The following is a 143,401-nucleotide window of genomic DNA, read 5'->3' as shown; positions in this document are numbered from 1 at the left end:
GTTTTCTAGGCTTTCTGTGGTAAATGTTAGATTACTTTCTTTCCCCTGTAATGGAAAAATTTTTCTCCTGAGAATGTAATGGTGCCTGGAAATAACAATAAGGAGGGGGAGGAGGAGAAAAGAGAGAGGAAGAGAGGGAGGAGGGGAGATGGGAGGAGGAAGAGGAAGATGGGGGAAGGAGGTGGACAAAGAGGGCTTTGCGTGAATTTTTAAAAACTTTTTGTTGTGAGGTAATTATGAATAAACAAGCAATAATGCAGAGACCCCTTACCCCTTTTACCCAGCGAATAGTGACGCCTTACAAAACTATGGTGCAATATCACAACCAGGAAATGACAGTGATAGTAATACAATCCGTAAACTGTATTCAAAATTTCACCAGTTTTGCATGCACAGGGGTGTGTGTGTGTGTGTGTGTGGAGTTCGCTGCAGTTTGATCACATGTGTAATTCATGTGACCTTCACTACTGCCAAGGTGCAGAACAGTTTCCTTTGATGCCTTTTTATAACCACCTCAACCCCACCCTCCACCTCTGACAACCACTGGTCTGTTCTCTATCTCTATAAATTTGTCAGCCCTCAAAAGTAGCATAAGCATAATCATTTGAGCTTGGCTTGTTTCCACTCAACAGCATTTTCTGGAGATTCTTCACATTTTTAATGTGAATCTCTAGTTCCTTCCTTTTTCTCTTTTTTTGTTGTTGCTGAGTCAGTGTTTCACAGAATCCATATACCAGTTTATTTAACATTCACCTGTTGGAGGACATCCGGACTGTTTCCAGATTTTGGCTGCTACGAATAAAGTTGCTGTGAATATTAAGGTAAAGGGTTTTGTGTGAATATATGTGTTAATTTCTTTGGAACAGATGCCCAATATGGTTTTGCCAAGTTGTATAGTCATTGTATGCTTAATTTTATAAGAAACTTCTAGAATGGCTGTACCATTTTCCATTCCCACCAGCAACATATCAGTGACCTTCATTTGCATTTGGTGATGTCATTATGTTTTTTAAAACTTTAGACAATCTCATAGGTGTGTAGTGATATCTCATTGTGGTTTCAATTTGTATTTCCTTAATGACTGGTGCTAACATCTTTTCATGCCCTTATTGTCATCTGTATATCCTCTTCATTGAAATGTCTCAGTTCAGTTCAGTCGCTCAGTCATGTCCGACTCTCTGTGACCCCATGAATCGCAGCACGCCAGGCCTCCCTGTCCATCACCAACTCCCGGAGTTCACCCAGACTCACATCCATCGAGTCAGTGATGCCATCCAGCCATCTCATCCTCTGTCATCCCCCTCTCCTCCTGCCCCCAATCCCTCCCAGCATCAGAGTCTTTTCCAATGAGTCAACTCTTCACATGAGGTGGCCAAAGTACTGGAGTTTCAGCTTTAGCATCATTCCTTCCAAAGAAATCCCAGGGCTGATCTCCTTCAGAATGGACTGGTTGGATCTCCTTGCAGTCCAAGGGACTCAAGAGTCTTCAACACCACAGTTCAAAAGCATCAATTCTCCAATGCTCAGCCTTCTTCACAGTCCAACTCTCACATCCATATATGACCACAGGAAAAACCATAGCCTTAACTAGACGAACCTTTGTTGGCAAAGTAATGTCTCTGCTTTTGAATATGCTATCTAGGTTGGTCATAACTTTCCTTCCAAGGAGTAAGCATCTTTTAATTTCATGGCTGCAGTCACCATCTGCAGTGATTTTGGAGCCCAAAAACATAAAGTCTGACACTGTTTCCACTGTTTCCCCATCTATTTCCCTTGAAGTGATGGGACCAGATGCCATGATCTTCATTTTCTGAATGTTGGGCTTTAAGCCAACTTTTTCACTCTCCACTTTCACTTTCATTAAGAGGCTTTTTAATTCCTCTTCACTTTCTGCCATAAGGGTGGTGTCATCTGCATATCTGAGGTTATTGATATTTCTCCTGGCAATCTTGATCCCAGCTTGTGCTTCTTCCAGCCCAGCATTTCTCATGATGTACTCTGCATAGAAGTTAAATAAGCAGGGTGACAATATACAGCCTTGACATACTCCTTTTCCTATTTGGAACAAGTCTGTTGTTCCATGTCCAGTTCTAACTGTTGCTTCCTGACCTGCATACAGATTTCTCAAGAGGCAGGTCAGGTGGTCTGGTATTCCCATCTCTTTCAGAATTTTCCACAGTTTATTGTGATCTACACAGTCAAAGGCTTTGGCATAGTCAATAAAGCAGAAATAGATGTTTTTCTGGAACTCTCTTGCTTTTTCCATGATCCAACAGATGTTGGCAATTTGATCTCTGGTTCCTCTGCCTTTTCTAAAACCAGCTTGAACATCAGGAAGTTCGCGGTTCACATATTGCTGAAGCCTGGCTTGGAGAATTTTGAGCATTACTTTACTAGCGTGTGAGATGAGTGCAATTGTGCGGTAGTTTGAGCATTCTTTGGCATTGCCTTTCTTTGGGATTGGAATGAAAACTGACCTTTTCCAGTCCTGTGGCCACTGCTGAGTTTTCCAAATTTGCTGGCATATTGAGTGCAGCACTTTCACAGCATCATCTTTCAGGATTTAAAATAGCTCAACTGGAATTCCATCACCTCCACCAGCTTTGTTCATAGTGATGCTTTCTAAGGCCCCCCTTAACTTCACATTCCAGGATGTCTGGCTCTAGGTCAGTGATCACACCATCATGATTATCTAGGTCGTGAAAATCTTTTTTGTACAGTTCTTCTGTGTATTCTTGCCATCTCTTCTTAATATCTTCTGCTTCTGTTAGGTCCATACCATTTCTGTCCTTTATCGAGCCCATCTTTACATGAAATGTTCCCTTGGTATCTCTGATTTTCTTGACGAGATCTCTAGTCTTTCCCATTCTGTTGTTTTCCTCTATTTCTTTGCATTGATCTCTGAAGAAGGCTTTCTTATCTCTTCTTGCTATTCTTTGGAATTCTGCATTCAGATGCTTATATCTTTCCTTTGCTCCTTTGCTTTTCACTTCTCTTCTTTTCACAGCTATTTGTAAGGCCTCCCCAGACAGCCATTTTGCTTTTTTGCATTTCTTTTCCATGGGGATGATCTTGATCCCTGTCTCCTGTACAATGTCACAAACCTCTGTTCATGTCTTATTTCCATTTTCTAATTGGATAGCTTTTTTTTTTTACTGTTGAGTTTGGAAAATTCTGTATATATTCTAAAAAGCTAGCACTTTGTAAAATATATGGTTTGCAAGTATTTTATCTTCATCTGCATCTTGACTTGTCATCCTCACCACAGAATCTTTCACACAGGGAAAGCATTTAATTTTGAATAAGTTCAATTTCTCCATTTTTCCTTTTGTGGATTCTGCTTTTGCTGTTTAGTCTAAGAACTTTTTGCCTAACCCTAGGTTCAGAAGATTTTCATCTATTTTCTTTCTTTTACTAAAAGTTTCATAGTTTTACATTTTATAGTTAAGTCAATGTGTTACTCACCTGGGTTCTTCAACACTTTAATCAAATGAAATTGACGAGGCCAGGTGAGGAATTCAGGCAAGGCTTTATTGAGACTCTTCCTAGAGCACCAAGGAATGAAAACAAGTACCAGTTTCCCTTGCTTGCTCTCCAGGGTAGGGGTGAATCCATGGGTTGGGCCAGAAGGTGGCTCAGGTGGTCTGCCCACCCCCTTGGTGGTGCCCTGTGTGGGGATCCCGCATAGTACCCTGCTTTTGCTCTCCACACCTTAGAAGGGGGTATTTGGGCTTTTGGTCTTTTTTTAATCTCTTCATAATTTGCACCAACTACAAGATGTTTGCACTTATTTTAAGTCCCTTTCTTTGTATTTTGTTGCTTTAGGAGACATTTCTCCAAGTGTAAACACTGCAGCAAGGAGTGCCAGGTGCCTGCCTATCTCCAATGATCCATTTTGAGTTAACTTTTGGATAATGTGAGATTTAGGTTAGTTCATTTTTTGCCTATGGGTGTTCATTTAGGTGTATATTTAAAGCTTAATCCTTATAGCAACCTTCTGAAATGAGTATTATATTGAGTATAATATAATAATATAAATATATATGCTGCTGCTAAGTCGCTTCAGTCGTGTCTGACTCTGTGTGACCCCATAGACGGCAGCCCACCAGGCTCCTCTGTCCATGGGATTCTCCAGGCAAGAACACTGGAGTGGGTTGCCATTTCCTCCTCCAATGCATGAAAGTGAAAAGTCAAAGTGAAATCGCTCAGTCATGTCCGACTCTGTGCGACCCCATGGACTGCAGCCTACCAGGCTCCTCTGTCCATGGGATTTTCCAGGCAAGAGTACTGGAGTGGGGTGCCAGTGCCTTCTCCATAAATATATATAACTGCATATAAATATAAAATATAAAATGAGTATATATTGTCATCCCATTTCACAGATGGAGGAACCTAGAGAGATTTAGTAATGTGACCAGGACCCAACTGCTGATAGGTGGGAGGAAAAATTTATGGTTTGAATGCAGGTCTTCCTGACTCATGGGCTTCCCAGGTGGCGCTAGTGGTAAAGAACCACCTGCAGGAGACATAGGAGAGGAGGGTTCCAACTCTGTGTTGGGAAGATCCCCTAGAGGAGAGCATGACAACCCACTCCAGTATTCTTTCCTGGAGGATCCCATGGACCAAGCCTAGAGGGCTACAGTCCATAAGGTCACAGAGAGTTGGACACGACCGATGCGACATAGATGCCCACACGCTTCGTGATTCATGTGCTCTTACATTTAAGCCCTGTTGCCACTGCCTCATTCCACCCCTTCTCTCTGGGAGAATCTTTTTCCTGAGCAGACATCCCAGTTTCCTGAACACATTCCTTCATCTTGACCAACCCTGCCCTCACCTCAGGTCACGGGCTACCAGAGGTTGGAGCCTGCCTGAACCGGTCCAGGTGTCCTGTGACACGTTGCAGGGCGCAGAATGCGGACCGACTGGGGAACTTCCCTGCATGCGAAGAGCTTGTCACTCCAGTCTGGAGAAAGGCTCACATCGGATTTCAGCATCTTCCAGAGTATTGCAGAACTGCACCTCCAGCTCACTTCACTTATCTGGGGATGGTAGCCCCCCACTCCCCTAGAAGAATCACACACACACACACATTAAATGTTGACTCATTTAATAATTCTGAGTCCAGAAAAATTTTCATCCCTGATCTTCTAAAATAAAATATACTGAGAGAGTCAATAAGAAGAACTGAGAGCATCTTGGAGCACAATGCCTATGGTTAGAACATACTTCTTGCTCTTTCTGGTGGGATGGACCATGGTCAGACTATTCTACCTAGTTCATTTCCATTCATCACACCCATTTCCTTTCATGGGTCGAGGGCAGTGAAGGTGGAGCTTTCCTCTCCAGCTCTCTGCTCTCTACCCACTGGTTGTGAACCTCCCAGGCAGGCAGGACCTCGGAGCTTCTGCATTCAGACCGCTGGGGAAAAAATCAGCAATCTCTAAATTGACTTTGGGTTTTCCCAAATCTCGAAGCATCAGCCCACCTATTAATGACAGATCCAGGAACTCTGTGCCACTGTGACTTTGCATTCAAGAAGGACCCCTCCCCTTACTTCTCTCAGAGTTTTTCCAAAGACTACTAGGCTTTTGTCCTCACTCACTTTACAGAGGTAAAGGAAGCCCCACTGGAAGAACATATCTATTTTGTGAAAAGTGAAAGTGTTAGTCACGTCCTATTCTTTACAACCCCATGGACTGTAGCCCGCCAGGCTTCTCTGTCCATGGTATTCTCCAGGCAAGAATAATGGAGTGGGTTGCCATTCCCTTCTCTAGGGAAGGCAGGGATCAAACCAGGGATGCCCAACCCAGGGATCAAACCTGCATCTGCAATATTGAGGGCAGATTCTCTACCACTGAACCCCCAGGGATGAGGTACATGTGCATATCTATTTTGCCAGGCTCTTCAGAAGCAGAGGTGCCTGATCCCTCAGCTTGGCTGTTTCAACAGATAGGTCAACACCTCCTGGGTCCTTCCTATCCTTCTACCCACCCTGTAAAGAACAGGAGATGAGTTTAATTCAGGACCCTGGCAGTCTGCCTTGAGCCCTGGGTGTCTTCTCCCACAGGGACGATGCTCAAGCATTCCTATGATTCCCGTCCCTGCAGAGGGCCAGTGGCAGCTTCTGGTTTCTTGCTCTCCCTGGAGAGCCACTTCAAGTATAACTGATCCTTTACTGATCAGTTAAGGAGAACTACCTTAACTGATTCAGGCCATTCGACCCTGGAATGTCATCCAATGGCCCAGACAGATCATGTTGAAGGTCAGAGAGTCATCCTTCCTTAGGTCCAGTGGGCTACTTTCTCAACCTCCATGCTCACTCACCCAGCAGAAGGTGAGAAGCATCTCCTTGGTCTCCTGATCTTCTGATAGTAATGTCCTCTGTCATCTTCGGGCTTTCCTGGGGAGGGTCTGAGATTTGTTAGGAGCAGGCACGGCTGCTCCAGGGACAGTAAGTTCCATCGGACTGTCTCACTCCTGCCAAAGCAAGCCAGGGCCTCCCTCTGACATTGTAATTAGGGTGCATCTCCTGTTCTAGAAGCAGTTTCCATCACTTCCACCCTCTTCCAGACAGCATGACACCCATTGCCCCTTTTCTGCCATATCCTTTAAAGGCTCCGTTATGCCCAGCCCTTTCCACAGGGACCAAACAGACCCGGGACTGAATCTCAGCTCCCACTTACTAGCTATGTGGCCATTCACTATTTACTGTCTTTAAGCTTAGTCTTCTTATCCCTCACAAATATGGAGATATTAAACCTCATAATGTTGTTGTGGATTTAAACAAGATCATATCTATAAAGTATGCACAGTAGATAAAAGAGCTACTGATCCTGGGACAAAGTTAAGGCTCAACAGTGGCACGATCTCCAGGCCAACCTTCAGTTCTCCACTCTGCTCACCAGAATTCACCCTGGGTGGGACGGGCAGGTCAATTGTTATGGGAAGAGCAAGTGTCCCAGCTCCAGCCTGGGGTTCCTACTCACCTATCACGCCCATGCTGTTCCCCAGGAGTCTGGAAGGAGTCAAGGATGGACTCAAAGGCAAGCGTGTCCTCCTGTGGTAGGTGGGCTCCTCAAACTTGAGGATGTTCACTCTGGGAGGTTCCCTGTGGACTCTGGCTCACCTGCCCGGTTGCAGGTGAGAAGTGACCTACCCTGCACTGCCCTGCGACAGTTCCTTTAGCACCACCTGCCCTGGAATGGCCCTGGGAGAGCCACCTGTTTAAGCACTTATAATTTTCCCTGCTCTCGGGGTCTCGCAGGTGAGAGGGCAAGCCCATGGACCGAAGACCTAGAGGCACCCCCCACCCCTACTCCAGACTCAGCACCAGGTATCCTCTATCCTCACTTTATCCCCAGAGGGACCAAGGGACCTCCCACGGTGGATGCAGGGAAGGAGGAAGGAAGTAGGGAATTAGGAGAAAGGAAGGGGAGTCCACCCAGATGTGCTTCCCTGGGCCAACCCCTGGCCCTGCCCTTGGCTAACTCCCCGCAGGATGGCTTCCCCTCCCCCCCAGCAGCCACGTTGGCCTCTGCAGGTGCATTTTCTCCCCTTCCTGCCCCAAGTCTCCGCACTGAGCCTTGGCCTGGTTCCTCCACTGCCCCACACTGCTCTGCGGTCCTCAGCTCCTAGGTTGCCCCTCCTCCCAGCAGACGGGGACCCCAGTATGCTCCACATGCTCCCTGAGCCTTACCTCTGACCCCCACCCCCACCCCAGCAACAAGCCACCCCCAGAACTGGACCAAAGAATTCACCTCCCCGGGTGATCAACCCCAGCCCCGGTGCTCATCCTTCTGAGGCTGGGGCCAAAAGTCATGCCAGGAAGGGGAGCTCCCTTCGACAGAGCTCCAGTCCCTCACCCCAAGGGTCCTGACCCCATTGGGTGACCTTTTGCATGCAGAGACTGACTAACAAAAAGTCAACCATAACAAAGGGAGCACTAAGTCAGTCAGGCCAACAGATTCAGACCAGAAAATCTCCATTACAACTTTTTTACTCCGTATTTGTTATGAAGGGGTGGGTTCCAGGTCCCCACACTCTACAATGGAGACCCCCAGCACAGCCCTGAACTTTTTATAAACCCTCGGGACATACCGAGCGTCTGCCTGCAATGCGGGAGACCCAGGTTCGATCCCTGGGTTGGGAAGATCCCCTGAAGAAGGAAATGGCAACCCACTCCAGTACTCTTGCCTGGAAAATCCCATGGAAGGAGGAGCCTCATAGGCTACAGTCCACGGAGTCGCAAAGAGTCGGACATGGCTAAACGACTTCACTTTCTTTCAGGACATATATGAGTTGCATAAATGAATGAATCAACTTTCGCACAGAGTTAGGTCTACATCAAAGAGGACCGAATGGTCCAGTCCAGACTCCGCTTCCAACTTCAGGATGCCTTCCTCTTGCAGCCCCTGCCCAGACTCGAGCTGGGGGAGGGGAAAAAAAAACACCACAGGCTGAGACTGAGGACGTGTTTGAGGGCGGGATGCCGGGGCGGGGCAGGGCCTCTCAGGGTGCTGCGCGGGGAGGGTGCTGCGCGGGGAGGGTGCTGCGCGGGGAGGGTGCTGCGCGGGGAGGGTGCTGCGCGGGGAGGGTGCTGCGCGGGGAGGGTGCTGCGCGGGGAGGGTGCTGCGCGAGGAGGGAGCCCCCTTCCTTGACTGGGCTGCCATCGCTGCCGGGGCCTCAGGGCTCGGATGGGTTTCCTCCGCCTTCACAGGGCAGGGCCGGTGTCTCCTCACTCCAGAGCGGGAAGGAGGGAGGGCCGCCGCCTGCCCAGCGCCCCCCGCTCAGGGACCCGCGGCGCAGGGAGCAGCCCGGCGCGGAGCGCGCGGGGCGCCAAGAGCCCGGGCCGCGCCGACGCCGTGGCCGCGCGCGGGGAGCGGCGGCCGGGCGACCTCCCCGCCTTCACCCGCGACGACTTCGAGGCCGACCGGCGCCGAGGGGCGAGTGGCGGCTTCGCAGGCTGTCCCAGGCTCCGCAGCAGCGCCGGCGGACCGAGTGCGCCGTGGAGAGCTCCCCGGCCTCCCGCTCGAGGCCCCCAGGCCCCCGCCTGCCTGCCCGCCCCACCCCGCTCCTTTCGCCGAGCTTTCAGTTCCTTTAGGGGAGGGGAAACTGAGGCCCGGGGAGCGAGGACCAGGCAGCCGGTCTGAGACTGAGCATGGTCCTTTCCGCCTCTGGAAACTCTGTCCAGTGGCCTGACCTCCCCCAGGCACAGCCTGCCTCTTTCCATCGTCTCTGAAATACGCTCGGCTCTGTCTGTGGACCCAGACCTGTTTGTTGAAATCCACGGAGGTCAAAAGTGAGCAGGAACTACCGGCAAGATGCCTTTGTTCAATCCGACCTCCCGGTCGGGTCTGGCCTCCTGTTTTCCAGCCTCACCTTCCTTCGGGGTGTCGGCTCTGGCCCTCTGCCGCCCTCCTACCCACCCCTGAACCCACAGGGCAGGCAGGCAGGGCTGGGTTTGCTGAAGAGCTGTGGCACTTGGCTCAGTGATGCTCTGTGACCTGGGGGGAAGTGCCTTATCCCCTCTGCCAGTGCAGGCTGGAAGGGGCTTGGAAGGTGGAGGCTGCCAGCCTACTGGCCTGAGAACCTGCCCAGCCCACTCATCTACCAGCTGTCACGCTGGCACTGCCAGTTGCCCAAGCCTGACATGCTACAGTCTCTGTCGTTTTTCTCTCTGGCTCCTCCCAAGTCCCATGATACACGCTGTGGCCTCTCCCTGGAGGCCTCCTTTTCCCTGGTGCTACCTCTCCCGCAATGCTTCCACCCATCTCTGCCTTCCCACTGAGATGCAGCTCCAGCCCCATTCCTACCAAACTGGCCAGTACTTGGCTGTGCACTGGCCCCTAGTGCAGCCGTGGAGGAGACACTTTGGGATGCGAAGTCTGAGATGATCACCATATCCTCCTCCCAAGGCTCCTGGGATACAACTGGAGGTCCTTGGGGATGTGGGGGACAGTGTGGCATCTTTTCTGGACATTCTCTATGGTCACTACACAAGCTCCCAAGACACAGCCTCCCATCCCACACAGCCAAGTTCCTTTCTAGTTCCCAGACCCCTTCCTGCTTAACGAATAAGGGCAAAGTGAGACAGTCCCAGAGTCACCGATCTGACTCCCTCAACATCCTGGCTTGGGAGTAGAGTCAGATTATTCTAGAATCTGTCCAGATCATTTACAACCTTTGAAGCAAAGAGCAAGAGGAAACAGATGGCATTGATAAGACTACTCAGGAGACATTGACAGTAACCCCCATCTCAAGTCCCTTCCCAATCCCAAAGGACTAAGAGATTTATTTACAGTAATTAGCACCTGCCGACTGTGGAGTGCTCTCCTAGGAGTTTTATGAGTATGACTTCACTGGATCCTCCTTCCATCTTTTCATTCATTTGTCCTCTTGATGAATGTTTATTGCTCACCTATTATGTGGCAGGTGCTGTGCTGGACTCTAAGATATAATGAATATAATGATGAATGCAACACATATGCTTCCATGGTGACTCAGTGGTAAAGAATCCACCTGCCAAAGCAGGAGCTGCAGGAGACCTACATGAAAATCTAACAATGCTTATAATTCTGTTTTTGCTTATACATTTGTTATAACGCTTATAACAAATGGATAAGCAGAATGTCACAGGAACACTTCTGCTCGTTGCATGGGTCGATATCCTAGGGTTTGTACCCAGATACCTTTAAAAAACAAACTACCAAAGCCATTTGAGCAGTCCAGCTTATACTGAACTCACGAAAAATTAAAGAAGGGTAGGGTTTTCTTGCTGAAGGAGGGCATGGCAACCTACTCCAGTATTTTTGCCTGGAGAATCCCATGGACAGAGGAGCCTGGTGGGCTACAGTCTATGGGGTCACAAAGAGTCAGACACAACTGAGCGACTAAACACACACCACACAAACAGTTGATTAACAGTGTTGTGTTAGTTTCATGTGTGTGGCAAAGTGATTCACTTATACACGTGCATATATCTTTTCTTTCTCAAATTCTTTCTCCATTTAGATTATTGCAGATATGAATATTGAGCAGAGTTCCCTGAGCTATACCACAGGTCTTCCTTGGTTATCTTTTTTTCTTCTTTTTTAAGATTTTTTTGGATGTGGACCATTTAAAAAATCTTTATAGAATTTGTTACAATATTGCCTCTGTTTTATGTTTGGGTATTTTGGTTATCTATTTTAAATGTGTGTGCGTTGTGTGTGCTAAGTCACTTCAGTCATGTCTGACTCTATGCGACCTTATGGACCGTAGCCCGCAGGCTCCTCTGCCCATGCAAGATTCTCCAGGCAAGAATACTGGTGTGAGTAGCCATGTACTCCTCCAAGGGGATCTTCCTGACCCAGGGATCAAACCTTCATCTTTTAGGTCTCCTGTATTGGCAGGGGGATTCTTAATCACTATCTACACCTGGGAAGCCCACTATTTTAAATGTAGTAGTGTGTATATGTGGAGAAGGCAATGGCACCCCACTCCAGTACTCTTGCCTGGAAAATCCCATGGACGGAGGAGCCTGGTAGGCTGCAGTCCATGGGGTCGAGAAGAGTCAGACATGACTGAGCGACTTCACTTTCACTTTTCACTTTCATGCATTGGAGAAGGAAATGGCAACCCACTCCTGTGTTCTTGCCTGGAGAATCCCAGGGTCGGGGAACCTGGTGGGCTGCCGTCTATGGGGTCACACAGAGTTGGACACTACTGAAGTGACTTAGCAGCAGCAGTGTGTATATGGGGCTTCCCAGGTGGCACTAGTGGTAAAGAACTTACCTGCCAATGCAGGAGATGTAAGAGACACAGGTTTGGTCCTTGGGTCGAGAAGATCCCCTGGAGGAGGGCACAGCAACCCTTTCCAGTATTCTTGCCTGGAGAATCCCATGGGCAGAGGAGCCTGGCGGGTTACAGTCCATGGGATCCCAAAGAGTTGGATATGAATGAAGCAAATTTAGCATGCAAACATGCACTGTGTATATGTCAATCCTAAACTCCCAGTTAATTCCTTCCCCCTTACCCCAGATTCTTGCTGTATTTTGAAGGTAGCACTGATGGGATCTGCCAAGGAGCAGCTTGTGGGAAGGAGAGGAAGAGAGGAGTCCAGGATAATCAAGATCTTTGAAGACTAGAGGGATGGAGCCCATTCACTGAGATGGAGAAGGCTGAGCAGGGAGTGGGTTTGAAGAGAGAATCGGGGGTTCAGTTTTAGACACTTTAAGTGTGAATACCCAGCTGGAGATGCTGAGGTTGGCTGGAGACACTGGAACTGGGTCTAGTTAGTGATCAAGTAACAGAACAGGAACCTGCAAAGGAGGGACCAATCCCGCGCCAAGAACAAAAAGTTGCCTGTAGGCTATAGTAATAACTGATCAGTGAGATATTAGGACCGGAAACCAGATGGAAGGGTGGGGAAGGGGAGGAAAAGAGAGACACTAGGTGTCGCAAACACTTTCAAGCAGTCTAGGTGTCAAGGGGAGTTGTGCCTGTCCCTGTTGTTCCCATTTTACAGTTAACAGACTGAAACCCAGAGTTCGCTTGTTCGAGGTCATACAGAGATGAAATTGGGATTGGAAAGCAAGGCAATGCAGCCCCAGATCCCGTGTTTTTTCCACCTCGTGATGGATGTCTTCTCAATTCTTACGATCTCAAAAGGACAAGAGGAGACAGATTAAAAAAAAAAAAAAAACATTACAGAGGTTGGGGGAGCGGCAGGGAGCTCTCTTGAATAGTAGAGAAGACAAGAAGGCCTAAACCTGGACCAGCCAACCTGTCCAGTTGTGGGGGGTTGGGGGGAGCAGGTGCCTTTTCCCGGAGGTGAGGCAACACTGGCTGGCTTCCCAGGGAGGCCCTATGAATACATTTCCAGCAACCTTTGACTGCAATCCCAGCGCAGCTTTTCAAATACTTTGCTTTTTTTAAAAACATGTCATTTCTCCTTAATCTTCATCCCCACCATCCCCAAACAATCTATAACAATTTGCATATTTTCTGTTCTGAGTTCATGGACAGTGAAAAGAGCGAAAAGTTTTGCAAATGCTTATTCTGTAAGGCTTTCCCTTCAGTCCTGACTTCAATTCAGCAAAGATGCCTTGTGCTATGCGTGGCCATGTGCTGTGACGAGTACAAAGATGAATAATTATAGTTCATCTCCAAAATGGAATCCCATACAGCCATTACAGAGCTCGCTTCGGGAGAATAGTGATTCAGAACATGCTCATGCTACCCTGACAGGGAAAAGCAGGTCAAAAACAGCCCACACTATGTGATGGCAAGGGAGAGTGGAGGAGGAAAGAGGGACAGGGAGGGAGAAGAGAAGAAAGGCTCCTTGCAATGTATTGTAAAAGAATATAGTAAATTATTAACAGAGGCCGACTCTAGAAGGTTGGGTTACTGATGATTTAATTGGTGGGGGGAGGGGGCCATGCCATGTGGCTTGTGGGATCTTAGTTCCCCAGTCAGGGATTGAACCTAGGTCCCACAGTGAATGCGCTGAGTGCTAACCATGGGACCACCAGGGAATTCCCTAATTTTCTTTTCTAGTCCCATGATATTCTACAAGGTATGTGTGTATGCATACATATACATATATATATATATTACTTTCATAATAAAAAAGGCAATAAATGATATTCATCCATATTTTTATTGAAGTATGGTTAATTTACAATGTCATGTTAATTTCTGCTATACAGCAAAGTGACTCAGTTACATATATATATATATATATATACACACACACACGCTTTTTCTAAATATTCTTTTCCATTATGGTTTATCATAGGATATTGAATATAGTTGTCTGTGCTATAGTAGGACCTTATCGTCTATCGTTTCTATATATAAAAGCTTACATCTGCTAACCCAGCCTTCTACTCCATCCCTCTACGAACCCTCTTCCCCTTGGAAACCACTGGTCTGTTCTCCATGTCCATGATTCTGTTTCTGTTTCATAGATAAGTTCATTTTCATCATATTTTAGGTTCCACATATAAGTGATATCATATGCATTTGTCTTTCTCTTTCTGACTTCGGTCAGTATGATAATCTCTAGCTGCATCCATGTTGCTGCAAATGGCATTCTCTCATGTTTACGGCTGAGTAGTATCCCACTGTATATAGGTGCCACATCTTCTTTATCCACTCATCTGTTGATGGCTGTTTATGTTCTTTCCGTATCTTGCCTATTGTGGATAGTGCTGATATGAACATAGGGGTGCATGTATCTGAGTTATAGTTTTGTCTGAATATATGCCCAGGAGTGGGATTGCCGGATTGTTTGGTAGTTTTTAGCTTTTTGAGGAACCTCCATACTGCTTTCCACAGTGGCTGCACCAACTTACATTCCCACCAACAGTACAGGAGGGTTCTCTTTTTTCCACATCCTCTCCAGCATTTGCTATTTGTACACATTTTTAATGATGGTCGTTCTGATTGGTGTGAGCTGGTACCTCGATAAATATTTTAAAACAGAAGCAGGAGGCATGTTTGGTCCTCCATGGGCTTGTGGTCTCCTGTGGGAGATAGACATATATAGGTAGCCAGAATAAACAGCAGGCTTTTTGTGGCTGCTTCTGTGGAATGGGCTGACTTCTAAATTGACAGCCTCCTTCGCTTCCTGTTTTGTTGCTGGACCCTATCTCTCTGTCCTCCTCCACCACCTCGCAGGCTCCCAAGGGGGTCTCTGCGTCTGTGCAGCCTGGCCTCAAGCCTAGTTTGTGTGTCCTAGTTCCTCTTGTAATTAAAGGTCACCAGCTTCCATATTTCGCTACCCTTTCTCCATAGCTCTGATGTGAACTGCCTCATTGAAGAAGCAGCCAAAATGGAGAAGATCAAGTTTCAGCACGTCGTGTCCATCTGTGGGGTTTGCAGGCAGCCCCTGGGTGTTGTGATGGAGTTCATGGCCAACGACTCCCTGGAGAAGATGCTTCCCACTCACAGCCTCGGCTGGCAGCTCAAGGTCCACACCATCCGTGAGACCAGCCTGGCCGTGAACTTCCTCCGCAGCATTAAGCCACCACTGCTCCATCTGGACCTCAAGCCAGGCAACATCCTCCTGGACAGCTGCTTGCATATCAAGGGGAGGACCCCATCTGTCCCCTGTCACTCCAGAGTCTTCTCCACGTAAGCTGGATTATCTACTGCCTGGTTGGCCTGTCAAAGTGTTCTAAGCAGCTCCCTTCATGGACAAATACTAAAGGCAGGGATCACACCTAAAACAGATGGATGCATAGTGAAATTTGGTGCATGAAACTGCATATCAGGATGCCTGCAATAACCCTCTTTGGACCTCATTCTTCCATTTCTAATGCGGACAGAATCATCTCTATCCCATTCTTTGATTCAAGTAAGGATGTGTGTAAGTGAGATGTTTTTAAGAAGGATCATGATGACCTTTTTTTTTTTTTTTTTTCCAGTTCCTAAGACATGTTACACTTTCATTTCTGCCTTGGAAATTTGCACATTCTGTTTCCACCGTCAAGAACAGTGTTTCCCCAGTCCCTCCTTGTCTAGCAAAGGCCTACTCATCTTTCAGCTCTCAGCTTAAATAACACCTCCTCAGGGAAGTTTTCCTTGATCCACTCCCACATGCCTCTGTTATACAGCCTCACTGTATCTGTCTCTTCACATTGCTAACCCCAATTGTAAGTATATAGTCATTTATAGTAACTCTACTCCCTATTTGAATAATCACTTAGGAGAGTAATGGGTGTGGGGGGTTCATCTTTCATAGAAGAAATGGGTTTCTCTGGCTGCACTGTGTCTTCACTGTGGTTTGTGGGCTCTTTGTTGTGGCCCGTGGGGGCTTTCTTTAGTTTTGGGATGCGGGCTTCTAGTCGCAGACCACTAGAGCACACAGGCTCAGCAGCTGCAGCTCGTGGGCTTAGATTCCCCACAGCATGTGGGATCTTGGTTCCCCAACCAGAGATTAAGTTCATGTCCCCTGCATTGGAAGGTGGATTCTCAACCACCGGACCACCAGGGAAGTCCCGGTTTCATCTTTCTTATCTGCTGCCTGATTCTCAATACCCAGCCTAGTTGGAATTCAGTGAATTGGCAATTGGTATATGAATGAATCGATGGATGGAAGCAGAGTGTGGGATAAATATACATGGTGTCAGTGCTTCAGGGCCCGTGGAAGTGGGATGAACAGAAGCTCACCAAAGGCAGCAACTTTATCCCCGGGTCCTTTGGGTAATGGCCACACCTACCAAGTACTTACTGTGCACCAGGCACTGTTCTAAGTGCTTTTTGTATGTTTCCTCATTCAATGCTCATAACAGCACTATGAGTTAAGTTCTGACATTATTCCCATTTTATAGATGAGGAAATGAAGGCTCTGAGAAGGTAGCTTGTCCGAGGTCATCCTGTAGTCCATGGTAGCTATGGGAGAGAGACTGTGCTCTCAGTGGCTACACAACACTGGAAATGAGGAAGGCAGGAGGGATGAGGAACTCAGGCAGCTTTCTGGAGGCAAAACTGTATTGCCCTCCCATCCCCACCCTGGGCTTCCTTCCAGGTTTCAGACTTTGGCCTGTCCAAGAGGATGGAACAGTCGACCCAGATGCAGTCCATCAAGAGGTCAGCTCTGCAGGGCACCCTCAGCTACACCCTCCCGCCCCCCACCAAGATGTTCCTGGAGAGTAACAAGGGCCCAGGGCCCAAATACGACGTGTACAGGTGGGCTGGAGGCGGGGCTCCAAGCCACATACCCAGCAAGCAGCTTGTTGTCACCACGATGCCTGGACCCCAAGGTGCAGAGGGCAGGACAGGGGTGATGTCTGGCCCCGCCCTGCCCGCGTGGGAGGAGGAGGGGTGCAGCAGGACTCCGGCCAGAGAGGCTTTGCCTGGGATTTTGTGCTCCATGGGGCCCCTCTGGCTGGTTAGCTGAGGAAGTCACTCAGGGCGCACTTGCCCTGCCTGCAGCTTTGGGATCATGATCTGGGAGATGCTCACTCAGAAGAAGCCGTATCCAGATAGCAGGTAGCAGTGACGCCGTCAGATGGGGACCTGGAAGGGACTGTGAGAGGCTGGGGGTTGGAGGGGGCGGGGCAGGTGCAGGTTTACGTTGGGGACTTCACCCTCCTACCTTCCTCCCCCTGTTTCTAGGGCTCACACGTCGGTGGAAGAAAGGGCAAACTTCAGCCCAGACCATGTTTTCTGCCTCTGATTCCTTTGCTTCAAAATATTCTTTCCTGTCTCTCCCACCCCGAGCCCTGCCATGGTGTCAGGTAAACAGACTGTCAGGGAACTTGGATAATCCAGCAAAGTTCAAAATCAAAGCCTGTAACTAGGCCTGCCAGTCAGTCCGGCTGCCTTTGGACAGCAAAGGCCCACAGTGAGGGGCCACGGCCAGTCCTGGCCTGGGAGGATCTGGAGCTGGTCCAGAGACCCAGCTGCTCAAATCTAAGCCTCAAGTCAGCCTGAAATCTAGGCATTAACTCACTGTGCATTTATGGAGCCCCTGCTGTGTGCATGGGCAGAGCCCCGACCTCCCGCTCAGCCCCTCTGCCCCTCCTCGCCCACACAGTCTGGGCCTCCTCTCACAGGCTTCAACATCATGACCATCATCATCCAAGTGGCCACAGGCAGGCGGCCCTCCCTGCAGCCTGTCTCAGATGAGTGGTCGGCTGAGTCCCAGCAGATGGTGGACCTGATGAGGCGCTGCTGGGACCAGGAGCCCAAGAAGAAGCCTGCTTTCCAGGTTCTCACCACAGTGACCTAGATGAGGATGGGAGAGCTGGGGTGCCCATGGGCCAGAAGAGATGACCGAAGCCCCAGGCCACTCCCAAGACTTGCAGGGAGAGCCCTGCATGGCACTAGGGCAGAGTCTGCGCCATAGTATGGTGGGAGGTGGGGGGATGGCAGAGGGCCCAGGGGCAGCTGAGGACTGTGGTCTGGTCTCTTTGGCTTAATGTGTACCCTGTGGGAGGTAAATTAGAAAACCCTCATTGCCAGAAGCTAACTGGGCCTGGCTCTGCTGCTTCTGAGTCTCCAGTTGGCCTGGGTCCTCTCAGGCTGCAGTGTCCTCATTTGTAAAATGTTCCCAGACCATAAGCTCACAGGCATGGATGGATGTTGCAATCATCCACTCCTCTAGAGGTGATGTAAATGCACACTTGTGTGTAAGTGTGAGCATCTTAGAGATTATCTAGTCTTGCCCTTGTGTTTTATGGAAAAGGTCTACCCTCAAAGGGCTTCCTAGGTGGCATTAGTGGTAAAGAATTTGCCTGCCAGTGCAGGAGACATATGAGACATCGGTTCGATCCCTGGGCCAGGAAGATCTCCTGGAGGAGGACATGGCAACCCATTCCAATATTCTTGCCTGGAGAATTCCGTGGACAGAGGAGCCTGGTGGGCTACAGTCCATAGAGTCTCAAAGAGTCAGACATGACTAAAGCAAAGCTCGGGCATGCGTGTGCACACACACACACACACACACACACACACTCCTCCAAGGCAGGGTCCCAGCTTGCCTGCTTCCTGATGCTCAAGTGTGGGTGCCCCTAAGCCCGGGGCTGGGTTTTGGAAGGAGGTACAGGGGACATGGTAGAGGGAAAAATATTTAAAATGGGGAAGAACTTCAGGCCAACCTGTGGCTTCTTTTGCTGTGTCTTTGTTTCTTGGGGACTTCCCTGTAGCTCAGATAGTAAACAATCTGCCTGCAACGCAGAAGACCCGGGTTCAATCCCTGGGTTGGGAAGATCCTCTAAAGAAGGAAATGGCAACCCACTCCAGTATTCTTGCCTGGAGAATCCCATGGACAGAGGAGCCTGGCGGGCTACAGTCCATGGGGTTGCAAAGAGTCGGACACTACTGTTTCTTGGAGCTGACATCATTGCAGAGACAGACATGCTGCTTTCGCTGCTCCAGAGTCCGGTGGCCCACCGTGAGAGCGAGGCCTTGGCCGGGAAAGCGTCCTGCGCAGCGGGCTGGCCCTGGGGAGGTGCGGATGTGCCCGGGCGGGGCTTCGTCTCTGGCGGGCACTGAGGATGCACGCATGTGTGTGTGCCCCACGAGGCCACCTGGCTGAGGGGCAGATGGGGACCAGACTCAGCGCATGCTCTGCTGGCCAAGCCTCACAGTCACTCAGGGATACCTTTTCCTAATTTGCTCGAGGGTGCGCTGAGGGCTGGTGGTGGCCGCGGCTCAGAACCCCTGAGAAGGACATGCCCTCCCTGACGCATGTGGGGTTAAACAGGGCCCGTCCTGCAGAGGGTGCCTGCGGCTCTCCCCCGTTTTCCTGCCCTGCCCATCAGCATCATCCCTGATCCGTTGTCCTTACCCTCCTCACCTGGGAACCAGCCGTGAGCTAATGCAGGGCTTTGGGTTGAAACCACAGGGCCACCACCCTGCCTTCCCTGTGGCCCAGGGGGCAGCCAAGGCCCTGGGCCACTCTTTCTTGGGCAGGGCGTCCCCAGCTCAGGGTCTTCCCCTAGACACAGCTGGTGGTGGGCATGAGAGAGGAGGGGTCTCCTGGCGCAAGGTGGGAGGAGAATCCTCAGAGGTGAAGGGAGGAGGCGAGGCCGACATGGACCAGAACCGCCCAGCTCTCATCTGATCTGCCCCCTGTCTTCCGGTTCCCCAGGTCAGTGAGGAGATCTGCCAGGAGCTAACAGGCTCTTGAGAATCCCTTGGACTGCAAGGAGATCCAACCAGTCCATCCTAAAGGAGATCAGTCCTGAGTGTTCATTGGAAGGACTGATGCTGAAGCTGAAGATCCAATACTTTGGCCACCTGATGCAAAGAGCTGACTCATTTGAAAAGACCCTGATGCTGGGAAAGATTGAGGGCAGGAGGAGAAGGGGACGACAGAGGACAAGATGGTTGGATGGCATCACCGGCTCAACGGACATGGGTTTGGGTAAACTCAGGGAGTTGGTGATGGACAGGGAGGCCTGGCATGCTGCAATTCATGGGGTTTCAAAGAGTCGAACACGACTGAGCAACTGAACTGAACAGACAGCGGTGAGTCCAGGCAGGTCTCAGCTGGAACCCCAGAACACACAGCGGAGGAGAAAGGGGACTCAAACCATATCCTCTGCCATCCTCCCTGGCCTACCCTCCTCCCCAGGCCTGGAGTCTGTGTTCCCTCTCTGGGCACCCGGCCCTGAGATCCAGAAATGCCCGTGCCCCTGGGGGGCCTGGCTCTGCTTCCCCTTCAGCACTGTGTTCTTTTGAGGCTGGACTCCTCCCTCCCTGGCCCGGGAAAGGGGAACATCAGTTTTCAATCCTGGTGGCATAATGGAATTTCTTGAGGGAATGAAAGAGTACCCGATGCCTGAGCCACCCTAGAATAATTGACTCAGAATCTCTTGTGGTTTGGTTTGAGCAGTGATTTTCATTTGTTTGTGGGGTTTTTTTTGTTTTTTTTTGTGGAAATTGTTGCTTTTAATTCTAATACACCACTGGGTAAAGCAGGAAGAAATGGGTCCCTGAGCGCCTCGGGAGGAGTTCGTATCATGGAGCGCCACCACAAATTTATCTTCAGTTTGCATTTATTTACTTTGTGCCAGGCATGTCTCCAGAAGTTCGTACCTACAGGATTTGTCTTCATGATGATAGCACGAGGTGGGCATTGTTTGTGTCCTCCTTCGGGATCAGGACCCCTAGGCTCAAAGAGGCAGAGAGCACGTGGTGCTAAGGGGTGGAGTCAGGGTTTGCTTCCGGACTGACCTCTTTCTGCCTCATCCTTACAGGAAGAACTGCCAGACTCAGCTGCTGTCTAGGGCTGTGGAGCCTGAGTAGAGATCCGGGATCTAGGGAAAGGACCCGCACTCACGCCATCCAGGAAACTCTGTTCCTGGATGATACTTCCAGGAGATAGGGGGATGGCTGAGATGACCCCTGGACAAAGTCAGAGGTCCTTTTCTCAATCTCGTCTTCCTCCCAGCAGACTCGGGAGACTATTTGAAGCGGGTCCTGCGTCTCTCAGACAGTGAGAGCCTGGTCCCTAGCGATGAGCAGGTGTGCAGCTATGAGAACAAGGTCACCCCTCCACTTCCTGGTGGCCCGGGGCTACCTGGAGGGGGTGAGGGTGCTGCTGGCCCACGAGGTCCACGTGGACTGCCAGACAGCCTGCGGCTACCCGCCCCTCCTTATCGCTGCCCAGGACCAGCAGGCCTCTGTGCCCTGCTCCTGGAGCTTGGCACTGACGCCAACCTGGTGGATGAGGATGGCTGAGCCCCCTTGGGCTTTTCAGCCCAGAATGGAGACTACCACTCCACCCATCTGCTCCTGGACCAGGGGGTCCGCGTGATGCCCAGGAGCACGAGGGGTGGACCCCACTCCACCTGGCTGCACAGATCAACCCTGAGAATGTGGCCCGGCTTCTGGTCTCCCATCAAGCTGACCCCAACCTGCGAGAGGCTGAGGGCAAGACCCCTCTCCACGTGGCCACCTACTTTGGCCATGTCAGCCTGGTCAAGCTGCCGACAGCCCAGGGGGCAGAGTTGGATGCTTGGCAGAGAAACCTGAGGAGGCCACTGCACCTGGCAGTGGAGAGAGGCAAAGTGAGGGCCACCCAACATCTGTTAAAAAGTGGGGCAGCCCCTGATGCCCTCGACCAGAGTGGCTACAGCCCACTGTCCACTGTGCCTGCCAGGGGCAAGTACGTTATCTGCAAGATGCTGCTCAGGTATGGGGCCAGCCTGCAGCTGCTGACCCAGCAGGGTTGGACACCCCTGCATCTAGCAGCCTACAAGGGCCACCTGGAGATCATCCACCTGCTGGCTGAGAGCCAGGCAGATGTGGGGGTTCCTGGAGGCACAAACTGGACCCCCCTGCACCTGGCTGCCTGCCACAAGACGGAGGTGGTGGTGTCCACCCTGCTGAAATGTGGGGCTGACCCCAGTGCCGCTGAGCAGTCAGGCTGGACACCCCTTCACCTGGCGGTCCAGAGGGGGTCCTTCCTAAGTGTCATCCACCTCCTGGAGCACCGTGTGGACGTGCATGCCTGCAATAAGGTGGGCTGGACCCCTGCCCGCCTGGCCGCCCTGAAGGGAAACATGGCCATCCTCAAAGTGCTGGTCAAGGCTGGTGCCCAGCTGGACATCCAGGACGGGGTCAGCTGCACACCCTTGCAGCTGGCCCTCCAGAGCCAGAAGCAGGATATCGTCGCCCTCCCAGAGGGCAGGGAGCCCTCACTGGCCATTCTGGGCAGAGCTGAGCCAGGAGCCCAGATGGAAGTTTAGACCACGTGGGGTCTCCTTTCCTGTAAGGAGTAGAGGCTACTGGAAGTGAACCTGGGCTTCTGGCAGGGCCCCTTCCCTGTGCTTGCCACCTGCCCCTCTGATCTTAAGAGGAGACAGGAACCTGGTCCCCTGGGTGGTGGAGGGGCAGGGAGATGTAAACTGAGATTGTAGCTGCGGAAGGGGCCCCTGACTGGAGACCTCCTTTCAGCCCTTCCTCCATGTGTATCTCGAGCAGACTCAGCCTGCTCCTCACTGCACCCAGACTCAAGCCCCCACAGTGAGTTCCCTCTATTCCCAGATTCCTTCCACCTTTAATCACTTGCCCCCGAACTCGCAGGAGCCCTTGCGCTCCCTCCCAGCTCATGTCTGTGTGACTGGGGCAGGATCAGGAGAGACAGACGCATGTGTTTGTGGAAGGGCAGACGCTAAAAGTTCAGAGGAAATGTCCACTTCCGGTTGAGAGCCCTAGCCAGCCCCCTGTTGCTGCACTGACCACCTCCCTGGCGGCCCTGGTCCCAGCGCCCAGGTCTGCTGTACAGTCTCTTGTGGTGGACGGGAGCTTCTCATGCATGATCTCACGTGGGACGTTGGTCCCTGTCCCCCCAGCCTCGCCCTCACTCTGTCCAGTTAAATGACCAAGTTTCAAATCTGACTTCAATAAAGCTCTGTTTCTGAGTAACTCCCAAGAGGTGGACTGAGCTATGGGGCCAGGTTGATATGGGGGCCAGTAGTGTTAGTACAGGGTGTGTGTGTGTGTGTGTGTGCACATGTGTGGTGAGTGTATGATGTATATGTGTGAGTTCCCACCAGGGAGGAGGCAGAGCGCAGGTGCTGGGAGGTGGAGGGGTGGTGATGTCACCTGGGGGCGGGGGTGGTGATGTCACCTGGGGGGTGGGGTGGTGATGTCACCTGGAGGGCGGGGTGCAGTTCTCTGGGCTCAGTGTGGAGTTCGCTGGGTAGGGACTTCCTCCTGGGAAGTGGCTCAAGGAGCTCTGTCCTGCCCTGTCAGCTGCCTGGCCTGGTCTGCTGGTTGGAGCAGGGCTGGGACTGCTCACACTAGCCTTGTGTGACCCAGCCTAGGCTCGCAGCCAGTGGCTTCTGTTTCCTCTCTGGCTCTGTTAGGGCTGGCCCACTGTTGGGAGGGGGTGGGGCAGGACTGTGGGTGGGGGTAGGGGTGCCCTAGGGGTCCTATCCAGCTCCTTTCTCCCTCTTCATGATGCTGGAGCAGCCCCTCCAACTCAAGGAGTCTTAGTCATTCAGTTGTGTCTGGCTCTTTGAGACCCCATGGACTGTAGCCCCCCAGGCTCCTCCATCCATGGGATTTTTCCAGGCAAGAATACTGGAGCGAGTTGCCATTTCCTTCTCCGGGGGATCTTCCTGACCCAAGGATGGAACCCAGGGCTCCTGCATTGCAGGCAGGCTCTTTACTGTCTGAGCTATCGGGGAAGCCCCCCTCCAACTCAAGGATGTTTGCAATTGTCAGAGAAGAGAACATCTTCCACCCCAAATGAAACGGGAGGGGACAGCGCCGGGCACAACATTTAAAAGAATGACATAACCTGAGGACACGCCATTGACATTGAAACCAAATGGGTCCAAGATGGCAGAAGAGCCAACTTCCACTAGACCTTGAGGCTCAATATAGGCTTACGGTAACACATCAGCAAGCTAAGTGACATACCCACCTGACATACCCTGACGTTCTGAGGCCAACCATCAAAGAGCAGGTGGTGGCCCAATTCCTGGAAATCACTCCCCCCAACTCCTTCCCAAAATAGTTGGAATACTCCTCCTACTCATTAGCCTATGAAATTACCCAGCCCTAAAACTAACCATCGGAGAAGGCAGTGGCACCCCACTCCAGTACTCTTGCTTGGAAAATCCCATGGATAGAGGAGCCTGGTAGGCTGCAGTCCAGGGGGTCGCTAAGAGTCGGACATGACTGAGCGACTTCGCTTTCACTTTTCACTTTAATGCATTGCAGAAGGAAATGGCAACCCACTCCACTATTCTTGCCTGGAGAATCCCAGGGACGGGGGAGCCTGTTGGGCTGCCGTCTATGGGGTCGCACAGAGTTGGACACGACTGAAGCGACTTAGCAGCAGCAGCAGCAAAACTAACCATGCCATACTTTGAGGCTGCTTTCACCTTCAGAGATGAGCCACATTCTGTCTGTGGAGTGTAAGTGGGCCTGGTTGGTTGAAGTCCCAATCTGAGTTACGTGGTTTCACAACCCCTAATGAGCTACAACCCCAGGCCTGCCTTTGAGTGTCCCCCTCGTGGGCTGCTGCATGCCAAGTACAGGAGTCCTTTCTAGCAATGCTGGCAGCAACATGTCTCCTATGCTGTGGTCTCTGGATCATGGTACCAACCTCACGGGCCCTGGACACTTCACCCCACACAGACCACAGTCTACCGCAGAGAGCCCTGGGAGCTGCTTTGAAAGGGGTTGTGCCCTGGAACACAGGTTATAAATCAAGCCTGCATATTAGGACCTCCTGGGTGAGGTGTGCAGGGTGAGGAGGAATGTAAGAGTTTTTTAAAAACCTGAGCAGTTAAACCAGAACTGACCCCACCCTAAACCAGTTAAACCTAATCTAAACCAGGGTGGTGGTGGTTTAGTTGCTAAGTCATGTCAATTATTGGGATCCCATGGACTGTAGGCTGCCAGGGCTACCTCTGTCTATGGGATTCTCCAGGTAAGAATACTGGAGTGGGCTGCCATTTCATTCTCAACGAAGATCTTCCCCACTCAGGAATCGAACCCGGGTGCTGCATTGCAGGCAGATTCTTTACTGACTGAGCTATGCCCTTGAAAGTGAAGTGAAAGTGAAGTCGCTTGGTCATGTCCAACTCTTTTGAGACCCCATAGACTGTAGCCTATCAGGCTCCTCCGCCCATGGGATTTTCCAGGCAAGCGTGCTGGAGTGGATTGCCATTTCCTTCTCCAGGGGATCTTCCCGACCCAGGAATCAAACCTGGGTCTCCCGCATTGCGGGCAGACGCTTTACCGTCTGAGCCACCAGGGAAGCCCGAGCTATGCCCTTCAGTTCAGTTCAGTCGCTCAGTCGTGTCCGACTCTTTGCGACCCCACGAATCGCAGCACGCCAGGCCTCCCTGTCCATTACCAACTCCCGGAGTTCACTCAGACTCACGTCCATCGCGTCAGTGATGCCATCCAGCCATCTCATCCTCTGTCATCCCCTTCTCCTGCCCCCAGTCCCTCCCAGCATCAGATCCTGGTATTAGCTGGAGAACAGCCAAGGCTGAGGATAACCGCCAGGGGGCGTCCTGTGGTTTTTCTCTCTGTGTCCTTAGCATCACCGTGAGGACCATCACTGGCCAGCAGCCCAGGATAGTGGTCTTTTCCTCTCCTGGTTGGAAAAGTGGGGACCCTGGGGACGAGGACAGGGCTGCACTCAGTGGACTCTTCCATCCGCCTGCTCCCTGCTGGCTGCCTGCCCCATCCTCCTTGGGCAAAACTTGTAGTTCCAAATGCCCCTGGGAATTGTGTCTCTTCTAGAACATGCTGGAGCAAGAAGAGGGAAAGAGGGGACATGACGCTATTTGTTTCTCCTCACACCCTGAGGTCTGAGTTTAGCTCCATGCCTAGAATTCTGCACGAGCCAGAGAAGGGGTGTGGGGGCTTCATGTTCAAAGCCAAGTGAGCTCAGATCAATAGTCAGGAGAGAACCATGGAAGGGCAGTAGTGTCTGTCTTATCCTATTGGGAAGAGTCTGAGGGGAGACTTTGAAGAACCAAGTTAGAAAAAGTAAATGACACGATACTGGATGCTTGGGGCTAGTGCATTGGGATGACCCAGAGGGATGGTATGGGGAGGGAGGAGGGAGGAGGGTTCAGGATGGGGAACACATGTATATCTGTGGCGGATTCATTTTGATATTTGGCAAAACTAATACAATTATGTAAAGTTTAAAAATAAAATAAAATTAAAAAAAGAAAAAAGAAAAGAAAAAAGCAAATGATTTTTTTTTGTTTGTTTGTTTTTGCACCTATTGTTCCATAAATGGTGAGGATCCCACAGAGATGCAAACAGGACTATCCCTAGGATTCACTTCAGCTCTGATGATCCCAGGGTCTAAACGGTGATTCCCCAGACCCTTGCTTTCTCTACTCTAATGGAGTTCGCAGTGTCAGGCCAACTCTAGCCAACACAGCCTTCTCATTGCTTACTAGCACCTTCTTCTCCCTTCCCAAGCCATCCCAAGCCAGACAGACACAGAGCCTACAGATACACACAGCTTCTACCCTGAGTGCCATTTCAGCACAGCTGCCTCTAGAGGTTTCCTAAGGATATTTAGAATTGGATTTTACTAAGGCCCTTGACATTCCCAAGGAGAGGATCTCAGTTGAATTTCAAACCTGTTTAGGGGAGACTGGGGAGGAGGAGGATAGGAACCTTTGATTTCCTACCGAACATTTCCACGCGGGGTCCTACAGACCCTTAAACTCAGTGCCCCCAACGGAACCCCCACAAGCCCTGCTCCTTGCCCTTGTCCCTCACCTAGTTCTCATTCAGTCACCGAGTCGTGTCTGACTCTTTGCGACCCGTGGACTGCAGCACGCCAGGCTTCCCCACCCTTCACTATCTCCCAAAGTTTGCTCAAACTCATGTCCATTAGATGGATGTGCCATTGAGTCATTTAGTTGTGGGGACCCCAGCCTCCAATCTAGGAGTCTTTCTAGACCAGCACTGTCCAACAGAACTTTCCAGGAGAACGGAAATAATCCGTGTCTGCCACTAACTCCACGTGCTGCTGAGCACTTGAAATGTGGCTGATGCAACTGAGGGATCTGATTTTTAATTTCGATCTGTTAAATTTGAGCAGCCACGGGTGGCTTGTGCACAGACAGGGGGGTCTACCTTCCTCTCCCTCTCCCCTCGCCCCCCACCATCCAATCAGTTACTAAGCTCACCAGGAAGGGCTTTCCGGGAGCTGGGATGTTGGAGGACGACAAGGACATAGTAGACAAGGGGCAAGGTCTGGACTAGCTGGAAGGGGTGGGGACCCCAGAGGCTGGGGAATGTGAAAGAGCAACGGACCTGTTTGTGGGTGTGGACAGCCCAGCGGAAGAGCAGAGGGTGGGCGAGAGGGTGGGCACTTCACCGGGAGACCTTGACACCCTTTGTAGGAGAGGAAAGGGGTGATGGAGAAGGGAGTACTCCTGTGAGGGGCCCTGGAGTCTGGCAGAGCTGTGGTGTATTCTCTCTCTTTTTTTTTTTTTTGAATATTTATTTGACTGCACTGGATCTTAGTTGCAGCATGTGGGATCTAGTTCCCTGACCAGGGATTGAATCCGGGCCCTCTGCATTAGGAGCACAGAGTCTTAGCCACTGGACCACCAGGGGAGTCCCTGGGGTGGATTCTTTACCTAGACTCTGAGCGCCGCGTCCCTCTTTGTAACACGTGTTGTTGAGGGGATGAATTGAGATGATGTGCATCACCAGTCTGTACAGGGACTCCCTTCACTTTCTTTTCCTCCATCATTCTGGTCCCACCTTTTTCTCATCATCATTTTGTTCACTTACTCACTACCCTCTGTCTAGACAAGCCTCAACACCACTGCTTAAGCCAATACATCCCACCCACCAAGGAGAGCCCTGGGAGATGAAAAGTGAAAGTCACTCAGTTGTGTCCGACTCTTTGCGACCCCACGGACTATACAGTCTGTGGAATTCTGCAGGCCAGAATACGGGAGTGGGTAGCCTTTCCCTTCTCCAGGGGATCTTCCCAACCCAGTGATCGAACCCAGGTCTCCCACACTGCAGGCGGATTCTTTACCAGCTGAGCCACCAGGGAAGCCCAAGAATACTGGAGTGGGTGGCCTATCCCTGGTCCAGGGAGTCTTCCCGACTCAGGAATCGAAACAGGGTCTCCTGCATTGCAGGCGGATTCTTTACCAACTGAGCTATCAGGGAAGCCCCGCCCCAGGAGATGGCACTACCTGTCTAGCTGTCCCAGAGATGCTGATGGTTTGTTCTGCCTGGGAGGCCTCCTGTGCTGGGAAGAGTGGTCCCTCAGGGGGCTTCTCCTGGTTGTGGGGCTAGGAGCCCAGAAGGAGCAGAGGGGTTGGCAAGCTGTATTAACGGGAGTTAAAGGCAGGGAGGAAGTCCAGACGGACTGTGGGAACCAGTCCCCAGGAGCGGCACCTGGGTAACCTCACACCGCAGTCACGGGGGTTCCCCCAGCGACCAACGGAAAAAGCCGGGGGCTGAAAAGACACCCTAGAAGTATCAAGGACATGAGGGGCCTGGGAGACTGTGCCAGCAAAGCCAACCGGGGAGGGTGGAGCCCCATGAAAGAATGATGGGCTGGACGGAGGACAGGGCTGGTCTCCAGCCTGTGGTGGGGAGTGGAGGCGGGCGGTACAGCCAGTGGGCAGAGCACCAGAGGGGCCTCGGGGCTCCCCGAGCACAGGAACAGCAGCTCTGGTCCTCTGTTCAAGACCATTCACCACCTTCCCGCCCCCACGAGCACCCATAGAACACAACTCCAGCGGGGGCCCCAGGACCCCCAGGCCCGTGTGCCTCCGGCGCTCCAGCTGGTCCTGCCACTGTGCTCACAAGCACAGGCCCACTCCACACCCCTTCCCTTCATGGTCCCAGGCCCTTCTCCTCCCAGTGTGGGTCAGAGGGCTACTGATCATCTTTCAAGACCCAACTCACCTGTCCCTGCCCTCGAAGACTTCTCCGATTGCCTGGCTGGAGACAGTCACTCTGTCCCAATGCTCCCTACAGCGAGGTTCCTGCCTGGGTGTGAGCCCATCACTGCATCTGCTTATTTCCACATTCTATTAATACCTGGTCCTTCCTCCACATTCCATCCATGCCTGCTGGATCAGATACAGGCAGCAGGATTGTTACTGTAACTTAAGGGATGGCGGTAGCTGCCAGGCAGGGCTGAGGTAGGAAGGGAAGCTCGGGGAGGGGGTGCAGGGAGCTGGGTAGTGGAAAGACCATGGGCTTTGAAGCTGGGCCATCCACTACTGTATGATTTTGTGTGTGTGTTAGTCACTCAGTTGTACCTGACTCTTTGCGACCCTATGGACTGTAGCCCGCCAGGCTCCTCTGTCCATGGGATTTCCCAGGCAAGAATACTACAGTGGGTTGCCATGCCCTCCTCCAGGGGATCACACCAACCTGTGCCCTTAGGCTGCTGAAACTTTCTTAGACTTGGCTGCATCATCTAACAGCTTATCTGCTGCTTATCTAACTGGCTTGTGATAATAATCAGATGCCCTGTGGTCAAAGGGCAGATCTGTTAGTAAGCACTCAACAGATTATTTTCTTGCAGTTTCTCCCGAGTTTCTGCAGAGTCAGAGGAATTTTTCTTTTGGAAGAGGTCACCAACAACCCAGTCTTTTGTCAAGGATATTCTTGGAAGGAGCTGACTATTTTTCTTTGCCAGTCCATCCAGAGGAGGAAAGGGTGGCTCTCCTTTAGTACCTTGGGGTGGGCTGTGACCTTGAGACCTCTTGCAACACACCTAAAGTAGTGTCAGGCCAGCTGGAGGGCAGGGCAAGCCCCATCAGTGGGTCGTGCCCCTTGACACACATCTGCGAGGCCCCAGGAGACGTACAAGGGCTTCCATTTCAGCAGAGTAAGGCGGCCATGCCTGCATCTACCAGGAGAGGGAGGGGTCCAGGGCTGATGTTCCAGTGTGCAGAGGCACAGCGTGAGGGCTCAACCTGCTCCGAGGATGAAGAGAGAACCGCAGAGGGTGTGGGATGGGGTGGGGGAAGCGATTTGGACATGAGGCTGAGAATGGCCTGGGCAGGGGTGTCCCTGCTGTGGGCTTTTTGGCTCTGTAACCCAGAGCAGCACCTGCTGTGGGAAGAACTAGACCACAAAACTTGTCTCCTCCAGGCAATTTCCTTTCTCTCTTGCCCACGCCATCCTTTCTGCGTCCTGGACGCAGCTCGGAGCCTGACCTCCACAGACTACACTCATGGGGCCAATAGGACAGTGTTTGCAGTTGAACCTGGTCAGGAAAGCCCTACGAAAGAAGCCCCCTGCCTCTCCCATGTCCCAGGTGGTACCACCTCCCTCCCCGCAGCTCCCGCCTTCCTCCTCAGCACCTGACTCCCAGCTTCTGACACTGAGGATCCGGGGGGTTGGAGGGTGTGGGGGGCTGCCTTCCTCTCTCCAGCCTCACACACACATCTCCAGACAGAGCCCGGGTGAAGATGGCAGAAAGCACAATCGAGTGTGGTGGGCACACAGCATTTTCTGTGGACTCAGAGCTGCATGGCTCCAACCACGTAAAAGTCCTTTCCAAACGCCCTGCAGGCCAGGGGCTGTGCCCTGCAGCGCTCACCCTGCTTTGTTTGCCAAGGAGCCGAGCTGAGATGGGAGAGGGAGTGGGAAGCTGATCCTACCAAGTGCCCCTTCTCCCCGCCCCCCAGAGATCCATTAAGCCAGCGTGGTCTCCCTCTACAAAGAGGGTCGTCTACTCTCCCTGTCAGCTTCCTACTTCCCTTGATCCCCCCAGAACCGGAGGCAGGGAGGGATGCCTGGTTGGCCAGAGGGGACCTTCAGTCACGTGGATGCCCAGACTCCTGCCTACTGCTACTGAAAACCCACTAAAACCCGCTCCTCCTAACCTGCACGCCCACCCCCAGCACATACTCATGTGGTCCAGCTGCCCAAATGGTCATTGTTCTATTCACAGTCACCCTACGGGCCACATCCTAAAAATCTGGTCCCAAATGGTTTTCTTTCTCTCTCTCCTGTTTAAAAAAATTTTTTTCCTGACTACAGTGCCCTCTCCTAACTTCACTCAGGGCTGGTCAGGGAGGGGGCTGGATGAATACCATCAGATGCATATTTGAAAGGCCTGGGCTCAAAAGCCAGCCTTGACACCCAACAACCACCCTCCCTACTTAAAAGGTCTCTCCTCTGTAATGGGGGGTCATATGGGCTGACCACCGGGGGTCACGAGGAGGACAGGATGGCATGGGAGGCAGAGGTGTCTGCTAACGCCACAGACACAGCCTGGGTCCTGGGCCCAGGAGGGCAGAGAGGCAGGGGGGCACAGGCTGGGCCACACCTCCCAGGATAGGGGTGATGTGGGAAGGCAACCCAGGTAGGTGGGCACCCTGGCAAGACCCCCAAGGCATGCCAGTCCTCAAAGCCCCTGGGTGCAGGCAGCTGACTGCCTGTTCTGAGCCTACCCGGAGCAGAACGTGCAGTCGCTTCCAGGGGCATCCACCCCACCATCGAGCAAGTCCTCTGCTATCAGACTTCCTGCCCTCCCCAGGTCCCCACCTATTTGCTCCCGGGTCAAGCCACGCTGGGGCTGCCTCCTAAGGCACCCTCATCATCTAGGTAAAGAGCGCCACGGGGCTGGGCATCGCGTGCCCGTGACAATGGTCGCCACACCCAGCCAGGACTCTGCCCAGAGCTTTCACCACTGTCGTGTGAGTATTGGGCTAACGCCTGATGTCCACTGGATTGTGAACTCCAGAAAAGCAGGGATGGTAACCCCCTTCTTCACTGCTCATTCCTAGCGCTTCGCTTGGGGTCTGGAGTACCATAAACAGTTGCTCAGTGAATATTCACCCAGTAAGACCATGCTGGGTGGATGGATGGATGAATGGATGCAGTTTATCCTGCACTACTGCCTTCTCAATTCCTGGGACATCTCCTGAGCCTGCGGCCACCTGGAACCTCTCCAGAGCCCAGCAGGGGATGAATAAGGGACTGAAGCTTTGGAGACTTGCAGCCACAAGCAGACATCTGAGAGGATGGCTGCACGGTGCCCCACCGTGCCCAACCAGGAAGGCTCCTCCCTTAAGTGGTGCTTCCTGGCTGCATGCTGGCGGAGGGCGCCTGGGGTGCAGACTCCGTGTTCCGTAAAGGCAGATCAATGATCCTTTGATTAAAAGGCATTCTACAGACAAAGACGGGCATGGAGGCAGAAGCACAGGAGAATGGCCAGGAAAGAGAAAATCAGAGGGCTGCTATGCCCAGCCTGGGGCTCCCTTCTGCCCTCACTGATCGGGGCAAACGTGGGCTGTCGGGCCCTCTGGGGAGACAGCCAGAGCCTGGGCCACCCCCTTCCACCTTGGTGTTCCTGGGTCCCCTGTCATCCCTTTGCCCCCGAAGCACTGAGGTGGGGAGGAGGTGGAGCCCAGCCCTCCCCCTGCCCACTCCAGCTGTCAATCTGCTGTCTGGCACAAAGAGGCGAAGCTTCGTGACAGCTGTGGGCAGCTTTCCCTGCCCCGCCTCCCACCCCTGCCTGCCCTCTTCCCCTCTTCTCCTGTCAGTGCTCTTCCCAACCTGCTCTCGGGCTACCTTCCCTCCCTTCCTCTTTCCTCCCTCCCTCCCTCCTCTCTCTTCCTCTCTTTCTCTCTCCATCCTTTTGTCGTCTCTTCCACCCTGTGTGACCCCCTAAGATTTCTAATGCTAACAGGAGTCTTTAAGCTCCCGTTCCAGGTCAAGATCATTTATAGACTGTGTGTGCATATGTCTGCATGTGTGTGTGTGCTTGCACGTGCCCTCGTGCATGTGCCTGGACTCCGGGCTGCGTAACAGAGCTGAGAGGTCCCTGGGGGTGCTAGCCTCCTTGGGAGCCTAAAGCCTTTCCCAAGAGGGGGTAGCTGGGTTATCAAGCTGAGCTAGCCCCTCCCCTGAGCTAGACTCGGAGCCTGCTCTGGCTTGTGTTCTGGGGACAGGAGCCTCTCCCAGGGCTTAGCACTATGTACAGGTTCAGGGAGAAGATCGAAGTCCATAATTAAGTGTTCAGGGCAAGTCAAGTGCTCCAAACTTTTGGTGCTAAAAATATTGTATTTAGCATGCAAATTACGCCCTGACAGCTCCCAGGAGCCTGAGCCCGTGGGAGCCAGCACCCTGTTTGTTACCACCGCTGTTATTCTCAAGGTGGTAAGAATATTCCTCCTTCACCGGCTTGATTTTATATTTCATTTTTAAAACAGCCAAACTTCTGTTGTTGTGTCAGTGCCGAGTCGTGGCCCCAGAAGGCTCGGAGCTGTGACTGGTCTGGAGGCCAGGAGGCAGGAGGACACAAGGCCATGTCGCGCAGTAAGTGGGTCCTGATACCAGACAGGGCAAGGGGTGGACACGGACCCGGGCAGGGCTGCACCTTGAAGGCCAGTTTCCAGAAGCCTCGTCCGCCCTGGTGGGTGAGCCAGGCTGAAGCCTGGGCCTGCAGAGGTGCTCGGACCTGGAGAGAGGAGGCCAAGGGCAGGGGGCAGCCTGGCTTGCCCTGTGGCTCTGGTGATTAGGGAGCCCTGGGGACGCCACATGATTCCCACTGGAAATGTTCTGCCTGCCATCCTGGCCAACAGCTGAAGCTCAGGGCCACCCCACAGCAGCACTGAGCGCTCAGATCCACTGGGGAGGAGGGGCCGGGATGAGTAGGACACACACAGGCACATGCCTCTTCTGGTCCTCCCGGCACAGCCCCTGTGCTCCTCCCCCCTCCCCACCAGCACCCAGTCCTGTCCCTCTGACGGTGTCAGGGCCCCCCCTCCCTGGGGTCTCTCCATCTCACAGCCCCGCACACACAGAGCCCTGGCCACACCTGATGAGGAGGACGGAGGGGACATTGCACCCCTCGCCCGAGGGAGCCTCGAGGGGACTCTTGTCAAAGTTTTATTAGTGTGGAGCATGTGTAGTGATGTTACAGAGTGTGGGGCCTGAGGAGAGGCTTCCCCTCTCCCCTCAGCAGCTGCTCAGCCGTGGGCTCCTCTAAGGCAGAGGCAACAGAGAAAGGGGACAGGACTGCGAAAAGGCGAGAGGAAGAGAAAAGGACAGTGGTTTGCGGCAGAGGGTGGCAGGCCCCCTGCCAAGGACCCCAGACACCTCCAACCCCGGCCCCAGACATGTGACGAGCCCACCTTCTCTGCCAGAGCCCCCACTAGCCCAGCATTTGCTAAGAAAAGGGCTGTACCCATGTCCGTCAGCAAAGTGGGCTTGGGATGGGGGAGTCCTGTCCACACAGGACCCCCACCTCCACCCCTGCCCCAGGTCCTTGGAGACCCAGGATCCTCCATCTCAGGGGCATGGAAACCTCCTGGTGAGCGGGTGGATCAGGACCACTGCTGTGGATAACTGAGCAGCTCCTGCCAGGCCAGGTGGGAGAAGGGGTGAGGAGTTTGGGCTTCTGCTTCTCTGGGGTCCATCCAGACCTGGGGTGTACGCGGGTCTCCCAGGCTTGACACTGCCTGGGGTCGTGGCCAGAGCTCTGGCTTCTCAGGTGTGGGCCCTGGGTGGCTGTGACTGTCCACTCCTCCCCACCACCAGCTCCGGCATGGCCTGTGAAAACCAGGCCTCCGAGCCTCGATACTGGCCCCGCAGCCGCAGAGCCCCAAAGCCCCAGAGAAAGGTCGGAGAAGGCAGCTGCGTCTTTGGTGCCAAAGAGAGAGGGTCTGGGAGTGGGCGGGGGCCCCCTTGAGCTGCCCCTGAGCCCGGGGGTCCGCCCGTGGCGCCTCGCTCTCCAGCGCTGCCCCCCGCTGCTCCAAGGTGCGCGGATGGTGCGGGGCAGGAGCCAAGCTAACACTGCAGGGCCCGCGGGCGAGGACATGGCCCAGGCTGCCCTGCGCCCCCCTTGCCCGCGGCTCCCGGGGCCCCAGGCGGGGCCGCGGGGCAGGGAAGGGGAGAGGCGGGCTGCTGTGCAGGTAGGCAGCAGGGTCAGCAGTGTAGGATCTTCAGGAAGGCCTTGCGGAACTCGATGTTGAAGGTGGTGTAGATGATGGGGTTCACGGCGCTGTTGACGTAGCCCAGCCACGTGAAGGCGCTGTACAGCACGGGCGGGATGTTGCAGTCACAGTGTATGTTCAGGATGTGGGTGATGAAGAAGGGCAGCCAGCAGATGATGAACACGCCTGCGGGAGAGGGCGCCGGTCAGGGGGCCGGCGCGGGGGCGGGAAGGGCGGGGCCCCAGGGCGCACGGGGTGGGGAGGGGCAGGGGGACTGGACCCGGATCACTTGCTGCAGCCCCGCCCAGGCACCAGTGCGCTCGCCCAAAAGCCTTGTCTCGTTCACCCTCATTTATCTCGGTCGAGGGGACGGTTAAGGGGGAGGTTGGGGGGGGTGTTGAGGGGGGTTCCTCACTGCCCCTTTAATTGTTCACAGCGTTAGTTCCACTGGGTCTTGGTTGAGGCAAGTAAACTTCCTGATTCCTCAACAATAGCAGCATTAACAACAGTGCAGGGTACTGACTTGAAGTTGTAAAATGCTTTCACCACCGTGCATCACTTGATGACCACAACAACCCTGAGAGGTAGTCTACTCTGCTGACAAGGAGACTGAGAGAAGTGACTTGCTCAGGGTCACTAGGTTCTCAGAGCCACCATGGTACACTGGTCAAGTTCAGATTCTAGAATCAGCACGTGTTTGCATGTGTGCTAAGTTGCTTCACTGGTGTCCCGACTCTGCAACCCTGTGGACTGTAGCCCTCCAGGCTCTTCTGTCCATGGGATTCTCCAGGCAAGAATGCTGCCTGAGTTTAAATCACGCATCCTCTCTGATCAAGTGACAGAAGCTCTCTGAACCTCAATTTCCCCATCTTTAAAATGAGCATAATTATAGCATCTACCTAGTCAGGTATGTCATTGGGTTTGACCTGTGCCTGAAAAGTGCCAGTCCTGTGACCTACCAGCCCTGGTTAGGGAGCAATGGCAGGACTACATTGCTGGGTCCGTCGCCCAGCCGGGGTTGGGCTGGGCCGGGGTGTGGCCAGGGGCCAGGGCCGACTCACCGAGAACAATGGCGAGCATCTGGGTGGCCTTCTTCTCCTTCTGCTGGGAGAGCTTCCTGCGGCTCATGGTCTTGAGAGAGGTCCGGGTTTTGCCATTGGGCATGGACTGGATCTCAAAGATCTTGGCAATCTTGGGGTGGTCTTTGGCATGCCCGTTCTTCTCTGGCTTTGCGGGGCTGTCGGGTGTGCTATGCAGGCCGTGGTGGGATGGGTCGGGGAGGGTCAGCTGGTGGTGGCTGGGGGGCATGGGGCTGTATCGGGTCCTCTCAGGCGGGCTGGTGCTGGAGAGCATCTCCATCTCTAGCTCCTGGGCTCGGCGGGCGGCCTCCTGCACAGAGGCAGAGAGCACTGGGTGGAGCCAGGCAAGCTCTCAGCCCTCGGCCACCCAGCCTCGCCTGGCCTCCCTGGCCTCACCTGGCCTCACCCAGGCTCCCTTATCTCCTCTGGAGACCCCTGCAAGCATCCCAGGGTCCCTCTGCCAGAGAGGCAAGGGGGATGGTCACTGGGAGGCAAGGGCTGTGTGGGTACAGGACCCAGGGCCCACGGCAGCCTCCGCCTGCCGGGTCACCCCCAGCCCCTTCCTGGAGCAATCCTCAAGCAGCCTCAGTGATCTCACCACCACTCTGTGGGGGCTTCATACCCAGGCACTTCTCTTCCAGGAGCTGAGCAACACTTGCTGAGTGCCAAGCTGAGTGCCAGGAGCCAAGCTGGATGCTGAGAGTAAGTTAGTGATTGACATTTAGTGCCTGCCTCTCCAGGAGCTCATGTTCTAACCACAGAGAGGGCACCCTGTTCTTCTTGCCCCGGCTGACCTGAGGCACTTGCACCAGCACTCACAGGTGAGCTCCACTTCTGCTAGACTGCTGGAGGTGCCGAAGGGCGAACCCCCCATCCCCACATCTTCCCTGCTGGGCTGATCTGGAGGGCCCTGACCTCAGGTCTTCACGGCTCCCCAGGTCCTTCCCCATGCCCCCTTATTCCAGGCTTTGGGGTCTCAGTCTGAGCTTCTGAAATGCAGCCTCACTGTGCCCTGATCCTTGCCCTCAAGTGGTTCCGTGGAGTCCTGCCTTTGCTGGTGAACGTCAACTGCTCAGATGACAAGTGGGGGCCCTGCTTGCTGAAGACACCTGACCTGGACTCAGTGTACAGTTCTCCGTGTGTTCCCTGGCCCCCATCCTCTGCTCATGCTGGGGGAAGGGACATCTGCTGCTTGGACCCCGGTGCTACTATCCCTGGGCAAAGCCTGGGATCTGCTGGGATTGTGGGTTTCTGGGCTCTAATTACAGGCTGCACTGCACTGTGAGCCCTGAGTGCTCTGCTCTCTCCCTCCTGCCACAAGCTCCCAGCTTCCAGCCCCCAAACCTGCCTGTCTGTCAGGCGGTATGTGCAAATAAAAAGAACATGGGCATGGGTTTCAGAGAGTCACTTAGGTCTGGGCTCAGCTATTCATTCTCTCGCTAACTGTTTAGCCTTGGGTGAGTTACCTAACCTCTCTGAGCCTCTGTTTCCTCTTCTGTAAAATGAAGATCCATAAAATCAATAAGACTTACCTCTCAGGGTCGCTGTGAGGATTTGATGAGAAAATAGAAAGATGGTAGATGTTCTATTAATGGTCATAGCCATTAATATTATTGTTATATGGCTAAGTGCTTTCTCCCATCCACCTCCTTACACTAAGGGTAATTCTTTGTGCCCTGAAGAATTAATTGAGCTGTCCTGCTCCACGCCTACTTATGAGTGTGTGTGGTGAGCTTGGCCTCAGCTGAGGCAAAGTGGGGGTCCTGGGAGGGGCTCATCCCTCGGACCAGTTGGTGAGGTCTCGGCGGATCGTTTCCCTGGAGGTAGACAGGCAGGGCTCTGGGTCCCTGACCTGAACACTTACCACTCTCCGCCTGTTCACTGGGAAACTCCCATTAGACTTCATGATAACGGTGCAGAGTTTCATGTCCTCGGGGTGAGTACAGTTGCCCTGTGGAGTGAGCCAGCACATGGGTCATGATGGGGAGGGGGGTGGGGACAGAAACCCAATGCAGGGTAGTCAGGCTGGGCACGGGAGCTCAGAGAAAGGCAGAGATTAGGAGGGTGGGGCCTGAGCAGGCAACTGAGGCAAGGTTGAAGGTCGGTACTGTGACATGATGAGGTGGGCAGGAGGAGGGACAACAGGACTCTGACTTCTAAGTGGCACCTGCTAAGGATCTGGCACCCTATCGGGCATGCCCAGTCCCTCTCACGCTGAATCCTCAAGACCACCCTGTGAGATCAGTGTTCTTATTCACGCTTAACAGATGAGAAGACAGAGGCTCAGAGAGGTTAAGCAACTTGCCCAAGGACACTCAGCAAAAAAGCAGCAGTGCCAGGATTTGAACATGATGTGTCTAAGCCCCAAGCTCTTATTCCTTCTGTGCCCACATACCATCTTCCTCTGGAAGGGTTGAGTGGGGATGGAGGGGAGGAAGAAGTCACAAGATACAAGGATGGAAATGCAAAGGGGGCAAAGGAGGGAAGCAGGTGAGAGCAGGTGAGCAGAAGGAGAATTGAGCAGAAGAGGACAGAGCACAGAAAAGAAAGAAGATGGGATGAAGGTGTCAGAGGGACGGAAAGGGAGATGGAAGGCTAGAGTGAGGGAAGGAAGAGGAAGGAAAGCAAAAGAGAGGAGCAAGCCGGGTGCAAGAACTGCTGCGCTCAGACAAAGGTTTCCTCCCAGGTGGTCTCCACCCCCTCCCCACCTACCCATCCTGGAGACTCAAGTTGCCCACTAAGGTCCCAGCTCTGAAATCTGCCCTCCTCCTGGCTCCTTCAGCCTGGACCCCAGCCCGCCCCGCCCCCCGGGTCACGGTGAGGCAGAGACATTGGGGGAGGGGGGGTCTCGGGACCTTGAGCGGGGCCTTCAGGTTGGCCCGGAAAGCCCGGCTGCTGCGCTTGGTGTTGACGCGCTTGCGCCGCCTGCGGAGGACGATGTAGATCTTGATGTAGACCAGCAGGGTGACGATGAAGGGCACGTAGAAGGAGACGATGGAGGAGTAGACCACGAAGGCGGGGTTGGCGATGATGCACTCGTTCTGGTCTGGGGAGGGAAGAAGGAAAGCCCTGGGGGTGGGCGCGTCAGCGAGGCCCCCCCACCTGGGGCCACAGTGTCTGCCTGCCACCAAGGAGCAATGTTTACAGAGAGTACGGCTCGATGCCTAAGGTGGCCTGGAAGCCTTAGATGTAAACACGCAAATCAGAGTATTAAAAACAACCATGAACAAAAAGCTGCTTCCAAGTGTTTCCATTAATAACCCCTCGTTGCTTCGTCATTGGTTTTGTCATCCATGAGCCCACAAGTGGAGCCACGTTTTTTTTGGAAAAAATAATGGGAGAAAACAATTTTTAAAAAGTAGCTTATTATTTTAGCTTTTCCTGTGTGTTGTGGGGGGAGATCTGACACCTTTTAATTTTAGGAACAAGACCACTTGGTCCTCTTTGCTGAACTCAACCTGTGTTCCACTGGCTTTCCACGTTCCCTGTCAGATCTAGCAGATGACTGTGCTGTCTCCCAGGGCCTTTCCAGATTAATTCAACCATGTATAGCCCCATTCCTGCTTCTTGAAATTCCCATGACTCTTAGATTTTTAACCACATGCTTTTGAGTCTTCCTGTGTCCTGTCCAGTAATGGTCTCCAAAGGCACGCTGGCATTATGTGCAAGGCATTATGTGAGGCATTATGAGCCCCCAGAGGCTCCCACATGGCGGCTGTGCCTTCTCTGAGATGCTCCTGACTGCCTCACACAGGACCCGGTCACGATGGGCTAGCCTCTTATTTTTTTCTACCTTTTCTGCTCCAGGTGGCTCAGGCCTGGCCTGAGTTTGGCCAGTCCTTGGGGCTGAAGCTTCATTATCAGGGGTGATGGAGGCCCAGCAGCCTCCCACCCTGGGTGCACACACACAGACAGGCACAGACATGCAGTCTGCCAGGCTGTCTGGTTGGCTCCAATTTAATAAAGTTGAAAATCACCAGGCATCCTCCTGAAACATTATCCCCATTCCTCACCCAACACCATTGTGCTCCAAGCCATTTTTCCTCTCTGACCTTACCAGGAACAATCCAGGAGACCGGAATCACCCTGACCCAGGAGACTCAGCCTGGCTTCAGTCTAAGGTGGTGAACAGGCTCTTGGTGGGCCACCACCCATGTCCACGCCAGGGTTCAGCTCCCTCAGGGGCCAGCTGAGCCCCAGGAGGACAGAGGCAGGACTCACCTGTGTTGTTGAGTCCGAAGAGCATCGGGCAGGAGATGGTGAAGGACAGGACCCAGACGATGGCGATCATGACCGTGACCCGGCGCTTGGAGCTGTAACGTGTGTTGTAGAGCATGGGCATGGCCACGGCTGTGTACCTGCAAGGGCGCGGGGGTGGCCCCTGAGTCTGGGGCGCAGGCCCAGGGACTCCTCACTCCACAGAGACACCCCACTTTGGGATGATGGAAAATTGGTCCCCCTCCTGTTTACCCTAAATCAACCCTTTCCTGTCCCGTACTTAGCAAGGAAGTTGGTGACGCTCATCAAGTGCTTACTGACTGACAGGCTACCATTCAATCCTAGGCTGTGTCTGCCACTCCAATCTCCCTGCTTGGATTTTAGGTTGCGTGAGGGGCCATGGCCTGGGTCTTTGCATCTTTGAAACTGGACCTGCTGCACCTGTGCTGGGCCCAGGGAGGGTAGACGTGTTTATTGATGGATTGCTACCTGGGACCCATAAAGCAAGGATTAGGTCTCATTCAGCAGAAAAGAATAACAACGGTAATTGCTTATGATGCCACACACGGTTCTGCTCAGCACGTCTCAGACATCAGCTCCATTCATCTTCCAAGAATTCTGTTAAGGGCAGAGAGCCAGGGCTTCTGGAAGCCCATATGACTTGTGTGTGCAATTTAGTAAAAGGCTCCAAATGTGGAACTTAGCAAAGTGAGCTGAGCCTGAGTCCCCCTTGGCAAGGTGCCCTATACGGGACAGAAAACACTCAACTGACAGTAGAGTCACACATGGGCAGGTGTCATCATCTTGGTTTCTAGACAATGAAACTCGGGTTCTAAGAACATCCACAATCTGCCCAAGGTCATGTAAGTAAGAAGAGATAGGGTTGTCATGTCAAGCGCGTTCTCTTCTATGCTGATCTCTGTCCAGGGGTGCTTGGTCGCATTATTGTCCACAGACACCTCCCTTTATGGGGTCTGTCCTCTCCCAGCCAGACACATATGCACACACACATGCATACAAACACGTGGACTCAGGCACACAGCCAGCCACACAGCATCATGGATAGAGCCTGACCCTGCAGGAGAGGCAGGGCAGCCCACAAGGTGGATGGTCTGGGTCGCCTCTCCCGCCCTGGCTGGGCTCACCTGTCGATGCTGATGGCACACAGGTTCAGGATGCTGGCTGTGCACATCATGACATCCAGGGTGACAAAGATGTCACAGTGAATCCTGCTGAATTTCCACTCGCCCACCACCTGGAGACAAAGTAACATAATGGGTGGACAGCCCAGGATACTGGCCCATGCACCAGAGTTCGGTCTCCTGGGGTGATGGGCTCAGCTGCGGTCTGATGGGTCTCAGTGATGGGTCTCCAGCCTGGGGAGAAAAGGGGCAGCCATGGGAGTTGTGCTCGTGGGTCAGTGAGGTCCTTGCCCGGCTCACCTCTCCTCCTAGACACGTAAGGCCACTCACTCTGTGCAAGACGTTTGGGAGAAGAAAGATGATGAAATTGTACAAGTGCTTCAGCTTTGAACCTTCATCTGTAAAACCTTTGTGTGAATACCTTACGACTCTCATGTTACCAATAGGGAAACTGCCCCAGAAAAGGGTGGGGACTCGCCCGAGGCTTTTCAGCTCAGTTTCTGGACTCGCCCTGGCCCAGGTATCTTGGGGTGGCGGACTGGGCTGCTCCTTCAGTGCCCAGCATGGGGTATGACACAGAGCTGGGACTCAGTAAGTGTCTGTGAAGAGCAATGGTGATTATGAAACAGTGAAGACATTTCTACTCCTTGCTGCACTTGGAGAATGAAAGAGGGGGAAGCTTTAGGAAGAACAGAATGGGCTGGAGATGTGTAATAAATCATCCCTGGTTCAGTGCAGAACCATGAGTCCAGCTTATGACACAAGCATTTCATACCCTTCTTTCCCCTGACACACACACGCATACCCCACATGCACACCCCCACCCCACAACTCCCCTTTACACATACAGACACACACACTCACTTAGCAGGCTACCCTGGCAGCTGTGGAAGCTTGGAGCAGCCCCATCCCTGGGGACAAGAGTCAAGACAGGGAGATAAAACTTGGGTCACTACCTATTGGAGAAAGAGGAGCAGGAAAGCCCATCCTGGTGATGGGAGCAGAGCAGTAGCCACTCTGTGCGGCACAGCAGGGCTAGTTACAAAGCTCCTTCTCAGTGCTGCCCTCTTAGCTGCTCACAGGCATAAAGCCAATTGCTGGCATAAGGACAGTGATGGGCAGTGCACGGAGGAAACTGTAGCTTTTCCTGGAAGACAGGAAGCTTCTTGTGTGGCACTGCCATCTCTGGGGCTCACGTAGGGCAAGGGTATCTAAGCGCTGGCCAGGCATCCATGCGGCCAGGGTAGGGGGCGTGGGATAGGAGGGGCTTCCCTGGCATCAACAGAGTCTACCTTTAAGGCACCCCTGGGAGAGTCCCAGGCACACCTGGCTCTGTGCCCCACCTTGACATCCTCCTAGGGTAGGACCAGTATTTCCAAGCTGCTCTCACCCACCTGGCAACCTAGGTCTGAGATATCAGGGTCGTCTCCTCCATCCTCCTCGCTTCCTTCCCTCTTCCCTGCCTTCCTTACTTCTAATAGACACACACTGAGCATCTTATTATGTGTCCAGCTCTGTCCTAGGCTCTGGGGCACAGCGGTGAACAATCCTGACAAAGTCTTTAGGGAGCTCTCAACCCCTGTCCCTAAAGGGTTTCCCGGAGCACAGAAGAAGTGGGAGGGGGGCTTCCTGCAAGGTCCCAGGAACAGCTGCTCTAGAACGCAGGTTGGGGCTTCTGAATCAAAGGCTCAAGAAAGTGTGTCAGTAGCCACTGTTTATAGAACATCTGCCACGAGCACTTTACCTCATTTATTGTAACTTAAAGCTCATGGAGTTGGACATGACTGAGCAACTGAACTGAACTGAACTGAAAGCTCATACAAGAGGGTGCTGCTTACGCCCACTCCTGGATGAGGGGTGAAGCTCTGGAGTACACCCAGATCATGTGCAGCAAGGCTGGGATTTGAAGCGAGTTTTGGGGGCAGCACATCCTATGCTCTCTCCCGAGCTGCCTTGGAAGGGACCATCTAGTTTGTCAGAAGAGGAGACAATTACGTAAAAAGTCCTTAGATAAACAGGGCTTTCCAGGTGGCGTCAGTGGTAAAATATCTGCCTACCAATGCAGGAGAGGCAAGAGACATGGGTTTGATTCCTGGAGCAGGAAGATCCCCTGGAGGAGGAAATGGCAACCCACTGCTATAGTATTCTTGCCTGGAAAATTCCATGGATAGAGGAGCTTAGTGGGCTACAGTCCGTGTGGTCACAGAGTCAGACACGGCTGACTAAGCACAAGCACTAGATAAGCATAAAGTGGGAAAGCAGCGATTATAACTGCTAGCCCCACTCCAGGGCTGTTTCCTCGGAACCTTTGACAACGTTCATCAACATCCTTGCTTACATGAGGCTGGGATCTGCAGAACGGGCTTTGTCATCTCCATCAGACTCCACTGTAATGGCCCTGCCAGGGCCTCAGACCCCAGCCCCAAGGATGCTCGTGGCTGTTGACTAAGTCAGTGACTGTGATCTGAGTCTGTTACATCTGCGCTTCTGGAAAATGCACCCAGCAAACCCTCCCTTCAAAGGACTGTGAGGCCAAAACAGCACGGGCTGGCAACTGGCTCTCTTCTCTCAGCTTCTCCAGATGCAAGGTGGTAGGGTCAAGACCGGAACTGGGTCCTCTCACCCCAAAACCAGCGTGCTTTCCTTATTCTGAGCAGAATAAAGGATGCACACCCAGTCCCACCTAGCCGGGTGCCGGCTGATGTTATCAGAGGATTTAACATCCGTGGAAATGGAACCGGATGGAAAATTCTGGACAACCAGGGCATCTCCTGGAGAGAACACAGTATAGGCTGAGAGGATGCTTTAACAGGATATTGGCATAGGGTGAGACTCCACACTCTCTAGGGACAATAAGTAGCTGAGATGATGTCATGCAAGCAAGGCCCACTGTCCAGCTCTTGTTTTGATGGAAGAGTTTGAGCACTGCTGTCCGAACTACCACTCTCCTCTCTCCCCTGAAAGACTGAACTTCACCTTTAAAATAATGTGAACAGATAATGTTTAAAATATCCGTGTGAAGGACTTAAAGATTCCTAGGTGCCCTAACACACACGTTGGGTCCTGCCTTAGAGGGTCTAGGTAGGGGTGGTGGGTCTGAAAGCCCCAGAACCCACACCCAGAGCCCTGGGTAGAGCATGCCGTCCTCTGGAAGAGGGCGTCTCTTTGCCTGGATACGGGGAGGGTCCTTCAGTGTGTATGGAGGGGGTAACGATCTACTGTCACCTTCGTCTTCATCACCGTTGCATGGCTACTCTCACACGCTGCTTACTATGTGCCTGCTGCCATTCTAACCACTCTTCATATATTAACCCACGTGATTCTCAAACAACGCTTACGACGTAAGTTCTGTGATGATCTCCATTCTGTAGATGAGAAGACCAAGCACAGAGAAGTTGCTTGCTTGGCCAGACACCCATCATTTTTTTTTCCTACTTGTCTGTGGCCTGGGAACCCACTTTACAAGGGAGCAGGAGGGGAATAGCCCCAAGAAACAGAAAGGCGTTCCGGAGGGGGAGGCCCTCAGAAAGGACGTGGGCCCAACCAAGGCTCGGGGTCCCCGTGAACGTGCCATCATGGAGGAACCGGATGTCTGGCCCCTGATACCTGTGTGTTTTTAGCTTGTGTTGTTTCTATTGTTTGTTTCTTGCTGGTTCTCTCTTAACATTCCGGTCACTTTGAAAGCTACAACCTGTCTGGGTCATGCCAGAGGAAACCAGGGGAGTGCTGGCCCAGAGCTCCCTGTGGTTGTGACAACAGGAGGCCCTGGGTACATGGAGACAGAGGGACCAAGCTCCCCTCCCTGCCTCTGCTTCTTCTCCTGATGTCTCCTCTGCTCAACCTCAACCAACAACAGTTTCTTGTTTTCTTTGCAAGGTGGAAGCCTTTCCTCCCAGGCAGGGGCTTGCCTCTATAGCACAGGTAATTTCCCCTCGCATCCAGGGCAGGAAGGTCACAACACAGAGATCTTAGTGACCTTGGTGTCTGAATACATGCCCAGTTTCCCATGTAGCCAGACAGCACCCCAGAACCCTGAGAAGAGAAAAGGGCACCCAGCCTGTGCCCACTCCAGGCCCCTAGTCCCCCCTTCATCTACCTGTCACCTCTAGAGTGTGTCCTCCTGGAGGCGGGGCCCCACTTTGGGAATCCCAGAGGTTTCTCCCTTTGCTGCATGATCTGGATACAGACAGGCAACTTCTCACAGCTTCTGTTTCCCCTTCCTTAAAGTGTGAAGAATGGTATCAACTCAGGAGCAGCAGGAGTATTTGCTAAGAGTGGGTCTGTAAAGAGCCTGGTAGTTCCTGGCCCACAGTGGGGGCTTCAGGCTGGGTGGGCTCTGTCCCCAGCCTAGCAGTGGGTCACTGCGTGGTCCTTCCTGAAGAAAGGAGCTGGAGTGCAGTTGACAGACACCTCAACCTCGAGGTCCCGGACACACGGTGGGGTGGGGAGGCAGAGAGGAGAGTGTGGAGCCGCAGCCCCCGTTCTGAAGTTGGGGAGAGGGGTGAAGACGTCAGGCCTGGGAGCACAAGCCTCTGCCGTCCTCAGGGATCCTCGTCAATGACTCCCATCCTCCACGTGACCTAATGAACCAACTCTGGGGCCCCGGCTCCAGTCACCGTGTGAGGCTGGAGAAGTCACCTAACTTCTCTGACCATCCAGCTCACCATCTAGAAGATGCCGTGAGGACTCAGTGGGAAGATGCTTCAAAGATGCTTCTTTGAAAGACTAACACAAGGCCTGACACTTAGCATATGCATGCTTCGGTTATGTCCAACTCTGTGCAACCCCATGGACCGCAGCCCGCCAGGCTCCTCTGTGCATGGGATTCTCCAGGCAAGAATACAGGAGTGGGGTGCCATTTCCTTCTCCAGGGGATCTTCCCGACCCAAGGATCGAACCCGCATCACTTACATCTTCTGCACTGGCAGGCAGGTTGTTTACCCTTAGCCCCACCTGGGAAGCCCCTGGCATTTACTTAGTAAGCACCTTATAACCTGTAGTCAGGGCTGTTAAGGAGACAATCCACCCATTTTTGTGAGACTGAGCCCAGAGTGGAGAGAGGGCCTTCCTGAGAAGCCACACTCTTGAGGGGTACCAGCGAGGAGCCTGGACTCCTCACCGGATGGGAACCAGTGAGGAGCGTCTCCAGGGGAGGTGCCAGAGCACTGCGGGGGCCCAGACCTACCTCCAGGTAGACCACCCAGGGCATGACCAGCGTGGCCACCAGGAGGTCAGCCACAGCGAGGCTGACGATCAGGTAGTTGGTGGTGGTCTGCAGCGCCTTCTCGCGGGACACAGCCATGCACACCAGCACGTTGCCAAAGACGATGACGAAGATGAGCAGGGTGAGCAGCATGGCATAGTAGTTGTAGGGGGGCCTGTCAGCCTTCCCTTCGGACCCATTGAAGGGCCGGCTCCAGTTCCGGCTCTCTGGATCATCATCATACCAGGACAGGTTCAGCGGATCCATGGGGGCAGCGGGGCCACTGGGTGGCCAGGCTCTGGCCAGGAGAAACGGACACAGGGAGTGAGCAGGAGGACCTCCCAAAGCATGCTGTTACCCATGGGAGGCTCGGGGCTAACGCCCACCACTGGAGGTTACAAGAGAATTCTCCAGCCTCAGGATTTTAAGTTTGCATCCCAAAATTTTCTTGAAATATTGCAGCCTACTGCCACTCTTCTGCTAGCAGGTTCTTGCTGATGGTAAAACAAATGAGAAAGTACCATTTTTCAAAGTATAATAAAATCAATGAGCTTGAAAAGAGCTGATCATTTATTCACCCACTTATTCAACAAACAATTAAGCACATCCCATGCCCCACACAAATCCGCGAGGAGATATGCATTCATTCCCTCTTGATTCTGTAATTGCTTATTGAACATTGTTCTGTATAATGCCAGAAACAGGCAGGAAAAAAATATACAAGGAACAATAGCCAATTAACCAAGCAATTAAATGTCTGAGTGGTAGGCGTTAGGAAATGGAATGAGGAGAGAGACACAACCTAGTTTAGGGATTCAAAGGCTTTCCTGAGGAAGTGATGTTCAACAAACACCTGCAGGGTGTCGCCAGGTAAACAGTTGGGAACCAGGGGAAGGGTCCAGACATAGGAAGCAGGTAAGCAAATGATGGAGCTGGAGAGTGGGTGCCATGTGAGAGGGATAGCAGGGGATCCGGGGCAGCTGGAGCGCAGAGTTTAGAGTGAGTTGAACTGGAGGCCGCAATGGGCTTGATCCTAGAAGGTTTTATAAATCACTCCAGGAGTTTAGACTTGACCTCAAGGGCAGCAGGAGCCACATGATGAGATTTGCCTTTCAGAGAGAAGAGGCTGACTGCCGTGCAGAGAATAGAAGGGTGCTGTTAAGTGGAGAGGCAGGTCACCAGCTGGGAGGCTGCAGGGACTCCAGGAAGAGCTTATGAGTGCCTTTGTGCACTGAGAGCCCTGAGAAATGGGCATCTCATCTCAGAGGGAAAAGACTTCCTGAGGGAGGCGTCATTGGAGATGAAGTAGACACAGGAGTGAGCCAGGCAACTGAGTCCAGGGGCTATGTCCCAGCCAGAGGGAACACAATGTGGTCCCAAATAGCAATCAATTCTGCTTGGCTAAAACTGTAAAGCATGATGGAGAAGCTGGGGAAAATTAAACCAGAGGGCTCTTCATGGGGCAGAATGTGTCTTATAAGCTTGGAGTCCCTGAAAGTCCAGGTACAGAGGAATGACTCCATTGGATTTGTTTTTAGGAAAAGTTGCTGACTGTGCAGTCAGCAGGGATATTAGCAGGAAGTGAGGTTGTGACTGTAATTCAGATAAGAGATGGTGGTCCTCTGAATGATGGTGTGGGGATGAACATGGAGCGACATGTTCAGAGTCAGTAGCTAACCTGTCGATTTCATAGAATTTGATCACTGGATAGATGTGGGGTGGGAGTGGGAGTAGGCAAGTCGGGAAAGAAGGAGACGAGGATAACTTCAGATTTCTGTATTGGGCTCTGAGCGGCTTGGAGATGCTCCTTCCTGAAAAAAGAAAGCGGAGGGGCTCAGAGGCAGCAGGCATGGATGAGCTTGACAGCCTGTGTTTTGGTTGTGATTGAAACATAATGCACACATAATACAGTTGGCTCTCCTGCTAACAAAAGTGTTCCTATTTCACACAATGGAACTAAATGAACAGTACTTCAAGGCATTCCATACAGAGCTCCACAACTTCTGGGTGTTTTGCTACCCGAACGGGTTTGAAATCCAGCAGTTTATTCCAATAGGTCTGAACATGGTACTATATCCAAATCAGGGAGGAGGGCACACCAGCCTCGACGGGTCAGAGGGGCGCCCTGGAGAAGAGTCTGCCCAGCTTCACCTCGCTAACACATCTGCTCTGCCAGCTCTCAGCAGAGTGTAGATGATGTCCAACCCAGCACCACCACTCTGGAGCCTCTTAGGGGAAAGCAAAATGCCTAATTCCATGAGGAGTGACATGGAATGCCAAGGGAGCGAAGCACTGTGCCATGTGGAGGCTGCCCTCTGCAAAGCCCACTGGCTCCTCTTCCCATTTGGAGGCCACAGCAGGAGACCTGCATGTCTGTATTGATCAGGCAGCAGGGGCTGCTCCCGCTGTTCATTTACTCCATCAGCATCTATCGAGCTTGCTGGGCAGAAAGCACTGTGCCGAGCACTGTCAGGGGCCTGAGAAATCAGAGACACACTCCCTTCCCCCACGATCCTGACTGCGCCTCTGCCCTGCTCCCACCTCTTTGGTTCCTTCCTCTGTAGAGCCAGCAGCATCTGCTGGGGACTCTCAGCCCCCTGTCCCTCCCATCCCACCCATTCTCCATGCCCAACCAGACTTTCATTTCTGCAGCACGATTCTGACCCTACATATGATGACAGCTTCATCTGCCGGCAAAGGATGTGATCGTTTGCCAAGTTTTTTTCTTTTTTAGATATATTATCTCATTTACCCTCAAAATAACCTCTAAGGCTTGTAGTTCTCATCCTCACTCTACGAATCAGAAAAGTACCTGGAAAACTTCTTTCCCTTGCCCCTACTGGCTAGTCCTACATGTCTTTCAAAGCAAGCCCCTCCCAGAATCCTCCTGTCCTGGAATCTGTTCCAAGTTCTCCTGGTTGGACCATCTCCCTCCTTCCTGGGGGCTCCCAAGGCATTGCCTCATGGTTCTGTTCTGGAACATTCTCCATTCATGTGTCTATTTGGTTCATTTGTGTGTGTGTGTAAGCATCTCCAGGGTTACACCATATCTTGCTCATGCCTCATCTTATTCGTGGGATAAACAAAAAGCATACTATCTTGCTTTTCCCTTCTGACTCTTAATGATATGATTGGCAGACAGTAAGTATTTAACAGATGTTTCAGAACTGAATCAAAGGGTGAGTCCAACTGGGCAGAAAATCCCTCCACACTTGAAATGTAACCCATCAGATCAACAAGTGACAAAGGGGAGATGCAACCCAAGAATATCATGGGTGTTACACGCTGGTCTCCAGAAGGCAGACAGAGGAGGAGGGCAACATGCAGATCTATTGGGGATACAGTGATGCTCAGGCCCCAGGGAGCATGTGTGCGTGGGCACAGCTGGAGTGTTCACAGAAGGCTTCCTGGAGAGGGGAGAACTTCAACTGAGACGTACATTATGGGTGCAATTTTGATGGCAAATGTGAGTATTGATGGGTGAGATGGGGGGCAGGGGTGGTGGCTGGGGGTAACACTTACTCCCCTTTGGTGCTGGTTACTCCACAGAGTAAGTCTTGCCAAAGGCTGGAAAGGCCTCATGCATTTAATTTTCAAATTGAACATTTATTCTTAATTGTTCTTGTAGCTTTCTGCTGATACAAATGTAACATAATTACATTGTAGAAAAAAATGGGAAAGTATGGAACATGCCTAATTACCTGTAGACCCTGCTAACCAGTGCTCAGAGTGAGCTCCAGCTTCTTCTGTGTCCTCAGCAACCTTCCTAATCGGGGCGGGGCTGACATCTCTTAACCATAGGGGCTGCCCGGCTGGCTCTCAGACTGATCTGGGATCTGGACATCAGCAAATCCACCCCCACAGGTGGGGTTTATTGGCAGAGAGACACTGCTATAACATAGGAGCTGGAGACCAGAACACCTGGGTTAAATACCAACTGTAGCTCTCCTAACTCAAGCATCTTAGCCATATTTTTTGGCTTTCCTAAGCCTCAGTTTTCCCATCTGCAAAATAGGGACAGCAGTTTTTGTTGTGAGGATTGAGTAAGGTGATGCATATGTGGCCAGCACAGGTAAACCCTCATGGAAAAATCAAACCTTTGAGAAAACAAACCAAGCAAAATAATCCAAAGAAACAAGCAATCAGACAACAAGTCTAAGACCCCCAAGAGATGAAGTGACAGGTGCTGTCCAAATGCAGCCCATCAAGGTCAGAGGACCTGCTGGGCTCCTCCTGTGACACCTGGCCGCTCATCCTTGGAAAGTGGGCACTAGACGAGGAGAAAATTCTGAGATGCAGCAGTTGAGCCCTTGGGAAGGAGTGAAGGAAAGAAAAGGTAAAGTGTATTCCCAGACTGTGGTTGCCGGATAAATCTGAAAGACCCTTGGGATGGGGTAGCAGCTGGCTTGAAAGGACCAGCTCTCCCAGGCCACTTGCTCCTCACTGGAGACTGCCGTATTTCCTAGGTTTCAAGACAGAATTAAAAGTAAAGTGCACCGTTGTCTTATGTTCCACTCGGAAAGAAAAAATGCCATCAAACTCCAATACAGCTTTTAGATGGCATTGATTGTAAAAGGCATTATGACTTCAGAGACTTTAAAATGTCGGAGAGGATCCGCATCTTAGAATGCATAAAACAGTGACCTGCAGGCATTTCTCTGCTGGCATTTTCTCAGGAGGAATTTTCTAAGAAAACCTGCTGGTCCCCAGGCTCCCCCTGCTCCAGCTCCAGCCCCAGCCCTTCCTCTTTTCCTTCTGCCCAGGGCTTCCAGGGGCATCCGTCAGAAGATAGAACAAAGGAGAAGCCAGGCTGTGGTCTTTCTCACTCCAGAGGCACCCCTCCAATTCCTGCCCCTGCCCTGCCCCTCAAACTTCATCTGTGTCAGAGCCTGTGCCTGTTGGGGGAGAGGAGAGCTCTAGGTAAGTCTGGTCTGGCCCTGGGTCTGGAGAAGCCAGGTGAGACCAGCCAGGTGAGATCAGGGGTTCCTATAGGTGGGAAATACCACACAAAGCTGGCTCCCTGGATATGCCAGGATGGTCCACATTTCTTGCTCTTTTTTAAAAAAGAGTTAGGCTTTTTGTATAACCCAAGGAGAATTGTTTTTACAGTTAAAAGACCTCAGATAAGTAAGATCTCAAATTATTGAAAAAAAAATTTTTTTTTGTTAGAACAAGCATGTTGATTTGGGATTATGAGAATATGATCAACTTGCTCACCAGCCTCCACATGCCACCTCCATCTTCCTCCCAGGTGGCACCTGCCACATGCATAAAAGCTCCAGGTTGCAGTCCCCAATCAATGTCACTCAGTGAACTCCAAACACATGCATGGTCATGGCCGCTTCTAAGCTCTTGGGGGGGTTAACTATCTGGTTCTGTCTTCTGGGAGAGGGATGGATGATCTGAGCCTGCTGCAATGGACTGAACTGTGTTCATACAAAACTCATATGAAGTCCTAACCCTCAGCGTGATCCTATTTGGAGATGGGGCCTTTGGTCATTAGAAGGTCAAGGGGGTAAGGGTCCTCATAAGGGTAGGGATGTGTGTGTTAGTCACTCAGTCATGTCTGACTCTTTGCGATCCCATGGACTGTAGTCTGCCAGGTTCCACTGTCCATGGGATTTCCCAGCAAAAATATTGGAGTGGGTTGCTAAGCCCTCCTCCAGGGATCTTCCCGACCCAGGGATTGAACCCGGGTCTCCTGCATTGCAGGCAGAGTCTTTGCCAAGATTCTTTCTCAGGCTCTGAGCCAACAAGAAAGCTTGAGGGTAGGGGTGGCTGCCCTTATAAGGAAAAACACCAGAGAGCTTGACCTCTTTCTCCCTGCCATGTGAGCACACAGTGAGGAGCAGCCCTCTACCAGCCAGGAAAGGAGCTCTCAGCACAGCCTGACTACCCTAGCCCCCTGGTCCCAGACTCCCAGCCTCCAGAACCATGAGAAAAGTAATTTCTCTCGTTGAAGCCCCCCAGTCTGGGTGTTTTATGAAGGCAGCCCAAACGAGCTGACAAAGACACATGCAGATACCAGGCCTCACTCACGGCCTCTTCCCCTAAGTACCATCCTCACCTGGGCAGCAAAGTGGGGCAACCACTGCTCCTGACCCCCAGCCTCACCAGCAGAGGGGCAACTGCGGGGTGTGGCAACCATGCCCTGATCTCCAGCCTCACCAGCAGAGGGGCAACTGTGGGGTGTGGCAACCATGCCCTGACCTCCAGCCTCACCAGCAGAGGGGCAACTGTGGGGTGTGGCAACCATGCCCTGACCTCCAGCCTCACCAGCAGAGGGGCAACTGTGGGGTGTGGCAACCATGCCCTGACCTCCAGCCTCACCAGCAGAGGGGCAACTGTGGGGTGTGGCAACCATGCCCTGACCCCTAGCCTCACCAGCAAAGGCTTCCAGGTGTGCTCTAGCATCACCTGGGCTCTTCTTCCTTAACTGCCTTAGTGTGGGGGAAAGTGGAGGGAGCCAGGAGCAAGGGAAGACCCCATCTATGTGGGTGCCTGCACGCCTCTGGCCGTCAGAGTGCTAGAGCTCACCCGGGCCTCGTGTGTCTTCAGGACTCACTGCCCCACCCCTCGTAGAAGGCCAAAGACCTACTGAAAGATCTTTCAGAATCATCCACGCTGGTGGTCAGCACCGCACCATCGTGCGTGCATGCTATGTCACTTCAGTTGTGTCTGACTCTTTGCGACCCCATGGATTGTAGCCTCCTCTGTCCATGGGATTCTCTGGACAAGAATACTGGAGTGGGTTGCCATTTCCTACTCTAGGGGATCTTCCCAACCCAGGGATCAAACCGGCGTCTCCTATGTCTCCTGCGTTGGAAGGCAGGACCTCTCCATCAAGTTCTCCCTAATGGCCAGTCTGACTCCAGCCTGGTGTGATACCTGCTGTCTTCAGAGTCTCCGAAGCAGAGCTTCCTCAGGAGATGTCTAGGAGGATGGAGCTGCGTGGGGCAATCAGGGCAAGTGGACTGTGGACCTGGGCTTGTCCAGCCCCCAGGGCCTCTGCCATTACACTACCAGCTTTCTGACCGTTAGCATTTTGTATGTGTGCTCTAATTTGAAAATATGCTAGCTCTCAAGCTGAGAAGTGCTCTATGAGCCCAGACAGCCACCTGGGGATGAACTGGCCCACCGAGAGGGCCCAGGCCAGCAGCCCACCAGGCTCAGACCCGCCCTGCCCAGGGGTGGGAAATGGGCAGACAGGGCAGCTGGGAGGAGGGCTGAGCTACAGGTCACTTTCCAGCCTGTAAACAGAAACAGCTTCTAAGAGGTCTGTCGGAAGAGGGAAAACTCCTCTGAAGCTCCACAGTCCGAGGCTGATGCCTCAGCCTGATATTTTCCTCTCAGGAAGGATGGAGAGGCAGTGGTCGCCCTGGTCCCTAGCCCAGCAGAGTGAGGGCAACAGGGTCAGTCTGCTAGGGTGCCTGGGACCCTGGAGGAGAGCTGGAGGCGTCAGGGAGGAGAGGGGCGAGGATCCTGATCTCTGGTTTGGATTCCATCCACCAGCGAAACTCCAGGGCACGGGCTGGGAGGAAGGGGTGAGGAACACTCGGCAACCTGTTTCCCGGCTGCATCCTCCCCTGGGAGGTTGGCATTTGAAGGAGTCAAATTGTCTAATTAAAATTTAACAATTCCTTACCGGGCTCGATGGCGGGTGAGACACTGCTGTCTTAAACACATCATTTTTCCCTCTTTTCTGAGACTTGAAGCATTTCAATGAAAAAGAAGGGGGGGCGGGAGGTGCTTCGCATTTGCATCTCAAAAGCAGCTTGCTGGCGCTGGGTGGGAACTGGGAGTGAGTGGTAAGGGGGCTCCTCCCCACAACCCCAGTGACTCAGGTCACCCTCTGTGCCTCCAGACCAAGGTCCAGGCTGTGACTTGGGGTGGGCACTTCTCCAGCTCCTCAGGCAGCTCTGGGAAGGAAGGGTGGGAGGGGAAGGGGGGGAGAAGCCCCCACCCCAACTCCATTCCTTCCTTCTCCAAAGGAAAAAGGAGAAGAGTCCCTGAACAAGGCCTCACTTACTGACCCTGGAGAGCGGCCTCTGCAGGGCAGGGGGTGCCCAGGGCCCGAGGACAGGCAGCCTCAAGAGCCTTCCACACCCAGATCTTAGGAAGGCTGGCATGGAGCATTGACAGGTGCAGTCCCGTCTTACCTGGAAAGGCTAAGGAGCAGAAAGGCTACTGAGCTGGGGGAGGGGGTGGGACGGTGGGGAAGAGTCTTTGGAATGGGGGAGGGCAGAAGGAGTGGAGATGGAGGCATACTGGGGAGAAGAATAGGGGAGACTGAGTTGTGGGGCTGGTGCAATGGGTGAATGAATGCTGCTCCAGGGCTCAGCCTCTCCTGGCCTTGAGCATCTTTCCCAGCATCCCAGGCCCACACACACAGGGGAGCTGGGTGGTGAGGCTGCGAGTCTGTCAGGCAGCAGCAGCTGGAAGACAGAATCCCAGTTGCTTTTCTGCAGTTGTTGGAGAGGGACCCTCCGGGGCTCAGACAAGGTCCAGCTCCCAGAAATTCCTAGGTTCTCCCCATGGCTGCCCACGTGGCTGCCTCCCTCCTCCCAGAAACTCAGTGCTGCTTGTAGGGGGACAGATCTGGACTGCTATAAGGAGCCATAAAGAAGGCTGAGCCCCAAAGAATCAATGCTTTTGAATGGTGGTACCAGAGAAAACTGTTGAGAGTCCCTTGGACTGCAAGGAGATCAAACCAGTCAATCCTAAAGGAAATCAACCCTGAATATTCATTGGAAGGACTGCTGCTGAAACTGAATACTTCGGCCACCTGATGTGAAGAACTGACTCATTGGAAAAAACTCTGCTGCTGGAAAAGATTGAGGGCAGGAGGAGAAGGGGGGCAACAGAGGATGAGATGGTTGGATGGCATCATCAACTCAATGGACATGAGTTTGAGCAAACTCCAGGAGATTGTGAAGGACAGGGAAGCTTGGCGTGCTGCAGTCCATGCAGTCGCAAAGAGTTAGATGTGACTGAGCAACTGAACAATAACAAACAAGGAACCTTGTTTGGGAAAAGGTTTAGTGGGTAAACCCGTCTGCAGTGGCCTAGGGGGAGGGGAGGCCACACTGACCCCACCCCCTAGTGCTCCTCCAAGCTTTCAAGCTTCCCTGGCCCAACCCAGAGTCCCACAGGGCAGCTCGGCAGCAGAACTCAGACCGCTTATCTGTGGGGAGAACTGCCCAGGGCTCCTTAGAGTGTGTGCAACAACTTGGGGGAAGCCCTCCCATCCCTGCTGTCCCGCTGTGTCTGGTCCCACCCAGCTGGAGCCAGGAGGGTGGGCCTTTGAGGGCCTTCAGTTACCCCACCTCTAAAGTTGGTGAGCTGGTCCCACTCTGCCCTGGAGTTACACGTGGTCAGGCATCATCTCCCACCTCAGAGCCAACAGAAGCTACCCCGGGACGCTCACTCACTCAACATCAGTTCACCAGAGCCTCAGACTGAACTTGCCGTGTCTCCTGTCCTTCCCTGCTCAGCCCTCCCACCCAGGCTCAGGACCCCTTCCTGGCTCAGGTCCTCCTCCTTCTCACCCTTCGGGGCAGCCCCTCCCCAGCAAGGCTCCCTGATGCTCCAGCACAGAGCCATCCTGTTACTTCAAGCTCTCCCGGTGCACATGCTCCTTGGTGGCATTATCACAGGTAAAATTAAGCTGTTACTTATCTAATTATTTATTTGGTGTCTGTTTTTGCCAAAGTGTGGGCTTCACCAGTGTACAACTCACACCTGTCTCGACTCAGCGTGGCTTTCTCGCCTCCCAACACGGCGCCTGGCTACGCCAGGTGCGCCTTAAATGTCTGAGAGGAGTCTACGGAAGGTAGTGCTTCACTCCGGTGTGAAGGAGTCAGCCCCTTGGTCTTTCTCTACCCTGGTTGTTGTTTCTCCCCTGGATTCTCCTCAAGGGGTACCCAGGAGCCTCCTTTGAGATCGCTCCCTGGCCCCCTGGGTCCCAGTCACAAGGTAGCTGGGGTTAAATGTCCAGATGGTTGGGGAGTCATCCATGTAGGCTATCCGTGATCACACAGGTTTAAGAAGCATTGAAAGAAAAAAGAGAACACCCCATGAAGGTGAGTGTAGGTGTGTCTGGAGATGGATGGGGAGATTCTACAGAATTCTGTAGAAAGGGGAGCACAGAGGCTGGAGGGGAGGGCTTCTGGTCTACCGGAAGGCCTGGGGACCCAGGGTTTGGCGGCGGCATCCAGACTAGCGCCCCCTGTGGGTGTGAAGTCACAGCCGGCCAAGGCGGTAGCCAGGAGTCAGCTCCTCACTGAGCACCAGCCGGAAGCTCTAAAGCCTTCCCAGGGCACGCAGGGCACGGCTGAGGGCCAGCCCATCCGAGGAACTGCAGTGGGGGTGGGGGCGTCCCAGGGAGAGGCACCCACAGCTCCCATAGCTGGGGAAGGGGGCCTCTGAGTAAAAGCAGGAGACCAGAGCAGAACGCAACCAGCCTCCTCCTCTCTGAGGCTTCCTCTCGGACGCCCCCTCTGAGGTTCCGCTTCTCCCCAAGGCGGCCAGCGTCCCTGGGCCTGGCCGAGTGTCCCTGGGTCTGAAGTGCTGGGAGAGGCCGTCAGGGCATCATGGCCTCGCCCCAAGTCTCCTGGGGGCTGGGCCAGGGTCCCTATGTCTAACAGAAGAGAGAAGGGCGCACGCGGGAACGGATCTCTGCCTGACAACCCCGTCTCTGTGGATTTTGATGGCTCCGTAAAAAAAAAAAAAAAAGTCTCCTCACAAACTGTCAAAGTGTCACAAATTAATTAACTGTTAGCTGGAGTGACTCAGTGTGGGGAGAGGGTGGGGAGTGGGGGGCGGCGGCACCGTTCTCTGCCTGCTCTGCCTTTTGATGAAAAAACTTCTCAGCGCTCAGCAGTGCCGATCCCTGGGGGAGCTCACATGCAGAAGGGCAGGTGGGAAGCCAGGCAGCAGTTGTGGGGTTCTGGGTCCCGACCCTGTGGGGACCAAACCTCCAGAAGCTGCTCAGGAAGTCTAAAGTCAGAAGGCAGTCCACAGGCTGGCTCTGTTTTCCGTTTTCCTTCCTCTTCCTCCTTAAGCTTCCCCCAGGAAGAAAAGAATTGGGAAATGGAGCTCGGTTCGCCCCCCGGGGCCGGGCTGGGTCACCCGAGTTCAGTGGGCAGAACCCCACTTAGCTGCCGAATTCAGCAGCAGGAGCTGGAGAGGAAGGACGACCGGGCCTCAGACCAGCCTCCTTGACCTTTACTTTAATTTCAGGAAAGAATTGAGAAAACATGCTCTTGAAAGTCAAGAGGGAGACAAATCCTGAACCTTATTGCTCTTGAAGGATGAAAAACAATCCTCGCTATCTGGTAGAAAATTGTTCTGCTTTATGAAAAGGCGTCCCTGTTCGTAAAAACAGAGACAGCGGCCAGTCCAAATAAAAGCCCACATCCGTCATATGCTGGAGACCGCCTGGAAGCCCCTCTCCCGACTCCCCCCATCCTTCAGCCCCAGCAGGCTGGCTCAGGGGACACCAGGGACATTTCTTTTCCACAAAGGATAAAGCCCTTTCTGAATGGGGGTGGGGGGTTGGGTGTGGTGGCAAGCAAGCTATAACTTGAGGACTCCCAGGCAAATAGCTGTTTGGCGTCTGTATCTCAAAGACGAATGGAGGGTAAAACTTCACCACAGGAATGCAATCAGCAAAATCCAGATTGTGGAAAATGAACCAGAACAAATGGTATGGTTTCTTCCAAAATTAAATTGCAAGGACACAATAGAAAAAGCTGGGGGTGGGGAGAGAGCCTTCATAATAACAGAAACTTAAACGCCTATCAGCCAATTGCAACGTGTGGACCTTACTGGAATCTTGATTCAAAAGAAACCAACTTTTTGTGACATTCATGAGACAACTGAATATTTAAAGAGTACATTTTGGATGATATTAAGGAGTTACTGATAACAAGTTTTAGCTGTGGCGATGGCATTCCAGTTCATCGCTTTAGAGCCCTTATCTTTTAAAGAAACACACTTGAGATACTTACAGTTGAAATTATATGATGCCTGGGATTTATCTGATGAGATGGAACAGATGAAACAAAATCCACTGTAAGCTGATTATGGTTAAAGCTGGGTGATGTATACATTGAGGTTCATTATATTATTCTTTCTAATTGTGTGCATGTTTACAATATTCTATAACTGTTTCTTAAAAATCTAACTTTCTCTTTAGCTCTCATCACCCACTCTCCCCCCTAAACAACCTGGATATAAACCAGCCTTCCCATCCTGCTCCCTTATTATAAATGCTGACTTCCTTTCTTGCCGGGAGTGGGGGGGCCCGATAGACCGTCTCCTTTTCCCCATCACTGCTGTGCCCTGTCCAAGACAGCTGGAGCTCTGGGACCTTTCCTTGATCTAATGGGCTATCTCCTTTTCACAGAGGACAATGGCGACAGGAGGTAAGAGGGACGCCCACTTTAATGACAAACATAGCCACTACTGAACTCCTATTCTATGCCAGTCACCGTGTGAAGCACAAACCACATGCATTCATTTAACCCACAAAGCAGTTCTATGAGATTAGATACTATTTCCGTGTTGCAGACCAAGTAACAGGCACAGAGAGGGTAATTTGCCCAAGTTCACCCAAGCGCAGTGCTTTATGCACACAGGTGTATCTGCCTACAGGACCAAGGCTCCGCTCCTTATACCAGGGGATGAGTCTGGGTCAGTAACTTCACCAGGCTATTAGGGCTCAGACTGAAGCCCACAGGAGCCCCTCAGAGCCCTCTCAGCCTTACAAAGAGGGAAGATGCAGTCCCAGCCTCACCCATGTTTCCTCAGAGTCCTGACTGCCTTTAGGCAACCGGATGCTTTCCAGAAAACAGCACTCTAGAGGTCTCCAGAGCATTAGGCTGCCTGGACCAAGTGAGGCAGAGGAGGACAGACACGCTGGATTCTGCATGGCAGGGAAGAGTGTCGACTGCCTCCAGGCTCATCCCTCTGGGCCAGGGCACCCCACCTTCCTCCTGTCCTTCCTGTATTTCCTTTCCTTCCATGGGGTGGGGCACTGCGGGTCCAGGCCTCCAGTGCCCCCTTCCACTCCCCCAGCCCCGCCCCGGGCTGCTGGCACCTCACTCAGGGGAGGGGCGCACCACACAGTCACAGAAGGCAGTGGGGGGCAGTTTCCCTGCTGCAGCAAAAGGCTGGGGGTCTCAAATAGAGCCTCACCTTCCTCTCCCACAGGACAGCGGTAGATCAGAAGGGCAGTGTCGGTGATGGGCACAGAGCCTTGATGGTGAGCTGTGTTCCCACTGGTACTGCGTTACCCTCCCCCATCCCTGTCCTCAACATTAAGGTTTTTTTAAGCAGTGATGACCAGAGAAGAAAGAGGAGGGGCTTCCTTCTATCCTGAGGATTGAAGGAGAGCAGCCTGGTTGTTTTTAATCAAACAGATAGACCTGGGTTTCAGTCTCATTTCCAACATCTGCGAGCACTGTGGCCTTGACAATGTCATAACTCTGGGCCTCGGTTTTCTTATCTGTAAAATGGGGACAATAAATCCCTCCTCATTGGAGTGATTGTGAAATTAATGTAGAAAATGCAAAATGAAGGGTCAAGAAGAGGCTCAATAATCAGAAACTAGTATCACTGTTGGGGGCAGGGGTAGGGGGTGTGGAACTCTGCCAGGTCCCAGCAAAAGGGTCTCCTCTGGGCCAAAGACTATGTTAAAGGCTCAGTGCGTCTCGTTTAAGCTTCAAAATAATCCATGAGGAAGGCGGTCTCACCCTGTTTTAGGGCCACGCAGGGCAGCACTGTTGCTGTCAGTGCCTACCGGTACCACTAGCAAAAGACCCACGCTGCCATGAGTGCCCTTGAGAGAAAGAGACCTCCTACTTCTCAATGGCCCCCAATCCTCTGAACACTCTGGAGGGACTCCAGTCACAGCCAACATTTGGCTCCCACCAACCAGCCCTGTCGGAGAAGGCAATGGCACCCCACTCCAGTGTTCTTGCCTGGAAAGTCCCATGGATGGAGGAGCCTGGTGGGCTGCAGTCCATGGGGTCGCGAAGAGTCAGACATGACTGAAGCGACTTAGCAGCAGCAGCAGCAGCAACCAGCCCTGAGCTAAAAGCCATGAGATGTTGGGGACACCTGGCAGGTGACCTTGGTTACAGTCTTCTCAGGGTGTCCCACGTGGATCTGCAGCCACCTTGACTTCAAGGAAAACTCTAGTTGGCCAGGAACCCTCCTGATAAATACTATGGATAAAACAGCTATGGGCTGTCTCAACTCTCTAAGGCAGAGGAGGGCCAGACATCCAGTGAGACCTTAGGGACTCTGAGAGTCCACCATCAGCACTGGATTATTTCATCCACCTGCTGGAGTCTGACAGGCAGAAGAATAATCCAGTTCCCTTAGATGAGCTACTTCCCTAATTCTCAATTTAATAATAGATAATTTAACGAGAGCAGTCATACCTGAAATAATCATGTAAATTGATATATTTCAAAGTGTCCTACAAAGTCTAAAGTCCTATAAAATGTTAGTGAACTATTAGCACTTCAACCTAGACCTCCATTTGTCATCTGTAAATTGATCCCACAGACATCCCCACTAGAGAGTTGGGGGCTGATACGATTCACTCGCTGTTGTACATATTCTTTGGTACTTCCTGGCTTCGGTATCTGTTCAGTCTCTGTAATGGGTCTGTGAAGCCTTCAGGGCAGAGGTTGTCTTAAACCCATGTATATCTTTAGCATCTACTGAGAAGGACATGCGTGCGTGCCTGCTCAGTCGTTCAGTCGTGGGACACACTCTCTGCAATTCCATGGTCAGTAACCCACCAGGGTCCTCTGTCCATAGGCTTTCCCAGGGAAGAATACTGGAGTGGGTTGCCATTTGCCTCTCCTAGCGATCTTCCTGACCCAAGGATCGAACCCGGGTCTCCTGAGTCTTCTGCCTTGGCAGGCGGATTCTGCACTGCTGCACCACCTGGGGAGCCCCTATTGAGAAGGATACCAGCTTGCTAAGAGTTAATGTATGTCGGTAGGGCTGGTGGGCGTTGACAGCAATAGTGCAGCTCTAAAACACGGTGAGACCACCTTCCCTGTGGGGTTATTTTGAAGGTTAAATGAGATACATCAAGCCCTTAGCACAGTCTCTAGCCCAGAGGAGACATTCAGTTGTTCCTATTCTCCTGACGGGGAAAAAGTATAGAATATTGAATTTTGATTGTCAAAGAAATCTTATCTAATATAGTCCCTTTATTTTACAGATCAAAAAACTAAGACCCAGAAAAGTGAAAAAACTCACCCAAGTTCACGAAGCTGGTGGTTTTCATTACCAGGATTGCCATTAAGGTCTCTAGATCGGCCCCCAGCTTGACCTTACATGGCCTCCGTGGCTCCTACAAAGGGCTCAATAAATAGCAGGTATTAGCTACCATCATGGCCTCTATAATCGTCATCATCAGCTAGTCAGCTAAAGAGACTCTGGAGGCTCTGTATCTCTCCTCAGTCTAACCTGAGTTTATCCAGTTTCTTGTGTATGCTCATCTCCCCTAGAGATATGTCAGCAGAGATAAGCAACAGCAGGCATCCAGGAGTATAGATCCTGGGTGTATAGATGACATGTGTGCGTTCCTGCTCAGCTGTCTATACATCCAGTCTATACATCTGCACATCCAGTCCCCACTCAGCCCGTTCACCCTGGAAATAATCCTTTCTTTATAAGTGTTGCTCTCTAAGCCTGACATTCTGCTCTCGCTTTCCCCTGGATATTGATGAAGGCTTGTACATCGCAGGTTACATGCTCATGGACTGTGTCCTGAACATCTGTTCAGGGAACAGCCTGGGGCCATAGGGTGTGTTAGGTTTCTTTGTGTGATGCTGCTCCTTGAGACGACTTTTAGGGGAGGCTTTTCTTTTCTAAATTCCGTGGACAGAGGAGCCTGGCGGGCTACAAGGCCAAGGCTGGAGACAACAGCAGAAGCCAATAACCCGGGTCCAGGAGGGATGTGTGAGATAGAGGATTCCCAGGGGGCAGAGCTGCTCTGCCACAAAGGATGAGGGATGTGACCAGAAACCCTGCTCAGCTGGGAACCCACCTATGGAGTCAGGAGACAGAGGAAGGGAGGGAAGGAGAGACACACGGAGAAGGTGCCCCTCGGGGAAGTCACTAAGGAAACACCTCTGGCTGGAGTTCTCACTCTAGCTTCTGATCCTGAGAGTATCTGAGGCGGAACACAAATACTTTCGGTCTTGTCTTAGGACTCCTGGGACACAGAGCAGCTAAGTTTTCTCAGCCCAACAGGGCAAACAACACAACGTCGCTAATCAAACTTCCCGTGCACCCACCCTATTTGATAAATCTGCCAGCCTTTTGATGCACTAAGTGAAGATGAATTAGCAGTCATGAGGCTGTGACAGCTCCCCGAGCTCTGATGGCTGTGGCAGGAGGGAGGGGAAGTTCTCCTCGGGGATTAGTTGGAGCTGCCAAGTTCATGAAAATAACCCACTGATGCCAAGGCACCTCAGCTTCTCCCCACAAGCCTCGTGCTGTCACACACTAAATCACTGTCCAAGAAGTCTAACCTGCTGGGTATCCAAGAAACAGAGTTGGCTCTCTTCCTCCAAATGAGCTGCATGCCATAAGCCCCGGCCAGAACATGCCAGAACGTCCGGTTGCCGAAAGGCACCCAGGACTCCGAGGAAACACAGATATGGCCTGGACTGCATCTTCCCTCTTTAGAAGGCTGTGAAGGGTCCGAGGGCCTCCTGTGGGCTCCAGCCTGAGCCCTAAGAGCCTGGTGAAGTAAGACTCCGGACACACTCATGATGGAAGCCTGTCTGCAGGGAAATAAAGGCAGCTGTCTCCTGGGGGCCTCTAGGGCTTGGTCCCACAGAACTCACTCCTCGCTCTAGACCCAGACTCACCCCCTGGTATAAGGAGCATGGGTCTTGTAGGCAGATACAGCTGTGTGCATAAGCCACTGCGGTTGGGTGACGTTGGGTGAGTTACTCTCTCTGTGCCTATTTCTTCATCTTAACATGGAAATAGTATCGAATCTCACAGGGCTGCTGTGCAGATTAAATGAATGCATGTGGTTGGCGCTTCACACAGTGACTGGCATAGAATAGGAGTTCAGCAGTGGTTCTGTCTGTCATTAAAGTAGGTGTCCACCCCCACTTCCTGTCCCTAACAGCCGAGCCATAGTCCTCTCTGAAAGGAAGGAGACAGCCCATTAGCCCAACAAAAAGTCCAGAACACACCAGAACATGCCAGAACATGCCAGAACACAGGATCCATCTATTTTGTTGTATGGGAAAAGTGAAAGCTGGCAATGGCCGGCTGGTAAAATCCTTTCTAGTCACAAGTTTGCCGACTCCTTGGTTATGTTTCTGCCAGCCCAGCAACAGAGACCCAGTACTGGCTAGCTAACCTTTTCATACCAGAAGTTGCCAACTGGCAGCCTTGGGCCACATTTGGTTTGCAGATAGGTTTTGTTGGGCTTACATTGCATTGTTGAAAGATTGCAACTTGTGTCCAATATTTAAACTTTGCAGATGTCACATGAAAATACAGGTTCTCATCAAAAGAATCACTGGATTTTGGAAACACTGGGTCAGCATTCTCACAAGGGAACAACAAGCTGGGGTCAAAAGAGGCGGCCCCCTTTACACCGAGTACCCAGTAACTAAAGAAAGCAGTGGCCCTGCCCAGCCAGAGGAGGGGCCAGCTTTGGGGAAGAGACTGTCTCTGCACTCCAAGGATGGAGGTGGCGGCGGGAGCTACATCCCTACTCTCTGCTCCTCACCCCCTGCGTTCTCCCCACTCATCCCAGTTTGCAAGGGGCCAGGCCCCAAGGCTTTGGCAGAGCTCCCCTCCTCCCCCTCCTTCCCCCTTCCAAAGAGTTGGGCACAGCGCCCACCAATCTCATTTATTTATTTGGCTGTGCCCGGTCTTTGTTGCTGCACACAGACTCTTTAGTTTGGGCATGTGGGTTCTAGTTCCCTCAACAGGGATCGAATCCAGGCCCCCTGCGTTGGGAGCATGGAGTCTTAGCCACTGGACCATCAGGGAAACCCCCTCATCAAGCCTTGCAACCCTGCACCCAGCTGGTGTCACTCAGGTTACGTTTCTTTCCAGGCCGCACATACATTTAAGTTTGCAGCCCCTGTTTTATAACGGTATCCGGGGTAACTGAGTTGCAGAGACATTGCTGAACTGTACAGACTGGTCTGAACAGTACTCTAGGATCTCCCCACCTGATCCTCACCCTTAAGCCTGGTGGCTGCAGGAAGATGGGAACCCTCAGGGCTGGGGAGGCTTTAGGAAACACCAGTGCTATTTGGACAAAGCTGAGATTTTCCTACCACTCCTCGTTCTGCCTGAAGGCTTCTGTGCTATTGCTGGAGGCCCTTGTTTCTGAAGCACAGCCTCTCTTGGGGCCCTTTCTGCCCAGCTGATATTCGAACTGACACCGTAAAACAAATGTCTCTCCCCCAAGTCTGCCTTGGCTTTAGACTTTCTGTGATTGATCATCTAATTACACTTGCGGCCCAGGAAGCGGTAATCTCTACGGCAAATGGGGTGCATATCACAGGCTGAGACAAAACATTCCATCTTCCCGGCATGTGGCAAACCGAGGTCTGTAGTTTGCCTCATGTACCAGCATGACAGCCACGCCGCTACTGAGCTAGAAGAGGTGCCCGCAAGGTATCTCCGCTGCCTTCTTCACTCTGTGAAGTGCTGGGCTTCCCCAAGGGAAGACTGGTTCTGTCGCCCCACCCTCCTCCCTTATCTGTTAATTCTAACAAATACACCAGGGTTTAGTTGTTGGAGGGGAGGCCCAGGGGTCCTGTCCCCTCCAGGGAGGATGCTAATGACAGTGAACAGCTGGTACCATCTGCATCCTTGTCAGAGAACACTACCATCTTGAGTTCCTTGAGAGGATGATGCTCAGTGATCCCTGCTTCTTCAAACTCCATTCTCACCTGTGGTCTCTGATGCCACCTCCTCCAAGAAGCCTTCCATGATCTGCTTTAAGGGAGGATTACTTGTTTATTCCTCTTCCATTTCACAAATCAGATCAGATCAGATCAGTCGCTCAGTCGTGCCCGACTCTTTGCGACCCCATGAATCGCAGCACGCCAGGCCTTCCCATCCATCACCAACTCCCGGAGTTCACTGAGACTCACGTCCATTGAGTCAGTGATGCCATCCAGCCATCTCATCCTGTCTTCCCCTTCTCCTCCTGCCCCCAATCCCTCCCAGCATCAGAGTCTTTTCCAATGAGTCAACTCTTCGCATGAGGTGGCCAAAGTACCGGAGTTTCAGCGCTAGCATCATTCCTTCCAAAGAAATCCCAGGGCTGATCTCCTTCAGAATGGACTGGTTGGGTCTCCTTGCAGTCCAAGGGACTCTCAAGAGTCTTCTCCAACACCACAGTTCAAAAGCATCAATTCTTTGGCGCTCAGCCTTCTTCACAGTCCAACTCTCACATCCATACATGACCACAGGAAAAACCATAGCCTTGACTAGACGGACCTTTGTTGGCAAAGTAATGTCTCTGCTTTTGAATATGCTATCTAGGATTTCACAATAAGATTTTTTTCTTTTTGGCATCTGTGGTATCAAAACCTGCAAGTCTGTGTCTTCTCATCTCCTGTGCTCTTTCAAGGCAAGGTCTATATCTTATTCCTCTTTTGTACCACCAGCATCTGGGACATGCTAGCCCTGAAGTGGGAGCCCCACAAGTAACAATGAAATTAAGATGAAAGATCATGTGCTTTATCTGAGGGGGGTGGATAATTTTAGTTTTATTTACTTTTTTAAACAAGAAATACATCGATGTGATTCAAAGTTCAAAATGTATAAAGGATTAACAGTGAAAGTCCTTTGGTCCTCACTGTCTAACAAACCACTCCAAAATAGTGGTTTAAAAACAGTACTGACAGAGGTTCCCTGATGGCTCTGTGGTAAGGCATCCACCTGCCAGTGCAGGAGTCACGGGTTTGATCCCTAGTTTGGGATGATCCCACATGCGGAGGAACAACTAAGCCCATGTGCCACAACTATTGAGCCTGAGGTCTAGAGTCCAGGGGCCACACCACTGAATTCCAGAAGCCTGGGAGCCCTAGAGCCTATGCTCTGCAGCAAGAGAAGCCACCGTAATGAGAAGCCCGAGCACCGCAACTCTAGAGCAGCTCCCGCTCGTAGCAACTAGAGAAAGGCCTGCACAGCAAGGAAGACTCAGCACAGCCAGAAATAAATAAATAAACAGACTCATCTAAGAAAAGCAGTAATGATGTCATTAGTTACTAACAAAGCTGGTGAGTCCGTGGGTCAGTTCCGCTTCAGGGTCTCTCATGCAATTACTGTCAGAAAGTGCCTGGATGTGGGTCGTCTCGAAGTTTTCTTCACTTACAGGTCTGGTGCTGGAGCTAGGAAGATTCAAGCAGCTGGGGCTTCTAGGGCATTTCTCTTCTCTCCCTCCTTGAGCGACTGTCCTATGGGAAGCCTGCAAATACCTCAGAGACATTCCAAATGCTGCCTTGGACCTCACGCAGCACCACTTCCACTGCATTCTACTCATCAGGGCAGTCACAAAGGCCCCCCAAGCTCCAAGAGGAAGGGCGTGGACTCCACCTCCTGGTGGGAAGAGAGCCAGAAAGATCATATACTTTGAAAGCTCTCCAAGACCCTCCACGCTGCTGGCCCATTGAATTAGTTCTCACTCTCAGGAAAAGATGCTGACTGGTACCCATGGCACACAGCTTGTCCACTGTAGGAACCCATGCTCTGCTACTCTCCCTGCACACCTGGGGAGCTGTCTGCTTTCCCGGCACATCTGTTCCCAAACCCACCCATGCTAGTTTTCCTTCTAATTGCCATTAATCTAGTTCACTGTTTAATGAACAATAAGGCATGAATACCAAATTAAAATACTGATTCCATAAAAACTAATTTGAATGGACTGGGGACATTTTTTGATAAAGAAAAATTGCTTTAAAAAAATACTGACTAGCTATGTGTGAATAAGATAACACAAAAAATTCTGAAATCCAGGAGTCTACATTTATATTCTTTTGTAAGTTTAAATCTTTGCTCTGCTTTGAAAAATAAAAGTAAAAATACTGGAAGTTGTAGCTAAAGCGTTATGGGGATATAATGCAAATAAGATGAGGCAAAACTCTAGTAGGAGGATTCATACTCAAAGAAAAAACTCAAAATATATACCAAAAGCCTGGTAAATTAATGGACATAAATATTCTAAGGTACAATGAAATGTCTGAAGTATCATTTTTAATGCATCTTCTCTTTAATGAAGTTTTTCAATTGGCCGATCAACCATGCTGGGCAAGAGGGCTTCTGCTGTGTAAAGGGGTGAGAATGGACTTCCTTGTCTTGTTCCTGATCTTAGACGAAATGCCTTCAACTTTTCACCATTGAGTATGATGCGAGCCGTAGGTTTCTTGTATATGGCCTTTATAATGTTGAGGTAGATTCCCTCTATGCCCATTTTCTGAAGACTTTTTTTTTTAATCATAAATGGGTACTAGTAGTAATAGTGTTAGCCGCTCAGTCGTGTCCGACTCTTTGCGACCCCATGGACTGTGGCCCACCAGGCTCCTCTGTCCATGGGATTATCCAGGCAAGAAGACTGGAATGAGTTGCCATTTCTTTCTCCAGGGGAATCTTCCCAAACCAGGAACAAATTCACATCTCATGCATCTCCTGCACTGGCAGGTGGATTCTTTACTGCTGTGCCACGTGGAGCCTGCCATTTAATTATAGCACTGAACAAACTTTACTTTCTTAGTTTTGATCATTGTGCTGTGGCTAGATAGAACGCTAACATTAGGGGAAGCTAGGTGGAAGGCAGAAGAGAACTCTCTGTACTACTTCTGCAACTCTTCAGAAAGTCTAAAATTATATCAACCAAAAACAGGCGTCCAGGTGTGGAGTGTTGCATGGTCAGATGGGTGGCATCTCCAGTACCCAGGTGTCTGGCTGAAGGGGCACGGCCATAGCTCCCACCAGCAGACAGGAGGTCAGAACTCCTCCTAAGCAAAGAGGAGGTCCCCTATCCATTTCTCCTTGGATGCAGCACAGACAGAGAGTCAGGCCCACAGAGGGTCAACAATGTACGCACAGTCCCAGCTGGAAGGCGGTGGAAGCAGATCTCCACCCAAGGTCAGCTTGTCCCCAGAGCCCGTGCTGGATACAGAGACGCTGAGAGTCGCCTGGCTTGGAGGCGCTTCCCAGCCAAGGCTCCGGTGCCTTTCCAGGGGCCTCAGTCTGTGAGTTCCAGTGAGTTGCCCACTGTCCTGATCCAGGAAGTTTTTCTCTCTGCCTGTCCTCCGTTCCTCCTCCTGGGGCTTCCTGGATTGCTTCTGCTGGGACATGTGGACTCTGCTTCACACACGGGAAGCAAATGGACAGTCTTAGCTCCAGTTCCGCCTGGAACTGCTCTCTGAGCCTGAGGTCCACGTATCCCACCCTTAATTACCCAGGCACCCTCGCCGTCCAAGTGTTTTTTATAATCATTTCTGCTGAGAAAACCATTGTCTACCCCTGTGTCATGGAGGGTCAGAAATGGGACTGCTGAAAGTGCTAGAGAAAATGGGCTCTCATTTACAACAACAACAACAGTCATAGTAATAGCAGCTACTGTTTCTTGACTGTTGACTGTGTACTCAGTACTGTGTTGCACACTTTACACTCCTTTTTCCTAATTCTTAAAACCACCTTAAGGAGTAAATTCTATTAATTCTTTCATTACAGACGAAGCAGGGGAGTCTAAGGGAGTCACAATTAGCACGGTGGGCAAGTGAAGCCTGGGTGTGTCTAGTAGCAGAGTCCCTCTTGTCCACTGGGCTGTGAAGCCCCTACCAAGTGCTTGGAAAGCAAGACACTCAGAGGTTTTACCCGTCTCACCACTCGGCCTCACAGGAGTCCTCCAGAGTCAGTACAACAACCCCACTTCACAACACAGGTTTAGGCAAGTCATCATGAAAATAAGAAGAATCAGGTAGCATCTATCATGCCAATGTGTGAAGACAGAAAGCAGAATGCCATTTCTCCTGGAATAACGTGCTGCTGGTGGTGCTAGAGGTAAAAAACATACCTGCCGATGTAGGAGACTAAGAGATGTGGGTTCGATCCCTGGGTCAGGGAGATCCCCTGGAGGAGGGTATGGCAACCCACTCCAGTATTTCTGCCTGGAGAATCTCATGGACAGAGGGGCCTGGCAGGCTGCAAGGCATGGGGTTGCACAGAGTCAGACACAACTGAAGTGGCTTAGCACACATGCACACACGGTTCTCGCCTGTCATTCCCCCCAGAAACTTCCTGACCACCACACAGCTGGTAAATGACAGATCTGGGGTTCTCAGCCAGGTCCCTTGGCCTCCCCAAAGCCCACACTTCTTCTGCCATCATCAAAGCCAGGCCTCAGGCCACTGGTTGGTAAAGCACAACCAAACTGAAGGAAGCCCTGGGAGCTGTGTTGTCATGGGGGCACCATTTAGAAGTGGGTGTCTGTGAAGGTGATGATGTCACTACAGTGAGCCATGCTCTCTGTGTTCTGAAGTGGGAGAAGCTCCACGGGACCATCCACACGGTCCCCTCTGCCTGCCCGCCTGCTGCCCGTGCTGACGGGCTGGGGTCACAGAACCCCGACTGGCCTCCTGTGATCCCATGGCAGCCTGGACTGCAGCAGAGCCAGAACACTGAGCTGACACAGATCTGTGCAGAAGCCCTCAGAACCCACCGGGATGGACCCGGTAGCATGTCAAGCCCTTGAAAGTCCAAACTCTGCTCCAGCCTCCAAAGACAGCAGCCTTTCCCCCACACCCGGGGCCTGGACCGGGAGCAGCATGGGCCGAGGGCCGGAGACCCACTCCCAGCTCAGGAACGTTCCGTTCCTCTGTCCCCGCGTTTGTGCCCACTGCTCTGCGCTGGCAAGTGCATGGCTTTGAGAGGCTGTTTTTAATGATCGTAAAATCGTCTCCCACTCCCGCACCTTTCCTGGCCCACTCTTTCAGGTTTCCTGTTGAATTTGCATCCCTGTTGCACAGGAGGCCTGGCCTGGTTGATGGAAGTGGCTGTGAGAACAAGACAAAGAAAACTTTACCACTTTTCAAGGCTCCCCTATCACACTCTGGGGGGAAGAAAAAAGATAGAAAAGACCCAGCTTTCTCAGAGTTCCGAGAACACACAGGTCAGCCAGCCATTCTGCTATCATCACCTGGCACCCAGGCAGAGCTCTGGAGTTGGGTAAATACCTGGGGACAAGACAGAAGAATGGACACAGGAGGCCAGCTGTGCCCTGCATCTCCAGCCATGTGACCTCTGAGCCTCAGTTTCCTTTTCTAACAGGGACATGTGGCCACCCTAGAGCAGCTCCAAGACTTTCCCCTCAGTGTCCTCCCACCTGCCACCACGCGAGCTCCAGCCCAGCTAGGGCTGAGGGCTCGGGGTGGAAGGAGGGTAATCAGAGGGCCTAGGCAGATCCCCATTCACCTCATCAGTCTGGGGACAGCTGTCTACTACAGTTACTGCACACTAAAGCAGATGTCTGTGGTCGTGATGAGGGCAAGACCCCATAAAGGACCCCAAGAGGTCTCTGAGAGGGGGCCAGCAATAGAACATGCTCAGAAGAACTTCAGGCAAGAAGTTACCATCACTCAGTGAGATGGGGCCCGGAAACAGAGCTGGGTGAGTCACGGGGATAATGAGCTCTGAGACAGGAAGGCTCAGCTGTCTTCTGACACCCTTCTGAAAGTCCTGATGAGATCTAGGGTCCATGGGCCAGCAGAGCACTCATGCCCAGAGAGGAACCCAGAGCAAGGGGCAAACCAGCCATGGAGGCAACTGGCTGGCCACCATTGCCCAGAGGAGCTGTGGCTGGAGACCACAGTCCCTGTTCTGCTTTTTCCTAGAAATACAAGGACTCCTGGCACCCTCCCAGAGCTGCTCCCCACTCTAATAAGCCCAGGAGTTCCTGCCACAATATTTTCCCCTTGGAAGGAGCTGGTGTCTCCGTAATTGCCACGTGGTACTTCCTGGCAGCAGTATTAATCACCTCTCCCAGGCCCAGTCCAGCCAAGAAAGAAGGAAGCTGGGAAGGGCCGAAGCAGAGGGGCCTGGGGCCACTGACTGCCCCACCCAAGGGCAAGGGCAATGCAATCTGCCTGGTGCCTCCCTCAAGCCCCATCCCGCTTCCCAGAGAGGCTGGTAAATGACAGATCAGACTTCACTTGGGTCCTCCTGAGGTGGGAAGGGGCAACAAGGAGCAGGCAGCACTCCTCAGCCGCCCTCAAGGAGCTGCACCAAGCGTGGCCTGTGGAGTGAGATCAGGCCCAGAGGCCATGAGCAGATGGAGGCGACACGATGGGGGAGCCGGAACCCAGAGTCTCTCCCCCAAACCCATCTCCAGCCTCACCTCCAGACTGCCTGCAAGTTCTCCTGAGATCACCTCTTCAAGCCACGGCTTTTGGCTGCCGTCACCATCTCGCTCAAAATACCTTCAACCAACCTCTTCCCCCAAAGAAGACAGTCTAGATCCTTCTATTTTTGACCTCCCTAAATGAAACCTGCTGCTCTGCTGTGGGAAGGAGACTCAAGTTGGAGCTGATCTGTGCTTTTCCATCCTCCTCTTGCCTCACCCTCCCCGTTCCCTCAACTCTGAAAGCTGCCATTTATCCAGCTGCTGCCCCACTCTCCACATCCCATGGACCCTTCAAGGGCAAAGCCCACCTCCTAAAGGAGACCTTCCCTGACCACTGGGCTCGGCACCCCGATTCCCTCAGAGCAGTGACATAAGGCTCAGACAAGGAGACATTCTTAACTAGCTTCCATTATAAGGCTGAAAAGCAGCCTAGATCCCTGGGGAGGGGGTGCCCAAGATGCCTTGGGCAGGTGGGAAGGTGGTCAGGCCAGATGGCAAGAACTCAGAATTCACAAGGCTCAGGTGAGGCAAGTGTGTGCCATGCCCTGATCTGTGAGAGACGGCTGTTGCCCCCACCAGTACAGGTCACTGCAGCCAAGGGCAGGTGGAAGAGTGCAGGGCTTCTCCCACAGGGCACAGCCATAGCAGATGCCCAGGAAAAGGTGCTGAATTAGTAAACGCTCCGCTGGCAGAGTAGCAGGGTGACCTGGAGCTGTTCCCAACAAGATGGCATTTGCCGGGGGGGATAGCAATGGGGAGTTCAAAGCCAAGATTTCAAGCTGGAGTCATAGTTGAAAGAGAACAGATCTAGCCTTAGTATCTGGCAAGTGAATCAGCTCAGACAAGTCAGATGGGTCTTCTAAGAACTGGCACTATAGAGATGACCAGAGAAGTGAAAATCAGCCCCAAAGTCAGAGCAAGATGGCTGAAAACCAGGAAGGAGTCTAAGGGTGGTGTTTAGCAAGCAGAGGTCCATCCCAATCCTGGAGAACTGATGGCTTCCTTAGCTCCCACTCAGACTGGCACCGACCCCTGTGTGGCACTTATCACACTGAACTGTTAATCCAGCGTTTGCATTTGATAAGCATCTCTTCCCAGCATCATACCAGGCACCTGTGGTCTCCCTCCATAAACTCAGTCCTCAGGAGTGGAGTAGCGGGCAGGGCAGGTAAACTGGAAAGAGCAGCTCTTAAAGGATACCTTACAGTCTATCATCCTCATACAAGAATGTGCCAGAACTTCCAGTGCTTCAAAAACAACCAGAATTGAGATGTTTAGTTGAAATCCCCTTATTTTAAAAATGCTGGCAACACATTCATCACATCATTTGAGCCAAAGCACTTTGACAGACCAGATGCAGCCTGCATCCTCCACTCACACCGTCTAAATCACCAAAACGACACAGGTAGCCACAGTCTAAAGACACTGTGTTTAACTGGATCACTTTGTTGTACACTTGAAACTAACACAACATTGTAAATCAACCATACTCCAATTAAAAAATAATAATAAAGACATGGTTATATTTTTCAAAGGTTCCACAACAGCCTTCTTTCCCAGCAGGGCAGGGTTAACACTCCCTTTTTAAAGGTTAAGGAAGATGACTCAGAGAGGCTTATTAGTTTGCCCAACGTCACCCAGCTAGTTAGTAGCAAAGGCAGAACCAGAATTCACATCTTATTCTTTCTCATGGGCTCTTTCCGCAGAGCCCACGTTGTCTCCAGGCCCTAATGGACAGCAGAGTCAAAGAAGCAGTCAGAAAAGTCTGACTCACAGGGATCTGTTGAACCAGCTAGTTGACCGTGGTGTTCCCAGAAGAGACGTGAATGGTCATCTTCTAAATGCTTACCTGATGTGTTTAAGTGGAAGAGTTCTAGATCAAGTGAACAGAAGTCTAACTTGAATAACCAAAAAAGGGAGTCATCACCCCTCAGTCAATTCCCAGACCCAATTCATTTACCCAGCATCCCTTGAATGAAGGGGAGGCCAGGGCCCCTGGAGGAAGATCCTTACTACATGGTGAAAAATTAATAGTTAATCTTTCTCCCAGCCTTCCCCCAAAGGATTTTTAGTCTGTTACCAGGGTGACCGTGCACTGGAGAAAAGGAAATAATCTGACTTTTCTGGGACTGCAGCCTACCCTGTTTTATTGCACTTCAAAGATGTTACATTTTTACAAATTTGAAGGTTTGTGGCAACCCTGCATTGTCAGGCCATGGTTAGCATTTTTGAGCAATAGAGTATTTTTTAATAAAGGTATGTACTTTGGGGACATATAAACTACAGTATAGTGTAAACATAACTTTTGTATGCACTGGGAATCCAAAAATTTCATGTGATTCACTTTATTGAGATACTTGCTTTACTGGGGCAGTCTGGAACGGAAGCCGCTCTCTCTCTGAGCTCTGCTTATACTGCACTCTGGCTGTGAACAGGCACCAGTGCCAGGAAACCCAAACATCACTGCGATCCACCAGTCCTCATAGGAGCTTAGGGAGGACAGGTGATCAGTGGGTCTTTGAGCTCAATGCTTCTCCCAATAGGTCCAACAGGTCCCCGAACCCGTGCTGTGCTTCTGTCCCCAGTCTGGGAATGCATATGTGAACTAAACATACTCAGCAACTGGCAGAATCCCGAGGAGCACAGGACCAGCTGGGTTCCTTTGAGCTGTTCAGAAAACGTGGATATAAGGCAACAAGGCCACGGGAGGGACGTGTCCTTTGTTTATTTGCTGTTCACTATCCACTAGGGGCCAACCCTGTAAGACAGATGTTAACAGAGAAACCAGTAATATACAAATGTCTTCCGTCCAGTAGAGAAGATAGTCCCAGATTCTATGATTTTATTGCCCTATAAGACATCCGTGTTCTTTATCAAATTTAGCAATCTTATTCCAGCTTGCTTCCTTTCTTTCACTGATTTTTTTTCTTCCTTTATCCTCTTTCGAATCTAGCTTTGTCATCTCACTGGTTGCTTCATTAATAAGGTAAATAAGTTGTTGACATGTAATTGTTTGATTAATATGTTTTTAACCTTTTGAAAATTATTTAACAGTTCACATGACTCACAACGGAGAAGGCAATGGCACCCCACTCTAGTACTCTTGCCTGGAAACTCCCATGGATGGAGGAGCCTGGTAGGCTGCAGTCCATGGGATCGCTAAGAGTCAGACTGAGTGACTCCACTTTCACTTTTTACTTTCATGCATTGGAGAAAGAAATGGCAACCCACTCCAGTGTTCTTGCCTGGAGAATCCCAGGGACGGGGGAGCCTGGTGGGCTGCCGTCTATGGGGTTGCACAGAGTTGGACACGACTGAAGTGACTTAGCAGCAGCAGCAGCATGACTCACAAATTAAGCACTGACAGGGATTCCAGCATCTGGGGATGGAGCAATGAACTTCACTGTCTCATTTCTCTCTCCCTTATCTGGCTTCCTGCCCAGAAGCCCAGAGCGCGGTTCACACTCTGCCTGCCTGGAGGATGCCGTCCACACTGCCCCCTTAAGCGGTGATTCATGGCTTCAGGCTCTGCCCTTGTGGCTGCATCGCTGCCCTCAAAGTCAGAGGGGCTGACTCTAGGTTATGTGTAGGAGACAGGCACTTTCTAAGTGATTGGAAGCATGACAGCCTCTCCTGGAGTCAGAGATGAAGGCCATGAGAAAGGTCAATGCCGTCTAAGCAACCTAGGGGCTGGTGGATCCTTTATACAAATAACTAACATCCACATGGGAGAAACAGCAGCTGCTGCTGGGCACATCTCCTGTGCAGTCTCCACGAGATGGGGTGAGCCTGTCTGAACGCTATCCCCTTGCTTTCCACATTGGAGACCGGGGGTCAGGGCCACTGGGCTGTGCGTGTGTGTGTCCGTGTTTGAGGACAGGAGGATGACATCTGCGGATCCAGGTCCACCTCCAGCTCCCCAGGCTCCGAATCAAGCCCAGTGTCTTCTGGAAGCTTCCCTGACCACTTGACATCCAGTGGTGCCACCTTTCTCTGACACAGCGTTTGTTCTGTACGTCCCCTCACATTGTACTTTATTATCCTGTTAGAAAGCCTAGGCCTTAGTCCTGGTTCCACAGCCTGTGTGACTTTGGACAAGTCACTTAATCTCTCTCTCCCTCTCGAAGCCTGTTTTCTCACCTTTACGGAGAAGAAATTTTGTAATATTGATAGAAATAACAACATAACCCCTTTCTCTACTTCTTGGGGCAGTCATGATCGAGTTTGAGGTGCACATCCTGGCACTATGCATATAATCAAAACCACTGGGAAATCCATTGGGTTGGCCAAAAGGCCCATCCATTCCCAAACAAATATTTAACGGCTGTTGTTCAGTTTACTCATATACGGAATGGGGATAATGGTAATAAGAGCACCAATTCCACTGGGCTGTTGCAAATGTTAAATGAGACAACACTGAATGGTTGTTGATACCTGACATACCCAAGCATTCAGTGGGCGTTAACTGTTTGAACTGAAAATGCTTTGAAGCACGAGGATGCTTATCAAATTGAAAGTTTTGTAATTATGGCTCTTGTGTTACTCTCTGAATGTTTCAGATGCATTAACTTCATCTCCTCCTTAGATAGCTTTCGAGTTTGAGAAATCACCTGACAAATACTTGTTGGAGACCTTCAGGGTGCCAGACAGCATGGATACCAAGCACACAGTCATTGTCTGCAAGGAGATCACAGCTTGGCGGGAAAGATAAGCACAAAGGTGGTTAAAATGCTACATGAGAGAGATGACAGCCTATGGGAGGATCTTCTAGCCACCCTGGAGTCTCTGACAATAACAGACTCAAAGCAGACCTCCTGCCTGTTCTTCCTGCGCTTATACTCTGCTCCAAGGACAGGGTTTTGTATATAATAGGAGCTCAATACATACGAATACATAGTTGAATAAACATGTTAAATAAACCCAAGAATTCTTTCTCAGGTCACACAGAGTCCCTACAGTGGAAGGCAGTGAGGAAGGGAACTTTGTTGAGACCCTGACACTTGCCACATCCTGGGCGAGGCATCTCACGGGAGGACCAGTGATGTGCTGGAGCCGGTCTGCAGATCCCTCCTCCCCACTGCGTCCAAAGACACCAAGTCGGTGGCTTGAAATTAGCCACAGTCTGAGTACTTACATAACAAAATCTGCAAATGCTACAAACCAGACCATTATTTTCTCTTGGAAAGCTCGTTGTCAAAACATTAACCACACAAAACCACATGGATCTCCCACAATAATCTATTTTAAGATGAAGACATTAAGGTTCAGAGAGGTTAAGTAATTTGCTCCAGATCACACAGGCCACAGAAAGCAGACTTAGGACTTGAACTGCTCCCATTCTAAAGCCCTGGCTTTTCTCTTTGCAAATTACAACTGCCCTCCTCCCCTGTCAGGCCCTTGTGGACTCGATCAACAGCCGATTAGCACTTTGTCCTGGCTGAAGGACAGAACAGAAGAGCTTCACCCTCTCTTCAGTCTCCTTGTACAAGCAGGGCTCCCCGGACCCAGGCCAAGGAGCCCTGTGATACCTGCCTTTTGATTATCCACTGTGAAGATTCTTGTTCAGTTCCACCAAGAATGAATGAACCTATGAAAAGATGTTCAACCTCACTAGTCGTTGTTTTTGTTTTAGTCACTAAGTCACGTCTGGCTCTTTTGCAACCCCACGGACTGTAGCCCACCAGGCTCCTCTGTGCGTGGGATAGAACTGGCATCTCTTAAGGTCTCCTGCGCTGGCAGATGGGTCCTTTACCACTAGCACCACCTGGGGAGTTAATCTTATTTGCAAAACAGAAACTGAGTCATAGACACAGAGAGCAAACCTGTGGACATCAAGGGGGGATGGTGGGATGAATTGGGAGATTGGGATTGACATCTATACACTATTGATACCGTGTATAAAATAGATAACTAATGAGGACCTACTGTACAGCTCAGGGAACCCTACTCAGTGCTCTATGGTGACCTAAGTGGGAAGGAAATCCAAGAAAAGAGGGGACATGTGTATACGCATGCCTGATTCACTTTGCTACAGACTAGAAACTTACACAATATTGTAAAGCAACTACAATCCAATAAAAATCAATTAAAAAAACACTTAAGATGGTGAATTTTATGTTATATGGGTTTATTTTTACCACCATAAAAAAAAGAAAAGAAAAAGAAATTAAGGGACTTCCCTGGTGGTCCAGTGGCTAAGACTCCATGCTCCCAATGCTGGGAGCCCCAGCTGCATTTAGTTCCACCAGGGAACTAGATCTCATATGCTACCACTGAGAGTTCACATGCCACAACCAAGACCCAGCTCAGTCAAATAAATTTAAAAAAAAAAAAAGAAATTAATAGTGATTCAGAATGGAATTCACCTCCCCCCCCAAAAAGTATGAACGCACCATGGGGCTTACCATGAGTCTTCCAGTGCATTGTCTGAGAGGCAGACTTCCTCTCCAGAGCCACTGTGCTGAGAGACAGACCTCAGACAATCCAATATCCAACTAGCTCTGGAGGTGGCTGTCATCTAAGATACTCCCGGGAGGAATCGGAGATACAAAATGTCTGTAATTTGCCCAAGTCTCAGTAGCTAACTGAGTTTCAGCAGTTTTAGAAGAATTCTACAAGTTTCAGTAGTTTCAGAAGAACTCTAAAAAGGTATGCTTTCATTTTAAGAAATATGCATCTGTGCCTACTGGATAGAGAAGGAGATGGCACCCCACTCCAGTACTCTTGCCTAGAAAATCCCGTGGACGGAGGAGCCTGGTAGGCTGCAGTCCATGGGGTTGCGAAGAGTCGGACACGACTGAGTGACTTCACTTTCACTTTTCACTTTCATGCATTGGAGAAGGAAATGGCAACCCACTCCAGTGTTCTTGCCTGGAGAATCCCAGGGACAGGGGAGCCTTGTGGGCTGCCATCTGTGGGGTTGCACAGAGTTGGACACGACTGAAGTGACTTAGCAGCAGCAGCAGCCTACTGGATGCAAAGCACTTTGCTAGGCCCTGTGGGGGTGATAAAGAGATAGTATGCTCCTTCTCAAAGCTCACGTGTGTGTAGGAGAGGCAGGCCAGTGCAGGGGAGCTGTGGGAAAGGTCGCATGGAGCTGCTTTTGAATTCTGATTGTGCCTGTTCCTTGGATCAGTCACGCCACCTCTCTGAGGCTCAGCAGACACATCTGTAGAGTGGAGATGGTATCTCTTCCCTCAGTGGATTAAAGGATATAAGCCTCGTACAGTGTGTTGCTTTGTTCAATGAATATCCATCCTTTCTATCAGAGAGAGCTATATGTAAACAGCAAGAAGGACAGCTCTCAGCGACTGGAACAGTGACCCTGCACTCTCATACAGGACTTCTCGGTGGTCTGTGTCTGTATCATTCTAGGCAGGGGACTTGAGGATTAATCTATAGGGCTGATAGTACTTCTGCTTCCACTGAACCAAAGTTGTGTGGTAGAAACGGCTCTTAGCCAGCTCCAGCTTCGCTAACTCCAACATCTCCTTTCCCTCCTCTGGACTGGCGCCCGCCAGGCTCCTCCTTGTCCATGGGATTTCCCAGGCAAGAATACTGCAGTGGGTTGCCGTTCCCTTCTCCAGGGGATCTTCCCGACCCAAGGATCAAACCCCAGTCTTCTGCATTGCGGGTGGATTCTTTACTGTCTGAACCACCAGGGAAGCCTTTCCCTCCTCCAGGTCCCTGTAACTGGGTAACTGGGTCCTCAGTAACCAGAGCTGGAATCTCTAGCGATCACCACTGCTCCCAGGACCAGGACGAGAGCAGCAGGACTTCCTGGCAACAATAGCTCTATTTGCATCTTAATGAAAAAGGTGGAGAGGGAGAGGGAAATCTGAGCATATGGACTGTGAATGAAATCACTTTCTTTGTAAGATTTCCGTTTGTTTGCTTTCTGCAGCTTCAGCCAGAGCCACCTCTGAGCGTGTCTGCACCGCAAAATCCAAGCTTCAGAAATATCTAATTTGGAAATTATGTGCGCCATCCAAGTGGCAGCTTTCCAGGTGGCTGGTTTGATGCTCAGCCTGGTCCCTCTGCAGGTAGCACTTCTAAGCAGCTGATGGGCTTTGTCATCTTGGCCCTGCTCAATACAGCCTGGGCCAATTACTGCTTGGCCCTGGAAGCTAGACTTGCCAGGAACCATTGGTTCCCAGGGCTGCCCACTGGGCATGGGGCAGGACCCCACCAGGACTATCTGGGGAGGGGCTCCGAAGACCTGCACTTTCCTAGATGCAGCCGGGGTGGGGGTTTGGGAATAAGGGAGCAAGACTCTCTAAAAGGGATTAAAAGGACAGAACGAGACTTTCTTAGCTCCCCCTGGGGCTCCTAGCTTGCTGGTGACACAGAGGAGACCTGTAATTAGAAAAACAACAGCCCGAGGCAATAGCTCAGCTGGTTAATTGTAACTAACCTGAGTATTTAGTAATTTTTATATATAAACACACAAATATAATTTTTCAAATTATATGATCGTTTTCCAGGCTTCCTTCATATTTTGATAAATGCTTCTTTCTCCAATTCCCTCATTTCATGACTTGACTCTCTTATATTTGTAATCTCTGGCCCACATGGGTGACACAGAATGCCAGGTGTAGGCCTACAAATATCACTAGGAAAAAAAATGAGAAAAAGGTTGTGTGTACTGCGTCTCGATGTTCTTGCCATGTGGAGAGGCAGCTCTGGGTGGATTTTGATGGAGAGGCCACGGGGGTCACCCTTGCACTGGTGGGCAGGCTTACTCTTCCTCTAAGTGTGTCAGCCACGATTAATGAACTAATTTATTTGAAAGGACATGTATCATTTGTGATCTGGAAAAAAAAATATGCTGGTCCATCACCACTTAGGCCGTGTGAATATCACCACAAGCAAACGCTGATTCCTTATGGGTATGTGTCTGTGTGTGCGTGTGTGTGTGTGTGTGCGCGCGCATATGAATTAGAATTCACTGAATTTCCATTATTGTGCATAACACTATAGAATATATATACATATATTCTCCAATTTCCCCAGGTTCCAAATTTTTGGAATACACATCCTCCTTCATTCATATATTCACTCTGCATCATTCATGAGGGTCCACTAAACACCAAGGACGGGAAGTTGCCCTGATTTACAGGGGTGAAGTTGGGGAGGTGAGCCATTATAATACATTGTGGCAGGTACTGTAATAAAAGTGAAGGATTAAACCAAGCACATGGGAGAACTTAAGCTGGCCCAGGGGCAACGTGCGGGCAGCCATACCAGCCAGAACTGTGCTCAATACAGCTTCATTGCCTAATGTCTGTGAGGCCTTGAATACAAAATTCACTTAATATCTCTGAAACGCAGTTTTCTCATCTGTAAAATGAGGATCATGGTTCCTATCTTTCAAGGGCTGTCACGAGGATTAAAGACGATGTGTATGAGATATGTAGCATACGTAGCAAAGTCAGGATTTTAAACTGGTGGATATTATTCACTTGTAATTTGAATACTACCATTGGTAAGAAGGCATCTGATTATAAAATTAACACCTAAATAGTAGATGTGTTTCAAAGCAATGTTTGTGACTCTCAAATGCCACTCTGGGTGAAGGGAGACAGGATTAGAGCAGCTGCTGCTGGCCATGGTCTGTTTGCACTGGAAGAGACCTCATCCAATCCAATCCCATCTTCAGAAATAGGAATCAGAGGACAAAGGAGGTTAAATATCCCTAGGCCACCAGCTAGGGTTGATCAAGCTTTCCTCAGGCTCCACGGAGAACTTTTTTCTACTAGACTTTGTCCTTGGGACCTGTCTTGGCCCAGCCTAGTTTTAGCAAGAATCCTGCTGTCGGTTTAGAGAGAATTCCTCACCCCTGGCACCTGATCACATTGGCTTTGCCTTGAGCAAGAATTCCCCTCTCCCTGATGTCTCTGCTTAGCAATCTTCCATCCACTGCCCCCGACTCCCCACCCTTAGTCCCATTCTACCCATGATTATAATCCACCCCCCACCACCACCACCGTCCTTGTGTATTTGGCGTTGAGGCAGCCCTCCAGCCTGTCTTGTGATCATCTTGACACCTATGACCACAGTCCAGAATCAAGTCTCCCCTACTGTCTTCACAAATGTCAGAATAATGCTTTCTGTGACTATAACTGAAGACTCCTGACTCCCTAGACCCCTAAAAAGGCCCATGTGCGTCTTGGTTGCACAAACAGAAAGCAAATGAGCAGATTGCCAGATGGGATCACTGAGCAATTGGGCAGTGGGCTCCAAAGGGCAGCACCATAACCTGACAGAAACATGCTGGAGTCCAACTTGGCCTTGTGTATCTTCGCTTTTTGTGTCCATTTTGTTAGGTTTTCCTGGGTCTCTGGCTGGTGGACTGAAACTCAGAGCATATGCTGAGAAGCACCATCCGATATGCTGTCTTCAGACAAGTTGCACGTTTTGACCATTACCCTAAGTTTATCCAGCTGCTTCCAAGGCCCAAGCAGCCAGTGCTGGTAGCTGAGGACCCTGCAGGGATCCAAAGAGATCCTTGAGCCTCCAAAAGTCCCCTCCACCTGCTGCTCCAGAGCTCCGGGCTCCTTTTCTGAACTGTCCAGGGGCACTGCCATGAGGCCCTCCTCACTGCCAGCCTGGATGGGGGCCCCGCCCTCGCCTGTTGGAGTCTCACTGCCCAGAAGAGGCACGTGGACACGCACGGCCTCCTGCCCTTGTCCTTTTCCACCTCTCCCCCCAGCAGGACCATGGACCCCTGGGCGATGACATTGCCATGGAGACAGATAGAGAAATGCTATGGTGAGCAGGTAACTGCTCAGGAAACCAGAGAAGCTGGGAGGCCCTGGCATTCTGATGCTCAGGATGCTGGTGCAGGTCCCAAGCCAGGCCTCAGGCTGAACCTCTAAGACTTCAAATCCCAAAGCGGGGCTCAAGGCAGCTCCTTCCCTGATTATAGCCACTCCCACCCTCCCCCACCACACACACACACACACACACACACACACACACACACACACATGCCTATCACAGTGAAGAGATTCACTCACTTAACACAGAATCACTGAACATCTACTATGAACCAGGTCATTATAGACCAGCATCCAGACTGAAAAGTCCAGGAGGGAAGGTTCAGAGGGAGGTAGGCCCACTGGGAAGCACTAAAAGCAGCTGCCACCCTGGCTTCTAAGGCAGGACTCCAAGGAGGTGAATCTGCAAGGCTGTGGGTTCCTTATTTGTAAGCATGTAATCCACACTAAGGGCCCAGAAGGCTCCCTAGCACCTTCGGCATCTCCCAGGTTCTGGAGGACTGGCCAGCTGGACAAACTTGACAACGGGGTTCCCTCGGGATCTGTGGTTTATAATGCAGAGTCTGCTAGCCTCTGACTGTGGTCCCAGCCCTTCTCTCCAGGGGGATCTCATTCCTCCCTTCCTCTACTCCCAGCAAAGCTGAGCTCCGGGGCAGGAGCCCAGCTCTCCGCACTGTTGCCTCCAGTCCCCCTGCCTCAAGGAGCAGTAGTAAAATGACTTCCAGAGACACACCCTGCACGTGATCAAGCCCTGTCCATACACACAGGTTGCTACTATTATTACTATTCCCTGGTGGAGTCCAGAGATTCCCTGGCAGACTGGAGCATATGAGAGAAGAACAATGCTTTGTATAAGTACAAGGTACTGAGTTAGAAGACTTGGCTTTTGGTCCTGACTCTGCCCCTAAGAGACCTTGGATGATTCCCTTGGCCCCCTGGAACCTCAGTGTTTTCACCTGTGAAATGAGTGTTAGACTGAGGACCTGGGCACACAGGAGACATTTAGTAAATGTCTGTAGGACGAAAGTTGAGTGAGCAACTCCACATCTCTGTGCTCCTTCCAACTACATCAGGCACTTAATATTTGCACCCAGCCACCAGCATCATGGTGAAAAAGGCAAAAGGAGAAGAGAGTGGCAGAAGATAAAATGGTTAGATGGCATCACCGACTCAATGGACATGAACTTGAGCAGACTGTGAGAGATGATGGAGGATGGGAAGCCTGGAGTGCTGTAGTCCATGGGGTCACAGAATCGGACACAGTTTAGCAACTAAACAACCACCACCACCACCCTCATGGGGCCTCAGCTAAATTGCTGCAGGAATTTGGGTCCCCACAAACCTTCTCCTTTCTGAAACATTCGAGGGACCCCCTTCTTTCTCTTCTCACCCCTTAAACTTTTCCCCTAGCCTCCCCCTTACTAACCACCTAGGCAGCAAGTCAGTGGACCCTTTTAATCCTGAAGTCCCAGTCTTACTAATTGCTTTCTTTCTTGTCCTCATTTGCTTTCTAACTCAGGATTTGAGGTTTCAATCAGATAAGAAAGCAGCTGTTCTAAGAACAGGTGTCTGGAAGGGAAGTGGTCCTGTTGGGAGGAAGCAAAGGATATCTCTAGGGACCAGGAAGGAGGGAGGCAGAAAGCTCCTGGTAGTGGGTTGAACAGTGTTCCCCAAATTCATGTCCATCCAGAACTTCAGCGTCTGACCTTACTTGCAAATAAGTCTTTGCAAAGATAATTAGTTAAGGATCTAGAAAGGATCATATGGGGTTAGGGTGGGTCCCAAATCCAAAAGCTGGTACCCTTCTAAGAGAAGAGGAAACAGACACAGGGAGACAAAGACGATGTGCAGCTGGGGGCAGAGACTGGAGTTACGCTGCCACAAGCCAACGAAGCCAGGAGCCATGAGAAGCTGCAAGAGGTAAAGAGAGCCTAGAGCCTTCAGAGGGAACACAGCCTTGCTGGCACCTTGATTTCGGGTTTCTTGATGCCTCAGAGCTCAGGGAATCCACAGAGGTTTGCACCCATCTCTTTTCAAATTCTTTTCTTATCACACTTGGGAGCCAAGCAAAAGTAATTAGAAATGAAGACAGCAGACGTTTGGCTTTTCCAGCCTGGTTTCCTGGGTTTTATCCAGCTTCTTCAAGATGTGATGAATCAGATCAATTTTGAGCAAATCTCAGTCTGCTCTGCATGAGAACAGTCTTCATTCACTCACACAACAATTGTTTACTGATATCCTACCAACCACCAAGCATATGCTCAAGGTAGGGCCCGGAAACTCCTCCTTCTCCTGTTCTTTCCCTGCTGCCCAGCCCTAAGATCTGACTGATGACCAAGGAGTGACCAGTGTACCTTATTATGTTATTGTGAATGACAGTAACATAGCATTCAAAGGCCTTCACACGTCATACGCTATATAGAGCGAGCACCAGCTTGCCAGCAGTCTTCTTCTTTATGAGAAAAGGGGAACATTAATAGCCATTAAGGCAACCCCATCACTCAAAGCTGTAAGCCCCTCAAAATACGTAAAGTGCCCACTTGTCCTACTTCATTTCACTTATCTGTATTTTCCAGGCAACAGAGTAGATCTGAGTAATAAGGGTCATTGACTCAACAATTCTGGACCTAGAAACAGGAAGAAAGGACAAAGGGATGGTTTTTGGAGCTTGGTTACATTGAGGAAACTTTTGCCGCAGCTACCTGAGGCCAAACTGTGTGGCAAACACCATCTCTGTCTATCAAGCACAGTACAGGACACAGGCTTGGTGCAGTGGGAAATGGGTCGGTCACTGGCAGGTCTGGGATCTGGGTTTGGTCTGGGTGTAGCAGCCCTGAGACTGTTAGGGGAAGCACACTGACTGAAACCATCCACCCTGGCCAGGCACCATAGTAACCATTTGCGTGACTTATTTTACAACAGGAAATCCTAGTAAGGAACATGGAACTAAGTCACCATCAACCAGAAGAGTTCAGGAAAGGTCAAAAGGAGACACCACGTGTCCAACCACCTCCTAGAATGCTTCTCGCTGGCATCCATCTTGGCTGAGCAATGCATGTGCCACCAGGAAGGATTCTGAGTCAGATGATTGGTCAAAGAAAACCCGGAAACTAATCCCATCACCATAAAACCCGAGACTGCGAGCCACGTGGCAGAGCAGTTCTCCTGGGTTCCCTTACCCTGCTGCCCTCCACCCAGGCGCCCTTCCCAATAAAGTCTCTTGCTTTGTCAGCATATGTGTCTCCTCAGACAATTCATTTCCAAGTGTTAGACAAGAGCCCACTTTCGGGCCTTGGAAGGGGGTCGCCCTTCCTGCAACAACACTCTGGAGGCATCACTCAATACCTCTCTGGGCACAATTTTTTCATCCACGCGTGAAGAGTTATTTGAGGTTCCTAAGGTTATTTACAGCCTTGACACTCTGGGGGCTCTCCTGTCTAAATCTCTTGCTGGAGGAACATTCTAGCCTGCCTTAATAATGTGGGGGAATTTAAGGATGAGCAGAAGACAGCATGCCCTCCTATCTTATTATTGTATGTACGTGGGGTGCGGGGGAATTCCCCTGATCACAGTCTTGCCATGTGGAATTCAGTGAAGCTGGTAACTAAGCTTGGAAAAGTAAGGACTGCATTTTTGCCTTTGAGGAATTTATTATCTAGTGGCGAAATGGACAAGTAAACAGGCAATTACAGTACACCATGATAAATCTTACACTTCTTCCTACAGTAATATAAAAGAGGGTCCCTAGCCCAGGCTGGTGGAACAGCATAGGGGAAATCACTGAAGACTGCCTGGAAGAGGTGGTGCCTCTGCTCAGTTTAAAGGCTGACTAGAAGTTAGCCTTTCAGGTCAAGGGCTGGAGCATTCAGGCAGAGAAAACAACATACTCAGGGGCTGAGTGTGGGAAAGTGAGCGCAGAGGAACGAGTGTCCACCAGTCCTTTTTGTTCCTCTTCCTTGTAATCTCCAATCCTTTCACCTCTCTAATCCACAGCTTTATACCATCACACTACCCTTTTTTTTCTCTTTTCTTTTCATCTTTCTCTTCCATTCTCTTTAGACAAAGAGAAGAATGTAACCTAATGAGTTCATGAGCAAATGAGGAAGCGAGGAGAAATCTGGCGTGTTGAGGTGTAGAAAGGTGTGTACTGGGTCCCAGGAGGGGGCTCCTCCCCTTCTAGCCTCCAGCAGGGCACTTCTTCCCCCGCATCCCTTCCCTGTGACTCATGACCACCTCATCCATCCTCTCATAAGACCCTGTTCTCTTGAGGAACCTGCCACCCCTCCATGATCCCTCCATCCCTCTCTGTCAGGGTCACCCACAGATTCCCAGTCACATCCCCTACTTCACTGATGACTGGCATGTAGCTCAACATCTTCCACTCCAGCCCATGTCCTGCCACTGAATGGGTGGAGTCGGCTCCAAGTACCTTGGCCTCTCAGCTCCTTGACCGCCCCCCATCTCCAGTACACGCTCCACTTCAGTTCACCTGTTTCCATGATTGCGTCCTGGACCTTGTCATCTGCCAGGACTGCTCCTCTCTGAAGTCAGAAACTTTGTTCTCTCCCTCTGTGACCACATCTCGTTCTCTCTCTCTGCATCCCAGTTCAGTCGATCAATTACTCCAAGTATAGCAGGTCTCTGACCTCATCCATGCCATCAGTCCACCGATTCTAATTCCCCTTTAAAATCCACAGACTGTCTTCACTTTCCTTTCTAGATGAATCAGATTTCTAGCCCAGCATTCAGACACTTTTACAAATATCCTTATTTCCTTGCTTCGTTGTCCTTAAATCATCCTTGCCTTATCCCTTGCTTTCATCTTCCTTGGGCCATCAATCATCAAGTTCTATTGAATTTTAAATAATTTTTCAAATCACCCCTGTCTTTCCATCGCCACTGCCCATCAGCCTCCAGCATGACTGTCCCAGACAACTGGAAACCCTCCTCGTGGCTCTGCTTCCAACTTGCTTCTCTACCATCAGGTCTCCCGCTGGGCAGCCTCTGTGATTTTTATTTTAATGCAAATGAAATCAATTGAATTATTCTACTGCCTAAAACTTCTTGATGCCCTCAGGATGAGATGACTTCTTGTTGCCCTCAGGATGGAGTCCAGTCTTCTTCACAAAAGCCTCAGGGTTCCTAGTTTGGCTCCTGCCCCTGCCTCTGGCCTCACCTGGGACTGTTGTGTTAGTCACTTTGCTGCTGTTGCTGCTGCTCAGTTGCTTCAGTCGTGTCCGACTCTGTGCAACCCTATAGACGGCAGCCCACCAGGCTCCCCCGTCCCTGGGATTCTCCAGGCAAGAACACTGGATTGGGTTGCCAAGTCACATCCATTCTCTTTGCAACCCCATGGAGTGTAGCCTGGTCCATGGAATTCTCCAGGCAAGAATACTGTAGTGGGTAGACATTCCCTCCTCCAGGGGATCTACCGTGCCCAGCTCAAACTCCATTCTTCAGCCCTTAGTTTCTTTGAGTCCCTTGAATACTCCACACTCTAACCTGAGGTTGGTGACAGCAGGATATGGCAGAAAATGCCCTGGGGGGCAGAGGTGAATCCTAGTCCTGCTCTGCTCTGCTCTCTTGCCGTGTGACAGTGGGTCCTTCCCAGAATAATGCTCTATGAGTCAAATCCCAACTTGTCTAATTTCCTCATCTGCAATGACATCCTTCTTTCCTCCAGAAGACAGAAGATAAAACTAGGAGATGGGGAAGGATCCTGTAGACATTTAAATGCTTCCTACTAATTATGATAGAATAATGATAGTGAATGTTTACTAAAAGTTTGCCACATGTCAGGCATTAGGCCAAGTACTTTATGTGCATGATTCATTCACTTCCTATAAAACCTTATGAAGCAAGTGTCATGGTCATCCCTAGTCTATGAAAGAAAATGCTGATCTCAAAGGGGTTATAGTAATTTGATTGAGGTTTCTGGCAGAACACAAGTCTGAGCCTGCATCAGTCTGGCTTCCAAGTTCATCTTCTGAATCACTTTGTTATATTGAATAGTTAGATGGGCAGGGAGTAGGTATCTCATTTTTTAGAAGTGATTTTAGGAGATAGATTTAAACTATTATTACTTAATAAATAAGGGTCTTAGGTAATGCTTCTCTGTACTTTTTAAACTAAGGCTCAGCCTAGTTCCCCAATCTCTAAATTCCAGCTTCAGAACAAACCACCTAAAGCCCCAAAGCTCACTCCCAAGGAGTGTTCCATCCTGTTTGTTTTCAGGCCGCCAGGCTGATCTGGACCAACACATCTGTATGTGTTTCCTTGACAGTTCACCCAATACCTTCTCCTCTGCGTACGTGTCTGATTGAAGCAGGCTCTAACTATTCAATAACCCCTACTTCCATGCCCACAACTGTGAAGATTTTCTAGCCAAACTATAAGGTGCTCACTGATGAAGGTACCCAGAGAGTGCTAACGATGAAAGAGGGATGAAGCATCTTGCTGAACCCCTCCACCTGTAGCGGATTCCCCAGATATAGCAGACATCCTTGCTGGGCTTCAAGTAAGTGTGGCCACAGGGAGGTAAACTGTCACTCACCCAACTCCCTCACTCACAAATTTAAGTGACTAACAAATGCTTAACATCATTTTTGTTTATCATAGCTTCAGGAGAAATTTGAGACAGACTCTGTTTCAAGGAGATCTCAGTCAGGTGGGGAAGACCAGAAATGCATCACTGAGAGATTAGCATTGAACATTAAGATGGCAATATAAGAAAGGAGCACAAGAATTGTCATCAGAGTAGAAGGATGTGTGTTCATCTTCCCCTGTGAGAACTCCAAAATTGCAACTTTGCTGCTAAAAGACTATCGACAGGATATATGTTGGATCCCACCAAAAAAAGATACCCCACGTCCAAGGGCAAAGGAGAAGCTCCAACAAAATGGTAGGAGGGGCAAAATTGCATTTAGAATGAAACCCATACCCGCCAGAGACGCTCGGAGGGCTCACACAAAACCTTGTGCGCACCAGGATCCAGAGACCCCACAGAGACTGAGCCAGACCCGCCTTTAAGTGTTTGGGTGTCTCCTGCAGAGGCACAGGTCAGCAGCGGCCTGCCACGGGGACAGGGGTTCTGCCTGCAGCAGACCTGGGACACACAGTGTGTGGCATAAGCCCTCTTGGAGGAGGTCGCCTTCAGCCCCAACACAGAGCCACTAAGCACATGACCCACAAACTGCAGAACAATTATACCAAAGAAATCTCACACTGTTAAGAAAGTTCTAGGACCCACAACAGATTTCCCAACCTGGGGATCCGGCAAAGGGACTGAGAACCTCCAGGGAATTTGACTTTGGAGGCCAGTGGGATTTGATTACAGAACTGCCACAGGACTGGGGAAACAGACTTGGAGGACACAACAAAACCTTTTGCACACAAGGACCCAGGAGAAAGGCGCAGTGTCCTCACAAGGGACTGAGCCAGACTTGGCTGTGTGTGTCCAGGACTCTCTGACGGAGGAGGAGGTGTGGGTCAGGGGCACTGAACAGTGCGGGCATAAGTCCTTTTGAAGGAGGTTGCCTTTACCACAATTACCCCTGTCATAGCTTGGCCTTAGGCCAAACAACAGGGAGGGAACACATCAACAGAAAATTGGATTAAAAGGTTTACTGAGCATGGCCCATCAGAACAAGTCCCAGATTCCCCCACAGTCAGCTCCTCCCATCAGGAAGCTCCACAAGCCTCTTATTCTCATCCATCAGAGGGCAGACAGAATGAAAACCACAATCACAGAAAACTAACCAAACTGATCACATGGACCACAGCCTTGTCTAACTCAGTGAAACTATGAGCCATGCCGTGTAGGGCCACCCAAGACTGACAGATCATGGTGGAGAGTTCTGACAAGACATGGTCCACTGGAAGGGGGAATGGCAAACCACTTCAGTGGTCTTGCCTTGAGAACCCATGAACAGTATGAAAAAGCAAAAAGATACACTGGAAGATGAACTCCCCAGGTTGGGAGGTAACCAACATGCTACTGGAGAAGAGTGGAGAAATAACTCCAGAAGGAATGAACAGACAGAGCCAAAGCGAAAATAACAGCCAGTTGGGGGTGTGACTGGTGATGGAAGTAAAGTACAATGCTGTAAAGAGCAATATTGCATAGGAACCTGGAATGTTAGGTCCATGAATCAAGGCAAATTGGAAGGGTCAAACAGGAGATGGCAAGAGTGAACACTGACATTTTAGGAATCAGTGAACTAAAATGGACTGGAATGGGTAATTCACATGACCATTATATCTACTACTGCGGGCAAGAATCCCTTAGAAGAAATGAAGTAGCTCTCATAGTCAACAAGAGAGTCCGAAATGCAGTACTTGGATGCAGTCTCAAAAATGACAGGATGACCTGTTTGTTTCCAAGGCAAACCATTCAATATCACAGTAATCCATTCTATACCCCAACCACTAATGCTGAAGAAGCTGAAGATGAACGGTTTTATGATGACTTACAAGACCTTGTAGAACTAACACCAAAAAAAGATGTCCTTTTCATGATAGGGGACTGGAATGCAAAAGTAGGAAGTCAAGAGATAGCTGGAGTAACAGGCAAGCTTGGCCTTGAAGTACAAAATGAAGCAGGGCAAAGGCTAACAGAGTTTTGCCAAAAGAATGCACGGGTCACAGCAAACACCCTCTTCCAACAACACAAGAGACAATTCTACACATGGACATCACCAGATGGTCAATACCGAAATCAGACTGATTATATTCTTTGCAGCCAAAGATGGAGAAGCTGTATACAGTCAGCAAAAACAAGACTAGGAGCTGACTGCAGCTCAGATCATGAACTCCTTATTGCCAAATTCAGACTTAAATTACAGAAAGTAGGGAAAACTATAGACCATTCGAGTATATCCTAAATCAAATTCTTGATGATTATACAGTGGAAGTGACAAATAGATTCAAGGGATTAGATCTGATAGACAGAGTGCCTGAAGGACTATGGACAGAGGTTCATGGCATTGTATGGGAGGTTGTGATCAATACCATCCGCAAGTAAAAGCAATGCAAAAAGGCAAAATGGTTGTCTGAGGAAGCCTTGCAAAGAGCTGAGAAAAGAAGAGAAGCTAAAGGCAAAGGAGAAAAGGAAAGATATACTCATGTGAATGAAAATTTCCAAAGAATAGCAAGGAGAGATAAGAAAGGCTTCCTAAGTGATCAATGCAAAGAAATAGAGGAAAACAACAGAATGGGAAAGACTAGAGATCTCTTCAAGAAAATTAGAGATACCAAGGGAACATTTCATGCAAAGATGGGCTCGATAAAGGACAGAAATGGTATGGACCTAACAGAAGCAGAAGATATTAAGAAGAGGTGGCAAGAATACACAGAAGAACTATACAGAAAAAATCTTCATGACCCAGATAACCATAATGGTGTGATCACTCACCTAGAGCCAGACATCCTGGAATGTGAAGTCAAGTGAGCCTTAGAAAGCATCACTATGAACAAAGCTAGTGGAGGTGATGGAATTCCAGTTGAGCTGTTTCATATCTTAAAAGATGATGCTGTGAAAGTGCTACACTCAATATGCTAGCAAATTTGGAAAACTCAGCAGTGGCCACAGGACTGGAAAAGGTCGGTTTTCATTTCAATCCCAAAGAAAGGCAATGCCAAAGAATGCTCAAACTACTGCACAGTTGCACTCATCTCACACGCTAGTAAAGTAATGCTCAGAATTCTCCAAGCTAGGCTTCAACAGTACAGGAACCAAGAACTTTCAGTTATTCAATCTGGTTTTAGAAAAGGCAGAGGAACCAGAGATTAAATTGCCAACATCCATTGGATCATTAAAAAAAGCAAGAGAATTCCAGAAAAACATCTACTTGTACTTCACTGACTATGCTAAAGCCTTTGACTGTGTGGATCACAACAAACTGTGGAAATTCTTCAAGAGATGGGAACACCTGTCTCCTGAGAAATCTGTATGCAGGTCAAGAAGCAACAGTTAGAACCGGACATGGAACAATGACTGGTTCCAAATTGGGAAGGGAGTATTTCAAGGCTGTATATTGTTACCCTGCTTATTTAACTTACATGCAGAGCACATCATGTGAAATGCCAGGCTGGATGAAGCACAAGCTGGAATCAAGACTGCAGGGAGAAATATCAATAACCTCAGATATGCAGATGATACCACCCTTATGGCAGAAAGTGAAGACGAACTGAAGAGTCTCTTGATGAAAGTGAAAGAGGAGCATGAAAAAGCTGACTTAAAACTCAGCATTCAGAAAACTAAGATCATGGCATCCATTCCCATCACTTCATGGCAAATAGATGGGGCAACAATGGAAACAATGACAGACTTTATTTTCCTGTGTCAAAAATCACTACAGATGGTGACTGCAGCCATGAAATTAAAAGACACTTGGTCCTTGGAAGAAAAGCTATTAAAAGACACTTGGTCCTTGGAAGAAAAGCTATGCCAAACTTGGTCCTTGGAAGAAAAGCTCTACAAAAGTCGAGACACTACTTTGCCAACAAAGGTCCATCTAGTCAAAACTATGGTATTTCCAGTAGTCATGCATGAATGTGAGAGTTGGACCAGACAGAAAGCTGAGCACCAAAGAATGGATGCTTTTGAATTGGGGTGTTGGAGAGTCCCTTGGACTACAAGGAGATCAAACCAGTCAATCCTAAAGGAAATCAGTCCTGAATATTCATTGAAGGACTGATGCTGAAGCTGAAGCTCCAGTACTTTGGCCACCTAATGTGAAGAGTGGAGTCACTAGAAAAGACCCTGATGCTGGGAAAGATTGAAGGCAGAAGGAGGAGAGGACAGAGGATGAGATGGTTGGATGGCATCACCGACTCAGTGGACATGAGTTTCAGCAAGCTCCAGGAGATGGTGAAAGACAGGAAAGCCTGGTGTGCTGCAGCCCATGGGTTGCAATGAGTCAGACACAACTGAGTGACTGAACTGAATTAAAAGCAGTAACTCCAATACCCCCTAGCTGTGCAAGTCTGAGCAAGTTTCACTTAACCTCTCTGAGCTTCAGTGTCCATATCTGCAAAATGGGGGTCATAATAGCTATCTCAGTGGTTTGCAAAGATCAATAAGGTTAATGACTGTGAAAGTAGTGCTGGAGAAGACTCTTGAGAATCTCTTGGACTGCAAGGAGATTAAACCAGTCAATTATAAAGGAAAGCAACCCTGAATATTCATTGGAAGGACTGATGCTAAAGCTGAAGCTTCAATACTTTGGCCACCTGATACGAAGAGCCAACTGATTAGAAATGATCCTGATGCTGGGAAAGATTGAAGGCAAAAGGAGAAGAGGGTGGCAGAGGATGAGATGATTAGATAGCATCACCAGCTCAATGGACATGAATTTGAGCAAGCTTTGGGAGATAGTGAAGGACAGGAAAGCTTGGCATGCTGCAGTCCATGCAGCCACAAAGAGCTAGATATGACTTAGTGACTGAACAACAACAATATGAGAAAGTGAGTTACAAATGAGAGAGATTACTATTGTCTCATGGGTTTTAAAAATGAAAATGGAGTTCCAAATGCAGCTTATCATTACCGTTGCTCTTTAGGGAATAAGACAATTACTTAAAATGCTTAAAAATTCATGTAGACTGTAGAATCTCTCTGCCTTGAATGCTCTTCCTTCTGATATATACGTAGTTCACTTTCCTATGTCCTTTGTCATTTTTCACATGTCACTTTCTCGATGATGTCCATCCTGACCACCTATTTAATAATGCAAACCTTCCTTTCCTCCCACCCTTCAGCACTCCACATCACCTAACCCTAATTAATTTTGTCTTTTTCCAAGTACTTATTGCCTTCTAACACATTTATGAATTCACTCTTTATACTTATTGTTTATCATTTTTCTCCTCCCACCAAAATGTGGGCAGGGATCTTTGTTTCTTCATTGGTTATTTGCAACCAAAATGAGTACCTAGTATAGAGTAGCTTCTCAATGATTTCTGCTCAATGAAAGAATGAAAAGTGAAATGTATGTTGAATGGCTGCCACATCAGAAGACATTCTTGCAAGATTGGGTACAGGAAGGCAGAATACAGAAATCAGCAACCTGGTCTTGGGAAGATGGTGGCTGAGAAGTTCATGACCACAATGTGTGAAGCATGAGTGATTTAGAATCCTAAAATAACAAACCAGAGAGCACAACTTAAAACTCACAGAGGCAGTTTTAATCCAGTAAGAGGAATCCATCTTTATACATGGAGAATGAAGAGACTCCATGTCATTGTATAAGAAAAGTTTGAATAATTTCTAAGTGTGAATAACTTCCAAGTTTGAATAATTTCCAATAGTTTCCTACCATGAATAATAAATTATTCCAAATCCTAGCAATTTAAAGGGTTTTCCTGGTGACTCGGAAGGTAAAGAATTCACCTGCAATGTGGGAGACCTAGGTTTGATCCCTGAGTTGGGTAGATCCCCTGAAGAAGGAAATGGCAACCCACTCCAGTATTCTTGCCTGGAGAACCCCATGGACAGAGGAGTCTGGCGGGCTACAGTTTATGAGGTCACAAAGAGTCAGACACAACTGAGCAAAGAGACTCCATGTCATTGTAGAATAAAAGTCTGAATATTTCAGAGTGTGCATTAGTTTTCTACTAGGTATAGTAAATTACTCTAAATCCTAGCAATTTAAAACAACAAAAATTTATTATCTCATAGCTCCTGTGGGTCAGGAATTCAGGCAGCTCAGTCAGGTGGTTCTGGCTCAGGGTCTTTCAAAAGGTTGTGGTTAAGACCTTGGCAGTGGCCATGGTCATTTGAAGGCTTGTCTGGGGAGGGAAGATGGGCTTCCAAGATGGTTCATTCACATGGCTGTTAGCAGGAGGCTTCAGTCCCTTACCATGTAGACCCTTCCACAGAGCTGCTTGAACATCCTGATGACATGGCAGCCAACTTTCCCTAGAATGAGTGATCCAAAAGCAGAAGAAGGTGGAAATCATTATATGTTTTATGATCTATCCTCAGAAGTCACAATCTGTCATTGATGTATTATTCTATTGCTACATAGGTCTGCCCTACTTAATGTTAGAGAAGATTACAAAATAACATGAATACCAGAAAGCAGGGAGTATTGAGGGTCATCTTGGAGGCTGGTTACCACAGAATGAAACTCAGGAAGAATGCAGAATGTGTGGCAGCATCATGGGTCTATGGAAAGCGGTCATCATCTCTCGCCACCCCCTTTGGCTCACCAGAGATGACTGGCCAGAGGGCAGAGTTTGTGCCCCGAGTCATCAACAGCAACTCCAGGCCTTCCGCTGTACACAGTGCTCAAGGCAATATATGGAAACATGGATCCATTTTAGGGTGCCTGACTTCTTCCACCTGGGACCCTGGATGCTGGCTTCTGCTTGCCAACACATTTCTCTTGTTGATCCTGCCATTAATAAATGAAAGAGGAGAGGGAGCCCAGAGTGTAAGAAAGGAGCGACCACATGGCCTAAGGAAGATGATCAGGGAACAGAATACCAGTGTGGCCTCAGAAATCTCCTACCATAAGCCCTTCTAATTGGCCAGAAGTATATGTGTCAATTAAGAAAGAGTCCTGCCCAAGGAAGGCTTCATGAGAAAAGAAAAAGCCCCACAGATGGATGTTTCTTTCATGATTGGAGACTCTTAAGGCTGCAGCTATCATGTTTCATCCTCTTCTCTCAGGCAGGTCCCATACTTCATCTAAAAAAAAATGGGTAGCATTTGCTCCTGCTGAGAGAGTCATTTCCTAGGCAGGTTGATAAGAAATCTAGGGGTCCCCAAAGCGAGAGGGGTCTGGAATTCTCAAGGAGGAAGAAAGGACAAACTTTTTTTCTTCTACATTCCTTAGAATTATATAACAATAATGTATCCTGCCTGAGGACAGTCTCTGGATTAAACCTTCTGGCTAATCCTGTTATCTTAAAATGTAAATTATGGGAGTAGGTCTGGTGAGGTCTTTACAACCTCCAGACATTCTTTGGATTCATTGGAGAGTATATAACTCCATTGCTAACACTAGCAAGTGGGTACTCTTTCTACCCCCTTCTGATGTCTATGTCAGAATCTTTCTCTATCTTCTTTATACTTTAATAAAACTTTATTACACAAAAGCTCTGAGTGATCAAGCCTCGTCTCCGACCTCGGATTGAATTCTTCTCCTCTGGAGGCCAAGAATCCTGCCATCTTTGTGTGATTCAGCAACAACCTTTCACTGCCATTGCTGCTGCTGCTAAGTTGCGTCAGTCGTGTCCAACTCTGTGCGACCCCATAGACGGCAGCCCACCAGGCTCCCCCGTCCCTGGGATTCTCCAGGCAAGAACACTGGAGTGGGTTGCCATTTCCTTCTCCAATGCATGAAAGTGAAAAGTGAAGTCGCTCAGCTGTGTCCCACTCTTAGCGACCCCATGGACTGCAGCCCACCAGGCTCCTCTGTCCATGGGATTTTCCAGGCAAGAGTACTGGAGTGGGCTGCCATTGCCTTCTCCTTTCACTGACATTAATGACTCCAAAAGATGGACAGTGTGCATTTCCACCAGCTTCGGAGATCTTAGAAAAAGAAAAATCTCCTTGTCCTTGGGCACCAATATATTCTCTTTGTTTTTCATGTTTAATAAAAAGTGGTCTGTGCCAGAGTGCCCCACACCATATGACAATGACAGTCAAGAAGACTTCAATCAGAGGAGGAGGAGGAGGCAGATGAAGGGCCTGAGAAGCCAGGAAGAAAACTGAGGCTGTGCCAAAGCATCACCACGAAGACCAACGCCTCCTCCTGGCTTGTGCGTGGTAAGATGGGAGCTCAGCGGAACCTAATTCAAAGGGATGACAAGCAACTTGAACCCCTCTCGCTCAAGATGAGTAAGAGCTTTCGACAGGCAAGTGCCAAAGAATTGTGGTGCAGATAAATAGAATGGAAGAAAGAAATGTAAGCTTGAATTCTGTGAAAGTTCTAAAAACATACTTAATTTCAGACATGTAAAATCAGAGGCTGAATTCGTGCAGAAGAAAAACAGCTGAAAATGTTCCTCCTGAAGTTTCTTAATAATAACTAACAGTCATTGGAGTTAACATTTATAGAATGTTTCTTTTTGTCAGGGACTCCCAAATGTCTTACATCTAAATGCCTTAATCAATCACCACAACCCAATGAAGTCAGTATTAATATACCCACTTATAGATGAGAAACTCAAGATGATAGAGGCTAACCAACTTGTTTAAGGTAACATCAGTTCAGTTCAGTATTTAGAGTCAGGATTCGAATTCTGGCAGGCTTACCCCAGAGCCCACAGCTGTAACCACCACACTATACTGTTTTTAAAGGCTTTAAGAAAGGAAACCAATGCTGGTGAGTATCATTCACAGAATTCATGGGGAGATTCAACACAGTGGTCTAGAAGTCTTCCAGCTCATTACGGAGTGAACACCATGATCTCATCACTTCAGTGGAGCCTTCTGTGCTGCTGAATTTCAATCCCTTGATTTTATTCCTGAAGAAATCAATGTGGTCAAGCATCCTGCTCCGGGCTCCTGGGCCTCTACTGCCTCTGTCCAACAGAAAAGCACTGACCGCCAACCAAGCTCCCGTGAGTTACTCCTGCATCTGTGCAGGGTCCCAGGTCATGCTACTCCCCCACCCCACTCCCCCGCTGCCTCTGGAAAATCTAGGAGTTTAGTCTTGGAGATGTAACAAGTTTTCATCCCGTGATAATAAGAAAGCAACACCAAAGGCCTAAAGGTTGGAAGAAGTCTGGGTTTTACCGTTTGGACAGTTCAGTTCACCTTGGAGAGGTGTGACACAGGAGGTGATATTATCAGTGTTTTTAAGGAAAGCTTGTATCAGTCCATACACTCCTGCTCCTCCACTCCCAGGCCTCCTCCTGCTCCCACCTCCCCCACCTCTGCCCCCAGGACTTGCTGAGGTTCATTCCCAGTGCATTTCATCCAAAAAACTCCTAGATCCAGTTGCCAAACTACTTCCTAGATGGTCCTTGGCTTTCAGAATCCCAAGAAGTTATTTCATCCTTTCTTCCCCCTCTGCTATCTCCTCCTTTCCTGCCTTCATATGCAAAGGTCACAGTCACTTCAGTTTATCAAAGAAAATGCCTTCTTATCCATATTCTCTTCCCTCATTCTGTATGCCACTGACATAGGTCAGAGAGAAGCACTGTTTTAGCATCAGACGATCTGGCTTTGAATCCCCTTATTAGCCATGACCTTGTGCAAGCTATCTACCTCTCTAAGTCCACACTTCTTCTGTAAAATGGGGATAATAATAGTGCCTGTTACCTAGAGTTGTCGTAAGAATGGGAGTTGAAATAAAAATGTCACGTGTGCAGCACAGGGTCCTGCACAGAGCAAATGCGTGACAAATGATGGCTGTTATGATGATTAGGTCAGTGACAGAGGGACTGGTGAGTGGGGTCACTTGTTCAGAGCAGCCCTTCTAAGGAAGCCTGTGAGTAAGCCACTTTCCCAGACCAAAGGTTCCCGGGGAATTGCTAGTGATGTTGCTGCCTGGGGTAATAGAAAGGAGAGGAGGCAATTATACAGCATGTAACAAAAATAATTTCATTTCTAATGCCTTTCCCCTGCTGGGCCACTTAGACTCTAAACAATAACAGCAACGTGGGGGTGCAAATGAGGCACGTTCTGAAGGAGCCCAGTGACAAATGCACGGGCCCCACGACTCACTTTGGCTCCCAGACGTCTGCGGGGGAATGTCCTTGGGGACTGTGGCTGCCATTCTGTGTGCTGAGCCTCAGCGCCCTGGAAGCTGGGTCTGCCTGGGCTGACTGCGGGCTTATCGACAAGGCCCCTTGGGGCCGAGTCTATCTGACTTCACTTAACCATCCTCTGTCTGGGAACACGCTGATATCACTCAGAGGGCTCCAGGGAAAGCCAGGGGTCCTCCTTTCTTTCCCTCCCCCATCACTGGAGACAGTAAAGAATTTCCCCTGTCTGTTCCTAGAAAAAGTGCAAATCCTCGCAGGTGCCATCAGATTATGACAAATCGCCCATCTGTGCCACACTGATGCCTTACACATGCATATTGAACATCAACTGCTTCCAAGGGCCCTCAAGAGTTCACTTCTCCTCAGCTCCCACATCCATGACACTGGCTCCACACTCTCAGAGGCCCCCATGGCTTCCAGGGCTCTGAGTTTGGGACCCTGCGTGGACACAGCCTTTTCCATCCCTGGGATGGGGGAGTCCCCAGGCCCGAGGGCATCATCTCCGGCTCCTTCCTGTTCTCTGAAGCCAGCAGGGGCCTCTGCTCCTTTAGAGACACAGTCCCAGGTCTCCTAGGGAAAGAGGAGGCTGCACCCTCCCAGGGGGCTTCACACTTGCCAAGGGTGTTGATTTACCTCATTCATCAGATTGAAAGGGAGAAGAAGAGGGGAAATGTACAAGACCGGAAGGGCAAATTTCTCTCCTTTCTCTGGACCCAAACACGAACAAACCAAGTAGCTGAATCGTGGAGTTTTTCTCCTCCACCCACATGTACTGACACTATAATCAAGCTATTTTCCAAGCCTATGCATTTAGATAATATGATTCTATTGTTTAAAAAAATAACAACAAGAAAGAAATCTTCCATTACATTGGTGATGGGGACAGGTTAGAGGCAGCGGTATATTAACATCAGATTCCAACACTGCTGCAATAATTAAATAGACTGGAGATAATATCAGTCTACCACCCAGAACTGGTAAATAAGCAACTTGCTTAGTGGCTCTATTTAGTAACCTGGAGAGCTCATACAGAATCCCAAAGCAAATGCTGGAGTCTTCCCAGGGCCGTAAGAGGCCCTACTGGGGGGTGAAAGGAAGGAATATGACACTGGGGGTCATCTAAGTGAGAGGCTGCACACAGGGGAGGATGCCTACTGGGAAGTCGAGCCCTTCCTGCTGCCTGTGGTTTCCAAGTACTTCCTAAACGCAGGATGCTCTCCTGCTAGCAGAGCTCCTGATAAGACAGAGAAGCTTTGATTGCCAAGCTCAATCCTGGTACACTGGAACTGCAAAGTTTACACCACTCTTTTTTTTTTTTTAAAGAAATTTATTTATAGGCTATATGTTTAAAGTTGATCTCCTACTTTATTTTATTTTTTTAAACTTTTAATTTTGTATTGGGGTGTAGCTGATTAACAATGTTGCAATAGCTTCAGTTTCAGGTGGACAGCTGAAGGGACTCAGCCACATATACACATGCATCCATTCTCCCCCCAGTTCCCCTCCCATCCAGGCTGCCACATAACATTGAGCAGAGTTCCCTGTGCTATACATTAGCTCTTTGTTGGTTATCTATTTTAAATACAGCAGTGTGTACATGTCCATCCCAAATTCCGTAACTATCCCTTCCTCCCAGCAACCGTAAGTTCTTTCTATAAGTCTGCACCACTCAATTTTTGGAGAACTTCCCTAACAGAAGACAGAAACCATATTTCCGGACTAAAGAAAAAGCTGCCGTGTTTGGAGTCAGGAACATCCAGAATGACTTCTGAGGAAGTCCAAATAATCTAAGGAATTTAAAGTCCTGGTAACTATGTCTGAGGGGAAATGGAACCGACTGGGCAGTCATTTTGTTCTTTTCAAGCCCTCATATCTTAGGCTGCTGTGATGTGTGATACACGACCTGATTCTGGGAGATGCTGGAGATATGGCTTGGGGTCCCAGCATTATAAATCAACTTTGATTCTCCTCTTCCCTCCTCAGCCTTCACTGTTGGAGATTTCTGGATATTACACCACATGGGAGGGAGAAATAAAGGGTGGCAGGTGAGAACGTGTGAGTCACTGGAAGGGGAAGGATTGGCTCAAGAAAGTCTCATCACCCTCTGCCCCCCCACCCCCACCACACACATCACCTGTGCTATCTTCATAGCTTCTTCCTCAACACCGAAACACAATTTCCACATGCAGGGAAGATGGAGACAGCTCCCTCCAGACTGAGTCCACAAGCCTTTCCCCTGATACATGTTTATACAGAGAACAGGGACCTTAGACCAGTCTAGCTTCAGCAGGTCAGCCCAAGGTACGTGTGAGGCCAAATTCTTATGAGATCCTGAGCTCCCTTTGTTTCCACTGGTAGGAGGGAAAAAAACAGGCTTTCTTTCAAGTTCAGACTCTCCTACATCACTGCACATTCTAGACAGAAATAATTCAACCTTGCAGGTGAAGAAAAAAAACTGACTAGCCCACAAGCCTTATCACTGGCCTTATTTGCCCCTACAAGCTTCCCAGCTTTTATAGAGCACAAGAACCAAATCGATGCAGTCAATATGTCACTGCCAATAGGGCACACGCGGCTACCAGCCTTGGGGAACATGGTGTGCTACTAAGCTGAACTAATCACTCCTTGGCATTTCAGGAGCAGTTGGGTTAGCAGATCACGGCATAAGCATACTGAAAGACGATGATTCCCCTAGAAGGGGAGGGGAGGGAAAACACACTGGGTTGGCCCCCAGAGGAGACTCAGTATTTACACAGGTCAAGGTAAAACCATATTGGTGATTCCTAGAGAGACCAAAAATCTGTTTTAGAAAAAAAGGGAGGCCCAGGCAGATCCTGTGGGAGGAGACTGGGCTGCATCCTCTATCACAGCAAAGGGACTGAACCAGGAGGTTGGTTCATCCACAGTCCCACATCCGAAGAATTTAACACGTGTAACTGCAGAAGGCAAGGGTGTTGACTCAAGACCTTAATCATGTTCTCTCTCGTTAAGGAAGTAATAACTTGTATGAGAGATGATTTCTTAACCCAGTGTACATATGAATCACCCAGAAATATTGTTAAAATATACATTCCTGGGCCTCTGCTTGAGACTCTCATTCGGCAGTTCTTCAGATAAGAAACAAAATCATGCATTTTAAACTAGCTTCTCTGGTGATTCAGATACAGAGTTTATTAAAACAAAACTCAGCCCTTAGAGAAATGCTATCCCAGACCTCTGTAATAATTCAGAATCTCCCATGTTTCAGGCACCTTCCTCCCCGCCCCCTCCTCACCCCAGGATGTATAGGTAAGATGGAAGGAACTCAGAATGTTCTTCAAGAGACCAAGGCTGGAACCATGGTGGCCCTCACTTGGCTCTCAGTCTAACCCTGTCAAATGTCTTCCCCACCAGATGTCTAATTTCAGAGCTGGCATCAGCAGCCCCCTCCCAGTCAAATATATCAGGAATCCTGAATACTAAGCAGACAAGTCAAAGGCAGGGGACTGGGACACAATGAATCAGCTCACTAACTCTCTTGCAATTGGTCACATGCACCACAAGCCTCTCTTTCTGTCCACCCTCATTAAATAGCAGCAACAGGGAGAAAAATGAAACCAAAAAATGATTTCTTTTTCAAGTGGTCCTTATGCCACAGGATGAATCAGGGGTAAGCAGAGTATTTGCATCCAATGGGGTAAGAATCACTGTTCATGCCGTCCTGGGGAGGAGAAAGAATTAGCCTGAAAGGTTTGTAGCCTGGTCAAAATCCAGAAATAGTTGGATCTGAAGAAGGAACTAGAGAGGGATCCACAAAGTGTCTTGCACCTCACCAGCCTCAGGATCCCCCAGGACAAAAAGTATGGGGTGCTGGGGGGCGAACAGTATGACTCATTCACTCAGATAGCTTCCCTGTGGCTGAGAGAAAGGACCTGTCCCTACGGAGCCGCGGTGCTGTGACTTGTGTCCATGACGAAGCCTGCTGTGTAGACGCACAGGCACCCTCTTACCTCTGCTCTTCAAGAGGAACGGCTCATAGGCTAAGGGCGGCAGCCAGGGATGGACACGCGCTCTGTCTGGCGCTTACAGCTGCCTCTTGTTTCTGTACACCACCCTACCGGGGCTTTTGGTCCATTCCAAAGTAGAAGAGTCACTCTTTGCCTCTGCGCCTATCGTCACCCCCATTCCCAGGTTGAGATGGGTCTGAAACCCCAACCTCCTTCCTCAACTGAATCGCAAACGGAGAGACGGCCAAGAACGTAAATTCAGAACCAAGGACAGAGGCATATTAGCCATGAGAGCAATTAGTTAGAACCAGCCTCTCCCTCACCCCTGGCTTCGGTCCTTAGAAAATGAAGTCTCCAGGTCGCACAAATGCAGAGTTGCCAAGAACAACCCTTTTCCCTCCAGGGCGATCGGAACTCTGGCCGCGCGCACGGGGGGCCCCCAGCTTTGGTGCCGGGCGAAAAGTGACCTCCCGAGATGGTCCGGGAGCCGGCCGCCCTGCGAAGCCGCGGGCCGCGGGGCTCGCTCTCGGCGCTCCGCCGGAGGCTGCACGGCACTGCCCGCCCGTGTCCGGAGCGAGGATTCGCACCCGGGCGGCGCGAAGGATGCCCAGAGTGTGGGAGAGGGGACAGCCGCCGACGTTCCCTTCGCCCCCGGGGAAGCGGCCGGACGGAGAGTTCGGGAAGATCAGGGCAGGTCGGTCCCCGGGCAGACGAGCGCCAGAGTGGCAGGACAAACTTCTGATCCCAGCCGCTCCGCCCTTCGAGCTCCCTCCTCCTCTCCCACTGACCCTGCCTGGGCCCGGGCCGCCTGTCCTGCACCCTATTGGCGCTTACCTTCAAGCCATAGGGCGCCCGGGGGCAGAGACGGCGCCGGCTGCACGAGGCTTCCGGCTCCCGCCGCATCCACGCGCGGCCGCCCCTCCGGCAGCTGTCCGGGGCCGCCGCTCTCCTCGGCGGGTCCCTGGCTCCCGGCCCCGCCGCGCCGTTCAGAGCCCCGGCGGGCAGCCGCTTGGCCGGCTTCGGCCCGCGGGGAGCAGTGGCCGGGCCGCGGCGGGGCGGGGTGGGGCGGGGCCGGCCGGGCGCTGGGCGGGCGAGCGGCGCAGAGACCTGGCGCGGAGGCGGCGCGGTGCACGGGGCAGGCGGCCGGCTCCGTCACTGAAAAGCTGGACAGCTCCGCGGCGCTCCAGCGCGGAGAGCGCGGGGAGCGCGGGTGGGCGGGGCGGGGCCGCCTGGACCACGGGGCGCCTCGAGCCCCGCCCCTGGGACAGGCCACGCCCCCGGGACAGGGCACGCCCCCGGGACAGGCCCCGCCCCTCCCGCCCCTCCCCCTGAGCGTTGGTAAGCCAGCCTCTAGTGCCCGCAACACCCGAGGCGCTAGCAGGTGGGGATTGCCGCCATCCTTGACTTTTGAGGCAGATGGAGCCCAGGCAGGAACTGAGCCGTCCCACCACACCCCCAAAGTAACAATCTGTAAATGACCGGCGGCAGGGACAGGTGTTGTCGCCTGTCTCTTCCCTCCTTTGAGGAGTCAGAGGACGAGGGTTGGGGGAGGCACCTCCCATCCAGGGAATCGAAGGAGAGATCCAGGACCTCTTCAAAGCTGTGGACAGAGCTGTGCTAAGCTTCGTTGCTTAACTCATTTTCAGGGGAAAGCCTGCTTGGAGCTGACTTGAGAAAGTTCAAGAGGAGGCCCAGAGATTCCAGCTCACCTTTCATTCCAGAAGCAGTAAGGGGTTGGAGTGAGAGGAAGGGAGATGGTGGCGAGGGCTGCCCTGCTGCTGGTCCTCGGCCGCTGGTCTTTGCCTGCAGAGGAACCGCCTTCCCCCCACCTTTCCCCCTTCCCTTTACTTTAAGGAACTGGCCCTTGAACATCACAGGTCAAAAATGAGATATTTTTCAACAGTAAATAATACACTACTACATGGACAGAGGAGCCTGATGGGCTACAGTCCATGGGGTCACAAGAGTCAGTCATGACTTAGAGACTAAACCACCTACATTATCTGGGTTTGGGTCAAACCACTCATATAGAAGGTGGGTAAGGAGGATGGACTGTATATTAAATGCTGATTTTTGAGGGTTAGCACCCCTAGCCCCAACTGTGTTCAAGGGTTAGCTGTAGTTACTGACTGTCCTTCCTTTGCCAGGCTCTGTGTCCGATTCAAGGGTCACAAAGAGGAATGAAACCAGGCTCCTGCTGTCACCTCCTGCCAGTTTAAGCCAACATGCCTGCAGCTTAAACCGGTGCTATGGAACAGACAAAAAGGGAAGCCTGACAGGAGCTAGGCATTGAAGCAAATACCAGTTCCCTGGGGAAAGGCGGTGTTCCAGGCAGAGGGGAACAACAAGGACAGAGTTAGACCTATATATCAGGGAGTCAGTCCATTGTGGCTGGAATCAAGCCGCTCCAGGACTTTGAGGCTCTAGGCCCTAAAGGTTAAATTTGACTCAGCATTTCCTTCAATGACACAGACAATTATCAAAAGTTAGAGCTGGAAAAACAAATTAGCATTCATCTAAATCCCACTCTTACCACTCTGCAAGAAAGAACAGAGGTACAGAGAAATGGAATCCCTTCCAGATGCCATGGAGATCCAGCTCTGGATCAGTCCCCCATCTCTGGGGGCTCAGACCAGCACATCTACCATCTCTGGAGGCAAACTGGAGGAACGGAAGGAGATGTCAGTGGGCGTGACATGTCTCTTCCCCTACTCTATGCCTTTGGCACTCTACGTGGATCTGGACCATTCCTGTCTCCCTGCAGGCTTGATGGCGAGATATTATAACAATCAGGAATCCTAACGTTTTGCCATATTTGCTTTTAAAGCAATAAAACATTGCAGACATAGTTGAAATCTCAGGGTTCTGCCTTGCATAGCCTCACATCACTCTTCCCAAGGTTTAAAATCCACTTAAGGAAGCAATTGGTGCCTCCCAGCTCAGCACCTGTACATCGACTGAGGGACACAGTCACTCAGTGGACAGGCCACTCCTCTCCTGACCAGTCAGAAGACCTGGACTGATGTCCTGCTTCTGTCACCTACCAGTTGTGTGACCTTGGATAAATAGTTTAATCTCTCTAAGCCTCAGATCCCCCATCTATAAATTGGGGCTAAAAATACCTTTCTCTCTGGACTACACTGGGGATAATAGATGAGGAAGTATTAGATAAACGGTAGCATGGGCAGCCCCTGGCTGCTTCGAGGTGAGGAGGGGAGCCAGGCTTGCTCAGGAAACAGGAGATGACTTCCGTGGGGTGCGCCAACCTGAAGATACGTTAGCGGTAGCTCTGTGCTGCCTTTTCCACCCTGGTCTTGCATGGCTGAGTGGATTTCATGCTGGCTCTGAGTGAGACGGATGGATCTTTTAGTTTTCAATTAGCAAACGCCTCGCTCTTTAAACAAGCGGCACAGCAAACAGATGCCCTCAATGATTGATGACAGGGAACATCTGTGGCCAAGCAGGAGGCTGTACCGGAGACTCAGGCTTCCTGGACTGGCAGGGCCCTCTGGAGGTCATGGGGTCCCTCCCCTCCCTTCCAGGCAGAACTGTCCCCAGTCCAAGTAGGCTGGGCGGGGGCAGGGTGGCCCTTTTCCTTATAGCTTTCCTGGTAAGGGGGCCACAGGAGCCTCCTTGAGTTTCCGTATGTTCCAGAACCTCAGAGTCAGGAAGTAGTTCCTGGTGTGCTACCTATACCTTTATTTCTACTCTTTATCCTTGAAAATGGTAAAGCAATGTCTAGCAATGAGTATTAGGGGCAGAGGGTGGGTTGAGGCAGGTAGAAATTTTGCTGGCCCATGGTAACGAGGAAGCAAAGGATGGATCCAACAGACGGGAAGGAAAACTAGAACTCCCTCTGTGCTCCAGGAATGGCTTCTGAGCCAGGGGAGGAGGGATGGCTGGGGCTTGGAAGGGAGAGTCCCTTGCTGGTCTCTGTCAAGCCCTGCACCCACAGAGAGAGACATACACAGGCTGTCACAGGACCCCTTCTGGAAATCATTCCACAAGAGACGAGGGCTGTATGCTCACTGGAGGGGTTGGAAGCAGAGCTGGACCAGGGAAGCTGCATTGCTGGAGTCACACAAGTTCGTGGCCACATTCCATGCTCTCGGGGAAGTTCTGAATGTCTCCCAGCCCCTGCTTCGCTTCCTCGTTTGTGAAGCTGGGATGCTGATCCTATCGCAGCGTTATCATGGAAATTAAGTGGGAATGACTACCAGCATATCGGTGCTCAATCAATACGTTTTGCCTGTTTTCTGTTCTCCCTGAAAACTTCAACCAGAGAAACGCTGACGGAAATGCACACAACTCTTTGTGGTGTCCAACCTACTTTTCAGATTTCTTAACCTACCTCACAGATGAAAAGGGAATCGTTACTTTCAAGCTCTGGGAATGCTTCTTTTCTGGCCCTCTTCCCTTTTGTCATTTTGCACTTATCCCAGTTGCAGATGACTCTGAGAACGCTAAGGTGGCAATCTTTCTGCATCAGAGGAGGTGTGGGGCACCAAGAAAATGCACTTGTCCTTTTTAGAATTCATTATTTTTATCAAAGTGCAGAAAACCTTAGAGAGATAGAGAGTTCTTGGTTACCAATGTTGCTGAGAGATCCATGGCCCCATGTCAGAATAGTCTAGTGAAGGGACTGAAGGGCGGGGCGGGGGGTGGGAGGGCTAGGGTGGAGAAGGAGAGGGGTGGGTGGGAAGGAGAGGATTTTATAAAAGGCGAGGTTCAGGGCACACTCCTTGACCAAGACAGGAGAGCAGAGAGAGTTACCTGAGAGTTTTGACATCTGTGTGTGCAGTTCACATTTAGAGACTCATTTCCTCACAGGGATTTTCCACATCAGTGTGAAATGGACATTTATAGATGCTCTTTGCATCCTCCTGTTGTGGAACAGTAAAGAATACAGGTGTGACCCACTTTAAGAACATCTATTATACAACACTTCAGAGTTACAAAACAGATAAATTAAAATGCAATTATTCATGTGAAAAATTTACTTAATGCTTGATGGGCAGAGGTCATAAAAATACATGCCTTATTTTTACACCCGTGTTCATAGTAGCATTATTCACAGCAGCCAGAAGGTAGAAGCAACCCAAGTGTCTATGGTGATGAACAGATGAACAGATAAATGAAACAAAGTATGTACATACAATGGGGGTATTAATCCAGTCTTAAGAGGCAGGAAATCCTGTCGCATCCTCCAAGATGGATGAAACTTAGGACTTTAAGATAAGTGAAATAAGCCAGTCACAGAGGACAAATAGCTATGATCCCACTTAGGTGAGGTACCTAGAGAAGGAGGAGCTTCGAGTCGCAGTTGCCAGGGGCTGGAGGGAGTGGTGAATAGGGTGTTAGTGTTTAAAAGGTAGAGTTTCTGCTTCAGAAGATGAAGCCATTCTAGAGATGGATGGTGGTGACAATAAGAATGTACTTGATGTCAGGAAACTGTACCCTTAAAAATCATCGACGGTAAATTATATGTTATCTATATTTTACTGTATATAGTATGTATACTATAAATCTTGTGTTTCAGTAGCCACTGAGGTCACCATATATGTGAAAACAAAATAAAACATCTTGGAAGTTACCAGATATTAAATAGGTAGAAAAGTGACTGAATTTAGAAAGTGGTCAATTTATATCTAACTTGGGAAGTTGTATTTAGGGAAGTTCACTCAGTACTGCCTCAGATTTCCTCAGCCCTTTCTGTGATTCATCTACCTTCCAGGAGCTCTATGATGTCAAAAATATTACGATTTGGGGTGAGCACTGGAAAGGTTAAGGGGCTTCCCCTGCTAGAACATAGGAACGGACAAGAGTGATAGTTTTCAGACAGTCTGTACATTTAAACACTCAGCTTTGTTTGTTTAATTTCTATCAAATACAGTTGATTCACAATGTTGTGTTAGTTTCAGATGAACACCAAAGTGATTCAATTATATGTGTGTGTGTACATATATATATATATATATGTGTATTCTTTTTTTACATTCTCTTCCATTATAGGTTATTTCAAGATGTTGAGTATAATCCATTGTGCTATACAGTAGGTCGTTGTTGGTTATCTATTTTATATATAGCAGTGTATATATGTTAATCCCAAACTCATAATCAAGCACTCAGGTTTTGAATGGAGTGGTACAGTTCAGAGAAAGTTCTAATAGTGAAGAAAGGCTCAATTCGAGCTTTCCTCATCTAGGGTGAACAAATCAGAAGCAGAGGTGTTCATAGTCTGTAAGCCAACCGGCAGCATTCGGGATTCCCTCTCACACCCTGCGCCTTTACACGCTTGCCTTGTCTGAGGACCCTACCCAGCTGCTCGTGCCCTTGCTGCCTCCGAAGCAGTCAGGGTATCAATCAGGGAACGTGGATGCAAGAAACAAACAACTTGGGCAGTTTAAGCGAAAAAGGAAGTCACTGAAAATATTGTAAGGCTCACAGAATCACGAGGGAGAGGAGAACATCAGCCTTATAAAACAGGCAGCAACAAAACAGCCTGATGATGTTAGATCTGTAACTAAAATCAAGCCCACCTAGTGGTCCAGGAAGAATTCAGTTATTGCAGGAAAACCCAGGGCACCAGACGGCATCCAACTCCGGCCTTCCCCAACACTGTCATGGTGCTTCTGGAAACTGAAAGTTGTGGCTGCTTGTGGGGCCTCTGGACTGGATGCTCTGTGGTCTCTGCCTCTCTGAGTCATCAGCACCTAGTCAAAATCTGGGGCACTTGTCTCTCGTTGAGCTGACCGAGAACCACACAGTGAGGGGCTCTCCAGATTTGGGAGGAGGCTGCAGAGCCGAACAGTGGTGACCCACCGCATCCCAGATCCAAAGGAAACAAGAGACAACCCAGTTCTGTCCGCTCTACTTTCTGGACATGCCCTTGCTGCCACCAGCGAGCATCTCAGACAGTTATTACCAAAGCCTTTTCTCAGGTCCCCCACCTCCAGCCCATCTTCCACGCTGCATAAGAAGGCTGTTTCTAAAACATAAATTTGATCATGTCACCCCTGCTGAAAACCCTGCAAAGTCTTTCCCCTGCCTTTGAGATAAATTCTAATCTTGTTAAAATGGATTAAATCTGCCACATCTGTCCCTTGCCTCTCTCCAGTCTTATCTCTGCTGGTGCCCCCTCTGCAGAGAATGAATCAGTGAGTGTCAGGAAGAGTCACAGAGATGAGGTACCCCAGAGCTTCCCAAACGTCAGTCCTTGGGTTAGATGCAATAGAAATGCTGGGGAAACTAAGAGAAATACAGGTATGGGAGCCCAAAATCAGACCTACCAGATCAGAATTCAGGGGACAGGGGTTCCAATATTTCTAAAAATTCAACCAGTGGTTCTGAGCACCAGCCAGGTGAGGAAACACTGCCTAATCCAGCCCCCTCCCTTTATAGACACGTGAGCCAAGGCCTGGACAGGTTAAATACTCAGTGTATATGAATCAGTTTTCGTGCTGCAATGAAGCAAAACTTTGAGCAAAGTTGATTGGACCCATTTAGTTCTGTACATGTCATTATTGGGCATGTAGAGCATGGTAATTTGGAGGAGGAAATGGCAAACCATTCCAGTATTCCTGCCTGGGAAATTCCATGGATAGAGGAGCCTGGCAGGCTACAGTCCCTAGGGTTGCATAGAGTCAGACACAGCGACTAAAGAATAAGTGGGTAAACTTACAGAGGAGTGAGTCCTCCCTCGGAGGGGGACTATAATTGCAGTTACAGAAACTTACATGCAGAGCACACCATGCGAAATGCCAGGCCGGATGAAGCACAAGCTGGAATCAAGATTGCTGGCAGAAATAACAATAACCTCAGATATGCAGATGACACCATCCTTGTGGCAGAAAGTGAAGAGGAACTAAAAAGCCTCTTGATGAAAGCGAAAGAGGAGATGAAAAAGTTGGCTTAAAGCTCAACATTCAGAAAACGAAGATCATGACATCCGGTCCCATCACTTCATGGCAAATAGATGGGGAAACAGTGGAAACAGTGAAAGACTTTATTTTGGGGGGCTCCAAAATCACTGCAGATGGTGACTGCAGCCACAAAATTAAAAGATGCTTGCTCCTTGGAAGAAAAGCTATGACAAACCTAGACAGCATATTAAAAAGCAGAGACATTACTTTGCCAAAAAAGGGCCGTGTAGTCAAGGCTATGGTTTTTCCAGTAGTCATGTATGGATGTGAGAGTTAGACTATAAAGAAAGCTGAGTGCTAAAGAATTGATGCTTTTGAACTGTGGTGTTGAAGAAGACTCTTGAGAGTCCTTTGGACTGCAAGAAGATCCAACCAGTCCATCCTAAAGGAAATGAATATTCATTGAAAGGACTGATGCTGAAGCTGAAACTGCAATACTTTGGCCACCTGATGTGAAGAGCTGACTCATTAGAAAAGACCCTGATGCTGGAAAAGATTGAAGGCAGGAGGAGAAGAGGAGGACAGAGGATGAGATGGTTGGATGGCATCACCAACTCAATGGACATGAGTTTGAGTAGGCTCTGAGAATTGGTGATGGACAGGGAAGCCTGGCGTGCTGCAGTCCATGGGGTCACAAAGAATTGAACATGACTGAGTGACAACTGAATAGAAATCAAAGATTTGGGGAGGATCAGCTTCATGGGGAGAGTGAAAGGATCCATTGGGAAAGCTTGGGGTGCAGCTCTAAGGCTCCATAGAGGGCCCCCAGGTCTATCATCTGGGCTCCAGCAGGTCTGATGGCAGGTGAGATTGCCCACAGATTTGGAGTCATTCAGGAGCTGAGTTGATGGGAGGTGATTCAAGGCAAGCCCTTAGATAAGACTGGAGAAAGGGAACTTCCCTGGGGGTCCAGTTGCTTAGACTCCTCACTCCCAATGCAGGGGGCCTTTGTTTGATCCCTGGTCAGGGAACTAGATCCCACATGCCACAAGTAAGACCTGGAGCAGCCAAATAAATGAAAAAATATTTTTAAAAAAAGACTGGAGAGAGACAAAATAACCCCTGGCCCTTCCCCCCAATGAGGAAGGGAGCTGACTGGGTGGGGTGTCATGGGAAGAGAGAGGAAGAGGGATCCTAGATCTTGGGTCTTTCCTTCCATTGCAGTAACAAGCCAGGGGATGAGACTTAAAGAAATCCCTTTCTCTGCCTACTTTCAAGCAGAAGCCTCTTTCTCACACACTGGAATTGCCCACTGAGTCATGTTCCAGGCCCATATCCAGGGCTGTGTCCACAGTGCTCTCTTTGTCTGAAACGATTGACACCGCCCCCCACCACCCCACCACCATCTATATGTCTGATTCCCACTGGTCTTGCAAAGCCTAGCTCTAATAGCTGTGCTCCACAGGCCTTTCCTCATCTCCCTCACCCTACCCAGACATAATGCCCCTCCCCAGTTTTAATAAACTCATGCACCTTTTTGTGACATTCATGGCATGATTATTTGTGTTCTTGTCTTACTTCTTGACTAAACAGTGAAATCCCCTGGCTCCCCTGCATCCCTCGCTCCATCCCCCAGCACCGAGCAGACTCTCAGTAATATTTATCAAGAGAAATCTCCCCAATTAGTCATCCATTTGGCTTAATGAACAGACACCCCTGAGGGCTTAAAGGAGAGTTGTCTGTTGTACCCAATTTACTGTGAGTTGTTTTATTTCATTGCTTCCTAACTTTGTAGCTGAGAGTCTCTGGGGATGTGGAAGCTTTGATAGGAGTAGGAATGGGGAGAGCTGGGGGCTAAGGAGAGAGGTCCAGATGCCCAGAGTGTGGACAGACGGTTGCTGGACAAGTGGGTTTAATTATCAGTGCTTTTGAGAGGGTCATTGGGTGTTGACTTGACTCTGAAGTCCCAGCGAAGGAGACAAGGGAAGAATGGGGGAGGGAACTGTAGGGAGAGGTGAGAGGTAGCAGAGAGAGAAGGAGAAAGGTGAGGAGGATGATGAGACTAAAGACATACCTGACCCTCTCTGTTGTGTGACATATTCCTGTTTGGGGTGTAGCCCCTTCTCCTCCGCAAAGGGCTAGTACAGAAAGAAGACACCGCACCAGTCTCCCAGGCCCGATTGAGCCCCTGGTCTGCTTGGGTTCTAGGAGCAGAGCTCCCTTGCCTGTGTCCTGACCTTCCCACAGAGCCAAGCAACCAGCTTTCCTGTCTGATTCTCCCTCCCCCAGTTCTCATCACACACTCACTACAGGGGTCTGCACTGAGATGACCACACCCATGAAGGGCCCCCAAAGTTGTATGCTTCTGCCTAGCTCTGCGGCTTTGAATGAGTCATACTTTCTTATCTGCAAAATGGATATAATAATTTATTTTTAAAAGTTTTGTGAAAATTACATGTGATCCTGTATGTGGGAGTTTCCTGAGAAAGAATGTTTGACCCATAGGAAGGGCTCTTTACATGGGATTTGCTGTTTTTTAGTGATGGCCACTGACTTAGTAGGAATTATGGAGGAAACCTGTCTGCTTTCACAGGCTTGCCATTCTCTCTTGTGACTCTCCTGGGGAATATCTTCTCCAGTGAGGGGGTGGGATCCTTCCTCATCTTTCCCCACCCTGCCTAGCTCCCAGTAGCATCCATCAAGCCTTCCTAGAGGGCATTGGCTTCCCTCTTTGCCACTCAGGCTGGAAACCTGAGAACCGCTCAGGTTTCCCTTAGCCTCATAAATAGTCCCATAATTATGTATAGGCAATATAATTTGTTGGGGACCATGACAATCCTAAGGATGGTTTAGGGGAGATTGCTGCTCACTCAGACAGCTGGGGAAAGCCACCTGCAAGAAGAAGGCAGCAGCAGCGATACCTTCAGTCCTTTGAGGGAGGGTTCCCAGCACCACGGTGGGTACGGTGGGCGCAGGGCTGGCAGCTGAACTCTGATGGGGTCCGCGGGACCAGTTCTGGCTGGCACACTTATCTAGCTCAGGCCCTGGTCCCCTCCCATCTGGACCATTGTAACTGCCTCCTCACTGCTCTCTCTGCCTCCTAACTGCTCTCTCTGCCTCCTAACTTACCCCAACTCCTAACTAGATCCAACTTTGGCTCAGGGTCCAGAGAGAGCCATCCCACGGCAGATGTAACCACCTTGCCCCTCTGCTAAGCCCTTCTAAGGCTGCCCATGGGCTCCGAGGGAGAGTGGTCCTCCATGTCTGCTCCTGACGTGCTGCACAGCCTCTCCGGCCTCCAGGCAGCCTGCAGCCACACCTCTCGCCCCTCCTCCTCTCCCACTTTCCTCTGCAGCAGTGCCCAACCGTGCCACAGGCTTTCACATCTGCAGGTGTTTGCTCAGACTCTTCCATCTGGTGGAATGCTTTTCTGTCCCCAGGCATCCTTCTCTCCAGCAGGTCCCCAGTGGGGCCCCCAGAGCACCGTGTGTACCGCTACCTAATTACACTTACCATTGTATTGGAATTACTAGGAAGGATTATTTCACCCATCTTTAGTTTCTCAGTGCCTACCATGAGGCCAGAAATAGAGAAAACGACTCATATTGTTTAATGTTGAGCTGAGTTTATCTGCTGAGGTCTCAAGCCAGCCTGAGCATCCTCGTAGCTGTGCCTAACCAGCTGCATGGACCATCTGTGAGCCTCCACGTGGACCCCCTGTGCCCTGCTGCTTGTTCCCCAGTCCTCCAGACACCCACCTGCCAGACTGACCAGCCTTCCAGGCCTGCAGGGCTCTGTTTTCTGGGGCCTGCTCTTTCAACAGCAGGTGGGCTTTACTGCTACCTTGGCTTCCTTCTCCTTTGACTGCTTGGTTCTTTGCTAGCCACAGGGTAATAGACAGGCTAAACTCAAACCAGGAAATGAAGGAACCACAGAGCAGTGATCAAGTTCTCAATTTAAAACCATCTCCAGGGATTTCCCTAGTGGTCCGATGGGTAAGACTTCGCTTTCCAATGCAGGGGGTGAGGGTTCCATCCCTGCTCAGAATGCTAAGATCCCACATGCATCATGGCCAAAAAAGCAGAACATAAACAACAGAGGCAATATTGTAACAACTTCAATAAAGTCTTTAAAAATATAAAAATATAAAACATCTTTAAAGGAAAAAAAAAAAAAAAAGTCTCCATGTTGGAGATGTCAGAATTTGCCCTTTCTAGCCTGCTTTCTGGCTTCCCTGATAGCTCAGTTGGTAAAGAATCCACCTACAATGCAGGAGACCCTGGTTTGATTACTGGGTTGGGAAGATCCGCTGGAGAAGGGATAGGCTACACATCCAGTATTCTTGGGCTTCCCTTGTGGCTCAGCTGGTAAAGAATCTGCCTGCAATGTGGGAGACCTGGGTTTGATCCCTAGGTTGGGAAGATCTCCTGGAGAAGGGAAAAGCTTAAAAGCCTGCTCTCTAGCCTTCTCCATCTGTGGTGTGCCCTGGAGCTGAACTGCATGGACTGCATGAAGGCCCACTGTACTCTGGGATCTTTGGAAAGAAACCAGAAGAGAATGAGGTCTGAGTCGGTCCTCAGTTGGTAGCTTCCTTGCCTCTCTGCTCCCTGGCAGCCTTTCTGCAAACCTAGAGAGACTGCTCTTGAGCACCTCAGTCACTCTCATCACTATGGGTCCTCACCCTGGGACCCTGACTGTCTCGGTGCCTTCCCTGGGATCCAGGCTATTCTCTCACTGCCTGTGTCCTCCAGGGAATTTTCTATGGATCTGAAAACACATCCTTGCCTCCTATCCAAATCTGAATGCATTGGTCGTTGTTTACAGAAAAAGGAAACGACACCTCCCTGGGGCTTACTCTGCTGCAGGCTCTGGGCTTCCTACGGTGATGTTGAATCCCCACAGCCCTCGGATGTCACAGATGGCAAGGTGGGCTCTGGGACTATTCAAAGAGGGAGAACCAGGATTCAAAGCTGGGTCCCTCGAACTCCACGCCCCAGTGCTTGGTCCCTTGTGTTTTCATGGAGCATCTACACCAGGGATGGCAAAGAGATTTCATCTCACCTGTCAGTTCTGATTGACTTAGTCACTGCCTGGAGTGCTGTGGTGAGAAGGATTACGAGGCCACATCTGTGCTCCGTGGGAGAGAGTATCATGATAAATTAGAGATGTCTGGCGCAGGGAGAACCGGAGGGAGTGACAGGCAGTACATGTGTCACATATTTGCCGCCTTTGGTCAAAGCCATTTTTGTGGCAGCCACTCAGGCTTAGGGGCAGGCACTGTCGGAACCAGAACCTCTCTGCTTTACATTGCTCTCCTGCCTCATGGCGGACTCTCAACCAGAATTCAAGTTTCAGCTTTATTACTTTTTTTTTCTTTTCTTTATTAAACTAGGGTATAGTTTCTTTATAATATTGTGTTAGTGTCTGCTGTGCAACGAAGTGAATAAGCTGTATGTATACATGTATCCTCTCCCTCTCGTACCTCCCCCCCACCCCATCCCTTTTATCTAGGTTGTCATAAAGCACCGAATTGAGCTCCCTGTGCTATACAGCAGCTATATCCTGCTAGTTATCTATTTTACACATAGTAGTATATGACTCTTGAGAGTCCCTTGGACTGCAAGGAGATCCAACCAGTCCATCCTAAAGGAAATGAATATTCATTGGAAGGACTGATGCTGAAGCTGAAGCTCCAATCCTTTGGCCACCTGATGCGAAGAACTGACTCATTGGAAAAGACCCTGATGCTGGGAAAGATTGAAGGCAGGAAGAGAAGGGGATGACTGAGGATGAGATGGTTGGATGGCTTCACTGACTCCATGGACATGAGTTTGAGCAAGCTCTGGGAGCTGGTGATGGACAGGGAAGCCTGACATGCTGCAGTCCATGGGATCACAAAGAGTCCGACACAACTGAGCGACTGAGCTGAACTGACTGAGTATATATGTATTTCAGTGCTACTCTCCCCATTCATCCAGCCCCTCCTTCCCCATCCCTTGTCCACAAGTCTAGTCTCTGTGTCTGCGTCTCTATTCCTGCCCTAGAAATAGGTTCATCTGTACCAGTTTTCTAGACTCCACATGTATGCATTAATACATATTTGTTTTTCTCTCAGCTTTGCTACTTATCTGCCATATGACCTCAGGCAAGTCACTGCATCCCTTGGGCCTCAGTTGCTTTGTCAGGAAAATACAGCTTAGTGTAGTACTTAGTGTAGTACTAGCTTTCAGCAAGTCTGACTTGGCATAATGCTTTTAGAGCCCTTGGCACAATACCTTATACATAGTAGGCATTTGACAGACTTTAGCAGCAGTAGACACTGTCATCGGCCTTCATTCTGTCCAGACCTGCTGCCCACATTGTTGCACCAGCGTCCTGTTTGCGAGACCTGCCAACGGAAGACGCACCCAGTCTTCCCAGCTGGCCCAGACTCTCCTCCAGGGCCACTGGGTCTGTGACTGTACTGTTTACCATGAAGTCCCATTACCCTCCATTCCATTGTTAGACATCTCAAATCCTCCCCAGGGGCTCCCCCTTATTAATGTGATTACCTGTCCTGAGTGTTTCATTAAGCTCTTTTTCATAGAGAGGCTGATACATATCTGGCAGAACACAGAAGCTCATTATCATCTCAACTGGAGAAGATGACCTGGTAAATAACACATGTAATTTAATTGCTAAGGTAAACCCCATAAAGTGAATGAGAAATTAAAACCAATAATCAAAGGTTTTGAAATTTCTGGACAGGAAATTCCCAAGTTTGGGAGCTGCAGGGGTCAGGTTCCTACAGCACAGCCGGCTGCTGACTTTTCCCTGTTCGGGACAAGGTGAGAGCCCTCACCCTTTCTGGCAGAGGAGAAGGTGGCTCATGGATCCAGTATTTTCTCTGGACATGTATTCATTCTATTAAGTGTCTCTCAAGCACCTGGCACTTTTCTAGTTGGTTAGGGCTGCCTCATCCTCGAGGACACCTGTCGTTTGCCCCACATAATGAGAGAGAGTACCAGGAACTAACTCCCTGGCTTTGGATTCCTTCTTTCCAGAAATACCCAGGAAACTTCTTTCCCACACTGACCCCACCATGCCTCACATCCATGCTCTTTCCTCTGGTGTCTCTGTCCTCTCCCACTGCCTTGGGCTTCCTCCACCACAATGCCAGATCCCATGGTTTCCTGTAGAACCAACTTTTCAGTAAAGACTTTCCCATTCCCTCAGACTCTTTAACTGAATGGTTCTTCTCATTCTAGCTTAACTGGAACCTCTTTCAAATGCTGTTTCCCCTGCAGGCTTCTCAATGAGGAATTGCTCTTTATTCCACCAGCCATAGATGTCTCTGTCAGGAGCCAGGAATGACATCCTTCGAGCTCCCTGTTGCAGCTTTCACAAATTGTGCCTTTGCTTACGTGTAAGGCCCTGCCTTCCTATGTCCCTCCCCGCTCCACCTGTATCTTCTCCAGGTTCCCTGGAGACAACCTGCCTCACAACCTCTCCTCCAACCCAGTTCAGTTCAATTCAGTCACTCAGTTGTGTCTGACTCTTTGTGACCCCAAGGACTGCAGCACGCCAGGCTTCCCCGTCCATCACCAACTCCTGGAACCTACTCAAACTCATGACCATTGCATTGGTGATGCCATCCAACCATCTCATCCTCTGTCAGACCTGCAACACAGCGCAGAGCCAACCTGAAGCCGCACAGGCGAGTCAATTAAATGTTCATTCTCACCATAAACAGCTGGGACTGGGGCTCGCTTGTTGCTCAGCATTATTGCATTAGTAGTATTGACTAATATAGCCTCTGATATCTGAATCTCCTTCCAAACAGTCTCCATCTGTATTTAAATGTGTCTAAGTCTCTTCCATCTTGCAAAACATGCCCTCCATCTCCCCTTGTGTTTTTCTAGCTATTGCCTTGCTCACTCATATTCTTCTCAAGTAAGAGTCTCAAAAGAAGTGTCTCATCTCATTGACCCTCATTCGTGCTTCATCTTGTTGCTGTCTGACTTTGCTCCACTACTTCTCTGAAACTGCTCTCGCCAGGATCACTATTTTTTCAGCAGTGTTTACCAAACATGTACTCTGTGCTCTGGCTGGATATTGAAAATGCAAATATTAAAAGACACACAGGACCTCTGTCGGCCCATGGAGCTCATGGTCTAGGGCTACCTAGACAGGTAACCAAATAATTACAAGACAGTATTCTGAGAGCTGTATGGAGACATAAAGAGTGCACACGGCAAATCAAAACTACAATGAATGTCACCGCACACTAGTCAGAATGGCCATCATTAAAAAGTCTACAAACAACAAATGCTGGAGAGGGCATGAAGAAAAGGGAACCCTCCTACACTTTTAGTAGGAATGTAAGTTGATGCAACCACTGTGGAAAACAGTATGGAGTTTACTCAGAAAACTAAAAATAGGCTTATCGTGTGATCCAGCAATCCCACTCCTGGACATACATCCATACAAAACCAGAATTTTAAAAATACATGCACCCCTATGTTCATAGCATCACTATTTACAATAGCCAAGACAGGGAAGCAGCCTAAATGTCCATCAAGAGATGAATTGATAAAGAAGATGTGATACATATATACAATAGAATGTTACTCAGCCATAAAAAAGAATGAAATAGTGCCACTTGTAGAATCATGGATGCAACTAGAGATTATCAATTACCTATGAAACAGAATCAGAAACATAGGGAACAGACTAGTGCTGGCCAAGGGGGAAGGGGGTTGGGGGAGGGATGGAGTGGGAGATTAGGGTTAGATGTTTTTATGTCTAGAATGGATAAACAACAAAGTCCTACTGTATAGCATAGAGAACTATATTCAATATCCTATGATCAACCATAATGGGAAAGAATATTTAAAAAAAGAATGTGTATATTATATATACATATATATATGAATCACTTTGCTCTACCGCAGAAATTAACACATCAGTGTTAATCAACTATACTTACATTTAAACAAAAAGTGCATGTGGGAGGGCACAAACCCAGGATGGGAGGTCAGAAAAGTATTCCTGGAGTGTATGTGCTAAGTCACTCAGTCGTGTCCGACTCTGTGTGATTCCATGGACTGTAACCCACCAGGCTCCTCTGTCAATGGGATTCTGCAGGCAAGAATCCTGGCGTGGGTTGCCATGCCCTCCTCCAGGGGATCTTCCCCATCCAGGTATAGAACCCCAGTCTCTTATGTCTCCTGCACTGGCAGGCAGGTTCTTTATCACTAGCGCCATCTAGGAGGCCCATCCTTGTGAAGTGAAGTGAAGTGAAGTCACTCAGTCATGTTCGACTCTTTGCAACCCATGGACTGTAGCCTACCATGCTCCTCTGTCCATGGGATTTTCCAGGCAATAGTACTGGAATGGGTTGCCATTTCCTTCTCCAGGGAATCTTCCCAACCTAGCGATCGAACCCGGATCTCCCACATTGTGGACAGACGCTTTACCATCTGAGCCACCAGGGAAGTCATCCTTAGAGTAGGTGATATCAAATTTGAGAAACAACGAACATTAAGACTTAGCCAGGCAACGAAGAGAAGAAAGTTCCAACTAAACTGGATAAAACTATGTTTTTGAAGGTATAGATCACATCAAATCACCACCTTCCTTCAGTTCAGTTCAGTTCAGTTCAGTTGCTCAGTCGTGTCCAACTCTTTGCAACCCCATGAATTTCCAGGCCTCTCTGTCCATCACCAACTCCTGGAGTTCACTCAAACTCACGTCCATCGAGTCGATGATGCCATCCAGCCATCTCATCCTCTGTCGTCCCCTTCTCCTCCTGCCCCCAATCCCTCCCAGCATCAGAGTCTTTTCCAACGAGTCAACTCTTCACATGAGGTGGCCAAAGTACTGCCTTCCTTAGAGCCTTCAAAAGTTCATCTCTGTACTCAAGTCACTGCAGCAGGGCAGGTTCTTGTTCACCATCTTATTCCCACTGGGCTCACAGTAGGAATTTGATAACTATTTCATAACACAAAATAGTTAACCTAAAAAAATTCAAAAGAGTTAATAAGATATTCACAGGTGACACACAAAAAACACAAAGCAGAATGTTATTTTCTAGATTCCCTGGGAAACTATTATTGATTATTGAGTCTTAGAACTGGCATTTGTGTAACGTCTAGTTTAATTTTGGTTGCACAATTGGTGCTCAATAAATGCTTGTTGAACACATGTAGTGTATGGTAATTTAAGGGACTTAAATTATCTTATAATCTCTGTGACATTTCTGTGAAAAATTGAATTTCTCAAAGGTTAAGTGAACCTCCCAAGATCACTCAACTAGTATGTAGTGAAGTCACAATTGGATCTTAGGGCTTCTAGTGGTAAAATCTATGCTCTTCCATGAAGAATGTAGACTCCAGGTACACGTAAATTGTGGCATCCAGGAGGCTGACCCACGGGTGAGACTCAAGTTGCTTGTGACAGATCAGGTGGCATTTGGCTAGACTGTAAGTGGTAGAGAGAAGGACTCTTTGGTGAAAGGACAAATGTGAACACAGGAATGGGGAAGGGGAAAGCATGCTTCTTTCAATGGACAGAGAAGAGACTGGTCTGCTTGAGTCAGAGGGACCACAGAGCTGGAGCAACGCCACATACAAGGGCCAGATGGGACTCAAAGTGCTGACTCTCAGCAGCTCTTTTTCACCTAATAACTGAGCACCACATGGTCTCTGACTACAAGCATCGAGGGAAAAAAGGAATCACGATGACTAACAAAGAATTGTTCTCCAATGGGAGAAAGCATGCCACAAGCTCCTCTACCCTGGACTGTGCAAATCTCCATATTTATTCATAATTGCTAGATGTGTGTGTGTGTGTATGCAGGTACCAAAGTGGGCCACCCTGGTAAGAGCAGCAAAAGATGCTTATTCCTTAGACAAAGCTACATGATCCAATTGCGTTCACTGGAATTCATAGTGAATTTGAATTCACTATTTGCATGCTTGCAAATCTTTCAGAGGGCCTAGAACTTCAAGTATACAAGATGAATTCATTCCAGAGATTCATTATACAACATAGAGCCTATGGTGAACAATGATGTCTTGTGCACTTAAAATTTTAAGAAGGTGGAATCCATGTTAAGTGTTATTAACACACAGGCACACAAACAAATCACAAAGAGGCACCGGGAACCTTTTGGAGGTGATACATGTCTATTACTTTGATTGAAGTGTATGCATAAGTCCAAACTCATCAAATTGTTTCCATTGAATAAGTGTGGGGTTTTTTGGTATATAAATTATGCCTCAACAAAGCTGCCTGAAAAAAAAATAAAGGAAGCATCTGAGATGAAACTAGAGAATGTAGTTTTGTTATTCAAGGACCAAGAAGCCAGAATTGGTGGTTGCTGCCTGGAGGCCCTGCCACTCCTGCGTGAGGCTGGACATGGCAACATGCATGGGGGTGGGCAGTCTGAATGTGCCTGCAGAGTCAATTGAAGCCCATAAATGTTAAAATTAATATCCCATGTCAGTTGCTCTTACACCAACTTCCCCTTCTCAATTTTGAATAATGTATTCATGCTTAACCGGAAGACCAAGATTTTCCTGGCACCTGATTGCTTCAGCTTACATTTCAGTGATTTTGTGTCTTGTAACTTGTGCAGTACCTGCACACAGATCAACTACAGTAACAGCGACAGTTGAGCAAAAAGGAAGGAATGAAATTTACGCATGACCCGAGCACCCAGATAAGTGTTAAAAACTTACGTTTCTTCTCCGCCCCCCTCCCCGAGAATCTTTGTATAATTTTAAACATAAAAATAAGACCATACTATACATAAAATTGTATATCTTTAATTTTTATTTGACAATATAGCACTGAACACTTTCTGTGTCAATTATTCTTCCACAGCATCCTTTGTAGCTCTGCTACAAAGTGTTCTGTAGTACTGGTGTTACTGAGAACCTATTATTTGACATCTAAGGTGTCTTTGGGCTTCAGCTGTATAACCATCACTGATGCCGTGGTGAGTTTTCATATGCACCCTCAATTATTTCCTTAGGGTCCCTTGCCTCCCTTTGCATCCTTCCTCACTTTCATATTCTCACTCTGCTTCTCTTTCTGGCCAAACCAAACTTCCTTATGTTCCTGAAGCATGCCGTGCTCTCTCTGCCTTTGTGACCTTGTACGTACTCTTCCGGGCTAGAGCATTCTCTCATCACCTGTGATCCCATGCCTGGCTCACCCTCCTCATTGTTTGGACATCACTTCCTCAGATGAACCTCTCCTGTCACCCTGCCATCACCATTATCACCAGGATCAGACATCCCTCCCATCGTGGCCACCATCACCTGCCCGTCATTCTGCTAGAGCATCATTCAGGCTATACTGTAATATCCTGTTTCTCCGTCTTCCCTTCAGTAAATTGTAAGGTCCGTAGAATAGGGATCATGCCTGTCTTGTTCAATGTACCTGAACAGTGCTCGGCACATAACTGGGACTCTGTGAAACTCTGTTGAATAAATAAGTATATTCCTAAGAATAAAGCTGCTGGGTCAAAGGTATGCACTTTCCAAGGCTTATGATACACATTTCCAAACTGTCCTCCTCAAAGACCTTCCCAGGTTACCTTAACTCCCATAGTGTGCATGTGTGTTCATTTCCTCATGGGCTGGAGAGCCTTGCAAAAAATTCTGAAAATAATTCCCCTCCACAGGGCTTTATTTAGGGAGCACTGACTGGAATGATGTGCAGTGGGTTATTGAAGGGTCTCAACTCAGTGAGGTATAAACACAAAAGTTAATTTTTTCCAGTCACTGCCTTCTGTGTGTTCTGTCAAATCCCTTTTCCTCATCACTTAATGAAATTTTGGGCAGAAAGTGGATGTTCCTGTCACTTTCAGTTATTAAAAACTCAGTCCAGATTAAAACTGCTCATCTGCATCTGATTCAAAGCTCTTCCTCCCCCTCAAAGCCCAGGAAGATCATGGCTCCAAGGACCCGGAGGAATGAGCAGCGTTGTGTCTTCTTTCCTCTCTGCTGTTCCTCCCTCTCCTGGATCTTGCTTTCTAGGTTTAGAGGCAGGAAGAAGGGATGGGGAGGCAGGAGACGTCTCAGCACGGTTGAAGGCCAGTGCTGGGGAGGAGGCGTCTTCAACCTTGGCCTGGTTCAGTCTGATCCCTGTGAGGCTGGCGGATTCTACCTGGAAAGCGGGAGGGGCACGTGTTTTGGAGAAATGCTCAACTCGACCTGCGTTTCTTCTCATAGGAGGACTCACTCGCAGTGGAGCTGGCAGAGTCCTCCTTCAACCTAGGTTATGGTCCCCAGCCTCCTCTGCATGGAGGCTCTCCTCACTTGTCGTAGCTCCTGACTCCCCTCATTCCACGCTCCTGTAGGTGGAACCGCAGTGAAGACTGTGCACTTCCTTCATGTTCTCCAAGAGCAAGGGGAACTGGGATGTGGATTCCTCTAGTTCTTCCTTCCTAGGTCCTCTGCAGTCCCTTCTCCCTCTGCTGGCATGGGCCACCTCCACAGAAACCTTACAGAAACTTCTGGACCAGAAGTAGCCAGCGGTCTCTGTTATCACCTGTGTCTTCCCATGGGGAGAAAATGGAATTGCCCCTCACCAGGAGCACCTTAAGTGCTGGCAGCTCTGATGCCATCTCCCCACATTCCCTGACCCTCTTTTCATATAAACAAGAGTGAAGGGACAAGGGTCAGGATGGAGAGTGGCTGGAAGGGGGCAGCCTGATTCTGCAGCCTGTGTTCAAACTACATTGTTATTGTCAGGATGCACGGGTTCTGCTCTTGGGCAGTGCTCTTTAAGATTGTTTTTTGATGTGGACCATTTTTAAACTCTATTGAATTTGTTACAATTCGCTTCTTTCTGTTTCGGGTTTTTTTTTTTTTTTTTTGGCTGCGAGGTATGTGGCATCTTAGCTCCCTGATCCACATTTGGGATCGAACCTGCATTCCCTGCATGGGAAGGTCTTAGTTGCTGAACCACCTGGAAGTCCTTGGGCAGCACTGTATAGAATGAGGAGTTCCTCAGTGCTTCTTGTCAGCTGCTTTGGCTTGGACATTGTTCACAATTCTGGGACAGAAGACAACACCCTCCCCCCATCATCTGTTACAGATGTACAAGTCAGGGTCCTCAACAGTATTTTTTTAATAATTGCAGAACCATATTGCACGTGGCTATTCCTTGTAGCAGCACTGGATAAAAGCTGAGGGTGAGAAAAGCAGTTTGGAAAGTTGCTACATAAAGCAAGAGAGACAGAGCCCAGAGCCCTGTGATTTGGAAGTAGGGGAGGACAAAGCGTTGGAAGAGGAGAGTAGGTACTCTTGTGCCTCCATGGACCTTTAGGGTCAGGAGGCCTCTCTGTCTGGTCTTGTCCATTGTCAGGGGCAATCAAATATCTCATGCAAGGCAGAGAGTTGGGGAGAAAGGGGTCCCATCGAAACCCTCTCTCTCTGTTTCAACGTAAATGTCACATCCAGCTGAGCTAATGCTCTGCTTGGAGCCTCTCCCTGCACGTTGGCACCGTTTAATCATCCACATGGTCACTTCCCAGAGCCTCAGCTCTGATTGGGTATGTGCAGAGGTGGCCATGGGATGGGAGAGGAAGACCAGGGGTTGGTTCCAGGTCCCAATATCCATGAGAAAAGGAAGCTTGGATAGAGTCTCAGTGCATTGGTCATGGCGAGAAGGGCCCTCATCCCTCCAAGCTCTCTAGCATCATCTATTGAAATAAGATCCCCAATATTGTGGTTACAGTCAGAGTGTTGGGTGCCTTGGGATTCATTAAGCCTGACTTCAGCGGCATTGATTTCTTGTTTAGAAATTAGCTTACCAGAGCCCCTGATGGGATAATTGCTCTATTTACATAATTAAGACATAAATCTTGAGGCTGGATAGTAGCCAGGACACTAAAGACACTGGACACTAAGGGCAGCAGGTGCTTGACAGCTTACAGCTCCAATTTTACACTCTCACCAGCTGATGCCATTTGCCTTGGAGACTTCAGTGGCTGAAGTCCCATTGAAACGAAACACATTTCTGAAGGTTCATGCAAGGAGATCGATCTACTTAAACTAGGTGTACAGAGAGGCTGTGATGGTTTCAAAACACACTTACAGCTTCTTTGACACTTGTTCCTTCAAAAGGTGGAGTCTAATTCCCCATCCTTTCAATGTGGGCTACAGTCCATGATGTGTTTCTAAGGAATAGAGTAGAGCAGAAGTGATGATGTGTGATTTGCAAAGTTTGCTCAAAAGCTATTGCTGCTCCCATCCCACCTCTCCTTCTGCATGTGTGTGTGTGTGTGTGTATCTCTGCCTCTCCCTCTGGGATAGCTTCTTCTGGGGAACTCGACTGCCATGTTGTGATACTCAAGAACCGTGTGATGGGGCCATACTGGGGAAGAAACTGAGGCCACCCGGCGAGGACTGGCACCAACCTTCAGCTACATGAGGGAGCCGTCTGGAAAGTAGTGCTCCAGCCTCCAACAAGCCCTCATATGTTGCAATCCTGGCTGACATCTTGATGACCATCTCATGTCAGAACCACTCAGCTAACCCACTCCCAACCTCTGGATCGTAGAAACTGTGAGGATAATCATTGTCTATAATTGTTTTAAACCATCAGGTTTTGCAGTTGTTTGTTATCCACAATAAATAACTAATACAGAGGCCGTTGCTGTCTCCATTGCTGCTCCTCCAGGAAAGAAACGGTCTGAACTCAACACCAAGACAGCTAAAAGTGTTCAGACTTTGTGACCCAGAAATCCCTCTGATAAGAATTTATCTTATTAAAATGTTTACATTGTAAAAACACAGAAACTTGCAAAATACTTGTACAAGTGTGTTCATTGTAGTATCCTTTGTAATAGTGAAAACTCAAAGTGATTAGCATTTCCATTAATAAAGGTCAATTAAATTATGGAGAAGTACTGAAAAATTCTGGGTAAGCAATAAAGAAATTGAATTAGTAAATATACATTTCTGAATATAAAACTCCAAGTTTTATTATATTCACCATATAAATTTCCTATATGATTTCACCAATGAGTCTATCAGAAATTTGTGGAATAGGTCCACCTTTTGAAGGAACTAGTGTCCAGGAAGTTGTAAGTGTACCTTGAAAACTGAATTTGTATACGATCCTGAGAAATAAAAAGTAAATACATTCCAACACAAGCATAACCTGGATACCAAAACCTGGCAGAAATATTAAAAGAAATGAAACTTATAAGCAAATCTCACTCTTGCACATAGATGCAATAATTTTCAAAAAAATTTTAGAAGGCAAATCCAATGATTTGTAGAAAGATATGTAGCATGAGTAAGTTGGATTTAATGCTAAAATGCAAAGCTGGTTCAACATTAGAAAAATCAACCAAGGTCATTTACCTTATTAATAGGATAAGGAGAAAAACTATATGACTATCCCAATAGTTGTGGGAACGTCTTTTGATAAAAATGTGACATTCATTTATAATTTTAAACAAGATCCTTCAGCTGAATAGAAATAAGATGTTTTCTTTTTATTATTACTATTATTATTTAAGAGTTTTAATAGGTGTTTGCAGTTTATTGACTTTTCTTGGAAAAAAATAAGTGATTCACATTTACTACAAATTAAAATTAGTTTTATATTATATTCAGGTAAAACTATAATTCAAAAAGATACACACATCCATTTATACAAGTATTTTGCAAGTTTACTTGCCTTTACATTGTAAACATTTTTATAAGATAAATTCTTATTAAAGGAATTACTGGGTTACAAAGTATGAACATTTTTAGCTGTCTTGGTGTTGATTTCAGACCGTTTCAGATCAATAATGTTCATGGAAGCACTGTTTACAATAGTCAAGCAACTTTTGTATTTGAAACAACCCAAACGTCCATTGACAGATGAATGGATAAAGAAGATGTAGTAGATATATAGAATATAATATTAGCCATAAAAAAAGAATGAAATAATGCCAATTGCAGCAACATGGATGCGCCTAGAGTTAATCATATTAAGTAAAGTAAATCAGACAGAGAAAGACAAATATCATTTGTCATCACTTATATGTGGAATCTAAAATATGATACAGGAAATTCCCTGGTAGTCCAATAGTTAGGACTCGGTATTTTCACTGTCGAGGGCTCTGGTAGCAATCCGCGTTCAGAGAGCTGAGATCCCACAGGCTGTGCTGTGCTGTCAAAAAAATTAAATAAGATAAGATACAAATGAACTTATTTACAAAACAGAAACAGACTCACAGACATAGAAAGCAAACTGTATCCAATATCTTGTAACAAACTATAATGTAAAAGAATCTGGAAAAGAATCTGTATATTCATATATATGTGTGAACAGGAAACAGCAGTGGGTAACTGAGTACAGAGACTCTAGACCCAGAGTAACCTGGGTTTGGAAATTCTGACTGTTCTGTTGCCTGCGAGGCTGAGCAGATGCCTCACCCTATGTAGAAGGTATCTGTGGTAAAATGGAAAAATTGTAAAATGAGAATAATGATGTTTTGCTCCTGAGCTTGGTAAGATGAATAAATGCAGTGATGTATGTCAGATACACACATCTTAGTGACAGATACTCAAGAGTGACACATGTCAATATCAGCATTTCTGTGTACATATCCACTCACAGCAGGCTCAGCAATGGTGACCATTATCATCATGACTGCAGTGTCTCCCAGGACCCCTGGAGATGGAAAGAGGGCAAGAAAATTGCTTCTGCCCTCCTTGCTGTCTGCTCCACAACTCCGGAACCTCCTTGTGTTTCTTCTTTGGTTATTTCCGCATGCAGTTGAGGAATGCAGTCCTCAGACAACTTGAATGGCAGGAAGCCAAGGGAAGAACCATCACAACAGTATCCTGGTAATAACTAGTCTCGATTCATTATGCAAATGGCCCTTGTGTGCCCTCCGCCAATGAAGACATCAGGATTTGCAGACCAAGTTCAGATGTATGGTGCAGGGCTGGATTCTGATCGGGGCGTGTGTGTGTGAGAGAGACAGACAGACAGAGACAGAAATAGAGACAAAAGAGGTAGAGAAGGCTGACTTCTTTCACACAGCAGCACAGTGAAGAAGGAAGTAATATCAAGATATTTGAAATATTATTCATGGAAACCAAAAAATGATAGCCCTCCTATTCATGCAGCTGGGTCCTGGCGGGTATTTAGATGGAACATGATCTGCTGTGATAAACAGTATGGCTGTTAAGTCACCCACCCCTATCATATACGTTGAGTCTGGTTAGATGGTTTGGGGAGCAAGGGGGACTGCACAGGTGGATCAGAAGATTGTAGAATCAGACAATCAGAGAGATGATTTGCATGCCCTTTCCTATAAGACAAACTACCCCTAACCATCCCAGATGGAAAGAAAGTCTCCTTGAAACCCCTCCCATACTGCTTGTCACCCTGTCTCTTTGAAAAGAAATCCCCCAACTTTCTGTTCACATGCTCACCATCTTCATAATCAGGAAACTCTTCCTCTGATTTCACTGGCAGTCTTACTGCTCCATTAGACTCTCTTTCCTCAGCAGATACAGATGTCAGGACATCTTGCATGCGTGTGTGCAAGTCACTCAGTCATATCCGACTCTGTGCAGCCCTATGGACTGCAAGCTGCCAGCAACCCCGTCCATGGGATTTTCCAGGCAAGAATCCTGGAGTGGGGTGCCATGCCCTCCTCCAGGGGATCTTCCCAACCCAGAGATCAAACCTGTGTCTCTTATATCTCCTGCTTTGGCAGATGGGTTCTTTACCACTAGCACCATCTGCCACCCTTCTTTAAATAAATCATCCATCACAGAATGTGGGATGCCTTTTCGTTTTCCACAAGAAAGTCCCAGAGCTATGAGGGACACCACCTCATAGCTCTGCCCTGGTCCTAAGCAAGCTTCTGCATTCTGCCTCTGGCTCCAGCATCCTTCAACCTCACTAATCCTGCAGAGATGATAGGGAGCTTCTGTGGGGAGGTGCCTCTGGTTCACTGGCACCGTAAGCTCTGGCCCTACTGGTATCCACATCGCCCTTGGTCACTGAGACTTACCTGATCCTTTATCTTAACCAGCTTCCTGGTATCTCAGCTCCCGTAACTGACCTATTACCTGCCCTTTCTTTATAGCCCTGCACCCATCACTTACTGCCCTCAAGCTTATGCTACTACCCAAACTAGTAACACTGGACTAGTAACCAGTAGTGGCCCTGGTGGGTAGTTATCAAGAACATCTCTCTTCTTGAAGGCTGGCCAGTCTCTTTCAGTTTAGCCACTTCCCTCCCATTGCCCAAGGCTGGAAGCTGAAGATAGTTTGCTTCTGTCTCCCTTGGTGAAATCGCTCCATGGCTCTACAATTCAAGGCTGCTGCCCTGGGCTAGCCCTTCCCATTATGTCTATTGCATAACAAGCGCCTCTGTTCCTGGCTGAGTGGCGACATTACTCAATAGTGACAACGCTCCCTTTGTTCTCCCCTTCCCAGCGCATCAGCGATAGCTGTTCCGCACCACACCACCGTGAAAACCGAATCAGCAGGAGCCGTGGAAATTGATGTGTGATGCCTGAGATACTCGCTCCGGATGCTAAACAGATGCCCATTATTGCCACCTTCTCTTGACTCTCTCGAAATTGCTTGAGGGCCCTGTCGCTTTGTCAGCCACACAAGTAATGAGCTGTTAAGCCCCACCTATCTCAGCCAATTGCACAGTCATTTCTGGACTCACTTAAGTTTCCCTAGAGTTATAGATTCTCAAGCAAGGCAGTGACCTAAAGAGGTTATTGAGTCCATCCCCCGGCTTCCAGGTTAACCAAACTCCACCGTCCACCATCCAAGACAAAGGGGTATCTATTACTACCCTTTCCATTCTCATAAGGTCCCCAGTGAAGGAGGTGTTCCATTCTCATTTCACAGATGAAAAAAAAAATGAGGCTTGGAGGGAACACAAGGCTCATAAGTGGTAGCTATGGCCAGTAACCCAGACTTAGGGCTCTTTTCACTACTCCAGACTGACTGCAGACTTAGAGACAACAGGTCTTCCCCTCCCCTGCTTCTCAGCTACCACTGACAAAGAGGAATAGGACTTGAAAAGGGGCCTTAGTGAGAACTCTCTTCCAAGTTGCAAACAGCCAGTTTTCTTTATAACCTCATGTGGCAGAAAGAGAGAAAAAGCAAGTTCTCTCCTAACTCCTATAAGGGCACTAATCCCATTCATGAAGGCTCAATCCATGCTCTGTGATGACCTGGATGGGTGGGATGGGGGAGAGTGGGAGGGAGATTCAAGAGGGAGGGTTTTTTAAGTTGAGGTATAGTTAATTTACAATGATGTGTTCAAGTATATGTATTAAGTTGCTTCAGTTGTGTCCGACTCTGCGACCCCATGGACTGTAGCCCACCAGGATCCTCTGCCCATGGGATTCCCCAGGCAAAAATACTGGAGTGGGTTGCCATTCCCTTCTCCAGGGGATCTTCTGGACCCAGGGATCAAACCCCTGTCTCTTGAGTCTTCTGTATTGGCAGGCGGATTCTTTACCATTAGCGCCACCTGAGAAGCCTTTAATAACTTTCCATTGTGTGTATATGCCATATCTTCTTTATCCATTCATCTGATGGGCATTTAGGTTGCTTCCACATCTTGAGTGTTGTAAACAGTGCTGCTATGAACACTGAGGTACATGTATCTTTCTGAGTTAGAGTTTTTGTCTTTTCCAGATGTATGTTCAGGAGTGAGATTGCAGAATCATATGGTAGCTCTAATTTTTAGTTTTTTAGGAGCCTCCATACTGTTCTCTGTAGTGGCTGCACCAACTTAAGGCAAGTGTTTTGAGAACAGTTGCAGTGGAAGAACAGATTCATTTCTCCCTTGAATGCTGTAAGATGCAGTGCTGGCCTCCCCTTATGGTGCCATGAAAATGAGAATTCTCTGCATTAGGCCAAGATCTCAGGAAGCCACAGCTCAGAAAGCCTGGCTCTCACTATGAGGGTCAATGTTCTATAAAGTAATCCACCCCACACAACAGGGACTTGTAATTTTTGCCCAACTTATGTGCCAGTGTTTTCCTACTCCTTGCCCACCCATTCAGCTCTCTGCCTAGAGCTGAGATATCCATATAGCAGCCACTGACTAACATGGCTATTTAAATTTAAATTCAATAACATGAAATAAAATTTAAGTCAGTTCCTTGTTCTAATCACTTTACACATAGACACACTAGCTGAGTGTGTGCGCATGTGCTCAGTCATGGCCAACTCTTTGGGACCCATGGACTATAGCCAGCCAGGCTCCTCTGTCCATGGACTTTTCCAGGCAAGAATACTAGAATGAGTTGCCATTTCCTTCTCCAGGGAATCTCCCCGACCCAGGGATTGAACCCATGTCTCTGGGGTCTCCTGCATTGGCAGGCAGATTCTTTTTCCAGGGATTCTTCCTGACCCAGGGATCAAACCCATGTCTCTGGGGTCTCCTGCATTGGCAGGCAGATTCCTTTTCCAGGAATTCTTCCTGACCCAGGGATTGAACCCATGCCTCTGGGGTCTCCTGCATTGGCAGGCAGATTCTTTACCACAGCGCCACCTGAGAAGCCATGCAGCTAGTGGCTGGCCTGTTGGACAGCCCACTGTAGAACATTTCCACCACTGCAGAAAATATCACTGGACATTGATAGCCAAAACCACTTCTGGGGCTTCATTACTCTTGTGTATGTTATCTTGCTATTTCTAATAAATATTACTGTAAGTCCAGCCACTGGTGGTTTGCAGATTCCTGGACTCGGTTCACGTTCCTGATTTACACCCCTAGCTCCACACTGCCTGCAGGGCTGACTGGCTAGTCTCTTTCTTTCTCTCCCTCATCTCTGACTTTTTCTGTTACTGCCCAGGTTAAATAACTTAAACCGTTGCTCAGACTCCAGAGTCCTGCTGGACTGAGCTGAGCACGGTGCATTAATCACCAGATTTCGAACTGGCTCATTCCTCCTCCCATTTGTAGCTCCCTCCCTCACCATGACCTCAATTTCCAATTCAACCTACTACTAACAACAGACTCCTGTTTCCGAGCAATTATTGACTTCTAGAAAGAAGAAGGAGCGATAGGAAAGGGGAGGGAGCGGCTCCTTGCTTCCCCAGCTAGTGGTGTTTATTTTGCCAAATGAGTGAAAGGAAAGAAGACTAGTGAGAGATCAACCTTACCAATTTCCCAAACCGTAAAGAAGGTTCATCTGTCTTCGCTCCTGCAGTTTCTTGGTCCCAACTAAAACTCCTCCTATTAGCTCATATTTCATTCATTCATTCACTTGTTCGTTTTTCTTAACCAAATCTGCACATCAGTGTCACCTGAAAAGTTTTTTTGAAAGCACACAACTCAAACTGTAGGCAAGCAAACTGAATCTGAGTTAGTAGGGGATGGAGACATGCATGGAGGAGATTGGGGGGTTGGAAGGGGCTCGTATATTTTGCAAAACATTCCCAGGCTATTCTGCTGCTCAGTTGGGAGAAAACATTTGCAAATGATGTGACCGACAAAGGCTTGATTTCCAAAATATATAAACAGTCCATACAAAAAGCAACCACCCAATGGAAACATGAACAGAAGACCTAAACTTTTCCCCAAAGAAGATATACAGATGGCCAATAGGCGTATGCAAAGATGCTCAACATCACTAATTATTAGAGAAATGAAAATTGAAACAACGATGAGATGCCGCCTCACACTGGTCACGATGATAATCGTTGAAAAGTTTATAAATAAATGCTGGAGAGGGTATGGAGAAAATAGCATGCTCCTCTGCTGTGGGTAGGAATATAAGTTGGTGCAGCTGCTGTGGAAAACAGAATGGAGGTTCCTCAGAAAACTAAAAATGGAATTACCAGCAACCCCATGCCTAGGCATATATCCAGACAGAACTGTAATTCAAAAAGATATATGCATGCCAATATTTTCAGCAGCACTATTTACAATGGCCAAGACATGGAAACAAACTAAGTGACCATCAACAGATGAATGATAAAGAATATGTGGCATATATATATATATATATATATATATGTATAATGGAATAGTAGCCATAAAAAGTGAAATAATGCCATTTGCAGCAACATGGGTGTAACTAGAGATGAGCATACTAGTGAAGTAAGTCAGAACAAGAAAGACAAATACCTTATGAAATCACTTATATACGGAGTCTAAAATATGACACAAATGAGCATATCTATGAAATAGAAACAGAATCACGGACATAGTTAATAGACTGGTGGTTGCCAAGGGGGAGTGGGTTGTGGGAGGGGTGGAGTGGGAGGTTAGGGTTAGCAGATGTAAGCTTTTTATGTCTAAAATGGATAAACAACAAGGTCTTACATAGCACAGAGAACTATGTTCAATATCCTATGATAAACCATAATGGAAAGAAAATTTTTAAAAGATTGTGCATATATCTGCCTATGTATATGTAGATATCTGAATCACTCTACTATACTGCAGAAATGAACACAACACTGTAAATCAACTATATTTCAATTAAAAGTATTACAACTGAGAAAGAATTTCATCTCTTTGCATCTCTGTTCATTCATCTGTGAAATGGGGATAAATTTACTTCTCTGGCAGCATTGCAGTAAAGCTAAGTGAGATGGGTGATAATGTGCTGGGACAGTACCTGAATATACTGTTTTCATGTAAAAACTGAAAACTCGCCATCTACTAAATGCCTGGCCACTCACTCAAAAATGGCAACCATTACTACTGCAATAGGCTGTTTGGTCGCAATCTGGTCATCCTTTGTCCTAAGCCCCAGGCCCCTGCAGAGTCCATGTCACGTCATCAATGGAGACGAACTGGTGGGTTCACACGGACCCAGAGTAAGTCTGAGCTCTGTCCTCTCCCATCTGTGGGGCTGCAGTATATCATGCTCTATGATCCCCAGCTCTCCCTCTGGTGAAAGTGGGGTGCGGGGGGGGGTCAGTCTTTCTCAAAAACTCATTTTACAGAATCCATGATTACAGACGCAAAGTGCCTGGCACAGTGTGTGTGTGTGTGTGTGCTGACTCGCTTCAGTCGTGTCTGGCTCTTTGTGATCCCATGGACTGTAGACCACCAGGCTCCTCTGTCCATGGGATTCTCCAGGCAAGAATACTGGAGTGGGTTGCCATACCCTCCTCAAGGGGATCTTCCTAACCCAGGGATTGAACCTGCATCTCTTATGTCCCCTACATTGGCAGACAGGTTCTTTACCACTAGAGCTATCTGGGAAGCCCCGCCTGGCACAGAGTAGGCTCTTAATAAACAGATCCAAGCCACTAGGGATATTGGATGTGGACACTGAAGGGAGTCAAGGAGGACAGGGGTGTTGGGGAGCTGGAGGCAGGGCTGAGCCCAGCCTTTTCCCCATTCTCACCCTGAGATGTCACCTTGAGACCACCTTGAGACCAGACATCTCTGATCTTCAGGAGCCGGAGGGAAGGACCTTCTCCCACTCGAAACTGTACTGGGGATTGTGGGAGAGACAGTGAGAAACACAATTACCGTCACCACCAGCAACCAGATGCCAGATGCGGCTAAGGCCCAGCGCCTTAATTGGGGATTAGTGGCTGAACTTTACCGACGCGCTGCCTTGGTGGCTTCATTAAAAGCTGGAAAATTCTCCGTGCAGGTGCAGTGACCTTTGTGAAGTGGCCTAGAAACTGGCTCGACCCCAAGGAGCATCGTGCACCTAGCTGGACCCTGTGGCCATCTCCCCACCTGCCGCACTTCCTGCCCAGGGCAACACGAGTTCATCTCCCATCCCCACTGCCCCCCAGTGCCCACCCCTACCCCGGGGTGATGGTGACGGGATAATAGGTGACCGAAGATTTGCGCTCACTTGTGTGGTGTCCCCTGTTTGGGCCTGAGCAAGTGTCCCTGTATTACTTTTCTCCACAGAAAGGAGGAAAGGTCTGAACTTGGTCTGAACTTCCATCAGTGTGCTTAGTAAAGCCACTTTAAAACACAAAACCTACGTGTTTCTCTTTAAAATGCAGGTAATCACAACCTGTCAACTCTGTTTCACATGATCCAGGTGGTAAAGCCCATAAATACAGAGACCATGTGATTCTCCCAGTGACCCTAAGTGGGGAAGGACAGGAGATGCTCTTCACGGTTCCTGAGGCAGAACTGGGGTGGGGAGTGGGCCAGTTCCAGAGGCAGACCCCCATCCAGGCCTTCCGATGCTCAGTCCTTCCCACCAACCTAGCGTGGATGCGTTTCCTGCCAGGTGGGCCCTGGAGTGGCTGACCCCATCGGGCACCTGTTGAGTTGGGAAGGAGGAGACTTTGCCAGGTCGGGGGCAAGTGAGAACAGAGGCCGTGAGGGCATGACTCTGTTCTTGCAGTCGAGGGATGTTGAGAAGAGAAGATCTGGGAGAGGGATGTAAGACCAAGAGAAGAATTTTCAGAGAATAAGGAACAAGTCAGAACTCAGGACCTACTGGGAGAAGCAGACATTTCTACTCTGAAGCCTTTCTAGGAAGGGCAACTGCTCCTTGCCCACCAGGCCTGGTGGAGGGCAGAACTGGACAAAACAACCTCTCTAAGGCCCTTTGGACTGGGCTTCAACGGCATTTACCTCCGCCTGGGTAGCATGTCCTCTGGTCTTCTGGTTCTGGAAGGACAGTAAGCAGCCAGCAGAGTCATGGATGGAGACCCACTTTGCTGATGGCACCACGGAAACCACAAAGAAGCGTGAGTCCTGTCCTGATTCATGGAGCTTACAGTCTAAAGAGGAAGCTAAGAAAGACAGACATATAAAGATGAGTCGTGATAACAAGATCATCTTCAACTTTCTTGCAACTTTAATTCAAAGCATTTTAGTACTTGATATCATCAAGATTGCCGGGAGAAATATCAGTAACCTCAGATATGCAGATGACACCACCCTTATGGCAGAAAGTGAAGAGGAACTCAAAAGCCTCTTGATGAAAGTGAAAGAGGAGAGTGAAAAAGTTGGCTTAAAGCTCAACATTCAGAAAACGAAGATCATGGCATCTGGTCCCATCACTTCATGGGAAATAGATGGGGAAACAGTGGAAACAGTGTCAGACTGTATTTTGAGGGGCTCCAAAATCACTGCAGATGGTGACTGCAGCCATGAAATTAAAAGACGCTTACTCCTTGGAAGGAAAGTTATGACCAACCTAGATAACATGTTCAAAAGTAGAGACATTACTTTGCCAACAAAGGTCCATCTAGTCAAGGCTATGGTTTTTCCAGTAGTCATGTATGGATGTGAGAGTTGGACTGTGAAGAAAGCTGAGCATTGAAGAATTGATGCTTTGAACTGTGGTGTTGGAGAAGGCTCTTGAGAGTCCTTTGGACTTCAAGGAGATCCAACCAGTCCATTCTAAAGGAGATCGGTCCTCGGTGTTCTTTGGAAGGAATGATGCTAAAGCTGAAACTCCAGTACTTTGGCCACCTCATGTGAAGAGTTGACTCATTGGAAAAGACTCTGATGCTGGGAGGGATTGGGGGCAAGAGGAGAAGGGGATGACAGAGGATGAGATGGCTGGATGGCATCACCGACTCGATGGACACAAGTTTGGGTAAACTCCGGGAGCTGGTGATGGACAAGGAGGCCTGGCGTGCTGCAATTCATGGGGTTGCAAAGAGTTGGACACGACTGAGCGACTGAACTGAACTGAACTGAACTGTACTGATTATGATCTTTATATTTGTCTTTATATAAAGCATTTAGTCCAATGTGTCCTGGAAAGCATAAATGTGGTTATTGTTGTTATTATTACCTTATCTTACACTGAATTACAAGCTACTTGAGGGTGAAGCTATATTTTATTCACATTTTTGTCCTCTGCACCCAGTCCTGCATGTTTTGAACTAAATACAGAATAAATGTTTGTAAATAGTCAATGAATGAAGGTCATTTAAACTTCACAAAAAGTCTCTGGAGGGATTTTCTTTCCTCTAAAGATAAGGAATCTGAGATACAGGAAGGGAAAGTGACACAGTGACAGAGCTGAGGCTAGAAGACATTGTGTGCCAAGTGCATGAGGAGGACCTGGGAATTCTGCACTGAGCTGATCAAGGAGGGCTTCATGGAAGAGGTGTCACTTTCATAGGCTTTTTTGCAAAGAATGAACTTCAGAGAGACACATGAGGAAGAGGTATCAATAATAGGGAAATTTATGAGTAGCTCCTGGAGGAGGAAAGTGTGCTCTGCAGGGATGCATTTAGAGAACAGAAGGTCCAACCTGGCAGGTGGAGACTAAGGCTGTGTGGGGCCTGAGTGTCAGGCTGAAGCGGTGGCTTTATCCTGAAGCCCGTTAGGGATGGGTGCCACCCTGATCACCTTCTACCTGAAGACCCCAACTCTGGGCCTGTGTCCCTTCAGTGTCAGGGCTGTGCTGGCCGCTGGCTTCAGATCCTGAGAGGATGGGAGTGCTTTCCCCCCAGGGCAGCACAGGGCCATCTGCTGGGCAGCATGATTCATTCATTAACACCAGGAAGAGAAGAGAAGCAATCTGCCTCAGCCTCTAATGAGAAAGATTGGGGGCCGTAAGGCGCATGTTTATTACTGAGGGTGCTGCATTTATTATGGACTCTGGAAGGAAGAAGGAAGCTGTGCTTGGGGACCATCTGGAAAAGGTGGCAGGAGGAAGGTGCCCATGACTTTGAGCCCAGCCTCCAGGGCTCACACTCAGCCCCCCAAGGAATGTTTGCTGAACTCTGGGTTCACACATTCACTCAGCAACTATTTCTTAAATACCGTCTGTGTGTGCCAGGCCTCTGCATTAAGGCCTGGAGGTCTGTGCCTGGGAGGCCCTTGAAATCTGGTGACTGTTGGGGACAGGTGCACAATCAGATACTTAAGAATAAATTCTGCTGGATACATTCACCCGAAGCATGGACTCCTAACCTAGTCTGGGGGTGGCCTGGATTGGAGGAATTATCTGGAGACCTTTGTGAGCCATGTAAGGGCTGGTTCTCTAACTTCCCTGCAAGAGGAGCCACTGGAAGGATCAAGACAGGGTGTCACGTGGTCACGTCTGCTCCGTCTCACCGCAGGGCGCCTACACCCCTGGCTGCCTTCTGCCTTCTCTCTTGTCTCCTTCCACTGTTCCTGTTCTGGACTCCGGCTCCACAGGGACAGTGATGCCAGGATCCTACCCACCTTGGACTTCTGGAATTGGTGTGTCCAGCAGCTGGACAAATGTTTGAAGGCAGGACGACCAATGGGAATCATACCACATGGACTAATGACACCGTTTGATTCCCCCAACCTGATCCCAAAGGGCTGCTAAGGCCCTGCTGGCCTGGGGTAGAGGGCAACCGCCCCAGACCAAGAACCATCAGAAGACCTAGAATCAGTGTTGGGACTGGGGCATCCTAGAGCCCACATGACAAGGGAGGGCGGAACGGCTCTGGGCGGGATTCTGAGAACCAAGCTCCAAGGACGCAGGAGCCCTGCAGTCCTGACTCCAGGCTGCACGCCCACGTCAGCACAGGGCGTGGAGGAATTGTGAGTGAATAAACGAGTGAATGAGTGAGTGTTCAGATCCCAGCTCAGGCACTTTCTAGCTCTAGAACTTTGCAAGGGTCACTTCACCACCTGAGTCTCAACTTCCACATCTTTGAACACTGATTACAAAGCGTCCGGCGTAGAATTGCTGAGATGAGGACTTGTGGCTATGAGGCTAGTACAATGCCTGACACTCAGGAAATGTCAGAAAATTCTTGAGAGAATATGACTCTGAACGTGTAAATTTTCTAGGATTGTGCCCTATGCAGGAAATTAGACGACCTTGAGGGGGAACATTCCTTTCCCAGGTGTAGCCTCCCAGGATGGTCATTTCAGAGATACTGATCTCTGCTAAAACTGAGACTTAAAGGAAGTCTAGGGCTTGGCAAATGGAGAAGGCAATGGCACCCCACTCCAGTACTCTTGCCTAGAAAATCCCATGGACGGAGGAGCCTGGTAGGCTGCAGTCCATGGGGTCACTAAGAGTCAGACATGACGGAGCAACTTCACTTTCACTGGTCACTTACATGCATTGGAGAAGGAAATGGCAACCCACTCCAGTGTTCTTGCCTGGAGAATCCCAGGGACGGGGGAGCTTGGTGGGCTGCCGTCTATGTGGTCGCACAGAGTCGGACACGACTGAAGTGACTTAGCAGCATAGCAGGGCTTGGCGAAAGTCACACCAGTGACCTCAAATCTAGGTTTTTTTCACTCCATCATCAGAGACATTCAGCAAAAATGCACTGGGCCCCCACCAGTGCTGGGCACACCGCCATTCTCTCCACAACACCCAAGCTGGGACAGAACAGAGCGCCCCCACCAACCCCAAATCCCAGCCTGGGAGACCATCTTATCCACCCTCTTCCTCTCACAGACGAGGGAAAGGGCACTGCCCGGTGACAGGTACAAGGTCACTGAACAGAACGTAGTGATCTGAGCGCGGGGACCTGCTTCCTGACTCCTTGTCTGGCTCCTTCCTGACATTGAGACCAGAGGTCTGTTTCTGAGCTTTAGTGAATAGCAGTGATTGCATCATCCAGGAGTATGGGGAGTGGAAATGAAGTGGGGGTGGGGGAGAAGGAGGGAGGGAGACAGCAGAGAAGAGAATCGGCTAGAGAAATGGGAGCTTGTTAAGGCCTTATTGTCCCCCAGGCAGAAGAGGTAATTCTGCAGTGCCCTCCGGGAACTTTCCAGAAGGTCTGGGTAAGGCTGAAGAAATTATGGGAACAGAGTGGGGGCCGAGCTCCTCTAGATGGGTCTCCCAGGGTCAGCCCCAGGGTCCCCTGTCTGCTCTTGAGATGCTGAGTCTAGAGATCCTACGTCCATCCTTATCTATCCTTGGGCTCTGCAGGGGCTGTGTAGATGGGTGTGAGAAACAGGCAAGAAATGGGCAGAGAGAGAGACAGTCATGTTGCCAAACCGCATTCTAAACTGTAGCCTCAGAGGCAAATTCAACTCGTGTGTGTGTGGGTGTGTGTGTGTGCACGTGTGTGTGTGTGCACATGTGCTAGTCAGAGTTTTCTAGAGAAAAGGAGCCAATGGGATGTGACTGTGATATTATATATAGAATATATATACACATATATGGCTTCCCAAGGGGCACTAGTGGTAAAGAACCCACCTGCCAATGCAAGAGACGTAGGAGACGAGGGTCGATCTCTGGGTTGGGAAGATCCCCTGGAGGAGGACATGGCAATCCACTCCAGTGTTCTTGCCTAGAGAATCCTATGGACAGAGGAGCCTGGCAGGCTATGGTCCATAGGGTCACAAAGAGTCAGACACAACTGAGGCGACTTAGCACACATGCATATCCTATACATATATATGTATATGTGTGTGTGTGTGTGTGTGTATAATAAAGAGACTTATTATAAGGCTTTGGGTGATAGGCTCATGCAATTATGGAGCTGGCAAATCCAGAATCTGTAGTTTGCCAGAATCTGGCAGGTTGGAGACCTCAGAGAGCTGACGCTATAGTTTGAATCCAAAGGCCATCCACTAGAGAACAAGAAAAACTAGTGTTGCAGATGAAATCCAAAAGCTGTTTGCGGAAGAAATATCTCTTGCTCAAGGGATGCTGGCTTTTTTCCCCTCTCTTCAAGCCTTCAACTGATTGGATGAGGCCCACCCACATTAGGGAGGGGAACCTGCTTTATTCAGAGTCCACAGACTTAAATATTGATCTCATCCAAACCTGCCCTCACAGAAACACCCAGAATAAAACTTGACTAAATATCCTGGGCACCCCACGGCCCAGCTGAGCTGACACATGAAACTAACCGTGTCACAGAGCGTGTGTTTGTACGGTGTTTGGGGAGGAGTGGAAGGCATAGTGCCTCCCACACCCACGCCAGCTCCCTGCACCAGGAAGCGTCCTTCCCATGGAATTCAGTGATGAGAAACCAACGCTCACGCAGATGGCCTCTCAGTAAGTCTGGGAGGGTCGCTCTCAGGCCTGTGAGGACGGGCGTGTTCCCAGGCCAGTGTGGCGCTGTCTGTCTCCTGGTGGGGGTCCCCGTCTGCAGGAGCGGTGTGCCGGTGTTGCTCTGTGTCCAGGTTCTGGAGGTGAGTATCGGGAAGTGACCAGATAGTGACAGGAAGCCTGTGGCGCTCACTGAGGGCCAGGGAAATGAGCACCTGTTCTTCACAGCCGTGCTGTCTGCCACTTCCCCAGTAATAATGACACATCAGAGAGTGTCCAGGGAGTTTCCCATTACCCTGCTGTGCAGGCCTTTTTTCACAAGATCGCAGCAGCACTAAGTGGGGAGTGTCATGTCAAAGAGCTCAGGGCTCGGCTGATACAGCAATCAGCTGTCCCAAGAAGCCTGTGGCATGTGTTTATCAAACCAGGAAATGGCACGCAGAATACAGAGAGATGGACAAACTCTGGTGTCCTCAAAATTCAGTTCAGTTCAGTTCAGTCGCTCAGTCGTGTCCGACTCTTTGCAACCCCATGAATCGCAGCACGACAGGCACTCCCGATTACCCGGTGAGATATGCTGCTGTTTGCTTTACCCATCAGGCCTGGGACCTGACCCTCTCGCTTTTGTCTAAACCACACCCCTCCCAGAGTTCAAACCCATTTCCTTTATTCTGGTCTCTGTAGAAATGGACAATAGCCCGTCACCCTCTCCCAAGATCCCCCCCACTCTCCTGAATGCTGCCACCACCTACATCACACCCACATGCTTAGCTTTGGCTGCCATCTTTAAAGTGAAAGTGTTAAGTAGCTTAAGTTGTGTCCAACTCTTTGCAACCCCATGGACTGTAGCCCACCAGATCTGTCTGTCCATAGAATTCTCCAGGTAAGGATACTGGAGTACGTAGCCATTCCCTTCCCCAGGGAACCTTCCTGACCCAGGGACTGAACCCAGGTCTCCCACTTTGCAGGCAGATTCTTTACAATCTGAACCACCTGGGAAGCTCATTCTCGTCACAGTCAACCTGTTCATTCCTGGCCAGTGCCACATTGGTTTTATTTCTACAGCTTTAAATTCATCCTGATAGATGGCCAAGGGAGGTCCCCTTCTTTGTTCTTCTTTCTCAAAATTGTTTTAGTTATTTGTGCCCTTGATTCTACAGTGTGAATTTTGGGATCATTTCATCAAATTTCTGAAGTATCCTCCTGGGAGTCTGAG

General features: G+C 49.6%; 2 protein-coding genes across 3 annotated transcripts; one reads left to right on the top strand and one right to left on the bottom strand.

The window, feature by feature from the left end:
• The first annotated feature begins 8,696 nt into the window (after window positions 1-8,696).
• ANKK1 (ankyrin repeat and kinase domain containing 1) lies at window positions 8,697-23,080 on the top strand. The gene is given in 12 exon segments (XM_027562089.1): window positions 8,697-8,958; window positions 8,961-9,081; window positions 9,212-9,301; window positions 14,782-15,091; window positions 16,517-16,677; window positions 16,924-16,968; window positions 17,542-17,701; window positions 19,586-19,616; window positions 20,894-20,993; window positions 20,995-21,116; window positions 21,119-21,247; window positions 21,250-23,080. Coding segments are annotated over 12 exon segments (2,472 nt in total). The 3' UTR covers window positions 22,191-23,080.
• A 10,732-nt stretch (window positions 23,081-33,812) lies between these two features.
• DRD2 (dopamine receptor D2) lies at window positions 33,813-104,469 on the bottom strand. Of its 2 annotated transcripts, none has more exons than XM_027563703.1 (8): window positions 104,266-104,469; window positions 46,499-46,814; window positions 41,317-41,426; window positions 40,175-40,311; window positions 38,809-38,999; window positions 37,818-37,904; window positions 35,936-36,263; window positions 33,813-35,060 (listed from the first exon to the last, which is right to left on the bottom strand). In XM_027563703.1, exons 2-8 carry the CDS (start codon window positions 46,781-46,783, stop codon window positions 34,867-34,869), a joined length of 1,332 nt encoding a protein of 443 aa, XP_027419504.1. In that variant the 5' UTR covers window positions 46,784-46,814; window positions 104,266-104,469; the 3' UTR covers window positions 33,813-34,866. The 2 variants fall into 2 exon arrangements, with proteins under 2 accessions (XP_027419504.1, XP_027419505.1); XM_027563704.1 differs by lacking the exon at window positions 104,266-104,469 and adding an exon at window positions 61,802-61,905.
• Window positions 104,470-143,401: the final 38,932 nt, after the last annotated feature.

The sequence above is a fragment of the Bos indicus x Bos taurus genome, chromosome 15 (assembly GCF_003369695.1).
Source record: "Bos indicus x Bos taurus breed Angus x Brahman F1 hybrid chromosome 15, Bos_hybrid_MaternalHap_v2.0, whole genome shotgun sequence".
NCBI classification, from domain to species: domain Eukaryota; kingdom Metazoa; phylum Chordata; class Mammalia; order Artiodactyla; family Bovidae; genus Bos; species Bos indicus x Bos taurus.
This window is presented reverse-complemented; position numbering and strand designations above follow the sequence as displayed.

Excerpts from the sequence above, each read along its gene's own strand:
- DRD2 (XM_027563703.1), bottom strand. The coding sequence starts at position 46,783 with ATGGATCCGCTGAACCTGTCCTGGTATGATGATGATCCAGAGAGCCGG. Across the intron at positions 36,264-37,817 it reads CAGTGAACAGGCGGAGAGTG|GAGGCCGCCCGCCGAGCCCA; the intron begins GTAAGTGTTCAG and ends GCCTCTGTGCAG. Across the intron at positions 35,061-35,935 it reads GATGCTCGCCATTGTTCTCG|GCGTGTTCATCATCTGCTGG; the intron begins GTGAGTCGGCCC and ends CCTCTCCCGCAG.